General features: G+C 35.7%; 2 protein-coding genes across 22 annotated transcripts; one reads left to right on the top strand and one right to left on the bottom strand.

Moving 5' to 3' along the window:
• Positions 1 to 5,284: 5,284 nt before the first annotated feature.
• Positions 5,285 to 63,363, top strand: ctdsp1 (CTD (carboxy-terminal domain, RNA polymerase II, polypeptide A) small phosphatase 1). Of its 2 annotated transcripts, XM_056465769.1 has the most exons (7): positions 5,285 to 5,676; positions 27,541 to 27,695; positions 36,243 to 36,344; positions 41,140 to 41,196; positions 48,956 to 49,048; positions 59,017 to 59,202; positions 61,394 to 63,363. In XM_056465769.1, exons 1-7 carry the CDS (start codon positions 5,601 to 5,603, stop codon positions 61,520 to 61,522), a joined length of 798 nt encoding a protein of 265 aa, XP_056321744.1. In that variant the 5' UTR covers positions 5,285 to 5,600; the 3' UTR covers positions 61,523 to 63,363. The 2 variants fall into 2 exon arrangements, with proteins under 2 accessions (XP_056321744.1, XP_056321743.1); XM_056465768.1 differs by lacking the exons at positions 5,285 to 5,676; positions 27,541 to 27,695 and adding an exon at positions 28,247 to 31,418.
• Positions 63,364 to 67,306: 3,943 nt separating this feature from the next.
• obsl1b (obscurin like cytoskeletal adaptor 1b) lies at positions 67,307 to 108,211 on the bottom strand. 20 transcript variants are annotated; one of them, XM_056465771.1, is made up of 37 exons: positions 107,837 to 108,211; positions 101,807 to 102,925; positions 99,606 to 99,875; positions 99,228 to 99,488; positions 98,823 to 99,128; positions 98,477 to 98,743; positions 98,115 to 98,390; positions 97,655 to 97,930; positions 97,228 to 97,503; positions 96,618 to 96,893; positions 96,036 to 96,311; positions 95,483 to 95,806; positions 95,313 to 95,387; positions 94,107 to 94,700; positions 93,413 to 93,676; positions 91,362 to 91,637; positions 90,861 to 91,136; positions 90,281 to 90,556; positions 89,518 to 89,793; positions 88,727 to 89,002; positions 88,367 to 88,639; positions 87,882 to 88,157; positions 87,524 to 87,799; positions 87,164 to 87,439; positions 86,606 to 86,881; positions 86,250 to 86,519; positions 85,863 to 86,129; positions 85,497 to 85,766; positions 83,794 to 84,060; positions 82,512 to 82,778; positions 78,802 to 78,914; positions 78,509 to 78,662; positions 77,553 to 77,714; positions 77,333 to 77,437; positions 74,168 to 74,434; positions 69,997 to 70,266; positions 67,307 to 68,998 (listed from the first exon to the last, which is right to left on the bottom strand). In XM_056465771.1, exons 2-37 carry the CDS (start codon positions 102,819 to 102,821, stop codon positions 68,988 to 68,990), a joined length of 9,936 nt encoding a protein of 3,311 aa, XP_056321746.1. In that variant the 5' UTR covers positions 102,822 to 102,925; positions 107,837 to 108,211; the 3' UTR covers positions 67,307 to 68,987. The 20 variants fall into 20 exon arrangements, with proteins under 20 accessions (XP_056321746.1, XP_056321747.1, XP_056321750.1 ...); XM_056465772.1 differs by lacking the exon at positions 107,837 to 108,211 and adding an exon at positions 105,855 to 106,303 and having other exon boundaries at positions 95,313 to 95,384; XM_056465775.1 differs by lacking the exon at positions 107,837 to 108,211 and adding an exon at positions 105,855 to 106,303 and having other exon boundaries at positions 91,056 to 91,106.
• Positions 108,212 to 144,179: the final 35,968 nt, after the last annotated feature.

Below are 144,179 nucleotides of genomic sequence, written 5' to 3' on the forward strand. Positions count from 1 at the left end.
TCACTTATAGCGCATGTCTTTGGACTGTGAGGGAGACTAGAGCACCCGGAGGAAACCACATGGAAACTTAGAGAAACTCCCTCAGAAATGCTTTCTGGCCTAGCCAGGACTGTGAAGTGACGGTGGTAGCCACCGTGCCACCTCAAATATAAACAATTAGAATGTTTTTTCCTCTTTAATAAAAGTTCATAAAAAATACTTTGCGTTTATAGAAAACATTCTGTAACTTGCAAATAATTTGCTAAAATTATTTAAATATTCTAAAAAATAATTAGCATTGCAATAACAAAGTAATGAACTTCAATCTCAGTAGCATTTTCAAAAATAAAAAACTAAGATAGGGCTCCATTTTGGTAAGCATTTTTTTATCACGGCCTTGCACGGCTTTCTTAATTCAGGCTAATTGACATACTTTATGGATTTAATATCAGTTGTTACCTGAAAAATGCTATTTAAAGTATTAAAGTAACAGTAATAAATAAATGTGCATTTGAGCTCTCTTTACTTACTTATTCCCAAGGCCATTTATATAGAGGTTGATATTTAGCCACACCATATTGGTGTTTTGTAACATCTAGTTTTTATGAGGTGAATGCTCAACCCCCAATCTGGAGGACCAGAACATTTTAGCTTACCTTATAAACAATTTCGCTTACCTAATTCACCCATAAACTGAGGAAGCCCACGCTAACATGGGGAGAACATGCAAACTCCACACAGAAATGCCAACTGACCCAGCCGGGGCTCGAACCAGTGACTTCTTGCTGTGAGGTGACAGCGCTACCCACTGCACCACCGTGTCGCCCAAGCTCTCTCTGCTACCGTGTTTAATTTGGCTGTGTTTTGCTCAGTAAACTCTGAGATGTCTTTCCAATTGTTTTTTTTACTTTGCACTTTTAACTATCAAAGATATTGGTAAGTCAATACAGAACCCCCAGATGAGCTTCACATGCTGCAAATCACACGTGGAACACATCTTAAACATGGGCTTGGAACATCTTCATGAGAAACTCAGGGGATAATGTGGTTATGAATTACTTGCTCTTTAAAGCTATAAAATATGGGTCCTGAACTCGATTACTGGAGGGCCGCAGCTCTGCACAGTTTTGCTTCAACTCTAATCAAACACAGCTGATCCAACTAATCAAAATGTTTAAGACTTTTAGAGACTTAAACAGGTGTGAGTTGGAGGTGGTTGGAGCTAAAATCTGCAGAGCTGAGGCCCTCCAGGAATTGTGTTTGAGACCATTGCTATCAAGCCAGCTATATGATATTTCTCTGAATTGTCAATCTTATCAAAATGTTGCTGAAAATCCTGTTGTACAATGATGTTTAATTCCAATTAAACTTAAATGTGCAAGGTTGTGCTTCACATCTGTTTGCTGTGAGGTCTTTATTAAATTTAATGACTAAAAAGTTTTTCAAAATAACTGGAAGATATGACATTAGTTTTCTAGAAAAATCATGTTTCAAGTATGACACAAGTATCTAAAATGATTTTGTACATCTTAACAATAATTAATAATCATATTCATTCATTTTCTTTTCAGCTTAGTCCCTTTATTAATCAGGGGTCGCCACAGCAGAATGAACCGCCAACTCGGATGACCTTCCAGCTGGAACCCATCACTGGGAAACATCCATACACACTCATTCACACACATACACTACAGACAATTTAGCTTACCCAATTCACCCATACTGCATGTCTTTGGACTTGTGGGGGAAACCGGACCACCTGGAGGAAACCCACGCGAGCACGGGGAGAACATGCAAACCACGGCTTGCTGTGAGGCGATTGTGCTACCCACTGCCCCACCATGCTGCCCTTAATAATCATATATTGGACTGTATTATTTGTTTAATTAAATGTAATACTAATGTGAGAGTTTTGTACACATTGGATGTAAGTAGTCTGCTATAGACCATTTCAATGATGAACATTTCCTGCTTGTTATCAAACTATTTCATAAGAGGCAATTCAATAATAACTCAATGTTTGCAGCTATCATAAAATTATTTATCAATATGTGATCTTTTGGGATCAATAAAAGATCTTTTGGGATTCTCAGAAGCTATAGAAAGCTATATAAATGAAAAATGTAAAACAGGAAATACGTTGGGACTATTGTTTTTGTTTACATCCCTCAAAATGGTTTATACTGCCATAAAGATTTGCGGATGCATCAGCATTTGCAACAAGTTTCATTTTTTTTTTAATGTTTGTCCTTCTTGAGCTCAGGAACTTATATTATTATTATATAAAACTGGAACTAGGCCGAAGGAAAATGAATAAATGAATGAATACTGAACCTTAAAAAAATACACATTTTTAAAAAAAATTGTAAGGTTTTAATAAACTATTCACTGGGGTTACAATGATGGCACAGTGGGCAGCATAAACACATCACAGCAAGCAGGTCGCTGGTTTGAGTGCTGGCTGAACCAGTTGGCAGTTCTGTGTGGAGTTTGCATGTTCTCCTCGTGTTGGCGTGGGTTTCCTCCGGGTGCTCCAGTTTCCCCTACAGTCCAAAGACATGCGCTATAGTTGAATTGAAGAAACTCAATTGGATGTAGTGTGTGAATGCAAGAGTGTATGGGTGTTTCCCAGTGTTGGATTGTGGCTGGAAGGGCATATGCTGCGTAAAACATATGCTGGGTAAGTTGGTGGTTCATTCCGCTGTGGCGACCCCTGATTATTGAAAGGACTAAGCCGAAAACAATATGAATGAATGAATGTTGTTGTTGTTGTTGTTGTTTTTATTGTGTGAAGCCCTTTATTCAACGATGCTTGGTTTTAAATGTGCTATATAAATAAAACTGAAAATTGAAATGGTTTCAAATATATTAGACATTATTTGATTAAAATCTGCTTTTTCAAAGGTAGAGAGCCAAAGAATCCAAAATATGATGCTGTCGATTATTAATAAACTCTTAAACATTTTCATGCAGTGCTAAAATTGTTTATTATATTTAGAAAGAACACGTGATAAAAAAATCTTCTAATTCATTATCTGGAGGGTCTCTCTCGTGTTCTCGGTGAATGACTGTAGAATGTTACGCGCAGTGTGTCATGAATACCAATGATGCAAACTTTGTAATCAACATGACAGAGTGCGCGAACTTTGAGGACTCTCCCTATCCTCCATTCTGAAGACGGTCTCAAGCCGCCCGCGCTCGCAAAGCCTGCCAAAAAAGTTCGCAAGAAAGTTGTCTTGCTTGTTAATGCGCGATAAACACACGCGCTTTCGTTTAAAAACCATTCTCGCCTTGTTACTAATGATAAATATCACACGTCGGACGGGTTTAAACACAGATGTAACCCAGAAATGAGCGCTCTCTTACGCCGAGGCCAAGAGATCTTTTAAACTTTTGTTTGCGTATTGGATTTTGTAGATTTTAAAGGGGCAACGCACGTTAATCAAGTCTGAGAAAGAGAGAGAGAGAGAGAGAGAGAGAGAGAGAGAGAGAGAGAGAGAGAGAGAGAGAGAGAGAGAGCGAGAGCGATTAGGACACTTTGTACCGAAGTCAGATTTACAACCCAATTGACGTGAAAGAACAAAAATAGAGTATCATTATAGCGTAAGAATATTTCATGCTGGAGGTCTGAAGGAAATTGCACAATAAAACAAGAAATTATTAAGTGGACCCTACTAAAATTATAAACTTTTTATTTATTTATTTATTAATTCATTCATTTTCTTTTTGGCTGAGTCCCTTTATTAATCTGGGGTCGCCACAGCGGAATGAACTGCCAACTTATCCAGCATAAGTTTTACACAGTGGATGCCCTTCTGCAACCCAGCACTGGGAAACATATGTAATTATTTCTTTGTTTATTTAACGTAAATATATAAATAACTTAAAGACACATCTTTACCATGTTCTTATTGACTGAATAATTGTTTATATACTTAAAATGCATTTTAAAATGATGTGTGTTTTACCATATTAAATATTTATGTTCTGTATTAGCCTATAGTTACAGTATTGTAGGACCAGTAGGCTACAACGCACAGCTTAAAAGTATTATAATTGTAGCAATTATAATTATATGTAGTAATTATAATTAATAATGAATGTAATATGCAAATTTATACATGTTTGTGGGGTTCGGTTTCCCCCACGGTCCAAACACAAACTTATTTGTTTAACCCAATGGTTGAGTTAAAAATATTGGGTGCTTTGTTGGGTTATTTTTTTAACTTTTATTGCATTATTTAATAATAAATCAACCAGTTGGGTTAAATATTTGGTGTTTTGTTGGGTTATTTTTTAACTTTTATTGGGTTATTTTTTTTAAATCTCAACCAGTTGGGTTAAAATTTTGGAATTTCAACAGTCAACTGATTTAACTGACACAGAAGAGCTGTATTATTATGCATATAATGTTCTTTTTGCATTAGAAAGTTTATTTAAGCTCAAACGCAATAATTTTTATTTTTTATTTTAGTTTTTTAATCAAATTACCTCTCCGTGTCATGTTTTATATCCATTTCACCAGCACTCTTAATTGTTGATGATACAAATGCGCACTTCATAGTTGATCTATGTTAAACTGATAACGCTTAAGTGTCTGGAACTTAAAATGTAATGAAAATAAAGCATTTTCAATATTTTTGAAAACTGTGTTATTTATGTACACAGTCATAATTATACAATTAATAGTAGTACTAGTAATAGTACCAATAGTAATACTTGAAATAAAAAAAATACATTTAATCAAAATAACCCAATGCATTGGGTTAAATTTTATAACCCAACGCACTTGGTTAAAATAACCCATAGTTGGGAACGTGCTATAATAACCTATAGTTGGGTTATATGTTGGGGTATTTTTAACCCAAGTATTTTAACTGAGCATGTGCTATAGGTGAATAGGGTAGGCTAAAATGTCCGAAGTGTATGAGTGTGTGTGAATAAGTGTGTATGTATGTTTCCCAGTGATGGGTTGCCGCTGGAAGGGTATCAATATGCGTAAAACATATGCTTTTTAAGTTGGCGGTTCATTCCGCTGTAGAGACCCCTGATTAATAAAGGGACTAAGCCGAAAAGAAAATGAATGAGTAAACGTTTGTGGGCCAATAAAATATTTAGAGGAACTTTTATATGTGTTGTTTCAGTTGAACAGGTAGGCAACTAAAACACATTCGCTTAAATATTCCTTCAAAATCGTGACTTATTTCACATTCATAAACTTTGGACCTTCAAAAAGTTGCTTAGTTGGTTCTTGCTGGAGTGTCATTGCCCCTTTAAGAGGAAGGGCGCCTTGAAACCACCGAGTTCCATGTTTGTATGTTGAAATTGAGAGCAGAGCCGAACTCCATGTTGTGAAAAGTTATCATCAAGGAACGTAACTTTTTATTATTATTTTTATTTCGTTTTCATTTTGTCGTCTAACTAGTAACAGCACAGATATCGCAAACAGCCTCGAACGGTTTGCATTATGACTTCTTTTACGCGGTAAAAGTCTTGTGGATTTCTGGGGGCATTTGCAGGGAGTTTTTTCCCCTTTTTTTGTCAATTCAATCGTAGCCAGCGGAAAGATTTTAATACGGAAAACCTTTTTAAGTGTCGATTTTACTGGCTTTACGGATCTCATGGACCACCCGTCCTCCTCGATCATCACACAAGTGAACAGGGATGAAGAAGCGACTGCTCCTTTGCGGGACAGAGGTGAGTTGAGAGAAAGTTTGCAGTCGGCGCATGTCAAAAACTCCTTTGAAGAATGTTTGGCGCGCGCGGCGGCCGCTTGATACAAAGTACCATCTTCAAAGTGCCGCCTTGCTTCGAATGTAACGAACACTTCAATCGCACATTTCCGCACATCAAAACACTACAGAAACATGCCATATTCACTTCTCGAAAGTTGATGACAGTTAATGCACTTTTCATTCGGGTCACTATAACAATGAGAATTCGGATTCATTAAACACAGTTAGCTTCATTTGTATACCATAAACTGGAGTTTTATTAAAATAAAGACTTTTATTTATTTATTTTTATGTAAGTGAAGGCTTTGAAGAAGAGGGGGCGTGTCCATGATGACATGTGACGTATGAGGGAAGGCTGTAACCCTTGTTTACTTAGTAGTGCGTGCTGTAGTGCACAAGCTAACCTGGCTTGAGTCATCTTCACACTGGTGTGCGTGTTCACTGAACTTACAATAAATGACTCTTCGGGTGACAGGTTATCACGAGACAAGATTGCATAGAATAGGCATTGTTTGTTAATAGCAGACTCCTAGCTTTGTTTATCTTGTATGTCTTGATGTTCAGATTCAGAGTCTTTTTTGATATGGTGTCAATTCAAGGATGTAGGTGAATAAATTATTGTACTGAAATAGTTTAGTGTTTGTAGCTGTAGTTTTTTTATGTACTATGCTTATGTGGTTTGTGCATGTGAATGTGCAAAAGAGCTGTAAAATGGAAATACTTTGTTAGTTAAGAGGCTGTGTTTTTTATTATTATTATTATTATTATTATTATTATTATACATTTTAAGCCATCGTTCACCCAAAAGTTGAACTGATGTTTTGTTCATTGATAGTTCAGATCATTTTTCAATTCAATTCACCTTTATTTGTATAGCGCTTATACAATGTAGATTGTGTCAAAGCAGCTTCACATAAAATGTCATAGTAAATTGGAACAGTGTAGTTCAGTTTGTAGTGTTTAAGTTCAGTTCAGTTTAGCTCAGTTCAGTGTGGTTTAATAATCACTTTTAGGAGTTTCTTTCTTCTGTTGAACACTAAATGTGAAATTGTGAATATTCCTTGTTGGCGCTCATTGACTCCCATAGTACTCTTTCAACTCTGAAAACTGGACTGACACAGTTTCAATTTATTAGAACGTTTATGTTAAGCTGCTTTGACACGATCTACAATCTTTACTGATTGTAAAAGTGCTATATAATGAAACATGAATTGAATTGATTTTCCAGTGATGGGTTGCAGCTGGATGGACATCTGCTGCTTAAAACAAATGCTGGATAAGTTGGCGGTTCATTCCGCTGTGGCGACCCCAGAATAATAAAGGGACTAGCCGAAAAGAAAATTAATGAATGAATTGAACAAAATTTTAGAAACTACATTATTATGGATGTCAATTGGTGCCTGCTACCAGCAACCTTCGAAAGTGATATTTATAAAATGTGGTAAACTTGATCTGTTTTTTTTTTTTTTGCCATGACATAGCCATAAAGCTGATATGGCAAGAAACTCTTTTTTTTTTTAATGGCAGTAAATATTTTTGTTAGGACTGCATGATATTGAAAAAAAAAAAAAATACAAATTGTGATTTTTTTTTTTTTTTTTTTTGATTTTTTTTAATTTATTTTTTAAATATATTTTTTATTTTATTTTATTTATTTTTTATATATTTTGTATTATTTATTTTTTATTAGTATTTTTTTTTATTTAAATTTTATTTATTTATTTTTTTTTATTATTATTTGAATACATGATATGATACTATGTTATGAATACAATCTCACTAGATGAGTTGAATAAATGTTTGTATAGAATTTATAATTTTAGATTGATTTGGAAGATTCTGAAGGGGAGTGCATAAAATATAATGCAAAATCTATAAGCATAGATAAATTAAATAAATAAAAATATACAAATGAAATAAACAGCGTTTTATTGTTTTCTGAAAAGTCAAAATGTATTCAGGTATACAGCAGTTGAATAATTGATTGTAAAATAATACTCATAGTCTTCATTTTTTTTTATAAACAATTCAATAAAATTAATCGTTATTCATTTTTCAAAGTTTTTTGAAAATGCAGTGCTTATGCCTGAATGCTTTTAAAACCCTCACAGTCACAGGCCTCAATAGACTTAACATTGCATATTCTCACGATGTGACTATTGCGAATGATCACATTGCAATATCAATGCTGAAAAATGATATTTTGTGCAGCCCAAATTTTTGTACTGTTTATTGTACTTAAATAGTCTAGTGCAGGGGTGCCCCAACTCAGTCCTGCAGGGCCGTTTTCTTGCATAGTTTAGCTCCAACTTCCGTCAACAAACCTGTCTGGAAGTTTTTGTATATCTAGAAAGAGCTTGATTAGCTGGTTCATGTGCATTTAATTGGGGTTAAATCTAAAATTTGCAGGACACCGGCCCTCCAGGACAGAGTTTGGGCAGCCCTGGTCTAGATTTTGTAGTTGTGCAATGTTGTGTAGTTTATTTTTAATGTATTAAGCTTGTGTGGTTTGGTTGTGCATGTGAATGTGCACAGGATCTATAAAATGGAAATACTTTGTAAGTTAAGAGGCCTTGCTTTTTGCGTTTTAAGCCATCGTTCACCCAAAAATGAAAGTGATGTCATCATTTGTTCATTGACAGTTCAAATCCTTTAGGAGTTTGTTTATTCTGGCCAGAGGAAAAATGGTTGTGTCCAACTGAGCATGATTTCTCTTGAGTGTTTTTTTTTTTTTTTTCACTTTCGTCAATTGGTGAAGTTTGTTCCTCACCACTTTTGCCACTGGCTTGCTTAGTTTGGGACTTGTGGAGCTGCGCATCGATGGATTTGCTCTTCAAGGTTTGGACTTTCAGCAGTGAAAATTAAACCACAGTGAACTGAACTTCAACTCTAAAAACTGGACTGACACAGTTTCAATTTATTATAACTTCTATTTTAAGCTGCTTTGACACAATCTACATTGTAAAAGCGATTTAGAAATAAATATGAATTAAATTAAATTTGTTTTGTTGAACACAAAATTTGACGTTTTGAAGAATATTGCTTTTTGGCACTCATTGACTTCCATAGTAGAAAATAAATTACTAGTGATGTCAATTGGTGCCTGCTACCAGCATTCCTCAATCTCAGAATAACAGAAGAAAAAAACTCAAATAGGTTTTTATCATGTGAAGCGTGAGTAAATAACGGCAGAATTGAACATTTTTGGTGAATTATTCCTTTTAAGAATAATCATTATGTAACCATATATACTTATATGTAAGTATAGGATGAAATAATGAAACATGATAGTGAAATTTATGTAGATCTGAATTTATGATTTAAGATTTTTAAGGTAAGACTAAATTACTATTGAATGGTAGAATTAGGGCTGCACGATATTGAAAAAAATGGATATTGAAATATTAAATTTTTTTGCGATTTTTGAATACAGTGCATCTGGAAAGTATTCATAGCGCTTCATTTTTCCACTTTTTTTATGTTATAGCCTTATTCCAAAATGGATTCAATTCGTTTACTTCCTCAAAATTCTACACCCAATACCCCATAATGACAATGTAAAAAAAGATTTTTTGAAATTGTTGCAAATTTATTAAAAATAAAAAACCTGAAAAATCACATGTACAGAAGTATTCACAGCCTTTGCTGTGAAGCTCTAAATTGAGCTTAGGGACATTGTGTTTCCTCTGATCATTCTTGAGATGTTTCAGCAGCTTAATTGGAGTTCACCTATGAGAAAGTTGGTTGATTGATTAGAATAAGTCTGTTACATAAAAAATGTGGAAAAAGTGAAGCTCTACGAAAACTTTCCGAATGCACTGTAGCTCTATTTGACATTTAACAGTATTCAGGTACAGAAATTGAATATTCGCAATGCAAAAATGCTTTCTTTTGCTTTGTTTCTTGTCCAAATATGAAAACATTCTTAGAGCAAGTAAAATTTTGTTTTCATCGTCAGAAAGAATAAGTGAAAATTTAAGAGTTTTTCCTTAAAACAAGTAAATTATTAGCCAGTGTCAGGTAAATAATCTTGTTTTTGCTTTGAAATCAAGACAAGACTCTATAAAAAAGAGACAACAATTCTAAAAAAAAACATTTTTTGCACAGTTTTTTACAGTGATTAAATACAATTATGTAGCTTCTGGTCAACTATAATACAGACTCAGCATTGCATATCTTTGAGGTGTAACTATTGTGGATGCGCACATTGCGATATCGATGCTTGAATGATATATTGTGTAGCCCTAGGTAGAATGATTAAAAGGTTATAGTTCAAAATGTCACAGTAAGTGCTGATAAGACACTATTTGCAGGTCAAAGTTTTGCTGAAAATTGACCCTTTTATGATAGAAACACGTCTCACTGCTGTTCTCTGATTGTTTACTCAATCCTTTTTTTGCCACGGGTTATGAATTCTGAAGTTCCTGAGAATGCTTTGACTCTCTTAAACCAAACTTTACCTTGAGTTGTTGCTTATCTGGTGTCTGTGATCTTAATTTCTGTGATGCAAACAAAATGGCTTCTGTTTTTATGACTTCTGTGTTGTTTTTAGTGTCTAGCAGCCTCTCTTTAGTACTTAATTTCTGGTGAGTTTTGCATAAATGGTAGTTATTGGTTTATTTTTGACTATTTTTGATTTTTGATTTGATTGGTTTATTTTTTATTATTTTTTTTTTATGTATGTACATACAGAAAATGCTGCTTCTCAATGCCAAGTTCACAGAGCCCTGACGGTGTGTAAAGCATTGAGTATCTTTACATGGGCAACAATACTTTAATACGATTTGAATATGATTAAAACAATACTCTGATTAAGAGTCTACCATGTAGACAGCGATTTATTTATTTTATTTTATTTTTTTTGATTACCTTAATGCGACTAAAGCCATAACTGAACTAAACAGAAATGGAATTAAGACATGTGGAGTATGCATATATTAGTGGCATTACTGAAGTAATCACTGCAATCCAACTATTACCGTCAGGAAGGACTTTTCACCATATTTTCCTACAAGATCCAAGACACAGGCAGCTGTCAGTAAAGGACCACACACACACAAAACACACACACACACTGCGAAATGAGGAAGTTTTTTTACTTTACGTTTGGCGAGCGTTATTACATTCTATAACACTCTCACCAGTCCTTGCTCCTTATTTGCTTCTAATACCCCAGTTTGTCAAGGCGTATGAATGAAATGTTCATGAGTTAAAGTAATATATATATATATATATATATATATTTATATATATATATATATATATATATATATATATATATATATATATATATATATATATATATATATATATATATATTTACCAGATGACTTAATAAAACTCTTTTTGCAAAGACTTTAAATTGATTGGGATGATTTTATAGGGGAGTGAAATATAAATATATTTTTATGTAATTTGTTAAATATAAAAAACAAAGTACAGTCTTAAACACAACAAAGCAAATATTAAAGTGAAATAAACAGTAATTTTACGTTTTTTGTGGAGTGTCTAACAGTGTTCGGTTACAGAAATTGAATAATCAAATGTAAATTAACAATGCATAGTCTTCATCATGTAAATCATTTAATATATGAATCTTTATTAAACTTTATGCTCTATTAAAATGCTTTGAACTCTCTTAAAATGCTTAGATCGTCACAGGCATTAAAAACACATGCAGACAATTAACTTAAACTCTATTGTGCTTAAATTCTGCAGAGTCTCCACAAGTCTCATGTGTTTTGACCTAAGGTTCCTGGCAGGGGCGTAGCAACCGGGGGGGACGGGGGTGATTCGTCCCCCTCGCTTTTAGAGACAGACCATTTAGAAACGGGTGATTAATAATTATATGAACGTATAATTTCATACAGCCACTTTTAAAATGTCCACTACACCCCTGGTTCCTGGTCATCTATAATCCAAACTCAACATTGCATATCTTTGTGGACACACACATTGCAATATCGAAGCTCAAACTATAATTTGTGCAGTCTTAACAGTGTCTGATGTTTCAAAGATATTTTGTGTAGACAAAATGTCATAATATGGGTTAATGTTCCATTGTCATTCATAATAACATATTTACATATAAATGAAACCATGGAGTCAGTTGTGCTTTAAAATGACAGTTAATTAGTATTTTAGCTCTGCGCTGTGATCCTTTACGTTTTTTTTTTAATATGTCATCAGATTAATTGTTCCATGTCTGATGAGATTTTTGATATATAAACAATTTTTACACTGAACAACATTTGATAGACCATTTTCACATTTCCGGGTTTCTTAGTAGCGAAAGTCGTCATAGTTGGGAAAACTTAGAGCACAGCGAATGGGAGAATACAAGAAATATATATTTTTTTCAATCTTATTTGCTCAAATAATAAAAGAAAAACTCTAAGATGATGTTATAAAGACGGTCAGAAAAATGAAAAAAATTGTGTGAGACTGACAGCAGCCAGATGAGAGAAAAACGTAAAATTTATTGTCCTGTCCCATAGACGATGCATTAGAAACGCCTCGCACAAGCTCTAATTAGTTTTTTTAGCATTTGAAGCAAAGATGATTTAACACATACAGAAATACCTATAAATGTTCATATGTTTAAAAAAATCTAAATATTAAAAACTTTCAAGGATTTAAGATGCTGTGACTGTTAAGCACATCATAACTGGCTTGTGAAAAGGGTCCACTGTCTTTTGTAAATCATTCTTAGAGCCTGATATGCATAAATGTGTTTGCTCATAAAAAAATGAAACGCGCACATTTCAATGAAGGAATAAAAAAAAAAAACACTTACTATTTTGATACTTGAAAGTACTTTTATTTTGTCTTTAACCCACATACAAGTATATAATATATTCGTTATCTCAGACTGTAGTCAGGTTTCCATCCTAACAAGAAGCTAGTTGTCTTAAAGTTCACAAATAAATGGTGGCTTATGCCGAGTTCAGCCTGCACGATTTTTAAAGTAGTCGGTCACAGATGTTTTTACACTGAATGACTATCTGGGCTAGCATTTCATCGCTGCTTTGTTTACACTGCAAGATGGATCAGCGACAGGGAGTTTCACACTACATGACTTTACAATCGCTGACAACTTTGTCTTGGTCCGCGAACTACGTCTCACAACCAAACACACATGAGAAGTGACATGGAAACAACGTGAGGTCATGTAGTATATGTTTTGTTATTTACTACATACTGAGAAAGAAGCATTTAGTAGGGTAGAAAATGTACTTATTTTGCTCACCTGGCATTTGAAGGGAATTAGCAATTTCTCCTCAACTTTTTTTCTTTTTCGACCTGTTTGTGGTATTGCTCAGATGTCATGTCAAACAGACACGGGTGCTACTACCAAATTTTCATTCGTTTTTCCTTCATTAATTGGGTCCAAATAGACCGAAAAGAAGCCCTTTTAACTTCTGCCTCAACCTCCCACTGGCCTGCAGATACCCATACTAGTGGATGCTGCTCTCTCATTGGCTGTAGGTAATTTCTGATGTTATTTTCAGCCAGAATACATTTCACACTGCATTATTTTGAATCGCTGACAGGTCCAGACATTTAGTATGCCAAATACCTCATGGGTGTCAGCGACTCATTGGCGATTCTCTCAGATCGTGTCTTTGATAGTTCACACTGTGTGATTGTCGCTTGCATGAACGAGCACCGATGTCAGGCGTTTGTCGGCGATTTCTCAAAACCTGTCTGCGAGTCAAAATCGGCTAAGATCATGCAGTCTGAACTCAGAATTAGGTTTCCATTAAGTTGATTGAGCAGCTGACTGTAGTATTGGTAACCTAGCAACCAACAGTAAACAAGGCAAACATAAAGGAGACAGCTGATTAGTCACGTTTGTAAAATGTTTGCTACGTCAGAGTTTATTTGGAAAATCCCAAAACCACCTCAAGCAAGAGTAAAACCTTTTCGCGTGTATTTTCTTCCAATTTTCTTAATGTGATGTGACTTAAATGCACATTAACAGAGTGATGGAAACCCAGCTTATGACTAATAGTAAGTAGCTTCTTAGTTAGACTTGATCAGTTTTGAAAATATTAATCTGAAATGCATCAAGGTCATTGTAAATGCTGTCGAATAAATACAACAATGCTTTCTAAATGTGAGTGAGTATCCAGACCAGGTACCATGTAAACCAATAATGGTTGAGATGGTTTACAGGCTGGTGTTTTTGCTGGAGATCTGATGAAAACCTCCGGTAGGTTCAGTGAAGATACCCTCTCCATCTGATTTACATCAAAATCTCTTGTGGATGAAAAAAAGTGATGCACTATAATTTTTAGTAGGATGTATTATGGTAAAAAGAGAGCAAGCCTCTTTGATGCATCTAAAGAATGTTGCTTAACTGGATAGTTGCATTTCCAGTCTTTAAGATTCTAAAGTGAAGCAGATTATTTCGTAAGGCAAAGTATGACGTTGTTGAGAAGGAATCAGGAGCATGCACTGACCGTACAGCCATGTGTGATATTAGGTTTCAGAGTCACTCTTTATTCTCCGAACACCCTAAGAAAAAACACTTTTCCAAGCAGTTTTGGGGGAAAAACTAATTGATTCAACGAAGTCTAAAAGTTTTTCATAAGAATTGTAAATAAGCAGATTTTTTTTATTATGATTACACTAATCCATCTTTTATGAGATGTTATATTAAATGTTGCTAAATATGGAAGGGTAAGGTTGCATGATAAACCATGCCAGAAATGAGTAACATGCTTAGTTTTAATAGTGTATTTGATAAATTCATAATGCTTTACTAAAATAATGTGTGAGTCTATATTAGGCTCTAAATGAGAACAGTTTTATTTTACATTTAAGTTAAGAATTGTCATCAGTACTTTTTTACAGATTAAAACAAAAAAAGCAAAACATTTTAATCAAACCATTCAACTATTTACTATTAAGGGCAGTTTTTTATTGATTAAAATGACAAAAAAGGTACCATGTAGTCAATATTTATATACATTTTTAGACTAATGTCAGTGGTTTTACTTAAGAAGAGTTCAGAAATCAATATTTGGTGGAATAACCTTTTATTTTTTTTTATTGTAATTTATAATCTCAACCAATTAAAGCATTGGTTTTTTTCAGAAGTTTGATTTAAATTACAATATTTTTCTTATACAATAAGAAATCAATCAGAAGTTTAATAAATAAACCACAAAACAATTAGTATTTTTTTATTGAAACCCAAACCAAATAAAAACAATAAATCTAGTTGCTTATTATTTTATTATGATTTTTAATCACAACCAATAAATGCATTGTTTTTTTGTGTGTTTTTTAGGGCTGGGCGATATAGCAAAAAAAATTATCATGGTATCATGTTTCATATCATACGATATCGATAATTATTGAATATTTTTAACCATCCATTTAGGTATATTAGGATTTTTTTGTTTTTTAAAAACTTAGTTAATTTACCAACATTAGTTACTAGGGTAAATAGATTTAACAGTCAAAACCAAAAATGTTTAAACAAAATATCTCATCTTTTTATAATAAAATAAACATACATGTTAAAGAGACTCTTAAACTTGATGAATAAAGTGTTACAAAGTTTGTGCAATGGTGAATTGTAAATACTGAACAATCAAAGCAAACTTTAAGGTAGATCAACATCTGTAAATGTCAATAATAATGATACAGTAAACCTCAAGCTCCGTAAACAAAACAAATTATGATAACCAAATCTGAACTTTCAAGTAAAGGAACTAACCATCGTTATTCACATACATATTGCAACATTACAAATTGTGAAGTTGGATTACTATATTACCCCCTATGCTAAAAAACTTTCAGATGGGGAGCCAGTGGCTGGGATGCACAAGAAACCAAAAAGCCCCTCTGGAGACATCCTTACATGCTTTTTTATTTACAATTTCCTCACTGCTGCTAGCCACGGCGCTCATTTTCACATGTGTTGTTATTCTGACCAGAAGTGACAAGCGGCATGTGATTTCCTTGACCATTACAATGGGCTTTGCGCTCGCGCTCCCCTGGCGTCACTCGTAACTAGGCCACCATCAAGCGTTTTCTCAGAGGATGACAAGTTTATGTAGAAAAGTAAAAAGCACTGCAGTGATCGGATGCGCTGTGTTTGTCTGAGATCATTAGTCTGTCATTACTGAAATGTGTATATTCCATACAAAGTTGGAAGCAGATTGGTTAGTTCTACTTGCATGAAGCTTTAAATTACAATATTTTTAATTAATATTTGGAAGAAATCAATCAGAAGTTTAATAAATAATCAACAGAACAATTAGTATTTTTTTTATTCAAACCCAAACCTAATAAAACCAATAAATCTAGTTACTGAACTAAGAAATTTCAAGTGCTTTTTCCATAGCTTTATATTTGTATGCATACCGATTATTTGTTTTGTATTCATGGTTAATGCGTGCACTTTTGTCAAGGATTAATCTGTTGGTCGTGCTTGAATCATCCATTGGTTCTCTTTCTAGGCCTGTCTATCAGAAGTGCCGTCTCATGCATCTCAAGAAGACATTCACTTTCGCTCGAGGAGTAAATGAGTTAGATGACGCATTTGTGGTCTTCAAGGAAGAGACTGTGAGATCTTTTTGTATGCTCATTTCTAAAAATGATTTGCACTACATGTTTGTTCTAAAAGGAAGATACCCGAGCGAAACCACATCAAAGTAACTGAATTGGTGCTCTGCCACGTACAGTAAACACGATCATGTGTGTGAGTCCAGCAGTGTGCTTCATTTCCTCGTGTGGGTCTTGTTTCTACATGCTCTGATGCTTGTGAGGAATCTATGCATTTTCTGGAGCTTCATGGTGTCAATTTAGTAGATTTTCACACTTTGTTTAAGAGTTTAGTACTCATGAATGACACAAATCTTTTTTTCTTTGAGTTTGAGCTGTGTCTGATTTGAAGGAACATGACGGATAGGAATGTGTAAATTGTAATTAAGCGTTAAAGGTCGCATGAAGTGCTTTGAAACGTGCATTTTTTTATTTGATGTTTGACCTAATAACAACTAAAAAACGAATAGAGGGTGGGACGTTATGTAGCCCTTCCCCCTTTAAAAAAAAAAGGCCAACAGCGTTTTGTTTTACCACAGCTCTGCCAGTGAGTGGTTGAGCTCAAGTGCATCAAAAGAAAAGCAAATGAGAAGCGTCTTGGAGGGGTGGGGCATGTCAGACACAAGAGAGCATTTGATTGGTTATGGGTTGACGTGAATAAAATTGCTGATTTATTTAGGAGGAAGTGACAAACAAGCTTACATGTTTATATCAGTTTTAAATCTTCTAAACGCAAATAGTGTCACTGTTTTGGAACACACTCGCTTATAAAGATCTTAAAAATGAACAACACTGATACTAACATCTAAAAAAATTTATTTTAATTTCATGGGACCTTTAAAGAGATAGTTCATCATTTACTCACCCTTCATTTGTTGCTCAAACCTATTTGAGTTTCTTTCTTCTGTTGAACACAAAAGTAGATATGTTTTAATGTCAATGACTGGGGCCAACTTTTCTTACTATGGAAGTCAATAGCAACAGCTAAAAGATTTCTTCAAAGTATCTTATTTTGTGTTTATATATAAAAAAAGAACTTTAGGTTTAAAACCACATGAGGAAGAGTAAATGATGAGGTAATTTTATTTGATCGTTTTGGTGAACTATCTCTTAAAAAAAAAATAACTTTGGTTTTATAGAGAGAATGTTTTTTGGTGCAATGACGTTTATTACATACACTATGGATAAGCTATTGTTACTGTAGGAAAACCATGGTGAATGTGTGGTTAGTTTAACTTAAATAACCATGCATTTTTATATTTGTGGTAAAATCATTGCCTTAAAGGTGTGAATGTTCAAAGTACAGTTTATAGGATTCAGTGTGGTTTTTTTTTTTTCCTCTCTTCTCTTGTCAGTGTTTGGGAAATCATTTTTTTTATTTGCCAATAGTTGTAGTCCATAATAACATCTATAAAGAAAGTCCTCATGCTTTTAATGTGGAAAAAGACATTTCTAGGTAGACTTTTTTTTTTCAAAACTTATAAACCGCAACTTAAACAACATTCGTACTCTCTTTGCAACTGTAGAGAGACTCACAAACCCCTCCAGTGGGATTGCAAGTGAACTTCTCTCTAAAGCAAAGGCAATGAGTTTTCTCATTTTTTACTGAGAAGATCGATAATATCAGAAAGGCAATCAGCTCATTCAATTAGCCAAGTTGTGCTGAGGTGCAACCATAATTAAGAAATTATGGTTTATAATAAATTGATTTCAAAGCAATTGATGGTATAATCTTGGAAGAGATTGTACAGATTATGCAAACATCAACCTGCTGTCTTCACACATTCTCCACATCATTCTTTAAAACTGTGTTTGACTGTTTAGAACTAGATAAGTGATTGGGACTTAAAATGCAGTTTTCAAGATTTTCTCAATAACTCAAATTAGATCAAATATCCACAATCAGTTGACAAATCAATAAAAATCAAGAGGTCTTCTTACCTTTAGTTTGTTGACCAGTTTAAATGGCCATGATTTGGCATACCATGATGTAGCAGAAATCCTGAGTAATATAAATGAATATATGCTGCTTTAAGATGTATGCAAGATACAGTTTTGTCAATTTGGTCACAGGTGTACAACACTAAACACAGGTGTAAATGAGGTCTAAAACATTTGCCTTTGTCCATTTTCAACTAGGCATGGCACTATAACTGGTATTAAGGTTTACTGTGGTTTGGAAAATTCCACGTTTTAAAACCACAAACATTTTCTGTTATACCATTTCAAGGTACAGTTGTCTAATTAATTAGCCCTTCTGTGATTTTTATTTATTTTTTTTTATTTATTTATTTATTTATTTTTTCAGATATCTCTCAAATGATGTGTAGCAGAGCAAAGAATTTCTTTATATTATTTTCTATAATATATTTTTTATTCTAGTGAAAGTCTTATTATTTCAGCTAGAATAAATGCAGTTTTAAACCATTTTAAGGTCAATATTATAAGCCCCCTTAATCAATATTTTTTTTAAGATTGTCTACAGAACAAACCATCCTTGTATAGTTAACCTAATAAACCTAGTTAAGCCTTAAAATTGCACTTTAATCTGAATACCAATATCTTGAAAAATATCTAGTCAAATATTATTCACTGTTATCATGGCGAAGATAAAATAAATCTGTTATTATAAATTAGTTATTATAAAAAAAATCTTCTTTCCGTTAAATAGAAGTTGTGGAAACAAAATATACAGGGAGGTTAATAATTCAGGAGGGATAATAATTCTGACTTCAACTGTATATGAAATTTATTGTTTTTGTTGTTGTCAAAGACTATTTAATTTGATTTATTCAGGGCAACAGTATCTCCAGCAGTAAAGGAGCATCCACATCAAGAGCTACTTGGTCCACCCACGATTCAGCAAACATCTGAAAAACAAATCGCTTGCACACCAACTTCCTATAGACCAGTGTTTCTCAACCACATTCCTGAAGGACCACCAGCACTGCATGTTTAGTATTACAGCTTACAACCATTTCAGGTCTTTCTGTCTCTAATGAGCTGATGATCTGAATCAGGGATGTTTGGTTAAAGCCTGGTTTATACTCTACGCGTTCACTAGTTTTCTTGAGCATGCGCAGTGAATGTGACATCATCGCGGAGGTTCGCTTTGGGTGCGCGCAACATGATTTTGGCTGGCGGAGCACACAATGTTTTTTGAGACTAGAGCGAACAGTTCACGCAGTGCCACATTTGATTTGATTTGAGTTGAATATGAAACACTTTGAAGAGATTTTGTCCGAAACGGGTATGTACAGATATCTTCATGATCCATTCATGCGTGATCATCGGGATAACCAGATGACCAATAATTCTTGAACTAGAAATTGCAACAGCCATAAGAAAGGAGAAAAGGTTTTGTTAAAAAGTTTAGAAAAACTTGAGGGATAATCTGTTAAAAACAAAAAGAGAGGCCATGGCAAAAGTGGACACCTAGGTGGTTTTAATAAACAGTTACAGAATATGTTTTTCCACCGTTCATAGGTGTTACACTGATGTATATTACAATTTTGAATTTAAAACAATTGAATAACTACAAAATTAAAATAAAGTAACATTCTTTCTTTGATAACTGGAAAAGAATATTTGAACCTATCATTTGACAATATACTGATGCCCTGCTTTTCTAGGCTTTATTGGTGATAATGATCAGGAATGTTGGGCCATTATTGCCTTGGAATATAAGCAAAGGACACAAGTTAGCCAAACATTAATATGTGAATTGTGGAGCGGGCTAAATTTATATATAAAAAAAAAAATTAGTATTTTTAGTAAGTGTACTATTTTGCAGTCAGCGAAGGTCTGCAACGTGGTGCCAGGCGAAAGAATAAATCAGCCTTAAGGAGACATGGAAAATGTGCAGAGCTGGTGGTCCTCCAGAAACGTGGTTGAGAAACACTGTTATAGACCAACCATAGACCTGAACAGTGCAGTGACTTATTTATATCTACAGAAAAGAAAGATGTCCAAAGATGCCTTTTTAAGTTAAGTTTAAATCTGTGTTTTTGAAACTAATGAAGACAGCAAAAGTCTACGATTTATTTGAACTATTTAGCCTGACATGTTTACTGCTCCAAAATATTATAACTGTTTCATAAAATAAAATATATTGTTTTTAAAGTTGTTGTTTTTTGACCCAAAGAATTGTCAGTAACATGCTTAACAGTTTGGTGCACTTTTTTTTCTTCCTTTATTTGCAATCATTCTAAAATGGTTTAAAACCTGCATAAAATGCAAATAACACATCATAAGCTACCGAGTCAGTGCAATGCTGCCTTCTTTTCCTGGATCCCACAGTTAGACTAAACTCTGACTCTGACGTGTTGCATCTGTCCGCACAAACACTCACGCTGCTTGCATAATTCACTAATCATCTTCTTAACAGCTTGCTCTTTGAGCTGAGGAACATTTTAGTACCTGGATTAATTTAGGTGTGCTGATTAATGCCCGACATCGAAGATACGTTACTGGATAATGTTGTTTACAGAGGCTTAGCTCTTAATGTGACCCTGCGAAAAGTGTGCCAAGACATTGTCCAGGAACCATCAGATACATTTTCAGCATAGAGAAAGAGCACCTGTTCACCACTTTGTTATCGGACTGTATTTTTAGAAGGGCTTCAAAGCAGTGCACTATAGTCGTGTCTCCATTTCTGGGACTGCCACACCGGAAAAAAAGGCTGCAATGGCAAGTCTGAATCCATTTGCCAAATATTCCTAATATTTCAAAACCCTTTTTGTTCGTTCTTGTCTTGGATGGTGTTACGGCCTCAGCAAAGTGGGTCAGCGGATGCAGTCGGTAATCAGAATCCTGTCTTTTTCTGCATGGCATTGTAGATTATCTCTATACCTGTTTTGTTTGCACATGAAACATGATCTGGCCGAGGCGGGACAATGAAGGCTCAGTGTGGGCCCTCCATTGCCTCGCGGCGACTCTTACTTCACTTCCTCACACTTCCTGTTCCTATTTTGGTTTGACTGGGCACAGTGCAGTAGAGTTATGGGACAGAGATATGGCTGCGTTCCAGCGAGAGGGAGACGGAGTGTGGGAGAGCGAGTTCACTGGGGCCCTTTGAGGGATTCTCGTGCTCCGAGTGGAGTTCAGTGGAAGTAGTTGGACTGTCATTTTACGATGTGCTCTGTATGTCTTGCACTTCCTTTCGGGTTCTGACTGTATTGTGTCATTTGGCAGTGGGAAAGTTTAAAACCGTTTAGCAGCTTTGAATTTGTTGAGGCAAAGATTTGATCGTTTGTGCCAAAAATAGCCATATTTTAATGTTATTACCAAATAGACAACTGTTTAAATGTAGTTTTTGTATTGAAAAAATGTATTGAGAATTAGCTGTTTATGAAAGCTTATACACACTGTAAAACTCAACAGTCAACTTTATCAAATGAAACGAGTGTAGTTAACTCAAAGTTGACTGAAAGTTAATTCTACTCATATGAAAAGAGTTTTGAACTCAATGTTGAAGGTAATGAGTTAATTAAATACCTCATTACTTCAACTTAAATTAAGTATGTTCACAGTACTCGTATAGATTAGTATTTTAATTCAAATAGTTTGTAGCAATAGGTTTTCTCAAACACTTTGAGTTGCCTTAACTTATGGGATTGAGTTCTCTTCATTTATTGGTTTTACCCAAATGGATTAAGTTCACAGTACTCACTAGTATTAGTTTTTGAACTTAAATGGTTTGTTGCAATCGGTTCAAATGGTTTGAGTTACTTTAAGTTTTTGGGTTTTATAGTGCTGTACAATATGGTCATGTATATGCTATTCCAATATTTGGGTTTTTAAATCGATCAGCAAAAATGTATTAACATTTTCTTTTTAAAGGTCTTACAAAAGAGAGATATTTCTTTCATATTAACACATGCTGCATCCCAATTCACATATTTATACTACGCCCTAAAAGTATGCACTATTTTTTTATAAAGGTAAAGTGTATACTTTTGAGTGTGTCATAGTAAAGTATGCAAGCTTTGGGACATACTACTTCCTCGTTAACAGATGTTATGTTGCTTAGTTATGTCAACTCATAATGTCAATCATCTCAACACATCATCCACATTTGTTTAATATTTTATCACCTACCTCATTGGAGAAGCAGCAGCAGGATAATCTGCCATTCGCGAGTCTTTCGTGCAGAGAAATCTCCTCAGGTCTTTGGGTATTTATGCATAAAGAAGTTAATGTCCAAACATATCCTGATATAAGTTCACATTGTTGTTGCAGATGAAATGTAACACAGAAAACGCAGTTTAAATAGGTTGCAGTTGGCTAGATATTTATTATCAGTCGTTCAAACAACTTGACCAAAGCCTCTCTACTTGACGGTTGGTCTCGCTTGTCTGACATATTAGTAGATTTTTACACTTTTTACATGAGTTTGTAGTTCTAATCAATTTCACGTACAACGTGCATTATATTGTGGGCAGTATCAGCGGTTAGAGTATGGACACTTCTACACTTCGAGTTTTTACTGGAAATAGTAGACCATCCGGGAACCTTTTGCATACTCTTTTCAACATACTATGGTTTGGGAAATACTAATTCTATTTTTGAATTTTTTGGATGGATGGTATGCGAATTGAGATGCAGCAATAGTTGTTTTAACTTATGTTTAACAAGGATCAAAGTAGTTAGACATGAGCACCAGATCAGTATATAAAATGACATTTGAATGCTGGAGCTGAAAATTCAGCTTGGCTATCATATTAATTAATAAATTGTGCTTTCATATATAGTATACATGAACGCTTTTTTTTTTTTTAAACATTATAATAATGAAACGTTTTTTTTTTTGTTTTTTTTTTAGTAAAACGTAATGTGCCAGAACGCAGTTTTTGTTTTGGTCTTTTAACCTGCCCAATGCCAGTTTAGCCAATTATATTTCAGCACCCCAGGTTGCCTTGTTGGGAAACCGCATATTTCATTCATTCAGTCAGAAAGGCTCTCAAAACATGCGTCCGTGACCGAAATGTGGCTTCCGGTGGACAGTAGCACACTCCGAAATGAGAGACAGATTCAGAGTTCCACATTAGGTTATTAATTAGCAAATAATATAAATATTATGAACGTAAACATTAGGTGAGCAGGTTACATTGCAACCCCGTGTCCTTACAACATGCTACGTGACAAGATTGATAAGCAATTTAGTTGTTTGCACCAGACGAAACATGACAGAAATTTAAATACAGCCATTCATAAGCACAGAATAGCGCACTTACTGCACTTCAACGAAATGGTAAGGTTTATAATCTAATAATGCATATTAAACCTCTTTAACATTATTAAATGTAGACACTGAATCCCTGATATGTGTTGATTTTGAGTCTAAAGTTTAATTTCAAAATTTAATTTAAGTTTAATTTAAAATCAGTTAATTTTTTTAGGATTTGAGGTGAACTATCTGCTGCTGCGTTCAGTAGTATGGCAGTAAATGTCATGTAAAAGGGCATTCAAACACTCATTGTTAGCATTTAACACTGAATAAAGCACATGAGGTGTACCTAAGGTAATCTTGTCATCAAGTTTTCTGTTCAGCTGCAAACAATAGGTTAGTACAAAAATCTCAATTTAAAATGAAACTGTTCCTTTTATTGTTTGCAATTGTATATCTTTAGAAAAATGACTTAAATCTGCATTGAATCAGCCTTTAGTCTCAATAGTCAGACTTGCTCCTGTTGGTCCTCAATCTGGCAACCTGCGCTTGCGTGATTTTTGATCCAGGAATGCAATACCTGGTTCAACCACTGGATGTCAAACTTACACATTGCACCTTTAGAAAACACCCTGAACACATTTGTTGTTCTGACAGATTACCATTTTCTGAAAAATTTGTCAAATCTGAAAAATAAAAACATTTTATATAATATTCTCATTTTATTAGACCTTTATCTAATAATAAGAATGTTATCATTTTACTAAAAATTCATTAATCCAGGTCTCAAACTCGATTCCTGAAGGGCCGTAGCTCTGCTATTTTGTTCCAACCCTAATCAAACACAGCTGATCCAACTAATCAAGTTGTTCAACACTACTAAAGACTATTAAACAAGTGTGAGTTGGAGGTGCTTGGAGCTAAACCATGCAGAGCTGCGGCCCTCCAGGAATTGAGACTATTGATTTAAAGCTTTGACAATGACTGACAGTAACATGCCTAGGTATAACATGATGGAAATAATCTCTAGAATTATTTGGTGACACCAGTGCCACACTTTCCCAACTCGGTTTAAAGCCCTTCATTAGTGTAGTGTCACCCAAATCAGCTGTCCTTCTCCCCCGAGTGGTGGCGTGAAACAAGTTGCAAGATTGTAATGTGGGATCACATGTCAGGGTCATAAAATAAGTCACTGAGTGGCCTATGTCTATCAGGATTGGAATAGCATGGACACCCTCTTTAAAAGAGACCCAGATAAGACACCCTCGAGCATGTGAGCAAAAACGAACCTGGTTGGAGTGAAAACACTATAGCCTATTATCAACTCTTGACATTTGAAGTGTATTCAAACCTTCGGCGCATTGCAAACCCAAAGGGGTCAAGTTTTACTTGGAATTGTCTTCACCAGCTAGTCTCTGTTTGATCTTTTTCCTGTTTACAAGTTCAAGTTTGTTGCTTCAAGCTAATAGGTTACAGCTTTTCAGCCTTTCATCATGGTGTCCATCAAGGTATCATGTGTACAGCTTGAGATAAACATGTGGTTGAGCCATTCCCTCCTGTCCCCACACTGGGAACACAACAAAGTTTTGTTTTGCGACTCCGTTTATGGCATGGTCTATATTTGTGTAGAATGCCATCACTAACCACTGTCAACAGCTGCCCGTCGGTGCTATTTAAAGCTCTGTGATGTGTAATTTCAGAGGACTGAACATGAAGGGATGGATGTGGTTTCTTCAGCGTTCCCTTCACCTGCCCTTTTCTTCGCATTTGTATATCTGCCACCCTCATGACCCGTGCTGGGGTTGCAGGTGGTCTCGGTTAGCGATGTTTCACTATAACGGCCTGTCAGATTCTCTGGATGTTTACAGAAAGGCATATTCACAGTTAGCGTGTGTGCCACCATTGACAAGTCAATGTAGACTTTATGTTTGAAGGTCAAGAGACATGTTTTATATCCTGATGATAGCTCCAAGCATATTTGTTCTTTGGGTTAAATTTGGTTTTAAGGGCAACATTTATGTCGAAGGACATGTCAGGATGAAGATAAATCTGTTAGACTAATCTAAATTTAAAACCAAAACTCAGCCATGTGTTTCAGTTTAGCTTAATTCCACAATAAGAGTCGCTGAAGGAAAGTACAGTATGTTCTAGGTAACTTGTTGGTTGGACACTTGAGCTTTAAGTTTTGAATTTTGAACGGCATGCTAATCATCTCTGTTGACAGCTGCCGCTGCTGTCTTGCCCGCAGCCTAATTTGTCAAAGATTTTGTCTCGCAAAGTCCAGCTTTCGTCGCTGTTGTTTGTCTCTTGTAAGTTGCCCAGGGCTCTGCTACTGCTGGAGCCCAACATAGACCCGTAATAACACGGATTCCCTGTAATGTGTTACTATTCACAGATACTATGTCTCTGTCTGCTGTATTTGGTGACAAATATCTTGCTTATTAGCAAACAGTAGGCACGGGTGATTTGAATAGTTTGATATTTGAGAATGCTGATTTTCAAGCTCTCTGATACTGAGGACCTCCAAATATCCTAAAGAATTTATTACATATGTAATATCAATTCATGATGAAATTGAATAGGGTAGATGATATGAAGACTTGCAAATTATTGGATTGGCTTTTATATTCCTATTTTAAAGAGATAGTTCATCCAAAAATGAAAATTCAGTGATTATTTACTCAACCTTGTTTCAAACCAGTACTATATATTTAGAAGAATGTAGGAAACCTATAACCATTGACTCAACCAGACCACAACAAAAAACATTGGTTTTGAACAAGTCATGTGTGAAAATATGATGGCATTTTATATTTTAAGGTGAAATATGCAGGGTTTGTACGGGTGCTGGAAATCCTTGAAAATGCTTGAATTTTAATCAAGTGTTTTCAAGGTTTGAAAAGTGTTTAGATTTTGGATGAAGTGCTTGAAAATGTAATTGTGTTACTTTCATAATTCAACAATACTTTTTTTTAATTTGCGATCTTTGATTATGCAGTGGGAGAAGACAAAATACATGGAGATTACCACAAATTCAAAACAAAATAAATTGAAGAAGAAGGATAGATGACGCATTTAAAATGTGAATTAGGTTTAACACCCCATCAAAGGTTTTCCTTGGAATACTATACTATAGGATACTGTAACAAATAGCATCTGATATAAAGGTGATGGAGTGTGTATATTTATGTAAATATATACTTTGCCACAGTTGTAAAGTGGTGGAGAAAATCGAAAATGCACCTGGAAAGTGCTTGAAAAGTGCCAGGACCGTGTTAGCATCCTGACCCTTACCTTTGATGTAATGCAATACAATATTTTCTAGAAAATATTGGTGTTTATTTTTGTATATGTGCTGTTAAAAGTATTTTCTTTTTACTCTACAATTCTGTTTGTGAAATGCTTTTGACAGGGTAGTTCCTTGTCTTTATTTAATAGTCCTATTTTATAGAGGGTTGCAATACAAAAGTGAGGATAAATGCAAGCTTATTCCAAGAATTCCAAGCAAAGATGCAAAGGAAAATCAATCTGTTATATGTAAGTAGGGCAGAACAAATATGCAAAAAGCATCCCTTTTTCCTTCTCTCTGTTTTTCCTCAGACTTTGCCAGATTCAAAAGCATTGTTGTTTTATGTCATATGTTGAAGCTTAGATTATGGAGCAAGTTTTTGGGAACTCATGGGTGTGACATACATGTGTTTTGAGTTATTAAAACCTCCACTCCACCCTTTCAGAATTTCATCTTTTTTTTTTATGTGTAGTTCCATACAGTTAAAAGCTGTGTTAAGGCTTTCTATGAAACAATGTAACAATCCTGCTTGTCCTAAATTAAAAACAATCACTAAACTCTGCTATTGAGAAGTTGAATAGAAATTAAAAATCTGTTGGCTCTATGTCCTTTTTTTGTGTAATTCTGATGTTTGCACTCATCTGTTTTGCTTGAATGCAATACAAGAACACTCATTGCCAGTCATTTATCGGAGTATAGTTATTTCATAACGACCAGTAGCTGTCGGAACTAGCTAAGTGTATCATATGCACAGATATATGACTGTGGGGTAGCTGTTGATGTGATATGATGTGCTTCTTGTTTCTCAGGTACCCCTCCACATGCTGCATCCTCATCAAAGAAACCACGCAGTCGTGGCATTTTCCACAGCCTCTTCTGCTGCTTGTGTCATGATGAAACGGATCATGTGCCTGTCAATAATAACGCCCCACTGCTGGTGGAGGAGAATGGAACCATTTCTAAAGTAAGAGTTTGTGTTGGTTTTGGTAACTTGTACTTATTAGGATGTAGTTCTACCTCTCCACCCTGTACTCTCTAGATTTTTTCTGAACACTGGCCAGTTCGTGATTAACACGGGCGACAGCCACATGATCAGCTGTGATAGTGAGGAAACTGAAACCTCATGTTAGCTTTTGCGCAATTCTTTTCCTGTTTACGAGCTCTTACCGTTGAACAAGCCGTGGTATGTATTATGGTGTCTGCACAAATGCAGATTAGGTGAAGTTAAGTATGTTCATTTATTAAGCACAGTAAAGCTATCTCACTAAAACTCCCAACTAAATCAAAGCCTATAGGAAAATGTATATAAAAAATAGCCACTCTTGATTTTATTTAGCTAATTATTGGCGGGAATAAAAACATGGACAAACAGCTATGAGCAGATCTGGTATCAAGTCTCTGTTAGTGTCGGTTTCAGATTTATGCCTTACTTCAGCTTTTTATAGTGATTTGATACAGCAGGAGTTATTTGTCACGTCTCTGAAGCACCAAAATAAATCGGTAGGTGTCCTGAAGGCGGGCTGAGTGCAGGGTTCAGTAGAGTCTCAACCCCTCTGTCATGTCAACGTGCACATTGCTCCTGGTGTCTCAGGCAGGCTGTGGGCTCAACGAATCCCTTCAGCCTTGCGAGCCCCCTCTGCAAGCACAGATCTCTGACTCTTTTTGCAGGATCTCTAGAGAAAGCAAACCTATGGGAGAATGTTTGGAGTGTTTCCCTTCTTCTGACCTTTGCCGATGTTTTGGAAAACGGATGTCTTTTGTCGAAAGCAACATCACTAAATACTTGGAATCGTCTGCATTTTTTAAAAGCGAGCACGCTGAGGTAAACATGCCTGCTGAGCTGTGCTTTGGCCATTCAGAGGACTCTGGACAAGGAGATCCTAAAAAGGAAGACCAGTCTTTGGAACGTGCAGCTCAATCGTGCATTGAACAAGATACACCTATTGACCAAAGCACCATAAAGTTGCATGAAGTTGATGGACTTTGCATTGAAAATAGCCACATTAATGGTGAATTTTCAGATCAGTCTGGTTCATCTGGATACAGCTCTTTGTTGGACAGCTGCTCTGAGCACAGTGAGTCTTTTGAAACAAGTGGTTCTTCAGTTGACTTGGTTGAAATGAGCCAAAATGATGAACTTAGCATTACGTTTGATCCGAGCGATCAAAGTGAGTTTTCTGAACACGATGAAGAGCAGTTAACATTATCAGAGATTAGCCTAAGCGATTGCGAGTCCATTCAACAAGATGATGTAGAACAGATTGTTTTACCTGAGATGATACTAGATGATTGTGACTCTTTGGAGCAGCATCATGAAGAACAGTTAGATGCATCTGAGATGAGCCCAGATCTTTATGAGTTTGAGGGTTTTCAACAAGATGGAGAAGAAATTGATTTGTCTGAGATGAGCTTAGTTGATTGTGAGCCTTTTCATAAAGATGATGCAAAACAGGGAGATCTTAGTGATTTGTTTCAACAAGATCATGTGGAGCCTAATCTGTTAGATCCTTTAGATTATGAAACACTTTCTGAATGTGATGCAGAATATCAGGAACAGTACATAGAGTGTGAAAATGATAGTTCTGAAGACAGCCTATCTGAACAAAACTCTGCAGTTGAACTAGATTCTGAAGACTGCGAGACATCTAAACCGTCCGAGCCTAACAATCAAAACAAGCTTGATGAATACCATGCCACACATTTTGAATCCCCTGAACTGTGTCAAGACTCTAAAGTAAGTAAGCCATCTGACCACTGTGCGTCCCTTGTGGGCACGCAGCTTATGGGGCAAATGGACACCACTGATGATGGAGTTCTGCCTAACAGCCTAGATGATTGCACTTGTCCGTCTGGGACCTTTAACACCCTGTCTGAAGAACATCAAGATTGTGACCAACTCTCTGAGCACAGCGAATCTTCTGTGTGTTTTGAGGCTTTAGAACAGTGCACAAGCTGTGGAACGTACTTCAAGAAATGTGATGCCCGTGAACAATGCTCTCCCTCTGTGCCCACTGACAATTCTGAGAGGCCACATCAAAGCAGACTTGCAGAAAGCTGCCTAGAGTCATCACAAACACACAGCTCTCTTTTTCACAACTCTGAAGTAAACGAAGAGAATTTGCCTAATCGTAGTAGCAGAACTGATGTTAAGAAACCACCTGAGCCTGATGCCATGTTTTCTGGATCAATGGAAACCTTTGAGGCTCGCTGGCTGTCTCAATTTCTTACTGATCTTTTGAGACACAATCAGGAGAGTTTAAGTCAGGCTGCTGAAAACAGGGAGTCTAATGCAGAGGTAGAATCTACTGAAGTTATAGATTTAATGCAAGAAGTTCAACCTTTGGATAACCCTAGGAAGCTCTGTAGGAAGTGTGAAGAGCTGGAGGAGGGCGTATGTTGTAATGATGAATCTCCTCAACATTCTGATCTCCACTTAAGTGTGGACAACTCTCTGGATGCAGTGACCACAATAGCAAGTTCTTCAGATGAGTCGAGCGAAGAGGACTATGGCGACTGCTTGGATGGCAAAAGTCAAAGCTGCTCTGAAACTGATTCATTCAAGAGTTTTATTGATGAGTCTGAATCATTTGATATCTTCCCAGATCAACCATGTGATAAGGAAAACCTTCTTACAGAGGACGATGAGTCCTTGATTCAGAATGTGCAACCAGATGAAGGTAATAAGAACTGTGAGATGTATTCACAAGAAAAGTTAGATGCTTGTGAAGAAGCATGCGAGATTCATTCTGAAGAAGTTGCAGGAAAGGAAAGCAGTAAAACTTATGCTGAAGCTGTAGCATTCGGACTCACCACAGAATCTGATCAAATCCATGAAGTTGAAAATGAGCCTCGCTTGCCTGATTTTATGGATGAAGGATTCATGTTGTATTATGAGGGCAAGGACAATGAACTTTGCCTCAAAAATGAAGAGATTGCTGAAGACCAAATTTCTGGTGTTGCCACCGTTGACTGTTATGGACTTAAAGGGATTGAAAAAGATTTTGTCAATGTATCTGAAGATTACACAGGATTGTGTGCTGGAGAGGACACATTTCAAGCAGCAGATTCTTCATATTCACCAGATGAAGAGAGTACATTGTTGGAAAATGTGGCCAATCAGAATTTAACCAACAGATCAGAGAATGAAGGCAGCGTACAAGATCTCAGACCTGCAGATGAAATCGATGTTAATGGAGAGATTTGTCCTGACTTTGAAAATGAGGGAGCTCATGGACCTTGTTGTGGAGAGATTGAAACTACTGAAGATGAAGAAACATCTCTGTTTGGTTTTGAAGATCTTGTGGGATGTTCAGACGAAAGTGATGATGGTAAAGTGACACCAACTGAAGATCCACAGCTCTCTTGTACTATTGAGGAACTTTCAAACACAGAAACGAGTACTCTTTGTGTATCGGATAGTCTGGATACCGAGCTAAAAGACACCTCTGAGCTCCTTAATTCTCCTGCAATAGGTGGTGTGGCTGAGCAGACTAAGCCAAATGAAAAATTAGAGGAACTTATACACCAAGTTACAAGAAGTGGAGCATCCGAACAAGACACTATCTGTAAGTCTGACCAAAAAAAGACAGGTGAACAGTGTGATTCTTATGAGGACAGTGAATCATCTGAAGATGAAGAGTTCTCGGAAGACTGCGATTGTGAAATCTGTGTTCCGCCAACAGATGAGGTACATTTCTTTTAGTTGAGGATTTTGCTGATAGATTTTGGGAGTTAAAAGCATGTTGAAAAGTCTTTTCTATGCATTAATTTGATAGTCCAGCATAATTTAATAACAACATTATAGAAAACACATGTATTATTACTAATATTATCATGGCTTTGTTCAAATGAGCAGAAAATTTTCAAAAATAAATGTCACACATACACTTAAGGCATTAGTTTTGTTGGTGGAAAATGAACAACAATACAATTTGTAGCTTAATGCAGTTTTGTGGCAAACACCATAACCCTGGATCCCTGCAATTTGAATTTGTTTACTTGTTTCTATAGATTCTATTATCTTAGGTAACGCTGCTTTATAAAAACCAAAAATGTGTAACAAAATCAATGCCAAAAGTATTGAAATAAAAAGCTTGAAAAAATAATACACTGAAATAACAACTACTTGCATTTTATTGAGCCGAATAACTAGGGTTTGTATTTTTGGGTTCTGAAATGTAACATAAATGCTTATTTAAGCTGTAACTAAAAATACTCCAAACACATTTTCATACTTATATTCAATATTTCATATTCAACTATCAGATTTTACTTTTAAAATAATAAGTTCTGTTTAAAAATACGATGTATAACATTCAAACGGCAATTTTCAGTTCATTTTATTTCAGTTCAAAAATCTGCTTTTATAAATTCAGTGGCTCAAATTCAGCTGTTAATTTTCAACATTACATTAGGGCAGGAGTTCTCAACTTTTTCACTTCGGGGCCCACTTTTTTCTTTAATCAATTTTTGAAGGCCCACCTGTCTGACATTTTCTCTAAAATGTTTGTTTGAAATGCTCATTTAAAATATTTATTTATTAACATAAAACCTATTCAAAACAACAAATAAAAATATGTGCATATTCAAAGAGAACCACAGGTCAACAGGTAGATTGCAAAAGACCAGCTTCTGCTTTAAACTGGACTTACTGAATCTCTATTATTATGGTGAATATCTACTATATCTACTAAATAGTGCATTACTTTGATCATTTTAATATAGCATAATAATAATAATGAAATCCAAAAATTATAGTATAATATTGAGGATATAGTATTATAATATCTCGTGGCCCACCGGCAGGATCGCTGAGGCCCACTAGTTGAGAATCCCTGCATTAGGGCAAATATACATTTTCAAAAAATCTTATTCATTTTACTCATAATCATTTTATTACTTATAATGTCTAAAACATTGATATTAATATCAAATGCTACTTTTGTGCCTTTTCTCACCTATTTAGTGGTTTGAAAATCTTAAACTGGTCCATCTCCACCGGCTGGTGAAAAAGCAGCAGGATATCTTTCATCTGCAATCTAATGCTTTTTCTTTTTTTTCCTTTTTTTTTTTGCTGCAGTTCCCGGGTGCAATGTCGAATTTTAACAGCTGAATTTGAGTCACTGAATTTTTTGAAAGCTGATTTTTTTTTACTGAAATAAAATGAACTGAAAATTGCCAGTTGAATATTATACATCGTATTTTTAAACAACTGAATATTTTAGAAGTGAAATGTGGAAGTTGAATATGAAGTATTGCATTTATAAGTATTAAAATGTGTTTGGAGCATTTTTAGTTGAAATATTCACAGCTTAAATAAACAGCTATGTTAAATTTCAGGACCCAAAAATACAAACCACTGCAATTAAAATGCAAGCATTTTTTTTTGTTTGTGCTTTTCGACAAGGTTTTATTTCAATACTTTTGGCATTGATTTTGTTCCATACAAAAACGGTTGTGTGATTGGACAAAAAAATTGTGAATTTTTTTTTTTTTTTTTTTTTTTTTTTTTTTTTTTCTTCTGACTGATATTGTGATTTGATTAGCAACTTATCCTGTGAAGTCAAGCTTCATCTCAGTGTTCTTAATAATGTTTAACACACTTTAAATGAAAGGAGTGCAAGGAGTACATCATTTAACTATTGAATTTATTAACTGCCTATATAGTCATGCATTTATCTTGCATCTAATTTTAGTGTTTTCAAAATTGCAATAATCAATCATAGTTTTGATGATAATGAATATTTAAACCGGTAATACAGAAACGGTCTGGGCTTTGCTTTGTACAAAATTTACTGTGGTTTACGTTGAAACCAAGAATCATGGCAACACTAGACGAGTATTAAAGATTTAGCTTGGTTACGAATGCATTACTGTTTTAAGTTGCCAAACATTCTTGGCATAATTTTCCACATCTTAATTAGTATGAAGTAAGTAGCAACAGAACTAAAATAGGACTCCATGCTGGGTTCTTGTTCCATGTCATATGCTATGTTATTTAAATCAGAGTCAACTGTACACTTTCTGACTTGGAAATGAATCCGGAAGAGCCTGTAGGTCTTGAGATGCTCATGCTGTAAGCGTAGTTAGTTTCAGACAGTGTGTGCACTGTGTACTTTCTGATGAAGAACTGCAATCGCAAACCGCAGCTGCAGTCAGTCACTTGATCATCTACTGCTCATGGAATGCTAGTGCTAAAAGAACTACCTTATGCCCCCTTATGGATAGTCAAGTCTATTACTAATACACCCACTTCAGGATGGACTGTTTGACCAGAATTGCATCATGGTGCATGTGAATTATTATTATTATTATTATTATTATTATTATTATTATTATTATTATTATTATTATTATTATTATTATTATTATTATTATTATTGGACAGCACGGTGGCTCAGTGGTTAGCATTGTGGCCTAACAGCAAGAAGTTTGCTGGTGCAAGTCACGGCTAGGCCAGTTGGCATTTCTGTGTGAAGTTTGCATTTTCTTCGCATGTTGGCGTAGGTTTCCTCCGAGTGTTCCGGTTTCCCCCACAGTCCAAAGACATGCTGTGATGTTTCCCAGTACTGGGTTGCAGCTGAAAGGGCATCCGGTGTGTAAAACATATGCTCGAATAGTTGATGTTTAATTCCGCTGTGGCGACCTCTGAAATAGAGACTAAGGAAAAATTTTTTATTATTAGTATTATGTAAGCAAGGGTATATTAAATTATTCAAAATAAATGTTGTTCATTTGAACTTTATATTTATTAAATATTCTTTTCATTGTTCTTGGTAATACTATTATTGTTAATATTGTTTTAATAATGATAATAGAGATGTCCCGACCAGGTTTTTTGCCTATGAGTCGGAGTTATTTGATTTTGAGTATCTACCGATACCAAACCTGAACCGTTATTTCTATGATGCATTAAAAAAAATTAAGAAGAGGGAAGAAACAGATCCAGGATGGTCCTTATTTTTTTATTAAATTCACCTTATTTTAACATTCAACAACTCTGTTAACAAACAAAGCACTTCTGTGAGGTATCTTGAACAATCAAGTAAAAAATAACAGAAATTCTTCACTTTTGGACTTTAGTGCAACAGTAAATATATATAAAAAATCTAATATAAAAACAAATAGTACCCCAACTTGAAACACCCAGCTGCCAATCCCAAGGTTACATATCTCACAATGTTGGCAATGACAAAGTTGTCGTCATCAACTTTAATTCCTCCAGACCGCAGACATACTTTCTCCTTCAAGCTGCTTCGGTGTTGCACGCGTTGCTGTTTCTATGTGAAGTCAAGAATGAGGTCTAACTTTGTGCTTTGTGCATAACTATAGATGTGATTTAAAAAAATTGAATCTATATATATATATATATATATATATATATATATATATATATATATATATATATATATATATATATATATATATATATATATATATATATATATATATATATATATATATATATATATATATATATATATATATATATATATACGATCGAGTCTGAAACTGCGTGATCGTTCCCGATTTCCGTTAACGTGATCTGATCTGGACATCCCTAAATGATGATAATAATAATAACAATACTACATGCTTACTGAGCACAAAATAAGCAAACTGAAATGATTTATAATGGATTATAACATGTGACACTAAAGTCTAAAGTAATGCTAAAAATACAGATTTGCCATCACAACAAAAATAAATAATTTAGAAATATATTAAACTGAAAACATGTGAAATGGTATAATAATTTATATTGCTGCATTTTTGGATGCAATTAAATAAATGCAGCCTTAATAAGCAAGAAACTTGTAAAAATCTTACTGACCCTAAAGTTTTTGAGATCTTAGGATTGATTTCAGTATAGCAAAGTATATAGTCATTCACTCAATTCAGTTTTTTTGCCTCCCATGTGGCACAAATGGGATAAGGCTCATGTACTTGTAAACAGGAAATATATCACATGGATTCTGATAAACTCAGATCTGTTTCAGGCCTCATTCATATGTGGAAGTAAGCGAAACAAAAATGAATGCAGATATACTAATGAACTTATACTATCCATTTTAGTAATCATAGTTAGCTCTAGTTTTAGTGCAGTTGTTGCTTGCTTTTTCTCATATTCTGGACACGTCAAATATATTTACAGTTTTCCACGTGACTTTACAGCTTTGCACGTGAAGAACTTGAAACCGCTCTGTCCACTGATAGCTCCTCATATAAACATATAGAATATCAAATAAAATCTTTGCCGGTTGACACATTTTACTGTCTGCAATACTGTACATACCTTCATAGCGACCAGCTGTACACGTATTACTAATAAAACTAGATTTCTTGTCTACTAACACACTAGAGGAGACTTCTTAATGTTTCTTATGTGCAAGTTGTATGTTCTTATAGGTAATGCACTTAATGTGTACTGTGTTTTAACTGTTAAACAGCTTCTTGTTTCAAATGCCATCTTGGCTAATTATTTACCTATGTCCTTGAACTTTTATTACAGGTCCCAGCCAAACCACTTCTTCCACAGATAAAGTCTAAAGATGTAGGGAAGATCTGCGTAGTAATTGATCTGGATGAAACACTAGTCCACAGTTCATTCAAGGTAGGCCAATGTGTTGAGCTCTTTTATTTTTTCTATTGGTTTATAGCTGGCAGCAGGTGTGAATGTATATCATGCTGTTGGCAACACAGCTAACCTTATCATGGCTATGGATACACTTGAGTCAAGCAATATTGCAAGTGTTAAGCAATATTGCAAGTGTTTACATCAAAATCTTGAAACTCGAGTCATTTATTTAATCCTAAAATGCTTTCTCTTGTCCAGGCTCAAATGTTTAGGTTACTCAAATAAAAATTAGGTGAAATTTTACTCATGTTGTGAACTTTTCTTTTAATTTCTAAGCATTTCTTTTGTAAAATATGTTGTGAATATTTCATTTTTTCCAGTTTTTGTTACATAATTATATTCAGTGGAGTCCCCTTTTGTTTTTGACTTTCATTGAACAGAATTTTTTGAAGTGCGTGCGTGCGTGCGTGCGTGCGTGCTTGCGTGCGTGCGTGCGTGCGTGCGTGCGTGCGTGTGTTTTGGAACAAAATAAGGGTGAGCAATTTTGATAGCTTTTACAGTTTTTGAGTTAAACATTTCTTTAATTTATTATTCAATTATTCTATGCTTTTTATTCAATCAAATGTAAATCACTACACTGTACCAGATAACTTTGGTGCTGTGACCAAATTTCTTCAAATGACAAGTAATGAAGAAGCTCTTCCCTCTTCCTGATGTATGACATTTTGATTTTAATTAAGAATTGAAACAAATGAGATTGACCATTTGTTTCAAAATGTTACTCAACAAATTGTGAACACATGAAATGATTGAATATTTTAAAGGTGCTGTATGTACATTTTTGACTTTTCTAAAGCATAAAAATATCATAATCTGTTTGCAGATATTTAAGAAACATGCTGAATGAGACGCAAATTCAGGGGTGGTTATTAATTGGCAAATAATATAAATATTACGAACCTAAAAATTAGGTGAGCAGTTTACATTGTAGCCCTGTGTCCTAACAACATGCTACATGATGAGATTTGCATTGATAAGCAATTTGGCTGTTTGTACCAGACGAAATATGATAGAAATTTATATACAGCCATTCAGAAGCACAAAATAGTGCACTCACTGCAGTCCAATGAATTGGTAAGGTTTATAATCGAATTAATACATATTACACCTCTTCAACATTTTTAAATGAAGACGCTGAATCACTGATATGTATTGGCTTGCACTGATCGCAGTTCTAAAGTTCAATTTCAAACAGTTTATTTTATTTTCAGGATCTAAGGTGAAGGATCTGTGCTGCTTTCAGAAGTATGACAATAAATCTAATGTAAAATGGCATTCAAACTCGCATTATTAGCATTTAATACTGAATAAAGCACATGAGGTGTACCTGAGATGATCATTGTCAGTTTTATGTTGTTTAGCTACAAGAAATAAAAGCTTTAAAAAAAATAATAATTTCAGGTATTGGTTAGCACAAACACTCCTTTTAATATGGAAAATATTCCTTCTATCGCATGTCAGTTCTTTTATTTAGAACTCGATTTAAATCAGCCTTTAGGCTCGATAGACAGCCATTCTCCTGTGTCATCAATCTGGCAACCTGCACTTGTGTGTGTTTTGAACCAGGAATGCAATACCTAGTTCAACCACTGGGGGTCAAACTTGCATACTACACCTTTGAAGAGCAAGAATTTAAGAATCATTAAACTGATGAAGGCACACAGCCGAAACGTTTGTTTTTTTTCTTTTCTCCTGCTTGCGGAATTGCCAGGATTTCATAATTACTTGAATGGTCATTCAGACCGTCCATATAAGACTGTACTAAATTCAATTTGACATCTAATATTCACATTCAAAGCTTCTATAAAGATTTTAGAATTAAGCTTTGAAGGTCTATTGTCATATTTTAGTCATAGAAACCAGAAAAAGTATTAGAGGATGTGGTCAAATTGACCGTTATGGCTATTCAAAGTAGAAATACTCTTTTAATTTATTAAAATGACAAAAACTAATAAAAAAGGGTTTTATTTTAACAAAGTTGTTAAATTACATAAATTTAAAAAGTAAGAAAAAGTTCTAGTTTAAATATGCGTAATTATTTCATCATGTTAATTTCCCAGAAAAGTGTAAAACTCTGTGGGTGTGACTTTTTGTTTTTAGCAGTGCAAAATAAAAACTCAACAAGTGCCATGGTTTAGGACAAGACCTTTGCTTGGAGATGCATGTAATCTAGTTAACCATTTGAAATACCAATTGGTTACAGCAGTCCAGAATATTTTGATGCACATTTTGTAGACTGTTTGAAACTATTACAATATGTCAGCATAAACTAATGTAGTTCACAATGTAATAATGTTTTTTGAGTGCATGCACTGTCCAGCATCATGCTTGACAGCTAAGAACAAAAGAGGAAGTGTGTTTGCAACTCACCCTTTGCAAAATGTACTTTTTTATATATTAGACACACGAGTTATATTAAAATGTATAACTAAGAGTTATCAAATGCAAGTAAGCTTATTTGAGCAGCCAGTGATTGTGTTTTAAGGAGATTTTTTTGCACATGCATGCACTGTAAATAATGGCTATGCATGATTTGATTCAGAATGAAAGATTTGTTTCTCTTGCTGAATGACATCATAAAGACACTATGTGCAAAATTTGGGGAAGCCAGAAAGAAAAAAAAAAGTTTCCTCATGAGAGTGTCAGCTGCAACACTGCTGTTGACTTTGACTGTCCATTATACTAAAAAAGGGAAAGTCTATTGAGTGAATTAATTAAAAGCGGTGTTTTGTTGTTAATGCAAATGTTTCAGAGAAATCACTGTTATAGTAGTTTATCCACAAACTCCAAAAAATACTTTTTTCAAAGAGATTTCAGATTTTGAGCCTGCATCAAAATATTAAAATATCTTTTAAAAAAATTATTTTTAGTGATCAAATACCATTTAAGTGAATTTAAATATGTTACCTGACCAAAGTCTTGCCGACTATACAAGTTTTAGGAACAACAAATAATAACTTGACTTCTAGCTGATCATTTGGTATCAGAAGTGGCTTACTGTATATGAAAGACAAAGGCCTCTAGATTTTGCTTATTTTACCAAAATAAAATATGATCATACCTTGATTTTGAATTATTTAATTAGGACAGTAAGGTCTGACTTTGCTTAGATAAAAGTCTTGTCACTTAACAAAAATAATATACAGTATAGAATATAAAGTCTTGGTGCAGTGGAAAAAGAATTGTATATGACTCCCATGAGCTTGGAGGACTGCATCTATACATCTCTGCAATGACTCAAATAACTTCCTAATAAAGTCATCTGGAATGGCAAAGAAAGCATTCTTGCAGGACTCCCAGAGTTCATCAAGATTCTTTGGATTCATCATCAATGTCTCCTCCATCTTACCCCAGACATGCTCAATAATGTTACTGTCTGGTGACTAAGCTGGCCAATCCTGGAGCACCATGACCTTCCTTGCTTTCAGGAACTTTGATGTGGAGGCTGAAGTATGAGAAGGAGCACTATCCTGCTGAAGAATTTGAAGGTTTGTAATGCAATGGGCAGCACTAATGTCTTGATATCTCAGGCTGTTTGTGTTGTCATCCACCATACTGAATGCAACCCCAAACCATGACTTTTTTCTTTACCAAACTTGACTGATTTTTGTGAGAATCTTGGGTCCATGTGGGGCAGTATTTGTGATGATTGGGATGCAGTTCAACAGATGATTCATCAGAAAAGTCTACCTTCTGCCACTTTTCCAAATGATCAACTAGAAGTCAAGTTATTATTATTTGTTGATCTTACAACTGGGATCGATGACAAGACTTTTGTCAGGTTGTGTACATAGAAAACATTATAAATGCAAAAATGTCCACTTTTAATTAACTTCAGCTTGTTTAAAATCTAAATTGTGGGTGAAACAATTCTCCATCATCATTCAGTGTACAGTAAGAGATATATTTATTGTACTTATTGAAATGTATGAAGTGATCATACACATTTTTATGTAAAAAATAATCAATGTCTTGCTGACTAATGAGTGAAACTTTGTGGTTTAAGGGATCTCTGCAAAGTATAAAGATTAGGAATGACAATTAATACATATTTTTGGTGTTCGGCTGTAATGCATAAAATACTATCATCAGATTATTTTAGATATTTTAATATGGCTGACAAAATAATTCGATTTTAGTATATTTTAATGTATAATTTATTGATAAATTGAGTGACAGATTAGTGGTTGTGTTCTCTGAAATAAACTTTATAAGGCTTTAGAAGAGAATTTTCTGTCAATTCAAATGAATAGCTGAAAAACTAAATAAATTTGTCATAAAAGCTTTTTTTGAAGGTTACCAGCTGTTGTGATGACATTTTCATTAAGGATTAGTACAAAGAAATATTTTGTGTTTCACTGAAAATGAACAGCATGCAGATGGACAGTCATACAGGAATAAATTGATTCAATAATTAATGATGTTTTCATGTTCATGGAGAACTCTTGCTTTTAAAGAGAGTAAAACAAGCATGGTCTTAAAGAACTGGACACCTTAATGTTGCTTCATGTAGTTGCAAATGTAGGTCACACTGTCCTGATGTCTCTGTAACACATAAACGTGATTATCTCAACATTTGAGATTGAGTTTCTGGACCTATCTAAATATCACTCACAGGCTGTGTGGCAATGTTGTGAAAATGATTGGAATCCGCTAGATATTTACACCTCATGTCAGTCATTGACCTAGTCGCCTGTAAAATAGATTTATATGATTTTTTTTCCCTCTGCTTCCAGCACGTAAATCTGTTTGTTGTTTTTTCTTTTCCCAGCCAGTAAACAATGCTGACTTTATCATTCCAGTGGAAATTGATGGAACGGTACATCAGGTGAGCACAACCTGTTCTCATGCATGTTTGGTCACTGATGAGTTGAAGGTGATGACTTTAGCTGTAGAGTGACACATAATTAAGCTTATGTGTACTGCTCTCTCAGGCAAGAAAAGTGTTGATTTATTGCGGGGTGTTTGATGCCAGTATCTTTAAATTATATTGACCCTTTATGTGCTAAAAGATACCTTTTTCTTTAATAAAAAATATTTAAAGTTTGTTTGGTGCACCTTTTAGTACCAGGCTAGACCCAATTTTGTCAAAACTGCCTTATTTCTTTGTGCTAGATTCAAAAAGGTGCTGGAAACATTCCTTAGAGATTTAGTATATATTGACTAGGGGTGTAACGGATCATGGTTCGTAATTCGTTACAGTTGCAGAGAGATCACCTCTCGTATTATTCAAAACACATGTTTGAAAGCATTTAGGCTTTCCTGTAAAATGTAATGATGACGGAAGAAGTTGTAGTAGGTTATTCGGAATGTTGAGGGTTTCTTAGGTTATTAAAGGTGTTTTCTGTCACTACTTGTTTAGCCTGCATTAATGCATTTAGTGTAAGCTGCACAATTAATTATTAAAAGATTGGGATCTCAACACCCACGCAACATAAATTTATAAATGATGGTGATTTGCATATTCAGTCTTTAGTTGTTTGAGTTAGGAAGTTACAAACTGTCAACTAACACAGAAGTACTGGGATAACAGTTTGTAGCTTAGATAAAACCTCTGATGTTTATGGTAAAAATTACAATCATCATTGTATGCATTTAACGACGCTCAAAAATAAAAGTTGTAGGGAGCAATTACATTATTTAACCAATAGGTGGCGACAACCAGTAATCAAAAAATATGCCATTGAATAATTCTTCAAAAATGATCCATCTTGCAATGAAACGTGAAGTTTTATGAGTGAATAACTGAATCATTTATTAAATGATGAGACTAATTATACATTTAAATATACATTTTGTGCTAAAAATACACTTTATACATTTAGTGTTATCAGCAACAGTCGTAGTGACAGTAAATTTTTCACAGTACTGAGTAATTTACTAATTATTTTTATTCAGCTGATTATTTCTTCTTTTTATTTTTAATAAAATTACAGCTTCTAAGTTCTGTTTGTTAAAACCAAAAGTGTCTTGCAGTACTGTTTTTGTAACAAATGGAAAGCAAATGACATTTGTCATCTCCACTTTTTGGCTCATCCGAAAAATGGTCCAATCTGTGACTAAAAAACTATAATGTGATCCGAACTGTGAGATTTGTGATCTGTTACACCACTAATATTGACATGAGCATCACACAGTTGTTGCAAACTTGTTGGCTGCATATCCATGATTCAAATCTCCCGTTTCAACATTTTTCAAAGTTGCTCCAATTGCTTTGAGATCTTAGGATTGATGACGTTTGAGTATAATGAAGTCATGCACTTACATTTCAAGGTCCAAGTGAACCAATCCATATTTTTTCCTTTTCTCTCATGTGGCACAAATGGGATAAGGCCCATGTACTTGTAAGCAGGAAATATATCACATGGATTCATATAAACTCAGATCGGTTTCAGGGCTCATTCATATGTGGAAATAAGTTTGATGTGAATGTGATATGTGCATTCGCATCTGCAGTGTAAGCCTGTAGATCAGATATTCACCTGTCAATGTGAATCATTTGGTATTGAAAAATGGTAGGGAATGACGTCAACTCTGATGCTGAGATTTCAGAACAGAGTCCTGCGTGGGAGGGAGAGAGAGCATCTGTTGTATATGCAATATGAAACTATTGCGTGCATCAAGTGAACAAACTACTGTATTTCAGTGAAGTTGTGCATGAATCACACCACCTGGACATGACATTTAAATGCTTACTGCTCAAAAAAGCCTAGATTAAAGCACAGCATGTAATTTTCATCACTAGAGGGTGCGAATTAACAACAAACAAAGTTGTAATTTGTTGACACTGTGTGTGGAATCATGTGAGTTGTGGTCTTCAATATATCCTATGGGACTTTTGTTCATGGTTGAGCTAAAGTATTCAACACTTATTATCATGCTATATGAACAGAGTAAGACTGAAAGCCATGTGAAGAAGTAAGGATTCTTCCCAGCGTCTTTGATAGCCGCTCAGGTACACAAATCCACACAAACTTACATCGCACTTACCTGTAATATTCCCTCTGTGCGCTGCAGATACAGAGTGCATGTCTCATCTCACTGCATCTAGTCATTTCCTCCACTAATCCATCTTCCCTTTGGTTACATTGAGCATACATTTACATACACCTTGTCTTTGTGTCTTTGTCGGTACCATTGTATTTTGTGTTTGGGTAAAGCCATCATGACTGGTCTTCCTGTTTCAGGAGAGAATGTTTATGACATGAGTTATTTGTATTTATGTTATATGATCGTGTATCTGTTTAGCAGATGTAATGATTATGTTGAGGTTAATGCCACTTAGGGGATTGAAAGGAAAAGTAGGAGGAATGATACTTGCCTATTATTGGTATGTCCCAATTGAGGGGCGGAGTCGGGGCTATTCAAGCGGATGCCAGACTCAAGACATTGGTCAGTTTACTTGGTTAGTGAGTGTGTTGTGGCAGAACCGTGAGCAATTCTCTTTGTGTTGGATACTCTTATATATTGTAGATATAGTTTATATATATTTTTTGTGTTGTATAAAGTCTTTATATTTTGTTTTGTTATTTTGAAACTTTGTATTTTTGATGTACAGTTGAAGTCAGAATTATTAGCCCCCCTTTGATTTTTTTTTCTTTTTTAAATATTTCCCAAATGATGTTTATAGAGTTAATAGAGCAAGGAAATTTTCATAGTATGTTTGATAATATTTTTTTCTTATTTGTTTTATTCGGTCAGAATAAAAGCAGTTTTAAAATTTTTTTAAATCCATTTTAAGGTCAAAATCATTAGCCCCTTTAAGCTATTTTTTTTCTTCGATAGTCTACAGAACAAACCATCGTTATACAACAACTTGCCTAATTACCCTAACCTGCCTAGTTAACCTAATTAACCTAGTTAAATGTCACTTTAAGCTGTATAGAAGTGTTTTGTAATATATCTAGTAAAATATTATTTACTGTCATCATGACAAAGATAAAATAAATCAGTTATTAGAAATGAGTTATTAAAACTATTATGTTTAGAAATGTGTTAAAAAAAATCTTCTCTCCGTTAAACAGAAATTGGGGAAAAAATAAACGGGGGCTAATAATTCTGACTTCAACTGTACATACCTTTTTGGTTTGGGGTCACTGTACATAACTTTGCACTGGACATTTTAACATCATTCTTATAAATAAATACCACCATTTTTTACACTTCCGGGATAGGGCCATTGTTTGTGAATGGTTTAATTTTTAGGATTTTTAATTTTTTTTTTGTTTGGTGTCAGACATCCCACGGCTGGTAGTGGACCCACTCTGGAAAAACTATGTTATTATGGCTTCACAGTTTGTGATTGCACTGTCGAAGCAAAATGAGGCTCAATAACCAATTGCTGATGAGTAACGAGCATGATGTGGCACAAAAGCAGTGGAGCTTTAATTATGACAGTGCATCACTTCTAGTCCTTTTGCTCATGATCACGTGGAAACGCAATGTTTTATTATACTAAAAACATTTTAAGGCTCTTTTATAATGCCGCTCTGTGCAGTCTAATAAGACACACGACAAATTAAAGTGTATTTTATGCTTCCCTTTTTATATAAAAAATAAATCTGAAATGAAGGGTTTGTGATGTCATTAGCATCGTGACGGGTTAGAATTAAAATTAAAATGGCTAAAACTATATAAAATGGCTTCTTTCTCTGGATTTAACATTCTTTAAACATTTAGGATAATGTAACTACACAAATCAGCAAAATATATATAACTGTTATAGTGGTTATTTATTATTTTATTGAAACATTGCAAATGGTATGTGGTATGTGTTAAGATGGCCAAATATAAACTTCTTTTTTTTTCTCATTTGTAAACTGTAAATCAACTTGTCAAAAATATGTTTAGAGAGAGAGAGAGACTTTACACAATGCTTAAGGATGCTATTCACATAGGGAAAAAAGTCCAAAACCTATATTAAATCCTGCAAGTAGATTAAATGCAGGAATTGAGCAAAGAATGCACTTTATTATCACAGCTATCTCTCAGTGTCTGTGGGTGCTTTTTCCTTTGGTTTTTACCATGTGTAGTGTATTTACAGATATCGAACACAAGTCACTTTTAATATAAGATGCAATCAGGAAGCCAAAAACTTGGATACAGTCACAACATCTGAATTGGTCATCAAGATCTGCAGTGTAAATGCAGCCTTTGTAACATTTTTCTTCTGGAAGCAGCTATCACAAGATGGGTATACTGCGGTCTTACAGGGATGAACATGGCCAGCCAAAATACTCAACTAGGTTGTGTCATTTAAACAATGCTAAATTGGTACCAAGCGGCCCAAAAAAAACCTTCCACATCATCACACCATCAGGATGGATCCATGCATTTTATGTTGTTTACACCATATTATGACCTTTCATCTGAATGTCACAGCAGAAATCGAGACTCATCTGAGCAGGTATCCCTTTCCCAATCTTAGGATTCCAATTTTGGTGAGCCCATCCAAATTGGAGCCTCAGTTTCCTGTTTTTAGCTGACATAAGTGAAACCCAGTGTGGTCTTCTGCTGCTGTAGCTCATCTAATTGAAGGTTTGACATGCACACCTTGTTTGAAAAGCCTGGGACACACCAAGCAGACGTCAAAGAACTAGCAGTGATGACAATCGACTTGACACCTCACGTCTGCTGCCGCTGGTCCTGTCTGGACCAAAAAAGCTGCTTATAAACACACCAAACGGATGACAGCAGACTGAAACGAGAATGGACATCTGGGTTCTTTGTGTCCTTTTCTTGTCATTTCCTTTTCCATTTTTCACTTCAGTTAATCAGAATGCTCACCGGTGGCCAACACTGATTCTACATGCTGAATCAGGCAAACTGATTCAGACATAAGCCTGACGAGTGAAGTCACTAAAATTAGCCTCACAAATGGCTAGATGCTGGTCTTATTGAGTGGTGTATTTTAGTTACTTGTGCCTTTTTATAATGTCAAGCCAGTCTGGAAAACACACTCATTCACCTCACTGACACATTAACCCACACAAACACTGTGATTTTTATGAAGTGGGCTTGACAAACCACCTGTAGAAACTCCTACTCTTACTCTAGCACTAAATTCTCTGAGCAAAAACTAGTTGATTTGTATAATTAGCACTTCTTGTGTGTATTGCCTCTTCTTGTTGAATCACTGAATGCCGCCTCTATTGTTGTAAGTTGCCTTGCACAAATGCGTCTGCTAAATGACTAAATCTAAATGTGACATTCAGCTCTGAAATCAACATGGCATTTTCACCCACAGAACTGCTGCTCACTAGAAATATTATCTTTTTATGATTATTCTCTGTAAACTCTGGTTGTATTTGAAAATTCCAGTAGATCAGCAGTTTCTGAAATCTTTACACTAGCTCATCTGGCTCCAACAACTAAACCACTTTCAGTATGACTTAAATTACATTTCTTCTCCATTTCTTTATCCCAGTTTTAAACTTCAGCAGGTTGTCTTGACTCACGTCTACATGACTAAACCTATCAAATTTGTGCTTTGTGATTGGCTAATAATAATAATAGTTCCTTACATTTATGTAGCACTTTTCTGGACATTCAAAGTGCTTTACACATTGGGGGAAATCTCATCCACCCCCAGTGTGCAGCATCCACCTGGATGACGTGACCACAGCCGCATTGTGCCAGACCGCACACCAGCTGATTGGTGGAGACCAGACAGAGTGATGAAGCCAAATATGTTATGGGGATAGTTTAGAAGGCCATGATGTACAGATGCCAGTGAGCAAATCTGGCCAGGAATGCTGGGGTTAAACCTCTACTCTTTTTCGAAGGACATCCTGGGATTTTTAACGACCACAGAGACTAAGAACCTCAGTTAATGTCTCGTCTGAAAGACAGCGCTCACTGAGCAGTATAGAGTCCCCATCAATATATTGGGGTGTTAGGACCTACACAGACCGCAGGGTGAGTGACCCCTGTTGGTCTCCCTAACATCACTTCAGGCAGCAAACTAGCTTTCCCATGTGGTCTCCCATCCAGGTACTGACCAGACACAGCCCTGCTTGGCTTCAATGTGAGTTGCAGAGACCTAGCTGCCGGCATTATTATTACATTTTTAATATTAACTAGAAGTCTAACAACAAAAATTTAAACCTGATGAAGGCTTTTCTACAAGTACATCTGACTTTTTCCCTCCAGGTTTTTATGACCCCTGAGAACCCTTTTGAATTTTCACTGGATTAAAAATGTCGATCACTATGTATTTTTATGTTTTAGCAGTAGTTGACACTTGTAGCTAATCACACACAGGAATGCAATGTTGACTGAGGCATTTAAACAAGGCTGTCAGTACCTTTGCTAATTAGATGAATGTGTAACTCAGAATGTCATGAAACAATATGTGAAACTATGAAATTTTGTTGTCTCTGCTTTGTTGATTATAATAGTAGTGTTTTTTTTTTGTTGCTTGCTTGTTTAAACAAGTACATACATAAAAATGGCATGTTTTCAAAAAAAGTATTCGTTATACCACATATTGCTTTTTTTTTTTAAATACTATTTTATTTTTATTGAGGGTGCTACAATGGGTTTGTTGTTCAAAAATAGTATTTTTAATATATATGTTCCATCTGAAATACTTATAAATCTTGAAATACTTAATAAAATATTTGATATCTGCTTTGTGCTCTGATTGGCTGCCTATCTGAGGCAATGTATTGTGATTGGACAAACAACCAAAGCGTGTCTTTTACCATAATTTTTAATTTCAGCCAGACCATTTTAAACCTAATCAGTCAATAACGGTGTCTAATAATAACAAATAACTTGACGAAGCATCATTTTAAATGTAACTTTTAACTATGATTGGTATCAAGAAAGTTATGTTTGTCAGACTCATGTGACCTCTATTATTTGTCTGTCTTCTGTTGCACAGTGTTGAAACATTTTCTCCTCTGTTTACGTATTGCCGTTTAACACGGGTGTGCTACCTGACAGTACCGCTGGCATCTCAGCTGACGGTTCAGAGCAGCAGGCAGCTATTTCTGTGTCCTGACGAAATGGAGAAACCCTGGCCTGCTTCTGAGAAATTCTTGGCTATCAATCACTTCTCAGAGTGTCTCTTACTCTCTCAGGCTGTGACAGCACCATGTCTTGGCCCTTTAAAGGCCAACAGCACCAGTTACACCAGCAGACTGAAGACATCTGACAGACAAGGCTTTGGCCTGGTTCAAGTAATCCAGGATAGGCTTGTGATGTCCGGAAAGCCTATTCGGGATGACTTGGTTCAGGAATGAGACCACCAGCATCATAAATGAGTTTGGCTGACCTACTTGTTAGAGTAAAACAACCCGCTTTATTGCTTCTCTTAAAACAGGGTTTATCGTTCTATGATCACATAAAGATCATCGTTATATGAAGCAACGATATCAAGATGCAGGCTTATATAAATCTTATTTATTTAGTAATATATCTTAGCTGTATCAGCGCAGACATTTTAAGAATTTGACCTGGTTCAGTTTTTCTCACGTGCTGGTTTCCCTACTTCAGATGCTAGCTGGCTGTGAGTTTAATTCTTTTAACTAATAACACGATTTTAACGTTTGTTTGTTTTTTTTCTGGCCTGTTTTCTGTAGGTGTACGTGTTGAAGAGACCTCATGTTGACGAGTTCCTTAAGCGCATGGGGGAACTGTTTGAGTGCGTGTTATTCACTGCAAGCTTAGCCAAGGTAAGACTAAGAAATGCTAATTGTTTTTTGCACCATGCAAGGCATTTAATGTTATGATTATTAATAAATAGGATTTGACATCACTTACTGTAGGAATCAGTTTTATAGTTTGATTACAGGGTTCCCGCAGTACCAAAAATATTCTGACATATTAAAATAGATAATAATTATATAACTAAAAAATTTTTATAGAATTACAACAAAAACAAACACTTGGACATTTTTTCACTTTTATAATGATGATCCTTTATTAATTCATGGCACTTGTTTATGGCGGCAAATCAATGCCAATATTAATCGAGCGCAGCGGTGATGTTTGCGCGCGAGGAGAAGTGAACCGTGAGCAGATTACAGATCTACACGCGAGAAAACTACAGCTCGCGAGCGCACAGGGGATCTTCACGCGCGCGCTCAACTGATCCAGCGCGAAGAAAACAAGTCCCGCGCGCGCACCTCATCATCTGTGCGCACGATGTACGCTCTCGCGAGCGAGGTCATGCCTACAGCGCGCGCGCGCGATCAGTTCTCTCCGCTCGTTTGCTGGTTCTTCTCTCTGCTCGCGCGAAACATTTTGCAATTTTGTCAGTCCTGGGGCGGGACTTGGTTCACTTGTTATCTCTAGCGCTATTGGCTACTCTACCTTTCCGGAAGTTAGCCGGGATTGGACGCCGATTAAACGACGAACCATAATTCACGTGATCTTATCATCACCTTAACAAACATGGCTTCAACGACCAGCACGTAAGTAATCATTTCATTTATTATGAAAATTATTGCCTTTGTTAGAAAAGGTAGTTATTAGAAACTTTATTAACAGGCGCCCTACTGACACATTGTCTTGTTAAATCAACTAATCTACTTAATCTTTAATTTATATTTAATTTACAGAAAGCTAATTAAATTTTTTATTATGCTAACTTTGTAGTCAAAGTATCAATACTTCATCAATATATGCAATTGCACCATTGAAGGTAGTAAAACTACATTATTCACAAACTAGTGTATACTTTATATTTGGTATTCTGCTCAAATAAAGTATATAGCATTGCACACTGTATTTTTTCTTTCACATTTAAGTTTTCATTATATAAATTTTGTTTAGAGGGAGCACTGCAAAAAATGCTTTTCTTGTTTAGATTTTGTCTTGTTTCTAGAATAAATATCTAAAATCTCTCATCAAGAAGAATTTTCTTGACGAGCAAAACATATTGTCTTGTTTTGAGAAATAATATGCCAATGTGAGTTTTTCCTTAAAACAAGCAAAATAATCTGCCAATGGGGTAAGCAAATTAATCTTGTTTTTTCTTTTGACGCAAGATTATTTTGCTTACCCCATTGGCAAAAACTCAATTAATATTAACATATTATTTCTCAAAACAAGACAATATGTTTTGCTTGTCAAGAAAATTCTCCTTGAATGTGAAAGAAAAAATACAGTGTGCAATGCTATATACTTTATTTGAGCAGAATACCAAATATAAAGTATACACTAGTTTGTGAATAATGTAGTTTTACTACCTTCAATGGTGCAATTGCATATATTGATGAAGTATTGATACTTTGACCACAAAGTTGCTTTGTGTAAATTAAATATAAATTAAAGATTAAGTAGATTAGTTGATTTAACAAGACAATGTGTCAGTAAACAGGTCGCCTGTTAATAAAGTTTCTAATAACTACCTTTTCTAACAAAGGCAATAATTTTCATAATAAATGAAATGATTACTTACGTGCTGGTCCGTTGAAGCCATGTTTGTTAAGGTGATGATTTTTTAAAATATTTTATTTATTTATTTTTTTTTATTATTTATTAATATAATACGTTCAAGTACAAACCATTACGGCATATACAACAATCCAATACTTATAGTGTTAGTGTTGATATAAAAGTACATTACTAGGAACATAACAAAAAAAAAAACATAAATAAATACAATTAAATAAAAGTAGGGGCGTGAGAGTCTTAATCAAGTAATAGAAACGAGTTCAAGGCATGTGAAAGTTTTCGGGCATTTTTGTTCCTCATGAAGTGTAAAGACCTTACGAGCATCTTCAGATCATTCCTCCATCCATTGAAATTGGGTTTCACCTTTACAAATTTACATCTATGAATGAAGTGTTTAGCTAGAATAATTAGATTATTAACACAAAAGTCTAGATCTTTGTCTTTCAAAAATATACCAACTTTGATTGAGACCACAGTTAAGGAGTGTATTTGTATCTGTTTGGAATGCAGCCAGTTTTGAAATTCCATCCAAAAATGTTTCATAACTTCACAGTGAAAAAACATATGTTCTACACTTTCAATATCTTTCTCACAAAAACTGCATGAATTGTTTCCCCAGTTAAATTTTTCAAATAAAAAATTATTAGATGGGTATATGTCATTTAAAATTTTAAATACTACTTGTTTAGCCTTAGGAAGAACCGGATACGATAAGTAACGTTTCCTTATTCTTCTTGCTTCTTCTTCATTGAAATCTTGTAGAACATATTTTCTCCTTAATTGACATGGAAAATATTGTTTTGACAATACATTTCTAACAAACTTATTTGTAAACTGTTTGCTATTAACATTAACACCGTCAATACAGAGTGATCTCATTTCTGGTATAGTATCTGAATACAATATAAATTGTTGAACCATTGTTTGTAGGGATATTGGAATGGCCTTGATTACTTTATTATATTCTCTAAATGAGCATGGAAGATTAAATTTAGCACATAAATCACTATAATGTAAAAATTGACCACAATTATCCATCAAATGTGATATGGCCCAAATTCCTTTTTCCATCCAAGATCCTACAAACAAAGATTTTCGGTTACAAAGAATATATTTATTGTTCCACAGGGGTGTATTGTGTGGAGTAAAATTATGTTTAAATAATAGATACCAGTATCGCAAAACTTGTTGATGAAAATCTGATAATTTCACAGGTAATTTGCATAAATCATAATAACAGCACAGGAGAAAATTAATACCACCCATTTTCCTGAAAACTGCATTAGGAATGGTGTACCAAAATGCATTATTCTGACTAAGAAAGGAATTTAACCATTTTAACTTAAGAACCCCATTCATCACAGAGAAATCTATAGCATTCAGACCACCCTCCTCAATATCCTTTGTTTGTTAAGGTGATGATAAGATCACGTGAATTATGGTTCGTCGTTTAATCGGCGTCCAATCCCGGCTAACTTCCGGAAAGGTAGAGTAGCCAATAGCGCTAGAGATAACAAGTGAACCAAGTCCCGCCCCAGGACTGACAAAATTGCAAAATGTTTCGCGCGAGCAGAGAGAAGAACCAGCGAGCGAGCGGAGAGAACTGATCGCGCGCGCGCGCTGTAGGCATGACCTCGCTCGCGAGAGCGTATGGCGAGTGGACAGTGCCACTTCTCAGCCTCACATGGAGAAGGAGAAGGAGCAGTCGACCCTAACGTCGCTGCCTCAACGTGTCGAATTTTGAATAGGAGTGAATGGGAGGGCAGACGTCAAGGTGGCGGCGACGACACGGCGACGTCATATAAAAACCATTTTAGGCGGCGACGTAGCGGCGACGCACTTAAGAAAATTGCAAAAAAAATTGACGTGTATGATACGTCTTAACTAAGTACGCCGCCTCACATGACGTCTCCTAAGCATGACGTCTCCTAAGCACGCCGCCTCACACGACGTCTCCTAAGCACGACGTCTCCTAAGTACACCGCCTCACACGACGTCTCCTAAGCACGCCGCCTCACATCGCGTGTCCAAATAAAGCTTTACTTTACTAAATAAAGCATTACTTAATGTCTGAAAACAATATCTATGTTCATATCATAGTTTATTAATCCAAAAAGTTGTGATTGATTATAAAAAACACCCAACTTCTCTTTAATGGCTGGTTTGTAAACAATGCAATACATCATTTAGTGTTAAAAAATTTAATCATTAACAAAGTATGAAATTATTAAGCATATTATACATGTGTTTTTACGTTATACGGTATTTGTAGTTTAAACTGCTTAGAATGTCTATTCATGTAAAGTTAATGCTTAAATGATAAACTCTATTTGCTGATGCTTAATAGCTAATTAGTGTGTAGTTATTATTCTAAAGTGTTACCAAATTAGTAGCCTATTAAATTGCAGGAATATTTTATAACACATGATAATGAAGAAACATAACATAATAGGGCCAGTTAAGCCAGGCTTATGGTTTAGCTGCATTAGATATATGTGAAGGTCAATTTCATGTTCTTAACCACCTGAGATCGCTGTATACATAAATTATACACGAGCAAATTATGTCTTGAAATGGCTTATTATGTGTCAACAAATGAGTGTCTACACTCATTAAAGGATCATTTTCTAGTCTACTTTAAGGCTTTGTTATGCAGCTTTTAAGGCAAGACAAGTTTATTTTAATAATACAACTTTAAAAATAGTCATTTAAAGTGATTTACATAAACAAGAGTAGCCTAAAAGAAGCAAGTAAAAAACATAAAAACGACAAAAATATATTAATTATTAAAAACAGATTAAATTATGTTGCATTTGAATGTATCACTTTCAGAATGATACAGAAATCTGCATTCTGACCATGAGAATTCAAAGTAAAAAAGGCAAAATAATTTTTTTGGGTGTTGTAATATTACAATGCATTGTTGTTAATTGGTGTATATCAAGATGTAGGCTAATTTCAATATAAACAGTAATCAACAATTTATTACTTCATGTGGGCAGCTTCAACTAATATGTTTTTCTATTGTTTAGTCTTATTTTTTACGGTTTAAATATAAAATGCAATATACAATTTGTAGAATATTTTAAATATATTTAAAATGACAGGTATTTTGATAATATCATGTGTATTATTATGTGAATTATTGTTTTTGTTGTAATTATTACGCAGTTGTAATTATTATGCAGTATGACTAATTTCTACACTTTTGTATTATCAAAACTCGCATCAAGTCAAGTATTCGACAAGTGATGTTGTCCTCCCTGGCTTAGTGTATTTAAATGAAAAAGAGGAGGACCTCCAGGAGTACAATGTATGTGTCTAAAAACACATCTGTAAGAAATTGTATGTTTATACAATCTCACTTGGGTATGCCTGATATAGCATAGACTTAAAACTTTGTTGTGCTGCTTTTGGCTTCCGCATCACAACTTCATCCATTGGTTCAGGACGAATTACTTGGATGACATTTTTGTTACAGACACAGGTAAGTTTTTATATTCAGCCAATACGTCATTAATACACAAATTAAATAAATACTTTTAGCTAATGCCAAGACTGTCGTCTAAAAAATAAAAAATAAACTATTTCCATGAAAAAGATACATTTTGATGAAATATTCAAACTTTATTACAGTGACACCTACACTAAAGTAAACTCATATCTTTTTATTCTTTTCAAATCATGTGTAGTGAAATGATTATATAAAATATGCACTAAGAATCTTGCTTTGATTAGACATCTTAACATTGTACTTGGTCTGTGCCATGTGTGATCGCACTGGTGCATAATGGTGGCCCCGTCTTTACTCATGGTGCTTTAGTTCAATTCCGTTGTGAAAAAGTATTGTTGATGGTTCATGATTAAGCTTGCTTTCATATACAATATACTTAATGCAAGTAATCTAAATGCTTTATAGGAATACATTTGATTTTTTCGAGTTATTTTACCTCTTATGTTTGGTTTATTTGTTTACAGGGTCAGTGTACATTAATAAACATTACTGTAAAATGTGGCAGAATTAGCCAAGAATATGTGACATATTTTTGTATTGCTTCAGAATCCCAACTTGTACAGTAAAGATTTGAATGAGTGTCTGGGTGAATTTAACTAATATGGTTACAGTTCTGACAGACTCTACAGGGATTCAGATACACCGGAATCACAGATCAAATTAAAACCTCATGTACAACAGTAATTTTACAGCACATCCTACTTTCGGACATCACGTTAAAAAAGACTGTTTACCGGTCTTCTTCCCCGGGCTGTCGCCAGGAAGATGTAGACACTAGTCGCAGACAGATTTATGCGGCCAAATGAAACTTTTTACAAAGCATAGCTATACGACCACAGAAAATGCATAGATAGTACAACAATTTCTTAGAAAATGTGTATTCGTTAAATCCAGAGTAGATTCAGTTGTCTAAAATCATATGAAATTTGACTAAAACTAGACAAAAGTAGCCTAAAACGATTCAGATGACTAAATATGTCAGAAGTAATGTTTTGTCTTCTATAAGGCTAAACTAAATCAAAATATAAAATAACATAGTCAAAATATAACACATCCTGTGCTGAAAACGCACATTGATTAGTTAACAAGTATAATACAGTATTATTTATCATTTATACATTATAATATTATGAACTAGGGCTGCAGCTCAGAAACAGTTATATTTACCATAATTTAAGATTTTTCATTAATTTAAAGTTTTTATGTATAGTGCTTTTCACAATAATTTACGTCACATAAACATATAGCCTAGTGCTTCTAAAAATGCTGCCTGTGTATGATACAACCATGTGTGTGTGTATATATAGCCTGTGTGTGTATCTTGTCCACAAAGTCCGTTTTTTAGGCATCACCTCTCAGGTCCTCGTAGGGTTGACATTATCCCGGCTTGGATCAAGTGGCACTCCGCGATCTCTACAGGCCTTCGGATGGGTATCTCATGGAGGAATAGCTGTTAATTTTTTTGTTTGAACAGGAGATATGTCAATGTGCCATGTATCCCTTATACAATTAACTCATGTGATGCATTATATGCTTTACTGATAAATAAGTCCTTATAATCTAGTGTCCAACGTGAATCTTTTCATGTGGAAATGTGAATTGATTTACAAAAAATAATCAGAGCATTTCTCAGCAACAAATTTGAGCATTTTATGGTTTTGGGTTTATTTTTTTAGTTAGTCTGTGGACGAAACGTGCCATATAACAGCTTTTACACAATACATTATACAGTTGGCCTATATATTTTTGTAAATATGCAAAAGGCTATACCCCCTATTGAACTTTTTTTAAGGGCCAAGTATTTTCGCACATTTCACGGTCAGAATGACTCAAGAAATCAACATAAACATAACATAAAGGAATTATACATCTCAGAACAATATAATAATAACTTGTTCGAGCTAAACTTAAAACCACGTTTATAGTGATGGTGAATTATATGAAATAATAAATATAAATTAGTAGTAAAACAACAACTTAAGGTTACTTTATTATTTGGCGTCACATGACACTTATGTCGGGAAATGCTTATTACACGTTTGTTGAGGCGACGTCAGTGTCAGACGTGTTTGAGGCGGTGTGCTTATCACACGTTTGATGGGGCGACGTCAGTCTCAGATGTGTATGAGGCGACGTGCTTATCACACGACTGCTGAGGCGACGTAACCCTCTCAGACGTAAAAGTACACGACTGTCTCCTTCGTTCGGTTATCCGTGGCACTATCCACTCGCCATAAGAGCGTACATCGTGCGCACAGATGATGAGGTGCGCGCGCGGGACTTGTTTTCTTCGCGCTGGATCAGTTGAGCGCGCGCGTGAAGATCCCCTGTGCGCTCGCGAGCTGTAGTTTTCTCGCGTGTAGATCTGTAATCTGCTCACGGTTCACTTCTCCTCGCGCGCAAACATCACCGCTGCGCTCGATTAATATTGGCATTGATTTGCCGCCATACTTGTTGACCTAGACAGAGGGTTTTCAATATTTACAATAAATAAAATCTTAAAGTTTAATTTTATTTTTGTTTTTTTTTTTTTTTTTGTTAAAAAAACATTCAGGCTGAAAAAAAAAAACATAATGAAATATATCAATTTAACTACCCTGACCCCCTCATCTGCGGTTATTTTAAACTTGGGGTATCCACTGAATAGAAGTTAACACAACAATTATTGAGTACAGTATAAATTATACAAAATAAGACAATCATTCTGGATCCTGATCATCGTTTTGTGCAATAAACATGGAGATTTTGTCAGCAGCTGAAGTCCAGATCTTTAATGTACTCATTAGGCATGGGTTGGTATAAGGTTCGGACGGTATGATAACCTTGGAAAAAAATATCACGGTTTTATAATGTGTATATTATGTTGTGGTTACTGCTCTAAATATGTTCTTTTTAAATGTCTGGATAAAAAAACTTTAACTTTTTTCCCTTTTAAACACAATACATTTTATTTTAAGAAACATTTTAAATATTTTGGAGCAGTAAACATGTCAGGCTAAATAATACAAATGCATTATTGACTTCTGCTGTCTTTATTAGTTTCAAAAACAGATTTTTTTACAATTTAAAACGGCATCTTTGAATATCTTTTCTGCTGGAGATCCTGTTGTCCTAAAAAACCTTTAAAAAAGTAAATGTAAAAAATCGTACACATACCTTAGGACCGGTATTGCAGAAAATTTTGACTGTTTTAAAACCTTGACTTTTCCAAACTGCGGTATACCTTGAAAACGGCAATCGTCCCATGCCTTGCACTCATCTGTACCAAGTTCACTCAAACTGTGGATAATTCCAACATTATAATGTCCTGAAGTTGTACCAACCACTTGTACGTGTTCAAATTATGTGGAGGCAACCAATGTTAGGCTAGTAGTTTTTTTTGCAGAAGTTAAACCAGCCAGCCAAAGAGCTTTTTGTAGCTTGGTGAGATTCAATGTAGAATAATCGCTTAGTAATAGAATGGAAGGATTCACTGATGCTGGATATTCAATAATTTTAGATAAGATAACACAGACCTCATTCCAAAATTTTTGTACTTTTCAACATTTCCACATCATATGAAAAAAAAGATCAAAGTTCCTGGTCAGTACATTTATCACAGGGAGGACTAAAGGAGGCATTGTTACGATGTCTTTTAAGTGGGGTCCTGTAGGTTCTATGATAAGTTATAGTAAATTAGTTTGTGATTGGGATTTTTAGATGAAGTAAAATGGTCTGCCATACTCTTTCACAGTCTGTAACGCCCTCTTCTAGTTGACAACTGCGCTGTATAGCTAAAAGGTTTTAAAATTTTAAATAATTTATTGCTCACTCCTTTTTTAAGGTGCAATTCTCACTTTTAAGAAACCATTAGCTATAATTTCATTCATTTTCCCTTGACTTAGTCTCTATCAGTTGAATAAAGCATCAACTATTCTAGCATATGTTTTATGCAGCTGATTCCCTTCCAGCCACAACCCAGTATTGGAAACACTCATACACGTACACAATTTCGTTTATTCAATTCACCTATAGTGCATGTATTTAGACTGTGGAGGAAACCGGAGCACCCGGAGAAAACCCATGCCAACACTGGGAGAACATGCAAACTCCACACAGAAATGCAGACTGGCCCAAGCCAGGATTCAAACCAGCAATCTTCTTGCTGTGAGGTAGTGCTGAGCCACTGTGCCGCCCTTAGCGATAACTTTTAGCTCAATAAACTCCAATTTTGCTTCCTTTTAATAGTTATTAAGGTAATCGTTGGGATTAGGTATTGAGTAGAATTAGATTTGTAGAAGAAGATTGTGAAGCATATGTACTTTATAAGTACTAATAAACAGCCAATATCTTAATAACAGGTAATAAGGCACTAGTTGATAGTAAAAATCGGTTCCTATATTAAAGTCTTAGCAAAAGAATTTATAACATACAGATTTAAAAAAAAGTATGTATTAATTTTACATAAACATTCTGTTAAACTAAGTGGTCATGGAACATTATTGCACCATATTTAGCCATTTCATAAACATGATTTGAAAATTAAGTAGAAACTTTTATTTGCATTTGATCTTTTTTTCTGTACAAAATAATGTTTTTATGTTCATTCTGATGTTGACTTTAAAATGGGATTTCACATCTTTAACCCACATGTGTGTATGAATATAAAAAATATGAAGTATTTTGTTGATGCTTTTCCATTTCAGTCTAACTGTTTTTCACTTTCCTGTGGTTTTTGTTTTTTTCTAGTATGCTGATCCTGTCTCGGATCTGCTGGACAAATGGGGAGCTTTCCGAAACCGTCTTTTCCGGGAATCCTGTGTGTTCCATCGTGGAAATTATGTCAAGGACCTAAGCCGTCTAGGCAGGGATCTCAACAAAGTCATCATTGTGGACAACTCGCCAGCCTCCTACATATTCCACCCAGACAATGCTGTACGTTACTGCCTTTCTTTGTTCTGTGATACTAATGCGCTTATTACTGCTAATAGAGTTTTGCTAAACCTCATGAGAATATATTTATCACTGCACATATCAGACTGTAAAATAAAAAATCTATATCAGACTAACTAACATTGACCATATATATTTTCAAAAATGGCGAATGTAATGACCTGCACATAAACTAAGACACAGGTGTCAAACTCAGTTCCTGGAGGGCCGCAGCTCTGCACAGTTTAGTTCCACACCTGATTAAACACACATGATCAAACTGATTGAGTGCTTTAGGCTTGTTTGATACCTACAGATAGGTGTGTTGAAGCAGAGCTGGAACTAAACTGTGCAGGGCTGCGGCCTTCCAGGAATTAAATTTGACACCCCCGCTATAAGAGGTGATTCTATACTTTTTAATCAATAGAGAAACCAACAGTCTCACTGCAATTGAAACCTTTTGATTTACTGTATAATTTGTATGATTTAATTAGTACATTTTAGTGTGAATTGGCTATCCCCCAGTGATGGTTGGGTCGTTAAAAATGTTACATTTTCATACAAATGAAGTCTAATAAGTTTGTACAAAGACTTTTTCACCAATATGTAAAATAGTTACATTTTCTCATGAGAATAGGCTGGAGAAACTGTTACTACTTTGAAAATAGATAGAGTTGTATATACTTTGTGCTGAATTGTTCATACAAGACTCATTCTTATTTATTGAATATGAAAGAAAAAACTATTTGTGATTTATGTAAAGCATTTTAGTAGAATGCTCATATTTAAAGAGCCTCTAGTATTGGTTTTTGAAAATGACCTCCCATGCAGTGTGTAACACAGCACTAAGTGAATTTATAATTTTTTTAATAAAGGATTAGATTCAGGGTCATTTAAATGATTTGTTGTTCGTCCGGATCTTTTGTCTGTTCTTATCGACGTTGACATGAATCAATACCAAATATGAAGTGCTGGTTCTGGTAAAACGTAAACGTGCCTTTCCTTTCAAATGCTATCAGAGTGCAGGTGTGTGTGGGACTGATTGTGACTGATGATAAGTGAACGTTCTGGTGATTAATAGTCTACCCTCAAGGATCAGAAAAGACTATTGATGTATGGGACTTTGTCAGAGCTTGACATGAACTTTATCCGTACACAGTTCATGGATCAGTTTCTTTTTCCATTTCACAAGTTTAAGTAAGTGCAATTAAAATGGTTGCCGCCTCGTTTTATTTAGCCTTTAAAATATGTATTTAATTGTGTTTTGTTACTTGTCATCTATCTAAAACCATGTTGAAAACGCGACGAGTGTCGAATTTTTTATGGATTTAAATGCGTTCGTGAGCTTGAGCTGAATGCAGTTGACCAATTACAACAGACTGGGTCATCAGACCAATCAGCGCAGATTAGCAGCGCGTTAAGCAGGGGTTTGGGAACAAATGAATCGCTGAACAAATCATATAGGAGTTGTTTGGATAATTAGGTAAAATTAAATGCATATTATAAGACAATGAAAGTGTTTTTTTACGTTGCATGCATGTCAGCCTGTTGTTGGAGACTCCCAAAACCAAAATATGACCTTTTTAATGCATAATAGGGGCTCTTTAAATAGTGACATATAACATTTTAATTCAGAGAATGTATAAAAATGTACTTTTACATGGTTTAGCCTGCAGTAATATTCAGATTTTTATCATACATTAAAATGAAAGTTATTTAATAATAACAATATTAATAATAATAATAATAATAATAATAATAATAATAATAATAGTTATTATTATTATTATTAATTTGAATGGGTGTATGTTTCATTTTGACTATTTTATCAATTCTTTACAATAAGGGATGTATTAGTTAATGTATTTCATAGCATAAACAAACAATTAATAATTAATATAATTTATTACAGGATTTATCTTTATTGATTTTAGTTAGAGGAAATAAAGTTATTCATGATAATGTTAACAATTATGAATTTTTGTTTCAATAATGCATTAGTAAATGTTGAATAGGATTAATAAATGCTTTAAAAGTAATGTTCATTATTACTTCAGTTAGTAAATTCATTAATTAGCAAAACCTTTTCGTAAAGCCATTGTTGCTGACAATATTAAAGCTTAAATAAATGAATGTTTTTGTTTTATATCTTAGTATTTCTGAACACAAACTCTTCTTCTCCTGTCACGTTTAGGTACCTGTAGCCTCCTGGTTTGATGACATGTCTGACACAGAGCTGCTGGATCTCATCCCGTTTTTTGAGAGACTGAGTAAAGTGGATAACGTCTACACTGTGCTCAAGCAGCAAAGGACTACTAGTTAGCATGACACTAAAAGCAGCTGTCACTTTGGGGCCAGGGAGGCTGCGGGGCCCAGAGCGCCACACTGCTTCCCCCTAACAGGACCAGCCACTAGCTCAGTCCTCATCACCTACCCACAATTCCATTCACGTGATTGTTTAATAGAGAGAGAGAGAGAAAAAAGACAGAACTGTGAAGGACTGCTTTATCCATTACATGCATAAAATGGTGAATCAAGAAGCTGATTGTTTTGACACTCGATTGGGTGATTTTCAGGAAAGCTGGCGATAGGTTTTCACATAGGAAATCGTATTTTGCTTAAAGAAAACGCATCAGCTAAGCACATTTTCCCCCCAATTTATATTTTTTTGCAATAATGCAGGAAATGCAAACTTATATATTACTGTAATGTGTAAAAAACATGATAATATATTAAAATTGTATTGTATTTATACATTATGGTTGTATTTGTTGTACTGCCTTTAATTTATTTGTTAAAAAGTACTGTATCACAGTAATGAAAACTGCCATTGTGTATAATAATGGAAAAAAAGCAATGTCCTGAAGCATTATTGTAATAATATGGGGGAAATTTGGTTAATTGTCTTGAAAATTATAATATAAATATTCTGTTTTCTTTAGGCAATTTATTATTTCTATTTGATTCAGATGTAAAAATGCGGCTCATGTGATTTCACCCAAAGATGTGTTACTCCTATGCCAAACTCTTCATTTTCATGGTCGAGGGAAGCCCTGTTAAATGAAGCAAGTGTATTGTCCTGTTTGGTTGGTGATTAGAGAATATGTTTCTTTAAGAAATGACTTTCTCCTCTTGGGCTCATATCTTGAGTTAAACCGCCTCCCTCATTGCCTGTGTTTAATAAGTTTACCTCAAGATTAACCCATGAATGGCAATCACATTGAACTATATGCTGTTGTTCTTATTTTTTAATCTAAACAACATAATTGGGCTCCGAAACAAGCATTCATTTTACCTTTATTTTTCCTTCTCCCTTTTAGTTTCTAAACCAGATATAGGAAAGAGTCTTGATGCAATCAGCCAGCACTTGAAATTCAAGTTTTGCAAAGCAACAGATGCAAGAAAGGGAAATTGGCCTGTGTCGTACGGCCCATTTTCACTCTGAAGGTTAAGCTAATGCACCTTTTGTATCATATACAGTTTGCTTTATTTTGTCTAATGCGAGGTCCTTCATTGTGGCCTTAAATTACTGTAGCAAAAAAAGACAATATCAAAGCGGTCTTATTTACGAAATCAGTTTGTTCGATACTGCATTGTTTTAAATTCATAACAGTATGCCATTTGTGTGTTTATATTAATCAAAACAGGTAAAGAATACTGGAATCAAAGCTTGATTTGTCAGTGGAAACAGATGTTCGTAATGCCTTAACTCTCCATTAGATCACTAAGCTGTCAGATGGTTGGTTGAGAAAGTGATTTGGTCATTGGCTTAAAGCGTGCCGTAGCGTGGACTGGAGAGCCCCTGTTATCGTGCGGTTGACGTGCCTTCTTGGTAATTGTGCCATTTTAATATGGATGGTTTTCCTCATGGGGATTGAACATCTGCTCAGCGCTGCGTCTGGGCTGATTGTTTTCGCAAGTGCCAATGTTGATGTTTTGAGACGTATTGGTGATGATGTTCATGTGTCCAGGAGAAAGTGGAATGACGATGTTATGGTTTTTAATACTGGTGTTTTGTCCATTTTTCAGTGTTTGACTTTTTAAATAGACTCTGTGATGGCGGAACACACGCTATCCTTCTATATTTGTCATATTAATGAAAATAGTGCTGTGCCATGGAGAAAAAAAATATGATTTTGTTATTCATAAAAGCTTAAATGACAACTTGAGTGTTGAGTTTTTGATTCCTAAAAAGTACAATCTATTTTTTTTTAAACGTTTATTTATGTGCTTTTTATAAAACTACAACAAAATACAGAAGAAAACAAAAAACACCCAATTCAATACACTACAATATAATACATATAAAAAACACTAACCTATGACAGAACAACCGAACGACAGAACACAGAGCCCATGAAAGCAAAATATAATTTAGCTGGTCAGGTAATGCATAAAAGCATTGCAAAATGCAAAATGCAAAATGCATTATCCTGACTGCAGTTTTATTGTCAAATAATAGTTTGGGCACATTATTAAGAATATTATAGATTATGAATAGTGAATAACCGTGAATACACTCAATCTTTAGTTACTATGTTATTGAATGAGGTTATTGGTTAGATTGCGTTTCTTCCAATGCATTAAGGTGTTCTAATATCTGTCCCCATGTTTTATTAAATATCTGAAATTTGTCAATATTGATACATCTCAACCTCTCCAAAGCAAGCATGTTTACAATATCTCTACCCCACATACCAGATTTAGGTACAGATTCAGTTTTCCACTTTCTCAAAATCACCCTTTTGGCAATTACCATACCAAATAACATGGCTTGTCTTTCATATTTATTAAACATCTCAAAATGAACAAATATCCCAAGAACAGCTATAAGTGGACATGGTTCAAGATTTTTTTTGGAGGGCTTTAGAAAAGTACAATCTTAATATTTTCCTGCCTTTTTTGTGGTTTAATTTCCCCCTCTGTTTTAATCTGGGATTATACACTCACTGGCCACTTTATTAGGTACACCTCACTAGTACTGGGTTGGACCCACTTTTGCCTTGAATGAGTGGTTATTTGAGTTACTGTTGTCTTTCTATCAGCTTAAACCAGTCTGGCCATTCTCCTCTTTCTATTGGCATCAACAAGGCATTTGTGCCCACAGAACTGCCGCTCACTGGATATTTTCTCTTTCGGATCATTCACTGTAAACTCAGAGATGGTTGTGTGTGAAAATCCCAGTAGATCAGCAGCTTCTGAAATACTCAGACCAGCCCATCTGGCACCAACAACCATTCCACGTTCAAAGTCACTTAAATGACCTTTCCTCCCTATTCTGATGCTCGGTTTGAACTGCAGCAGATCGTCATGATTATGTGTACATGCCTAAATGCATTGAGTTGCTGCCATGTGATTGGCTGATTAGAAATTTGCATTAACGAGCAGTTGGACAGGTGTACCTAGTAAAGTGGCCTGTAAATGTTTTTTTGGAATTGGATGTCCTGTAACATAAATGAGTATATTTCAGTAGTTTCTTTTATTATTATTATTATTATTATTATTATTATTATTATTATTATTATACATCACACACACACAATTGATTTATTATTTTAAGCAGGGTTCAAATCTGAGATGAAAACAAAAATACATAAAATTCAGTGAAGTACAGCTGGGCATTTACCTGATACATGGGTACGTCGAGTCTTTTAACATTTGAAACTGATGACGCAGGGATGTTACCGAATCTCATGTCTGACTTGGTACATTCTCCAAGCTCTGACTATTCATCAATCACATTAGGACTTCTCACATTGGTCTGCTTATGCAATAGGTCCATATGAGTGAGACAACAAATGCTCTTTATTTGTTGAATAAGAAAGTTGAAGGAAATTCTAGTTTTGGTTCGAACCAAAAATGTAATGTGGTTTAGCCTCAAGGTTTGTCAGCTTTGTATTAGTTTTTTTTATCTGCCTTAAGTAGTTAGCTTCGTTTTTGTTTTGTTTTTTTAATGTGCATTAAAGCCATTTTTATCTTTATATTTTAGCTTTATTGTCATTAAGCGTCATTTATCAAATGTAAAAAAAGAAGTATAAAAAAAGATTGCCTTAAAAGGATAGTCCATCTAAAATTGAAAATTTACTCGCCCTCAAGTGGTTGCAATCTTCTTCAGTTAAACACAAAAGAAGATAGTTTGAAGAATGTTGGAAACGAGTAGCCATTGACATCCACAGAAAACAAGTACAGTGTAGGTCAATGGTTAAAATTGTTCAACTTTTGTGGAAGTTTAGAGTTATCTTCTTTTGTGTTGAAATGAAGAATGGAAGTCAAACAGGTTTGAAGCAAGTGGACGATGAGTTAATGAAGACATTTTCAGTTTTAGGTGAACTGTCGCTTTAAGAAAATGGTTCTATTCTTAAAAAGTATTGAAGCAAAATGTCTCCCCCTAGCGTCACATATAGAAAGTATTTTTACAATAACAAAAGCTAAACAAAATAATATTTAAGCAAACGTTAACAGCTTTAAACAGAGTGAACGAGAGAGAGAGATCACTTAAAATCAATCGTTCTTGCTTAATACAGTTCTCTCAGTTTTTATTAGGAAGTAATTTAATGTTTTTTTTGTTTAAATATTTTTTATAAATTTTTAAATATCCATTCGCAAACCCTACAACCCTTACCTACAATAGAACAAAACATAGCTGTCGATCACTTTAGTCTAATATTACAAGTATTTGTATAAACCTTAGCAATGTTAATAATGATAATAATAACAAAAAAGTAAAAAAATAAATAAATTACAAAAAAAAAAAATATATATATATATATATATATTTGTAGGGTATTAGTAGGCCCACACGGAAGCTGCATATGCAGAAATCTGCAGATTTCCGCGGATTTTTAGCCCATCATTGTATTTACCTGTGTGAATGTATGTATATTTATGCTTATTCAGTTTTTAAATGGTTCACTAATATTACTTGCTTTGTTTACCAAATACGTGGATCTAATTGGTTTTGCATTGTAAACACTAAATACATTTTAAAAATGTATTATTATTTAGGTGGGTGGAACAGGATTTTTCCATTTGAGCAGAATTGCTCTGTGCGCTAATGTATAAATGTTTTTTATATATATATATATATATATATATATATATATATATATATATATATATATATATATATATATATATATATATATATATATATACTTTATTCCTGAAACTGCTTTGTTTACTGTGAAATGTAGTGGTTTGTGACTTAAAAGTATTATGTATTTTTAACATTAAAAGGACGACACGACAGAAAATCACATGAGCCAAGGGAAATGTCACAAACCACTTTTTTAATGTTACCTATAAAATGGCTGGAAAAACACTGGTGTTTCTACAAAAGTTAATAGTCAAACAGGTTTGGCAAAGCACAAGGATGAGTAAATAATGATCAAATCAGTAACTAAGTGAAGTTTATTTTATACTAATTTTGTGAGGATCACTTGCTTATGATTCCTTGCGGTTGGACCCGTATTATCCAATTTATGTTTCACCGGATGATTCCTAAGTCACTATAAATACCCTAAGTTTCATATAACAGCCTTCTTTGTTTTGAAGAATCCCCCCTTCCACCCTTACTCCTCCTTCTTTCCTAGATGTGTGGCACGGTGGCCCAGTGGTTAGCACTGTTACCTCACAGCAAGAACGTCACTGGTTCTAGTCCTTACCAAGCCAGCCAACGTTTCTGTGCGAAGTTTACACGTTCTCCCCATGCTCATGTGGGTTTCCCCCGGGTTACTCGGTTTCCTCCCATCGTCCAAAAACATGCAACTTAAGTTAAATTGACTAATCCAAATCGGCACCATAGACATGCACCTAAGTAAGTAGTTATATCTCAAGATCAATCACTATCTGTTCATTAGCTATCACAGCAGAGAAGTTCTTGTGATCTACCTGAGCTCAAACTCCCCTCTCGCCTTGCAGGGGAGCCCCAGGCTTGAGGATCTTATGAGCTCAGGGCTCTTTCCGAGGACAGCATGCCAAACAAGCTTTATGATCAACCATCAGCTAAGTGTGAACTCTTGAACTGTAAATTGCAATGTTCACTTTAAGGAGAATATTTTTTCCAGGCTGTACAGACTATTAATCAAACAACACACTTCAAATATAATAGTTTTCAAATTTTATTGAAAGGTATTGATAAACATGGGAACATTCATTTAGATACTTTAGTAAAAGGCAAGAATTGTGAAATGCTTTCTGAATACAACAGAAGCAAACTCAAAAGCATTTCCATGTACTGTATTTGTAAATGTTTTCCTACTTGGTAAAATTGATTCATGAACTCATTGTGTTTGTTACATAGCCTACTCTAAAGTTTTTCTTTCCGTCCCAAACCCTCTTTTAATCATCTTTGGCCCTGCATATTTTTATTACATGCCTTAACCTCACTTTTATCTAATATTTAAAAAAAACACACAAAAAGGATATCTATACAATGATATACAGTAGTACACAAATTGCCAAATAAAATCCTAAATAAAATGTTTAAAAAAGGCTAGAAATTTAAGTTGTGCCAACACGGGTGATTCCACAAGTTTGTTAGTTTCTAAAGCCCAATGTGTTTGATCCAAGATTTAGAAAGCATGAGGATTTAAAGGACACCTATTTCATCCCTTTTTCAAGATTTAAGATAAGTCTTTTGTGTCTCCAGAATCTGAAATCCCATCAGATTATTTATTATAGCTTTCAGAATATATTATATTTATATTATTAGCTTTCAGAATATTGAAATATTCTGCTCTGAACACAATGTAGCTGTTTTTGATGCCAGTTCTCGCCATCCACCATTCCCACATGCCTGTCAGAGTGTGCCTCAGTCTCCGACTCGGCTGTGTCAGATTAACATCACAGTGACATGAGGGAAGCAGATCTCACGTAAGGTTTGTGAGAAATATTACAGAACTAAGAACTTTACCGATGATTATTTGATGTATTTGTTGTGGAGTTAATGCAGGTCTTTCTGCAACGATGAGTCACACACAATGTCGTTTCAAAGTTCCCGCACACACAGACACACACAGCTCATGTTTAAGTTTGCACTGTTTTTGCACGGCAAATGTGACAGGATACACGTTAATATCCACTGCTGTATGAATATCCGTTGTGTTGATGTACAAAATTAAACCTGATTTAACGTCCACAAACCGGGATTAAATACTGACACGGGGCTGTGGTGATAAGTAAAGCTGAAATAAATCGATGTTCTTCATTACAAACATGCACTGTTTTAAAACTTTTTAACTTGTAAAACTTATTCTTGATCACATTTGATAATGACTGATGATCACAGAGAGCTGAACAGATCTTTTAGATCGTTGTGCATGTCCTGTCTTGTTGATGTGATTATATGCGTTACTACCGAGACATGTTAATACGGGGCTGTCAATCAATTCGGTGGGCAGGGAAACTGCACCCCTATGTCACGTTGCAGTCAGCCTCAAAATGGGAGGGATTTGGGTCTTATTTTAACGTCAGGAAATTTAAAAAAGAGACTTATTTTGTTTATATCACCCCAATATGACTGTGGACACACTATACCTAAACAGTTCAGTCCAAACATCTTACAATAGATGATTTTCATCATAGGTGCCATTTAAAGAATTTTATACATGTGTGATGAACCACTTAGAATGGCATATAATATACACAAAATATATATTTGGATTTTAAATTCTTGTTAGGCTCACTTTCAGATATATTAAAAGAAATGTGAGCTTTATCATTTCATTTGGTATTTTTACATTTAAAAAGCAAGTTGAGTATTATGCACTAAGTGCATGTGTTGTTTCTCAGTTGTTTCCTGCAAAAAAGAGAGAAAAACAAAGATCAATAAGTCAACAGTCACTTCATAACCTTTTTAACCTCAATTGGATACTACTGTAAATCACATGTCCCCTGCTATTAGTATCAAGTGTGTATCAAGTTCTTATTAAAACAAGTCCAGACTCCATGTCTAAGAATAGGCATCAGAGACATCTCATATTCAGAGTAAAGGCAATGATACGCAGTATATATGTGTAGTAAGTATTTATGATGTATAGTTGAAGTCAGAATTATGAGCCCCCTGTATATTTTTCCCCCAATTTCTGTTTACCGAAAGAAGATTACAGAACACAACATAATAGTTTTAATAACTCATTCCTAATAACTGATTTATTTTATCTTTGCCATGATGACAGTAAATAATATTTTACTAGATATTTTTCAAAATACTAGTTTTCATCTTAAAGTGCAATTTAAAGGCTTAAACTAGGTTAATTAGGCAAGTTAGGGTAATTACAGCCTGATCTCACGAAAATACGTAAGTATTTTACGTTTTGTCAGTTTAGTGGCTAATTCGTACGAATTCGTACGAAATTTCAGTCGTACGAAATTGTACTATTTTAAAAAGGAGGCGTGGCACCTAACCCCACCCCTAAACCCAACTGTCATTGGGGGATGAGCAAATCGTACGAAAATGTACGAATTAGATCGTACGAATTCATACGAATTAGCCACTAAATCAAAAAGTTACGAATTGCTGTGAGATTGTGTTGGTAATTAAGCAATTCATTGTATAACGAGGGTTTGTTCTGTAGACAACCGAAAAAAAATTTGCTTAAGAGGGCTAATATTAACTTTGACCTTAAAATGTTTTTTTTTTTATTAAAAACTGCTTTAATTCTAGCCGAAATAAAGCAAATATGACTTATTCCAGAAGAAAAAAAAAAGGAACACTGTGTAAAAAAACTTGCTCTGTTGAACATAATTTGAAAAAAAAAAAAAAACTTCAGCTGTATAACCCAATATATGACTTACTTCTGACACACAGCTGTGCTGTGCTTTTGGTTCTCCCTGTGATAAAGCACACGGTGCCGCTCAATTCTTCTGATGTTTGTTTAAAAGTGAGCCTATGAACAGTTCCCATTTTTTCCAGCACTACTTTAGGACTAGGATACAGCGTCTCCCCATTGAGGGTCCACGTAGGTGCCTTGGCCACAGGCAAAGAGATCTCACATTCAAAGCATGCATCTGCAGGAGCGGTTACATTCACATCCTGCAGTTCCCGCACCATCAGGATCGACTGAGCTGTTGCAACACAGAGGAAGAGCCAATATACACATTGGTTAAATTATCACACTTATGCAAATGCAATTATTTTAGTTTACACAGTCTAGTGTAGTCTTGACCAGCCTTTTCCCAGTGTAATTGCACAGTCAATCACTTTAATATACTAAATATTTATATTTATATTTACTAAACTATTTAATATAGTTCTGTAAAGATAATTTTTTATTTCTGGATGACCTAAAAGTTCTTTACTGGCATTGATGGCTTTAACATCCATAAAGGTTTTTATATAGAGTGGAAAAAGTGGCTTTGATTATAAAAACGTTCTTTCTCTATGAAAATAAATGTTTTTTGAAGAGCTTTTCACTAAGTGAAGTTTATTTACAAACTAATTTTGAGAAGATCACATGATTATGATTGAACACAGCTGGTCCTGCATTAGCCAATTCATGATTCACCAATCAGACAATTCCTAAGTCACCATAAATACCCTAAGTTCCATATAACAGCCATCTTCGTTTTTTAGAAGAATCCCCTCTTTCACCCCTACTCCTTTCCTAGATGGGTGGGACAGTGGCCCAGTGGTTAGCACTGTTGCCTCACAGCAAGAATGTTACTGGTTTTAGTCCTTACCAAGCCAGCTGACGTTTCTGTGCAGAGTTTACATGTTCTCCCCGTACATGCGTGGGGGTCCCCCGGTTTCCTCCCACTGTCTAAAAACATGCAACTTAAGTTTATTGACTAATCCAAGTCGGCACCATAGATGTGCTCCTAGTAAGTAGTTATCGCTTCACAGCAATTCCTATTTTTTTATTAGCTACAACAGCAGAGAAGTTTTGAGATCTACCTAAGCTCAAACTCCCCTCTCGCCCTGCAACAGTAGGGAGCCCTGGGCTCGTGGATCTTATGAGCTCAGGGCTCTCTCCCAGGACAGCATGCCAAACAAACTTTGTAATCAATCATCAGCTAAGTGTGAACTCTTTTACTTATTTATTTATTTATTTATTTATTTATTTATTTATTTATTTATTTATTTATTTATTTATGTATTTATTTATTTATTTAACCAGGAATGTCCCATTGAGATACAATATCTCTTCTACCAGGGAGCCCTGGTCAAGACAGGCAGCATAGGACAAAGTTACCAAAAAAAATAAAATAAATACATGTCACAACACATAAACACACAAAAACAGTATAAACCATAATCAATTGTTAAAACATGTGCGCTGGTCTAAATTGACAGTCTTTAAAATATTTTTAAATCTACTGATAGATGGTACGGATTTCATATGTAGTATATGTTGAAGCGCATTCCATACATTTGGAGCATACTTAGAGAATGCAGATCGACCTAATTCTGTGTGAAAAAATGGCATCTTAAGAATATAACTGCTGATCTGGTGTTGTAAGTATTTGAACAGTACACCAACAAACTAGATATATGCTGTGATAATTTATCAACTAAAGCTTTAAAAATGAAAATTAAATATATTGCTTTCTCTTTAACTGTAATGAGGTACAATCTGTCATTTTATATATGAAAAGGTCTTATATAACTCTTGAAAAGGTATTTGGGGAATTATTCAAGTTTCTTTAGTTTCACTATGAAAAACACTTTTTGCAAGACACCTTTATTTTAGAGTCAAATTTTGCTATAGTTTTTTTTTTACTATTGCTTCTTGATAAATAAACAAAATTATTGTATTTTTGTTTTTATTGTTTTATTAAAAAGCACATTTCTATGTATACTTCAGTATTATCAAAATGAAATATTACTTAATACTTTTATTGAATCCTATCTTAAAAAATGCAGCAGTATTTTTTTTACACATGGTACCACAATAACACAAATATATTTCTGTAAACATTTTGTATGTTCCTTTTTCATTCATTCATTTCTTTTCGGCTTAGTCCCTTTTATTAATCTGGGCTTGCCACAACAGAATGAACCGCCAACTTATCCAGCATATGTTTAAGCAGCGGATGCCCTTCCAGCCACAACCCATCACTGGGAAACATCTATACACACTCATTCACAAACATACACTATGGACAATTTAGCCTACTGAATTCACCTATACCACCTAATTCACCTATACAGTATGTCTTTGGACTTGTGGGGGAAACCGGAGCACCTGGAGGAAACCCACGCAAACACGGGGAGAACATGCAAACTCCACACAGAAACGCCAACCAAACCAAAACAGGAACCAAACAGAAACCCAGCCAAGATGCGAACCAGCGACTTTCTTGCTGTGAGGCGAGTGTGCTACCCTCCGCACCACAGTGCAGTCCCTGTTCCTTTTTCCTAGATTTGAAAAACACTAGTTTAATTTGGCTAATGAATAATGATTTCACTTTTTGATACACATGTACAGATGAAGTCAGAATTATTAGCCCCCTTTGAACTTTTTTTTTTCTTTTTTAAATGATGGTTAACAGAGCAAGCCAATTTTCACAGTATGTCTGATTATATTTTTCTTCTGGAGAAATTGTTTTATTTCGGCTAGAATAAAAGCAGTTTTTAATTTTCTAAAAACCTTTTTAAGGTCAAAATTATTAGCCTTTTTAAGCTATATTTTTTAATAGTCTACAGAACAAATCATCGTTATACAATGAATTGCTTAATTACCCTAACTTTCCTAATTAACCTAGTTAGGCCTTTAAATGTCACTTTAAACTGCACTAGTGCCTTGAAAAATGCCAAGTAAAATATTATGTACTGTCATCATGGCAAAGATAAAATAAATCAGTTATTAGAAATGAGTTATAAAAACTATTATGTCTAGAAATGTGTTAAAAAAAATCTCTCCTTTAAACAAAAAATTAAGGAAAAAATAAGCAGGGGGACTAATAATTCTGGGGGGCTAATAATTCTGACTTCAACTGTATGTGACCAGCAGTTGTAGCCTACAGTTCTACTTGTTAAACACCGCCATCTGCCGGTGTTCGTTGTGATAACTGCAACGGACTTTTCCTCCTTTAAGCATACAGGTGGCTGAGGTAAGTTGAACCGTCGTGGCGGTCTAGAGATTTACTGACCTAAAGTAGTTTAAAATGCACAAATTGCTTAAGGAATGATGTTATGACCATGTTAAGAAGCGCGTGTCATATTTGGCGTCGAATAAACGCCCGAATGAATGAGGTAATCGTGGATGATTGATTTGTGTTCTAAGAAACGGAAGTTATTAGGCTAATGATCTGTAGGCTACATGTCTAATTAAGGAGAAAAGTCACCTCAAACCGTAAAATAAAAGAAATAGTTTAGCCAATATGCTATAATTGATTTTGGCGTCATATAGAAAATCTTATAGGCCTATTAATATTATATTATTAATAGAAAAACATAGGTTTGTATCCTAAATAGATGCCGTTCACTGCAGGTTGATAATCTCTTTGAAAGTCTTGCACATTGTGAGAAAACAATCTGCTTCCACATAACAAAAATTAAATAAACTTGGAAATGGATGATGGATTACAACATTTGCGTAGCATTGTTTGAAAAAAATATTTCCTTGCATTGAAAAGAACAAATATCTATCTATCTATCTATCTATCTATCTATCTATCTATCTATCTATCTATCTATCTATCTATCTGCCTGTCTGTCTGTCTGTCATCTAACATGAGAAAAAAATTTTCGGGAGAGGAATGATTACAACTATAAGGATTCTGCTGGTGTCGTGACCCAGATGTGGGTAGGGTTTAGGGGGTGAGTGTAACTAAGGCCAGTTAGTAAGAACTATGTGGTTTAACTTTTCTCCCATGGCCTCAAGAAACACACCAATGACTGAAGCTTGAGGCTGTGCTCTCAAACGTTGGCTCAAATCCCTCCCAGAGCAGGGCGTGTAGAACCCAAGATGTTACATAATGTTATTCTTGTATAATTGGTTTCAGAGGACTGAAATAGTCTCACCTTCAACAGTTAGTCTTGCTGAAGATGTGTAGTTTCCTACTTGAACACTATAGGTGCCCTCATCCTCCAGCAGCACCTGCTGGATCACAAGTTTTCGATAGCACCCTTCACTGCAGATCTCAAAGTGCTCTGAGGGCAGGATGACATTAGGTCCCTTATACCAGCGAATGCTGCAGCGGGGATTTGTTAGTGTGCAGTCCATTATGGCACGGGTTTTCTCCAGAACAGTTTTATCCTGCAGTGGTTTCACAATGTTTGCTGGTAATGCTGCATGGATTAAAAGTTTTAAGCATTGTGAAATTGCTATAACAATGACATTTATTTTTATCAATTGTAAAACTACAGTGAATGTTGTCATTTTCATCAGGCTTTCATATTTGTCAGGGTGCGTAAATTACCAGAGGCCTGTTGCACAAAACAAGCTGAACAAACTCCAGGTTCTAGAGTAAGTTTTGGGTGGACAAAACCAAACAAATCCAACATGGTTAAGTGGTTTCACAATGTTTGAAATAATCATTCTCTGGGTTTATTCTAGAATTTAGGGATGCACGATATATCGGTGGCCATATTGAAATCGGCTGATAAATGCTATTTTTAATGTTAACATTATCAGCCTGATATCAAAATTAGCCCGATATCTTTAAGTTTAAAGATTACGTAATTGTACAGAACTGCCTGCCTCGTGCATTCGTGGGTCAAACTTGTACGGTGCACTGTAATGGAGCTTTCCTCACATAGTTTATTCCTTCAAAGTCAGTCCTTTCTTTGTGTGGTATTACTGTTCGTTAATAACTCTGAAAGTAACCACATTTCTTATCATTGTAGAAATGTTTGATAGAGAGTCATCGTGTATTTTGGTTAAAGTTGCCTCAGGAAAAATATTACATGTGTATAAATGAAAGATTACTTTTTTGTGTAAGCACAAGGGAGACAATCTTGTGGGAGTGTGGTAATAAAAGTGTCAAATGACCCAGCGACTAACAATTATACATTACAGTATATACATTAGTAGTATACATTACATTTCAGCTGGTTTCAGTTCTTAGTTCTTTCATTTTCATTTTACTTAAAATATTTTTATTTTACTTGTTTGTCAATTAAATTTCGTTTTGTTATTTAACCTATTATTTTTATGCAACAGTCAAGTTGCATCTTAATTACCTATGTATTATAATTTATTTTCAAATGTAATATATATATATATATATATATATATATATATATATATATATATATATATATATATATATATATATATATATATATATATATATTACAATATATAATAAATGTAATATAATTTATTTTTGGCATGCTGATTTATGTGAAATCTTGAATATAGGTTCATATAATCATCTTGTTGTTTTTTTAGGCTATTCTAAGATCACTTTAGACTTTTATGAAGTTTTAAAAATAAAATCAGGTTTTCACTGTATAAAAATATAAGGTTTTGAAACATTTATATTTATCAGCCTATGCAGTATATCGGTTATCTGCCTATCAATCTAAAGAGTTATTGGTGATCGATAACGGCCCAAAAATCAATATCGGTGCATCACTACTAGAATTTGTGATTAACCACATGAAAGTGAAACACGTACAGCAAACAGCCAGATACACAAAACATGAGAGAGCCAGTTTGATTCAACTATGATAAGAGAATCGTTCTGCTAAAGGTTCAGAAATATCATTATCAGAAACATAGTAAATATAAGCACTTATTCAAGGAATAAATAAATGCAGCAAACGTTTGAGAAGGCATTTTAAAGACATTATTATATCAATGCAAATCAGTTAACTGATTTTAATTAAAGCGCACCTATTTTTCACCCTTTTTTCAAGATTTAAGATAAGTCTTTTGTGTCTCCAGAATGTGTCTGTAAAATTTCAGCTCAAAACACCCATCAGATTATTTATTATACCTTTCAGAATATTGGAAATTTCTGCTCTGAACAGTGTAGTTGTTTTTGGTGCCTTTGCCTTTAATGCTAGTTCTCCTCACCCACCGTTCCCACGTGCCTGTCAGAGTATGCCCCAGTCTCCGCCTCGGCTGCATCAGATAACAGACAGATCTCACAGATCTCACGTAACGCTTGTGAGAAATATTACAGTAAGAACTTTCCCAAATGATTATTTGATGTGTTTGTTGTGGAGATAATTCAAGTCTTTCTGTGATGAGTCACACACAATGTCGTTACAAAGTCACACACACAGACACACACACACACACGCAGCGGAGACACATACACACAGCGGACACACACTCACACACACACACAGCGCGCGTGTTTAACTTTGAACTGTTTTTGCACATTAATATCCACTGCTGTATGGATATCCATTATGTTAATGTATAAAATAAACCTGATTTAATGTCCACAAACTGGGATTGAAGCATTTCCTCTTATAATTGTACTGACACTCTGTTGTGGTGATAAAGTAAAGCTGAAGTAAATCGCTGTAATTCATTACAAACATGCACTGTTTTAAAACATTTTAAACTTGTAAAACTTATTCTTGATCACATTTGATGATGACTGATGATCACAGAGAGCTGAACAGATCTTTTAATCCCGGTTGCTTTGCGCACGTCCTGTCTTGTTGATATGATTATAAGCCTTACTACGGAAACAGGTTAATACGCGGCTGTCCATCAATTCGGTGTGTGGGGAAACCGCACTCCTACGTCACGTTGCGGTCAAAATGGGAGGGATTTGGATCCTATTTTAATGTATAAATAAGTATAATTCATATAATATAAATTAATAAAAAGCAACAAAAGACGAGTTTGATTAAAAAAGGCTTTTAGTGTAAAAGGCTTTCATTTGGAACAAAAAGAGACAAGGGAGTGGGACTGGGTGTGGCTTTGTTGCATCAGAGATTACACACACACATACTTGCATATAAAAATATAATGTCACTGTGCTCAGAGAATTAAACTCTGGAACAGGTTAGTTGTTAAGTTGCCAAGGTGAAAACATCTGATGAAACTCAACATCTTAAGCCTGAAAATTTACCTGGGTAAAAACATAAACTGGTTTGTGCAACAGGCCTCTGATGTCTGGTTAACCATGTTTCAAACTAGTTTGAAATGTCATACAATTGAGTAGTCATCAAAGGGGATTTGATTTTGTAGTGTGTGCTTGACTTGAATTAAATACAGACCTTCCACCTCAAGGTAAGCTGTAGACTCCACATTCTTGGCTAAAAACTTGATCTCTCCTGAATCGTCTTCTTTAACATTGCATATAAGGAGGAAGTGCTTATTCGCTGTGTAACAAAACAAAAAACAAACATGGCACAGACAAGTCATGATCGGATATTCATTTAAATATTCACTGTGGTTTCCTTTTTAGAAGAGAGCAAAATTTAGCGATAGAATAACCTTCCTGACGAATCTTAATTGTGCTGGTCGGTTTTATCTTTTCTCCATTCTTAAACCATTCTCCAGGCACATCGTCCAGAGACACTTCACACATGAACACCGCATTCTGGTCTTCTTGAATGTCCAGATCCTCTAAGCTTTGCAGTATCTCAAGCTCTCTCTCTGTTTAACAAACAAACAAGCAAAAGGCTAGATAAGGTTTGATCATGTTTTAAATTAGTCCAACAAACTTGTCTAACAAACTTTAGTTTAAAAGTTTAATATTCATTCATTTTCTTTCGGCTTAGTCTTTTTATTCATCAGGGGTCACCACAGCGGAATGAACTGCCAACTTATCCAGCATATGTTATACACAGCGGATGCCCTTCCAGCTGTAACCCAGTACCGGGAAACATCCATACACACTCATTCACACACACACTACGGCCAATTTAGTTCATTCAATTCACCTATACCCCATGTATTTGGGTGAAACCAGAGCACCCGGAGGAAGGAGAACATGCAAACTCCACAGAGACATGCCAACTGGCCCAGCCGGGACTTGAACCAGCGACCTTATTGCCATGAGGCGACACATAAAAAGACTAGAATCTAGAAAAACTGAAAATCCTTTATTCTTACAATATGTCGACTACATTTGACCATTTAAATATTGTATCATATTAAACAACGTGAGATTTATTTAGAATAACAATCATACAAAATGTATGACCCATACTGTTAAGTATACTCTAGTCTATTATATAATTTAACCAGTTAAAACACTGCAAATGAAATAGCTTCCTATTTTTAAAATTGTTACACCAATAGATGGCAGTGTTGTTCTTGGATTTAATTATTTTGGCAGGGGATTTAAAGTTGTTTATTGAAGTAAAGGTTTTAATGAAGTATTCCATAAAGTCCCAACAGTAAAGTATGCAGATAAATGTAGTTATAACAGGCATTTAATGATTTACCATAGATATCCACCGAACATGATGTTGTGGCATCCCCAGCATCACACACATATAATCCAGAGTCTCCCAACTCACACTTCAGTATTTGAAGAAAGCACTTTCTTCCCATTGAGTAAATACGATGGTTTTTACCTGGTTTAAGCTGAACTTCATTCTGAAAGTATAAGACATCCTTTTTATTTCTTTTTTTTTTTTAACTGCCAATTTAAATAATTATTAGCAATTGACTTGGGACTCATATGAATGTAAAATTATATGAATTTAATGTAATGGGGGCAGGAATATAATATTACCTTTGTCCATTTAATGTCTATGTTGTGGCGTGATAACTCGCATTCAAGGGTTACCCCAGATCCCTCTGGTTGTCTGATATCATCAAGCTTTTTCAGGATTGAAACTGGGATTTCTGAGAAAACAAAGAAGTCTTGTCAGTATATGCAAAAACTGCTTTCAACACGTTAGATATCAGTGATGTACTCAAATTATTGTAATTGAATAGTTTTTCTCAGGAATTGTAATTTACTAAAAAGTTTTAAAAGTGTATACTTTTACTTTCCCTTGAGTAAATTTTTAGTGCTGTATCTGTAGTTTTACTCTACTACTTTCCTTCAACCTGCAGACCTAGATACTGTTTATATGCATGTCACTGATGAGAAGATGACGGATGTTTACTGTACGATGACCGACATGGCCTTAAACACCCAGTAGGCACAGGAGTCAACATGACATCAGATTGACGTTGTACCCCAGCATCATGGGGATGTTGCATTTTGTTTGTAAATAAAAATCAGGTTGATGTCAAAACTCAACGTCAGGCCGACGTCAGTGTCCAACTACCTACCTAAAATCAACCAAATATCAATGTCTAATGATGTTACAGCTTGACATTGTGTGGATATTGCCACTATGATGTCTATCAGATGCTGGATTTTAGTTGCCATGCCTGACAAAATAATGTCAGTATTTGACGTCAATGTGATATTGGTTTAAGATCTTTGCTTGATGTTGGATTTTGGCTTTCTAACACAACCTAAACACAACCAAATATCAGCATCACTTGACGTCGTTATTGGACATCAAAATAACGTCCTTAGACACTGGCTAGACATTGAATTTTGGTCACCTGACATCACAACCTGAATCTGACCTAATATTAATGTCTTATGATGTTGTGTGCCTGCTGGGCAATCACTAAATGTACTATATAATGATACTTTAACACACATCCACAAATTACATGTAAATGCATCAGCTTTTCACAGCATAATACTCACTACTCTTGAGTACTTTTGAAAGGTCTTTTTACTTATACTTTGAGTAATATTTATGACAGATACTTTTACTCGCACTACATTTTTAGGTAATGGTACTTTTACTTAAGTATGATATTTCAGTACTCTTTCCACTACTGTTATACACTTATGGTTAAGTAAAAGAGAAGCTGTATTGTTAGACTTCATTTGAAAGAGAACCACAGCCATTTTGATCACAATGGGGTATATGCACAGGGACTTTTAATTTTCAGTAAGCCAGCAAATGTGCTACCAGTGAAACGTCAGTACATTACAAAATCGCTGCATTTACAGGGTGTCTGCAGGTTTGAAATCTTAGACTTATACAGGATTAAAGACTTAAGACATTTTTCTAATGGCCTGATATTATCATGAGGAATTGTGTAATTATTTTTATTTTTTTTTCCCTGATTAAGGAATTTTATTGGGGGAATTTTCTGTGAAAATTTCTAATAGCTGTTGTGAAATATATCTCTTTGCAACAAAGATAAAAATAAGAAAATAATATAAAAATAAGGTTTTATTGAGATCTATTGTTGGTCTTTGGCTGGATGTCAGCCGACTGAGTAGTTTTACTTGGGCAAAGCAAAATAAAGACTGTTTAAAATGATTTAAGACCTACAACACAATATTTCAGTGAATTTAAGACTTTTTAAGGCCTAAAATTAAGTTTTAGAAATGTAAGACTTTTTAAGACCCAGCAGACACCCTGATTTCACATCTGGTTTCTTTAAAAATAGATGATCTTCCCTGCCTGATTGATACACAATATAAAGTGGGTCTCAGACTGGACAAGATGCACTGAATTAAATTCCATTGTTCCACGCCATGTCTTTTGTATTTATCTTAATTTAATTTACCACAGTATTTTCAATGGCATTGTGGAATGGTCACTAATGGCATAGCCTTTATTTTGTTTTACGCTTTAAAAATTAAATGAATGCTTAGGTCTATTAAACGATCATATTTTGATTAAGTTACAATGTCGATGCTGTAAAAGGAACCTTATGAGATTGAAAAAGTTACATTAACCATTCACTAGAAGTTTATCAGTGGCTGAAAAACACTTTCTGTGGATATAGTCCATTAAAAGGCAGTGACCTTCAAAACAAGTCACTATTTTATTAAAAATAATTGACCTCTGCTTGCCCCCGTTTGACTTTTATGATCATGAATCAAACTGCGTACATGTCAATCTGTTTGTTACAACAGGAGATTGTTTAACCATACCCCAGCTTTGTGCCTAGAGGACTTTTGTTAAGTCCTTTGTTGTAGTGTCATTTACATGTTACTGTTATTCTCTGTGACAGCTCTGTGACTCCAAAGGATAAGCCCTATTGAGTGACTTGGCATAGAATAGATTACCTTACACCAGCACCTTATGCTTGTGAATGTTTAAAATGCTTCGGTAGCTGGAGTCTGATCATGTGATCCCTATCTTTTTATATGTGTAACCTGACACATGGTAAGAGCAGTAGCAAAGCTGTCTGTCCATGCCATTGTACTGTCATCAGCATCTGAAATTTAACCAGTTTGAGGACTTACATCATTGCCCTGGACCCTCTTACCTCTCGTGAACAGATTCCACCCCTTATAAGTTAATTGTTGCCAAGGGAATTAAGAAACAAAAGATAGATGAGTGCAAGCAACCTGGCATGGCATAATGACACAAAAATGTATTTGCCTGACCTTTATTGGTTAATGTATCTGCTAGGGATTTTGAAAGTCAGGTAATTTTGAGTTTTTTTGTGTTGTGGCAGTGATCTGTGCCTTTTAGGCTAGTTGGAAAGCGCTCTGTATTTGACTTGTTGATATTAAGTTCTGCTCACACTGCGATATCAGTCACGATTTGGTCATGTGAGATCCTAGGAGATTAGGAAATCCTAAAAGATTACTGGAATCCTATAGGCTAAAATCTGTGGTCTTGGTCATTGGTTTAAGATGTTCACTGACAGTTGATTAATTGCTGTTGTGATCATATTTTCCCTCCAATTAAGTTCTGGCAGTGTCGGAAGATTTCAGATACTTTCCTGCGGTTTAACTTCAGTTACAGTAAGCATGATCATTAATAAAGTTAGGAAAGATTTAAGCAATTGCAAGAGTGTTCATAGCAAGCAGTTTACATTAATTTTGTGACAAAAGCCAACTTGACTAAGTTGAATGCTCAAGTGCTGTTTCTCATGGGCATTTGTATATAAAACTACTCCAGTGTGCCATCTGCTGTTTAAACTAAGCTCAGAATTAGTTCAAGAGAATAGAAATGCATTTAGAAAATCTCAAAATTGATACTAAATAAATTTTACAAAAACCATTGTATATTTACATGACACTGAACTAAAACCACATTTTATAGGTTTTGTTAATTTGTTTACAGCTAAAGAATTTTGGTGACCTAAAAATGCAAGTATTATAAAATGGGCTATATATGCAGTTCGATATGTGAATCTATATGAAGTTTTTGAAAACAATACTGTCCCCATGTGCATGTGACACCATGTGAATATGTTCAATCAATAGACATGTGTGAGTACTTGGATCTGTGTCAACAAAGATCATTTGGACTACACCATGGTCTATATATAAAATGTTTTGAAAACATTTAGAAAAAAATTAATATAATGTAAATATAACCTTCAACTATTTAAATCTATTAAGGTCTGACTATTTTTTATAATACATTGTTGTAAAGTCTATTAAATAGATTACAGTACCTTTAACATCCAATCTTGCTAATGATCTGACGTTATCAACAGAGAATATATAGGTGCCAGTGTCATCCAAGGTCAGGCTGGAGATGGTAAGACTGTGTACCCGTCCTTGTGCAGTCATGCGTAACCGGTTGTTGGTTTTGAGGGCATGCCCATCCTTTTGCCATACTCCCTCAACATTGCTGTGTGACAGTTCCACCTCAAAGGAAGCTGTCTCTCGTTCGATAGTCTGGATGTCAATAAGACCTTTCCGAATCTTGATTTTTCGTGCTGCAAGACAAGCACAGGTTGTTAAGGCAAAAATACAACAGCAAAATAAATAAAACTATTGTGGTGAGGAATCTAGAAATATCAGAATTGTATAGAAAAGAAAGAGAGATTAAATAAAAGCAAGACAACAAGGTACAACAACAGTTGCTCAATTAGTTGTCTTGGTTTTGTCCGTTTGATATTAGCAATACACTAAATCCTGCCTTCGACCAGGTCTGTGCCAACATTTTTTATGTATTCCAACACAGACAGACAGACAGGCATTCCCCGTGGAAAAGAGGGGTTTATTTTAGAGAGTTGGTGACACCACCCTAGATTTTGAAGGCCAGGGCATAAATTTAGCTGCAATGAAAACAGATCCATATTCATAGTTGGTGCCAGGAACAGCCAAAGCACAGACTTTCTCTCATCACTTGCTCATTTATACAACACGGCTTCATCGTCTTGAGCTATCCTGAAAGCAAAGTATATTGCTGGTAATTAATTGCTTGTTTTCCAAAGTGCATATTAATTTTATCATGGGAAGTTATGTTAGGGAATTGATTGACTGAAGATCTTGTTTGAAAAGTTTGATGAGGAAGGGCTGATATATCAAAGGCAATTGAACCTATATGAGTACAGCCACACACATAACTTTTATCTCCCCTCATATCTGTGTTTCGCAGGCAACTAAAAGGAATTAAAAGGTTACCCGGCAAGGACCTTCCACCAGCTTTTGATCCAGTTCTCATTTGACATGCTTAATTGAATTATCATAGCTCTTCTGATCTAATGTCAATACAGAAAGCTGTGCCCAGAGACTCAGTAAATAGTCTGGGAGTCACCTGTTTGCTGCCGTCAAACCATGGCATGAGTGTCACTAAAGTAGCTTGCCTCTTGCTTGCATTACTCTTGGTCACTTGATTCAGTTTGTTTAGGACAACAACATTGCTACGGGCTGCATTAATGGGCCGTCACTGTAAAAAAACTCTAACAAAGCACATAGTGAGAAATGTAGCAGCAAATGCAGACTCACGTTCCACACTAAGCTTGGCTTGTGTGCGATCGTGAAGTGTTTCACAGCTGTATGTTCCTCGGTCTGAAAGGGTTAGTTTGTGAACTGTGAGAGAACGTTTTCGACCACTCTGCTTCAAGGTGAATTTGGATCCTGGATGAATAACCACTCCTTGTCTCATCCACTGGACCTCTGCAGTCTGTGTGCTGACCTCCACCTCAAGTGTTGCCTCTCCAAACTCCTCTGCAACCACTGGGTCCATGCTCTTTGTGAACAGCACCTGTGCCTCTGAAGACAGATGAGGTTATTTGGTCAAATCTTTCCTACCCGCTTGTAAAGTGGTGACGTATGAAATACTGTTTCCGGGTCCAAGCCGCTACTCATTGAGAAAAAAATCATTTATGACAACTTTTTAGTTATATTAGTTACATTAGAGTGAATTTTATGTAAAATCATGGTGTATACAACAGTCTCCGGACCTACTGCATCAGAGACACCATTATTTTCACAATTTATAAAAAATTAAACACTTTCTGGTCGTTGGATATTAGGCATGGATATAAATATTGCGATCATGATTTTCGAAAGTGTACATCGCTTTGTAAATGTGTATTATTACCATTTGTTGAGTATCTCCATACAGTTTGATATAGCTCTTGGACCCGGTCACACTTCGGATAGCTGTTTTAACTCTTTCTAATTTCTTTCTATTTGTATTTGAAAACCAAAAAGCAAAGTCAGTAGCCATGTTTCTATTCACCTATTTTTATGCACATTTTGGAATATTGCATAAAATGGTTAATGGAAATGGCAAGATGGGCAAAAATTAAAAAATGCCTGTAAAAAACTTTTGCGCATAACTGAGAAAAATAAAAGTTTTTTTCAGATAAGGAAAATGTGCCCAATCTACGATGGAATAACATTTGCCAAATAAATTCCAGAATGCACATCTAAAAAAAGCAATGCAATTATAGTGTGCGAAATCGAGTGTGATGGGATGGCATTAATGGACAAACAAGCAGACTACATTGCACAATATCTGAAATGTTGTTTTGGTCATTTTAAATCCCTTAGTCAAAGTCTGTCATCAAAGTGGTTAGTTTTTATTACCTCCCAGAACTGTCCTAAGTGACCTTGTGCTTCCAAAGACACTGAACATTCATTGCGTTTTGCTTCATCTTCTGAAGCACAATTAATTTTTTAGAAAAGCATCAAAGGCCCACCGTGGCTTCTCCTACTACAGCAAATTCCATATGTTGCAAATTCCAAATTTCTTGTTTAGTACCAGTTTATCAGAAAGTTTTCTTCGACTCATTGGATGGATATTCCAGTTTTTGCCCATAAGTCTATTTCATGTTCTTGGATGAAAACATAGCTAATGCTTGGAGTGTAACTCCCTGTTCTACATTGCTATGTGCTGTAGTAACACTTGCCTCTGTCAGTTAAGAGTGGAATTCTAACTGGAGAAGCTGTTAAGCACAAGCCATCATAAGCACCTTTTCAACAATTCAGACATGCCTGAAAGGGTCATTATTAAACTCAAACATGTTGACATGGCCTTAAAGACCTGTGCAGGCTCTTAAAGAAAATACCACCATCTAGACCAAGTACCATTTTGTAGAAAATGGCTTTTTAATGACCCCCTTAACCCTAACTGAATTAATTAATTTGTAAGAAAATGAAAAACATGTAAGGCAGTAAAATATTGATGAATGATGTTCTACCTTGGACCTGAAGGAGAGCTCTGGAAATCACACCTTCAGCCTCAGCTGTCAATGTGCAGCTATCTGAGACTTGACAGTTTTTGATATGCAGCATATGGCATAATCCATTGCTGGAGATGTTGAACTTCTCATTTGATGAAATGAGCTGGCCATTCTTATACCAGGATAGCTTTGCATCCTCTGGAGACACCACACACTTAAATGTTGCATCTTCTCCTTCCATTACAGTCATGTTGTGTAGCTCTGCAATAAACTCCACAATGCGAGGTACTTGAAATATAAAAGGAAAGTGGTGTTAAATTAATATGAATAATTTCAGGATAAACTTAAGCAATTTGATGTGTCCTTTGGTATCCTTTAACTTACTATTGACTGTTACAGTAGCTGATGTCCTTTCATCTTTGGATTCACAAGCATATTCTCCTGCATCATCTTCTGTGATGTTATGTATTGTTAAACTTCTCACTCGACCCTCAGCTCTGATTGTAAAATGTCTGTTTGCTGCAATCTCTTGGCTATCTTTGAGCCACTGAACATCTCCTTTTGACTTGTACAGTTCACATTTTAAAACCACATTGCTACCTTTGAGTCCCGCTGTGTTTTCCAGTGGCTTGGAGAATTTCACCCTCATTTCTGATTTAGAAACAATATAGACAACATTGTAATACAACCTTGTACAAGCTATCAACTTATTAGTACAGATAAGAATTTAAGCAATTGTAAAAAATGTGTTTGTGTTTTCTCTGGTCTTACCTTTGATGTGGACATTGAAGTGCATCTCGTCAGTTCCCAAGTGACATGTATACTCACCACTATCCCCTCTCTTGAGTGGGTTAATGGTAAGGTAGTGGGTGTTTCCATCACTTGTTGTGTGGAACCGATCACCTCTGATTGAATCACGACCTCTCTGCCATTTAATTGGGGCGTTGGCTCTGTTGACTGTGGCACGTAGTGTCAAACTGTCTTCTTCATAAGCTAAAATGTTTGTTTTTTCATCTTTTTTGATGAATTTGAAGGGAAGGTCTATGGAAATAATTGATATTTACATACAATATGTCAATTAATACACGTGAAATTGCATTAATTTGCGATGCTGCTCATCAATTTACCTTGAACTGTTAGCATGGTTGTCATTTTGTCATCAATGGCATCACAGAGATACTCCCCAGAGTCAGATGTCTGAAGTCCTGATATCACAAGCTTCCTCATTGTGTCACTGCTTTCAATGTGTGTGCGTGAGTCCTGTTTTAGTAAACATCCATTGCAGTACCACTGGACTATAGCATTTATTCGAGACACCTCACACTCAATGGTGAGCTCATCTCCTGTCATTAATATGCAGTGTTTTGGCTTCTGTGTATTTCCAACAATGGACACTGGAGCCTCTGAGCAAAAAGAATAAATTATTATTGCACACTATCAGAAAAGAAAGTGCAAAAATAATATTTAATATGCAACAGCTTGTCACTACGGTAGTATATTCAAAGGTACATTTTTTACATGGACACAAAGTTATACTTTATCTATACCTAATGGTTCCATAAGTGGGTATATACTGTAATTGTTTATAGGAAAGTGTACTTTTAAGAGTACTTTCAATGACAAGCGTTAGTTACAAAGTGTGAATATGTTTTTCACTGTGTACGTTGACTTTTAAAAAGTAGTACCTTCTACAGTAACACTGAAGACAACTTTGTCATCTTGCGCATCACAAATGTACTCCCCGGAGTCTCTCATCTCAGCATTAAGGACAATCAGAGATCTGAATGCCCCTTGTTCTTCACAGGTGAAATGCTCATTTCCGTCAATCTTCTCATTGTCTTTTAGCCAATTGACCACACCATTTGCTCTTGAGATTTCACATTTTAACACAATGGCATCAGATACCATAAACTGGCATTTTGTTTCTATGTCAGCTTTTCGCAGAATTTTCAGTGGTGGATCTGGAAGAAAGAGGCTTGAATTTTAGCTGGTTTTAGTAATGGGTTCAACAAAGAAATTTCAATCTACTTATCATTGAATTGTACCTTTGATTTTTACTAGAAAATCCATGACATCATCTCTGGCATCACAGACATATTGCCCTGCATCCTCAAAAGCTGCGGAGTGAATTGTTAACTGACGATTTGTGCCATCCTCTGTTATAGTTACGTTGCTATTCTCCTCAATCTCATCTCCATCCTTCTTCCAGCTAACTTCAGCATTTGGTCGACACACTTCACACTCAAGGACCACAATCTCACCAACAAGTTTCTCTACTCCATAGACCATTTTCCTTGGACGAATAAATCTGACTGGTGGCTCTGCACAAATAAATAGTCAGTGAAATTGAGAACCCAGAATTATTTTTTAGATGAGTGATTAAACAGAGAGTCTTTGACAAACCTGCAATATTTACAAAGAATGTCACTGAGTCATCAGTGGTGTCACATACATATTCTGCAGAGTCCTTGACAGTAGGTTTTGGGATAATAAGTCTCCTATAGACACCATCAACTTCCAGAATTAGGCTGTCACTCTCCTCTACTTCAAGACCATCTCGATACCAGCGTACCGTGGCATTAGGTCTAGAGATTTCACAGCTCAGGACCATCCTTTCAGAGGTCTGCTGGCAAAGTTCCATTTGAGACTGACTTGGAGAAACTATACGTACCGGTGGCTCTATAGGGAGACATACCATAAAAGTCAACATCAGAGTTGCCTGACTTACATTCCTAAAGCACATTCCTTCCATTTATTGCACAGAATTCAAGCAAATCTTTGTGCATGGCTTTGTAATCCTAAACACTTTCTTTTAGGTCTAGTCACAAATCTTTCAGAACATGAATATATTTTCATCATGCAATATGCCATGAATCTGAATTTGCTACCTTTTATGTTTAGATTGAAAAATATAGAATCATCAGCTGTGTCACAGACATATTCTCCAGAGTCCTCAATACCACTGTGCAGAATTTTTAGCCGTCTATATGGACCTTCTGTCTTTAGCTTGATGTTTTCACTCTCCTGTAGTTTCTGTCCATCCTTGAACCATGTCACCTTTCCGTTTGGCCGTGAAAGTTCACAGCTGAGAACAATTTCTTCAGGAACATGGCGATCAAGGTGGACATCTTCCTTGGGATATACAATCATAACTGGAGGTTCTGTAAAGCAAAAGAAATTAAGTCATTACATAAGCCTTGTAAATTTAATTTTATCAGATTTAGGCGAGTTGTTGTGTCTATACTCACCTCTTACGTTAACTTTAAATACTAAAGCGCTATCTCCAGCACGACAGGTATATGTCCCAGAATCTGAGAGCTGAGCTGAGAGGATAATTAGCCTTCGAATGTCGTTTTCCACCTCAATGAGGACGTGGTTACTAGACTTAAGCTCTACTCCATCCTTATACCATTGTGCAGTAGCATCTGACCTAGACACTTGACAGCGAAGGAGTATATTGTCTTGTTCCACAATATTTCTGTGCAGATCATCTTCTGGTATGTTGGCAAATGTCACAGGAGGTGCTGCAATGAGAAGGAAATAATCTTTTTTTTTTTGTTACGCTGCTTTCACTCTTCCACACAACAATGACACATTAAGCATGCAGTTCAAGCTCTGATGAAGATTGCTTGGGCAGCTTTGTAGAACTCTCTCCACTCTAAAAGCCAAATGAAATAAAAGAACATGAGAATACAGTTAATGAAAGCGTAATGAGAATGAAGTGCTGTTAAGCACAGATTATATTGGTTACAAGGCATGCTTGCCCAGCGTAAATGGTGTCTTCAACAAGAAAGAGAACCAAGATGCTGGTTAAATAGCATTTAAGGATGGCAGTAATTGGTGAAAAATTGCACTCAAACTTGTAAAGCTTCAAAAATGTTCCTGCATTAGGGAAATGGTTAAGGAGCCCATATAAGCAGCAGAATGGATCTGTCGAAAGGTAGAGAAGAATGCTTTCACCCAATGGAAACTGAACTCTACAAAGTGATGTATTTGTTAGTTATATAACATAATACGTTGGATAAAGTTTATATGTCACCTTTAACTTCCACAAAAAATTCGCTGATATCATCAGCAGAATTACAACTGTAAAACCCAGAGTGGGATACATTTGCCGATTGGATAACCAGTGTCCTCATCGTGTGCTGTGATTGGATGTAAACCCCAGATTGAGGTAGAAGCCGTAATCCATCCTTGTACCATTGGACCAGGGCTGTTGGATAAGATATCTCACATTGGAGAATGATTGGCCCGCCTGCTTCAATGCACTTGTTCTTCTCAATTTCAGGAACAGCTGAGAACATCACTGGTGGAGCTAAGAGGATTTTTGTTCAGTCAAAATTAATAGAATTAAAAAAGTCTTTCTAATATGTCCAAATAGACGATGAGAAATAATGAAATGAAATTATTAAAAGTATTAAAACTTATGACTATTGAATGCGACACTACTGATTCTGTGTGTATATTACAAAATAATCTTTCTTGTTATTTACTACTGTCGTTCTGAAGTATACACTTCTGAACATTAATGAGTATGCCTAAATTAGGTGACATAATCTATACAATATAGTGATATTGTATAGGAATAAGTAATTTGAAAGAAAACCGTTTTTTAACTGTTATTGTGTCAGCAGAAATGGTTAAGAAATTAATATAGTGTTTAAAAGAATGGGGCTTTGATTATTTGGTTATGGATGTTTACTTTGTTAAAATATGATAAGGGCAAACAGCATTTAGTGGATGAAGCGTTATTTGACACATTGTTAGTGGTTTTGAGAAAAAGTATGTAGACTCAAAATCACCTGCAACATCCACCTTGAATGCTATGAGATCATCCACAGCCTCACAGCTGTACATGCCTGAGTGTTTGAGCTCAGCTGAATGGATGATCAATTTCCTCATAGTGCCCTCTGATTGGATGTCAAGTCCACTGTGTTGTTGGAGTTCGACTCCATCTTTGAGCCAGGTAACTTGGGCAGTAGGGTCTGAGATTTCACATTGAAGTATAATTGGACAGCCTGCTTCAATAAACTTGTTCCTTGCAATTTCTGGGAGTGCTGAGAACCTAACAGGGTGAGCTATGAAAATTTGGAAAGTGTTAAAAAACGTTTGAAATTTGCCATTAATTTGTGCACAAAAAAAACAACTGAAAAGAAAAAAACACAAATAATATTAATCTACAAATGTATTAGTGGGAGGATTTGCTCAGGTACCAAGAGGGGAGAGAAGAAGGGTTTCAATGAGTGGTAATAATTGTTATAGGAAAGTAACCTCTTAAATGGAGCTATTAGAAATGAAAGAAATATATAAGGGCCATGAAACAGTACACTGCAGATTAAAAATTGGAATATCTGATAATTATGTTAGTGTTGTGAAAATCACCTTGATCATCCACCTTGAATGATACGGTATCACCTTGAACATGACAGGTGTAGTTCCCAGTATCAGACAGTTTTGCTGATTCAACAGTTATTTTCCGTTTATTTTCATCTTTTTGGAAATTGAGCTCAGGGTTTGGGGCCAGCTCTCTACCATCTTTGCACCAGAGCACCTCAGAGGTTGCATCTGATAGCTCACATTTCAGAACAATTGGTGAGTCTACTTCGGTGGACTTGTTCTTCTCCACTTCTGAAATTGGAATGAACTTCAGTGATGGAGCTACAGAGTTGTGAATGGCATAGAGAATGAACTGTATGATTTATTGGACAATGACTGGCTATTATGTGCATGTTTGACAGAAAGTTAACATGTCAAGCAGCTTTTGAGGCGTAAAGGATAAAATATTTGTGTTCTACCGTTGAATAACCATATGGTTAGCAAAGAGATTTAACATGAATTAAACACATCTCATGTGGTGTCTTCATGAAAAAAAAATCTAATCACCTTTGATTTCCACATGGAATGTGATGGCATCATCATTCATCTGGCATCTGTATGTTCCGTTGTGACATAATTCAGCAGCTTGCACAGAGAGTGTTCTTATCCCTTCCTCAGACCCAATGACCATACCATCTTGAGAAAGCACCTCATTTCCATCTTTGTACCACCAGACTTGCGCATCAGGGTCTGAGACTTCACATTGCAGTTTAAAGGGTCGTCCTGACTCAATGCATTTATTCCGTTGAGCCTCATCGATATTGGAGAACATCACTGGTGGAGCTACACACAATTTTGTACAAACACATTTACTTCTGTCTATTTATGAAACATGCATATTGTCCATTTTTAGTTCTTTTTAAAACTTTATGCTCAAGAATGGGACAAAATATTGACAAACATTCAGTAATTTACCAAAGAGTCCATTTGGACATTAAATGATTTAAGAGTGTACTGGAAGTTAACTGTAATGGTCAATATAACCATAAAACAAAGCAAAAAAATAAACATACTCAGACATGAGAATATAAGATGAAATATTAGTAGCGCAAGAGTAATGGACAACATCAAAAAAATCACAGATATTTAACAGACAAAACATGAACAACGAACATCAAAGACAAACATACGTAAAATTAATTTAGTTGCCAGGTTTGTTAGTGATGTGATTTCCTGTCTTTTAAAAAAGTTCTATTATTATTTGTAGTTGTGGTAAATGTCCAACAAGATAATTGAAGTAAACAATTAATGTAAAATGGTTCCATAAACATTCTTAAACAAACATTCTTAAGACTGATAATGCCAGTTGTCCAGTTACTGTTTTAAAAGTAATTTTGAACTTACAATAAGAAAGGGAAATGTCAATGAAAAAACCTTATCTTAAATAGGAATGTATCTACTGTAATGTTTCTCAGTGTTGACAACCTATTAGTCTGGCATTTATCTAAACAACAGATACAACAGAGTTAGTGACAATTGCATGATTGAAGTGGTTAGTTTGGTAATCGGATGGATTGAGCTGGCGTAGATGACTGATGAATCACCTGGTAGGTCCACTGCAAACTGGACTTGGACATCATCTGTCTCACAAGCGCATTCTTCAGAGTGAGATGGCTCATCTGTTTTGACAAAAGAGCTCGGATAGTCTCCTCAGATTGGGTGATTGTGTCACATTGTGGGAGCTCCTCAACTTCCTTGTACCAGCGCACCTCTGCCATTGTGCTTGATACATCAGGTTGTGGGAATATGGCAATGTCTGTTTCATCATTTGACTCACTCCATTCAGTCTCACGAATAGTTGAAGTTTGCAAGGATGTAGCTAAGGGGTTTAATTTAATATGTTTTATTGTGAGTAGATAAGTTAACCTAAACACATAAACAAGTTTTATAATTAACATGTAACATGCATGCCAAGAAAGTTTTTTTTGTTTGCTTGTGTTTGCTTCATAGCAGAAAAATGAGAGTTTATACTGCAATAAAGTTATGGGTATAAGTTATCTCATCAATATATTTTTTATTAGATTTTTATTTTATATAATAATCTCATTTAATGTATAATTTTGTTTATTTTTAAAAGATTTTTTAAATAATGCTTGAATGATTAAAATTGATTATGTAGCAGTGTGGAGTTTACTAGTTTAAAATCACCTTTGACATCCACCTTAATTATTATGTCATCGTCCTTGGCCTTGGAGCATTCTACCCTTGATTGACTCAAGTCTGTCACTGGAATGTTCAGCCTTTGTAAATCTTCCTCCAGTTCAACCACATGTCCATTTTCAGAGCAGAAATGTATTCCGTCCTTATACCAGTGGACTTGAGAATCACCTTCAATGGGTCTGACAACTTCAGTTTCATGTGGTTGTGTAAATAATTCTGCTTTATGACCCATTTCTTCAGTTTTGAGGGGACAAAGCATGTTTTATAGTCAGTTATCTATCAAGAGTGTAAGTGTGAATACATTTGGATTAACTTGGCCACAGAACATTTAAGCAAAAGCCAGACATGGTTAGTTGCTTTTGTTCATTAATGCTGTTAAATATATAGTCTTAAATCACCTTTCACTTCTTGTTGACATGCAAGAAATACGTCCTTGGTAACAGTCTGATATGTTCCTTCCGAACACATCTCTGATGAATGGATTATCTCTTTCTTTGTTGTAGGTTTATTGAAAGTTGTGGTTTTCTCCACCATTTGGCCTGTTAAAGGTTTTTCTTGGGTAGTGTAGTCTGAGTTCTCAGTTAGGAGTACACTGGAACGGTCTGCATCAATAGGCAAGCTCTCATCCTTTCCACAAATTGATGTAAAATTTGTCCTTGAAGCTAGGGATATTTCAGGTTATACGAAAAGAGACATGTATTACAATTATGACATTACATTGTATATGCTGTTTTCTAGGCTAAATAGACTACTAACATGTTTATAGCATTACTTTAAAAAAAAAAAAACTTGCCATTCTGCTAGAAGTTAGATTCAAGATGATAAAACAGCATTTTTTAGTGAGATGATCTTTGTTAGATTTAATATTTTGTGATGGAATTTTACTGTTGAATACTTAAGAAAATGCAGTTAAACTGTAGAACAGGGCTGTTTTTGTTTCTACGTCTTTGTAAGGTGAAGTTTTTCAGATTCAGTAAATGGTTCCAAATAGAGAAGAATGACATTAAATGGTTGTTAGGTGATAAATGTCAATGGTTTATATTTTGCTCTCATCATTGCTTGCAGAATGATGGAGCTAACTATTTAAATCACCTTCAACATCCACCTTAAAAGCTATGTCATCTTGATCCATGCCACTCTCTTCTGTTGTGATAGGATTTGAGCCGCTGCCTTCGGAAATTGAAGTATTTGTCTGGTTCTGCAGCTGTGGTTGTTTCTGAAGATTTGGTTGTAGGTGTAACTGTTGTTGCAGTTGTGGATGTAGCTGTGGTTGTACCATTGGTTGTATTTGTGCTTGTTGCATTGGTTGTAGTTGTGGTTGTGGCATTTGTTGTAGTTGTAAAACTTGTTGTATCTGTGGTTGCAGCATTGTTTGCAGCTCTGATTGTGGCACAGATTGTAGCTGTGGTTGTAGCATTGGTTGTAGCATTGGTTGTATCTGTGGTTGCAGCACTGGTTGTAGCTGTGGTTGGGTCATTGGTTGTATCTCTGGTTGTTCCAGTGATTGTGGCTGTTGTTGTAGCTTTGGTAATGGCAGTGGTTCCTCTTCAGTCAATCTGAAAGTTGTAGGAATTGACACTGGAGTCTCCCACTGGATCCTGTCTCTGGATCTTTCTGCTGTTATTTTGTTGTTCTCTTTTTCAGATATTATCTCAGCCTCAGTTCCTGGTGTTCTCAGAAACTCTTCTATAGTTGAGTGGTTTACAGAAAGAGAAGTTGATGTACTTTTGTGTCTTCATAGTCAGAAAAGCTTTTCAAGATGTATTTTTGTCGACTTGTTATTTAAGAGTATTTCAAGATTGTAAAGTATAAGAGATGACCATGTCACATATTGGTCTAAAAACAAGTCAAACAGTGGTTAAAACACACATTAAAAACAAAACATGATTACGCAAGAAGTCAGATCATCAACTCCAGTTACTTTATCATTCATTCTATATTTCAGAGCTCTACATTTCAAACACCTCAATTGTGATGATGATTCTGAATGACACATGAACAAGATGACTCAAGCAAATGTAGACGATGAACTGTATAAGTTGAAATTAAATGTGCTTCAATGAAGAATGAAGACATGTGAGTCTACAAAATGAGTTAGTTTGGAAGAAAGACTTGCAGACCAACTGATGTTGGATAAAGACATAATAGCATGGGTTAGTTTTGGGAGCTGTTTTGGGTAGGTAACCAAGATGCAGGGGACCAACATCTCCAGGAAGAGCCACTGGATAGTTAAACCGCCCTTGTTAGTGGCATAGAGGCACTGGGTTAAATGCTTGAGTTGAGGTAGCATTATATCACCTTTTGTATCCAAAGTGCACTGGACAGAGTCATCATAGGTCTCACCACTGAACACCTCATAGTGAGACAGCTCTGCTGTTAGAAAAGCCACAAAGAAAACAATAACTGACTTGCTTCAGCCATGACAGTGCTCCTAATACAGAATGGCGTACAAATAAGTGGCAAACCACCTTGGTCCATTTCAAACTGGATGGGATCCTCTGGTGTCTTTGGGCATTTTACTTCAACAAGAGATGTTTCAGGTGAGTGGATGATTAAAGCTCCTCTTGATGCATCTAAGTGAACTTCATGTTCAGATTCAGGTTCAAAATCAGAATTAGATTCAAATTCTAATTCAGGTTTGGGTTTTGATTGAGGAAGTATGACCTTCTCTTCTTTTGTCTGGCTGACATATGGAGCAGGGTCTGAGATCACATAAGGTAGTGCAACGGATTCCATTTCTTCAACCAATTTGGTCTTCTGAACTTCAGGATCAGCCAAAATGGTCGATGACACTACAGGTGACCATTGACAGAGGAATGCTTTATTCAGTGTAAATGACTAATTTTCTATACTTATAAAGACAGAACTAATTATGGCAGATGAAGACAATGACATGTACCCAGTAACATTGTCAGAATACATTCAGAATAAAAGAAGAATAAAAAGCTACATAGAGCACACAGCTGTTAGTCATCACACAAAAAACATTAAGTAGATTAGAAGCAAATATTTAAAAATCACCTTGATCTTGTACATTAAACTGGAAGACATCACTCGTTCTCACATAGTCGTACCATCCAGATTTAGAGGGCTGTGCTGTCTTGACAGCTAACGTCCTCCTGGTACACTCCGATTTGATATGAGGCTGACTTTTTGAGACGAGCTCTACACCATCCTTGTAACAACACACCTTGGCATTTGGCTCTGAGATCTCACCATACAAATCAGTGGAGTTGTCTGTTTCAATCAGCTGATTCTTCAAAGTATGTGGTAATGATGAGAACATCACCGGTGGGTCTAAAGATGATCCGTTGCATTATTAAAGAATATACAGAATAAATAGACTTTATTGAAAAGTTATCTAGACTGCCTAACATGTGATTTCTCAGACCATCTGCCAAGAAGCAAGTTAAATAAAATAATGCAAAACATGTAATATTTGTATCAAATCTCTGCCCATAAGTTGGATGCAATGGTGAGAGGCACGTCCATAACAGCAATGCTAAAAGACGCAGACAACATAAAAAGCTTGATTGTTAGTTTGCATCTAGTTTTGCAAAGGTGTTACTGGATGTACAGATTTCTCAAAAAGTCACAAATCACCTTTGATATCCACAGTGAACTGGACAGAGTCATCTGATGTTTCACAGCGGTACAATCCAGAATGTCTGGGCTCAGCTGGATTGACTACCAGAGTCCTTGCTTCTCCTTCTGACTGAACATCCAAACCAGTCTCCGGCTGAAGCTGTGTATCATTGTGGAACCAGCTGACGTGGACCATCGGGTCTGATACCTTACAGCAGAGTTCAAAGTGGCCACCAGCTTCGGTGCATATATTCTTCCCAGATTCCGGTACAGCTGAGAACCTCACCGGTGCAGCTATAGATGATGGTTTGTGTCAGAATCAAGAATGACAAGAAATTATCCAGGATAAAGGACCTATTGCTTTAAGATAACATTTAACAAATAAAAACAAATAAAAATAATACAAGATCATGACTGAAAAGATAACCTAAATTTGTAAAACAAAAGCATTTTAAAAGCAGAACAAAATGGAGACAGGTACTGTACATCAAAAGTAAAAAAAATCCTTGAAACAATGCTAAAGAATTTGACAAAAAGGGCAACACTGAAAGCTGTGATTGTTAGTAGCATAATCGCAAGACAATACAGTTAATTTGTAAGTCAGGAAAAAAAAAGATTGCAAAGTCACCTCTTATCTCCACATGAAACTCGATGACATCATCCTTTGTTGTGCAGCTGTACACACCGGCGTGAGATGGGTGTGCTGACTGAATACTGAGAGTTCTCATGCAGTCATCTGAATTGATGTCTACTCCAGATTCTACAAGAAGCTGATCCCCATCTTTATACCACTGGACTTGTGCAGCAGAGTCTGAAATCTCACACTGCAGAATAATGGGGCAGCCTGCTTCAATGCACTTTCTCCGCTTAACCTCAGGGGCAGCTGAGAACCTCACAGGTGGGGCTATGGATATTTTAGAGTGTTTTAGTCCTCACCTTTTCAATTTAATTCTAAAAATATTTTAAAACATCGGTGCTCTCTTAATCTACTGGCTTGTCAGTGTTAGTTGTCTAGCAAAATTAAAATTTATTTCACTAGTAAAAATATAAATCACCTTTAACATCCACACTGAAGTGAACAGCATCACCCCTTGTCTTGCAGCTGTACACTCCTGAGTGGTAAAATTCAGCTGACTGGACAACAAGTTCCCTCTTTGTGCCCACAGATTTGAAGTCTAGTCCACTTTGTGGTAGAAGTTTCACACCATCTTTATACCAGGAGACCTTGGCAACCGGGTCTGAGAGCTCACATTGCAGTGCTATCGTTGAACCTACTTCTATTGACTTGTTCCTCTTGCCCTCCGGAATAACTGAAAACCTCACTGGTGGGGCTATATGTGATTTGATTGAACATTATTTGGTAAACTTTGGAGATGTGCAAGTGCAAGATTGCATTGTCAGGCTTATTCCTATAATTTTGACTAATAATATGCAATTAAAGTTATCAATAAATACCTTAATTCTAGTGATTTACAAACTTTGAAGAAATAAAAAATAAGAACAAAAACGACTTACCCTCAACCTCCACATTAAACCTGATGACGTCATCGATAGCATCACAGCTATAAACTCCGGAGTGGGAGAATTCAGCTGACTGGATGACAATCCTTCTCATCGTTCCTTCTGATTGGATATGCAGACCTTCCATTGATTGAAGTTCAACACCATTCTTGTACCAACGAACTGGAGCCTCAGGGTCTGACAACTCACAGTAGAGCACTATAGGGTTGCCAACCTCTACAAATTTGTTTCGATCCATTTCAGAAAGTGGAGTGAACTTTACAAGTGGAGCTGTAGGACATATGAGAATAACAATTAGTAATATGATATGCTTATGAATGATTCTTAGTGCAAGAAAATCAAAGTTAAGTTTTCACCTTGTATATACAGAGCAGCAGAATCGCGAATTCCATAAGCAATGAAAGTGATCTCTGCTCCATTATCTGTGTCTCGTACCCCCCGGATGCGTAGGGACTGGTGCGTACGTGAACGCCTTATGGAGAAACGTTCATCGTCTTGAAGCTGATTTCCATTTAGGAACCAAGTGCCTATAACCGAGGCAGAGAGCTCAATGGTAAAGCAGGCATCCTGGCCCTCTGGCACTAAAGCATCTTGTAAAGGTGCCTGGATTCTTGCAACTGGAACTAAAACCATAGGATATTAAAATTGTTAGTGTTTCCTTGACGTACTGTATTGAATGGTCAACTTCATTACTAAACATACCAAGGTGAACTGCTCGAGGGAACTCTACATTTCCACTTCTTCCATATTTGTTGACACTGCATATCCGAAATCTGTAATCTGCCTCGCATGGAACACTGTCACCAAGAATCTCCACAGAGGTTGCAGAGTCTGTGGTCAAACATTGCAGCCACTCTTGTGAACCAACCTCTTGTCTTTCAATAATATATCCTGAAGGTGGATTCTTTCGAGAGTCTTGTGCTGGAAACCAGGAAAGAAGAGCTGCATTTGCTCTTTCTGTGTTTATTTGTACCCCTATGGGACAGCTTGGTGGACAGTGCCTTGCCGCTGAAATTACCACAAACGTAGAGAAGGTTAATTGAAATTAGCTATACATTCTGAAATGGAAGTGTTTGAAATTAATAGTTGTAAACACATTTTTTTTACCTTTAACCCGTAGCTGAGATGATGTTTTTGATCTACCAACGTAGAACATGACCAAACCGGAGTCCTGTGGTGTGGTATTTACAAAGACCAAAATGTGGGTCCTTCCAAAAGATTTGAGAATGGTCTGGTGTGTCTCTCTTAGCTCTGTTCCATCTTTGTACCAATGAATGTCCATTTCTTCCTCCTCTACCTCCACGCAGAATGCTGCATTTTCACCCTCCAAGACATCAACTTTTCGTGGCAGCTTTCGTACAATTGTTCCTTCAAGAGACCAAGTTTGCAATTCAAGTCAGTTAAATTATACAGAAGCAAATGCGATTTAGATGACATTGTTTTCCCTGACAGGTGATGGCAGATGCTGAAGTTTTTTTTTTTTACCTTTGACTGCTACCTCAGCAATACTTCTGCCTCCATCAGCCATCTCGCAGAGATAAATCCCATCATCATCAACTCCAATATCACGAATTGTGAGTCGACGCTTTGTCCCCCACTCTTCCATCCCATATTTGGCTCCAGGCTGCAGTCGTCTGTCTTCTAAGTACCATGTGATTGGAACAGAGTCCTCAGGAACTTCACACTCAAGAACAGCCAAGTCTCTTTCCCATACTTGCAAGTCATTTAATGGTTGCTTAAATCGAACAGGTGGCTCTGTTGTTACAAAAAAATTAAAAGAAAAAAGTCAGGAATGAATAGAGCTGCATTACCCTTAAAATAATATGTTTACAAAATATTAAATACCTACCCAGTTGTCAATGGCCACCATATGTTGTGTTTTAGATGCTGATATGCTGGTGATCCCACCATGTAACAACCTTAACCAGCATCACCAGAGGGATCATACTTATCAAATGTACATTTTGCTAATGGTCTACATGACTATGTTTGTTAACCTTTAACATAGATATTTACATTAGAAGTCGCCTACGCTGTTGGTGTCTATTGGAAGGAATGTGTCAATAGAGCCGCCATTTTAGTACAGGGTAGTGCTCCTTTGAAATGAATGTGAGACCAAGGTGCAGTGGAGGACTGGCCATCCAGTGCCAGATATACACATATATACATATCCTCAATCAGGAGTTTTCCCGGTGGTCAGTATGCAAATATTTTTCTAAATTAAGTAAATTATAATTTTACATAACTTTTCTATATCGATGAATAAGTGACTGCACAGGCATTGCCAACAAAGAGCATGTGTTTGTGTGTATGTAAATGTATTATCTCCCTCTCTGTTAAATTAGATCTAATCCATATCCTGAAACACACCTCCTCTCCTGCTTTCACTGCTCATTCTAACGGAGGAAGCAATTCGTTTGTGAATGAATCTCCATTATGAACGACTCATTCACTTAGACAACAATATTATAAGTTTCTGGCACCGCAATATCTTGTTGTCATATTTCATTTACATTGTTTGCTTATTTTATGTAACATAACTAGCATAAGCCTAGTATTTAGTGCGAGTTGGTGCTTTTTATGGTCCGGGCAGTAAAAGACTGTAATATCATCAATATTTGTTTAACAACAGTTTGTAACATACAAAAACATAAAAAATGAAATCTTACCTATGAAATGTTCTGCGTTTGTGCTTGGTTTTCTTTGTTTGCTCGTTATAACATCTGTATGCTGCTCTAAAGTTCAGCATCTTTACATTGGCTTTAGTCTTGACTGGTGCGGTTGAATGACATTTGTCCATTTGTCCTGCACTGTACAAATGTGGCGGCGCTATTGACGCATGCTCAGGGTCTGTATGCAATATTTAGTGCTTATATCTATGAAACTTTAAGACCAGCGCTAACATATGCTAGTCTCAATCAGCATATTCATGCATAGAATTTATACCAGTCTAGTGGATATTGCTTTTCTGTGACTTGACTCAATGAATATTTTTTGTAAAATTACTTAGGTAAATTTGTTTTCCTAAAAAGCAGTTTGTGTTATCCATACTGAAGATGTATATATTTTTGTTCTAATCAAAATAAATAATTAATATTTGTCTCATTTAAAAGTATAAAGATCTTGAAATACTGTAAATATATCAGAGAAATACAGATAATTTTGTGTTTATATAGACAAAACTTTGTTTATTCAATATAAAATACCATTATGTGTATTCTGCCTTGTTCAAACTTGCTTCAGTAGCCATACCTTCAGTTTAGCCTTGGTGACTTGAAACCCTTTTAAGATGTTTGGTGTTGCCTGGCTCTGATACGATATAGTCATGCAAAGCTATCAGTTTTGACTGTTTGATGGTCCATGTGAGAAATTTGAGCTTGTCTCCAGAGATTTCTATCACATGTGTGGGCATCAGACCTGGGCCTAAGCGACTTTGCAGATATACTGTAGGATTGGATGGAATCTATTTCATGTTAATGAGTTTGGCCTGGTCAGATAATTTTCAAGCTCCCTTGATGCATTTCCTACAACTGAATCATCATAAAAGTTACCGCTTATTAGGGGACCAAATGCTTGACACATCTGACGGCAACAGGCTGCTTAATTGTGCAGACTATACAAAGTGTATGCCCGTCTTGTGTTTGTATTGTACTGCAAGTATCACATTCTAATTCAGATAACTTTACCTTTGACGATGAGGTGTACAGCACTCAGGGTTTGTCCTGCAGTGTTTGAAGCAGAACAGACATAAACTCCATTGTCCTGTTGTTTGCAGTAGAGAACTTTAAGTGTGAAGTAACCTTCTCTGTCTTCATACAATAGGTACCGTCGTCCAGACAAGATAAGTTTCCCATCTTTCCTCCATAATATTTCTGGTTTTGGCTTCCCTGTTACATAGCACCGAAACTTTGCATGTTTCCCCTCTGTCACTGCAAACATTTTCACTTTGGCTGAGTTTGGTAATGGGTCATTTTTCAGCTTTGTCGCAACTTGTCTACCACTTCTTTGTTTTCCCTGATGTGCTTTCCAGTGGCCGTTAGTGTATCCATTACGGTTGCCTTCATCTTCATGTCCTGGTCCAGCATCCACTAACAGCACAGCCCCTGCCAGACTCTCTCCAAATTCATTCCTAGCCTTACACGTATACACCCCTCCATCTGGTGCTCTTGTCTTGAAAATTTTCAGCTGGAACCACCCTCCATCCTGATAGCTGATGGTGAAATGTGTGCTCTCGAAGATCTCATTCAACTTCTTGCCATCCTTCTCCCACATTACTTCTGGTCTAGGGTTTCCCCACAGCTTACAGGAGAACATGGCATCTTCTCCTCGTCCAACCCTAGTTGAGAGGGGCTTGATGAGGAAGCGTGGCTTGTTTTCCTCCCGAACTTCCATCTCCTGTGCTTCACCTTCTACTTTTAAAGTGGCTGCTGCATAAGTCTCTCCAATGCAGTTCTTTGCCTTGCAGATGTATTGCCCACTGTCCTCCATTGTCACTGAAGTTATTATAAGATTGTAGACATTTCCATCCTCAAACACCCGGTATCTGCCCTCTGGATGAATCTTCTCATTGTTTCTTTCCCATATAACGGCAGGTCTGGGATCTCCGCCGATCTGACATTTCAGAACCGCATCTGTGCCACTCTGTACAACCACAGGCCGAGGGTATGCCAGGAACCGTGGTGCTCCACCAAACACATCCATCCCTGCTCACTTGCCAACCTCCACTCAGATTGACAGGCTACAGGCATTCAGTCTATTTATTGCTCTGGAGAATTTGGTTGTCCAGCAGTTTATGAAGTAAGTCTCTGAATCATAACAAAGAAAATACATTTAATTTAAGCTTTGATAACCTCCAGAAGTTCCATACATTTAAAAATATTTTAGTCTTAAAATAAAGGTATACAAGCTGCCACTTTTGCACGTTCTTTTCAAAAGGTAAACATTTGGTACATAGTAGTACAATTAGTGTACATATTAGTACCTGAAAAAAAATGCAACATCCAAAGACAGCTTTTTTTAACCTGTATTTCTGAGAGGGTATTTAAATACGAAGGTTGTGAGAGATAACGAGGAACTAATGTAACAAATAGAATGCATAGTGATTTAAATTTGATTCACATTAAAAAATGTACATCCATTTTCCAAAAGGAAATTTTAATCTTTAAATTATTTTAACCGGGCATGGATAGTTTTGAAACACTTGATAACTATAATGCTAATAAATTAGTTCTAAAACTTGTTATAAATTTGAAAGGATAGCAGAGAATATCACAATTTTTACAATGTTGAACAATATTGTCTTAATTACTTTCCGAAAAAAAAAAAATCAGATGATGGGAAAAAAAAAAACATTGACAGCAAATCGAAACTCCTACTTTAAAAGTGCAAGCATTTAAAGCAGCAGACAAGAGCACTGTGGAATGCCTTTAGAATAAACAGCAGTATAGTACATCACATGCACGCTTATAGATATCTTCATAGTTCTTGTTCTTCGTGTGAACAGACCATTGGAGATGTACAGCTGAGGGGTTATTAGGGATGGTAAATTTCAGCTATTTCTATCAGTTTGCTAATTGCTCCCTTACTCTCACAAGGTACTGTTGCCTAAATCAGGGGTAACCAATCTCGGTCCTGGCAGGCCAGTGTCCCTGCAGGGTTTAGCTCCAACTTGCCTCAACACACCTGCCTGGGTGTTTCAAGTATACCTAGTAAGACCTTCATTAGCTTGATCAGGTGTGTTTGATTAGAGTTAGTGCTAAAATCTGCTGGACACCAACCCTCCAGGAACAAGCCTTAAATCATGCCGAAGCGTAGTTGTCCCCCTCCTCTCTCCCTCGATGACCTGCACTCACACTGTATCTTTACCTACCAAACCTGAGCACGCTTAAGTCATCGGTGATGCGACTGTTCAGTTTAAAAGGAAGAGCAGCGCTCTCGCTCAGCACAATGGACATTGCTTATTGTTATATCGTTATTGTATTATTTTTAGTCATTTGGGATGCAGTGACACGCAGTCAAATGTTTTGCCGAACAGATCCACAACTTTTGACATTAATAAATTATCAGAAAAGTCTTCATGCTCCAGGCATTAGGAGATTTGCTGAAGGTGCAGCTGACGTGCAGCGAGGGGTTTGCATCTTCAATAAACTATGTCTTCAGTTTCGGGCTCAGGCTCGATTTGCACTCACACTACAAGCGTATCATGCCACATCCCAACCGAACCAAGCTCTGGCACACCTCGTCCATTCGGGCCAGGGCCGGCCAAGTGAACCGCGTCTGGGCCCAATTTGGAGCACTCACACTTGTCAAAGGAACTGGGAAACGTACCTGGGCACGGTTCGGATAGCATAGTGTGAGTGCACCCTTAAATAGCTGCAGTGAAAGCTTGGTATCTAACAAATTATTTAGTCCAGAGCAAATCATAACCAGTCATTAGTTGTCCATAAGCCACCTGACATGACCTATAATAGCAGAATCTCATCAGAAAAAACAAGAAAAAAAAAAATATATATATATATATTTTATGTTCTGTAATTTTACAAAATGACATTAGAAGTGTAATTAAAACCTTTTAATTAACTGCTGAATAAAACTAGTTGTTGACATTAGGTTTTAGTATGTTTACTAGTAGGGTTTGTTTATTTGGTCTCTCTCCATTGGGAAATGATTCTTTTTCCCAAAAGTACAAAATGCTCAGAACCTTCTCAGATATTATGCTTTATGAGAAAATAGCTCAAGCCACCCATATAAAGGTGAATAGTCTTTTAGCCTTATTGCAACAGGGACCACAACACATAACTAACACAGCTGGTGCTGTATTTCAATGGGAAAGTGCTTTATATAGTATGCCCTAAATAAAGACCTGTGAGAGGGCATGTGTCAGGTATCACAAAGCGCACCACACAACACGCGTGCACATACAACACAGGTCTCACAAACTCGCGTAGGACACACCCCATGGGGACCTCAGTCAAAATATTCTATGCCTCCCTTTCACGCCTTGCACTAGCAAATGCACTGACAAATTTAGCTGTTAAATGTCATTGTCAAAATAATTTGTTTTCCATTCAATTCAAGAAGTTCTTGCTCTGTACTATTAAGCAATGTATTCCACTGAAAACATCCTTTGTTGCACATGAGGTAATCCAGAGCGTATTGGTTTACTATGTCCTCATATGATTTTTTTATTTGTGGCTTCTCAAATTCAATCATGCTGCAAGTTTGGCCTGTGCAATCCACAGGAGATGTTTATATGCTAGGGCTTGTTTATCTGTTTTAGGATACCACAACTCATGAATCGCTAATTCTGGGAATCTATGACGCACAACTAACCCAAGGAAAATGATCCGAGGATCCAAGTATCCTTTTTAAAACCTTGAACATCTAGTTATTCATCATTCTTTATGTTGAAGTTTGTGCCATGCTATAAACAAGACAATAAAACAACACACAAAACAACCTTGCAAGAATCTGCCAACAATTGAAAAGTCTTAAACACTCCAATTCCCTAATTGTGTTTAAACATAGACTGAAAACTCACTGAAGATCTCATCAGAAACACTAGGAATGTGAATAATTGTATTCTACCACCAACTGGGATTAATGTATAACATCAGCAATGCAGTTTCCCTCAGGACTTTAAAAGGGGATTAACCTCTTGTTTGTGCTCCTAATTTAATAAGACTGACCTTTGACCTCAGGGAAACTGCTCTTTGTAACATAAACATGTCCTACCTCTGTTTGGTCCTCAGAGACAACTGTCAATATACATTCCGTTGTGACCAGCTTCTTCTGCTTCGCCGCCCTTCACTTCCAGCAGTAGTTTTTTTTTCACAGAATAATCCTTTTCCACTTTCGTAGATTTGTTGTGGCATGTCCTCCTCATTAACATCTAGTCCATGTCACCTGTCCATTTTGCCAAAGCTTCTACATGCCCCTTTTAAGATGTTTTTAATTTTATCAGACCGCTTTCCTTTGAATGCTCCAGCGGTCCCACAAACTCTGTGGTGTTTAGTCCTGAGACACCCCTAGTGTCATTGTTCGTAGAAGACCGTTAAATGCTTTTGCAGCTGCTGCTGTCCCCTAAAAATACTGGCAGCCTCGATGACAGCAGTGAAGATAAGTCAGGCTCTCCATTCACTTGCTCGCAGTGGCTAAAGATAGGTTAGATGGCTCGTCCTGAGCAGATTGCTTGACTTACTTGAGACCTTGCAATAAAACCTAAGGAGAAGGGCAGCAGCCTTCTGGCCTTCTGAAAACTTTCAGCATACGCTTGAATGTTCACAACCTTTTGTTTGTGGCAGCGGCACCATCATAGTCCTCCGAAGCCATTCAGAGACTGCAGAGGATTCCTGGTAATGGTCATAATTTTATGGGATCTGTCATCAGCCTTAGTGGTGTAGCCCTCCAAATTATTAAGCATGCAGATCACACATACTCTGCCCTGTTTATAAGCTAAGGCAACAACATTTCTCTGATAACATGGTGACACTTTATTTTGATGCTCCCATTTTGATGACCAACAGTTACTATGCAACTACTTTATTGCGTGTTAACCTACGAATTTAGCAGAACTGCTTGGTTAATGTCTGATTACACTCATTCTACATCTATATTCACTCCATTTATATTCACTATAAGAAATTCTAACTGTCTACCAGTGTTACTCTAATAAGAGAGTTAGTTGACTGTTTTGGGAACCGTTAAAATAGTCAACAGAATGTCTAAATGGGAGCAGCAAAACAAAGTGTAACCTATAGTGTAACACAGAACATTTCATCAACAGCATAGATGTGACAGCCAATGGTGTTATTTCAAAATGCATTTCATTGTGAGAGAAGGTACAGCAAAGTGTCCTTAAATAAACTGGGCAACTGTGAAATGCCTCTGTGGAACTATCTAAAAACGAAACGTTCAAAGAACAGATCCAGGGGGGAGTTCGTCCACGTGTGAGACGGCTTATGAATGTGTGAGGGTGAACACAGAGAGCAGTGACCCCTCAGCTGTTTAGAGGCTCACATCTCACAGGCTCAATGCTGCCTCCTCTGATTTCAGCCATTGGAAGTAATGTGATCTTTCCCTGAACCCTGAAACCAGCATCCTGGCAATGAAACGGTTTGTACAAGCCACTTTGTGAAAACCTGCAGGGATTAGCGGTCCTCTTTTTGAAACTTCTAAAATCCCCCAGCTGCTAAAGAAGATATTAGCAAGTGTGTTGTTTCTTTATGTGTTGAAACCTGTTGCAATAAGGACTTTGGAAAAGGAATAATTGTAAAAACAACACAAAGGGTCTGTTAATAGCTAGTGTTTGGTGATAAAGACCCAGCAAAACTGCAAAACAACCCAGTTTGGCTCCCATCTTCATGGATTTTGTGTTGAAACAGGAAGTTTGAATTTAGATAAATATTTGAATTACCATTAACCCCATGGAGGTGTATGTGGAGTGACTCATACTGACGGATGTTCTCATACTTTCCTTTGTTTCCGCCTTTTATTACAGTAACATGCATTCAGAAATGTCTCTTGTGACAACTTGTGTTCAGATTTCGGTGAGACACTTCGCTGAATGCTGGAGTGTTCAGTTAAACACACAAGTACTATAGAATAAACAAATGTTTTTATATTATTAGGCAGGAAACCAAGAAAATGGCTGCTAGCAAGGACAGCAACATCCTTAACATGAGCACCGGGAAAGCAGTGAGTGCGCACAATGTTACCTTTAGTGGAAGCAGTGTGGATGTGGTGAATGATGGAATCGCTGATGACTGCAACGTTGTGACCTGTCTTGTGGAGGGGGTGGGGGGCGAAGCGGTTCTCCATGGCGATCTTGAACACTGGAGGTGACGTTCTGCCCCGGAACCTGGTATGCACCCAGGGGCCATGGTAGCCTGGTGCCAGAGTAAACGACCCCTGGGCAAATCGCATCCTATGTGCGCTGGGCCTGGACAGAGAAACACATGGGGTTGAGGGGGACGGAGTGTTGAGATTGTATCATACACCTACCTCAGAGGAGCGAGCTACAGCCCGGGGGACATCGAGTAAGGTCCGTTGTTTGAAGGTCCGAAGCTGTGCTCGTTGCATCTCGAGGTCACGGATCTGTGCTTCCACTTTTTCCAGCTCCAGCTCGTATGCCTCCACCTGCACTCAAGGATAGACAAACAAGCGACATTGTACAGGGTGAAGGCCGAATACAGTAAGTGAGAGAGTAAGTGAAAGAAGCCAGTAGCTTTAGCTGACAAGCAGTGCTAGCAGGCTAAACCTAGAAGCTAATGCTCGAGAGACAAAAAACAATGCTCGTTTCGAGTAGATTTATTTGTATAAATGTATTATGGGTTTGTTCACCCTCTGTAGGAAAGACAAATACTAATGAATCGGGACGTATTTTATGATAAAATTGGAAATTGCAAAGCTACATGATGAAGCTCAAAAACACATGCAATGAGGCAACCGTAACTGCAACAATGACCTCACTCGAGTATCCAAAGTAGGCAAAGTAATAAGTAGTCTTTCGAATGCAATAACCTAATTGTTTGACCAACACGATCAAATGCCTTTTCAAATGAGTCAGAAAATGGCTGAAAGTAGTTTTCAGCAACTTGTCCACACAGGTGTCGTGGCACCCTACAGTCAATAGTATGGCTATATTTAATTCTGAAAGGCCCAAAAAAAAACCTTCAAAAGTTTAAAAATCCCTTCTTGAATTTATATATTTCATTATATAGTTTTTTTCAGCCTGTATGTTTAGTTAACAAATAATAAAAAACATAAAAAAGTTCAACTCTTTTAATGGATAATAAAATAGTATAAGGTCCCAAAAAATTGCACTTTAGCATAATTTTACACCATCTACAGCTCAAAATGCAGGGGAAAAATGTTAGTAAGCCCTCTCCTGTAGCCCTTGAATTCATTCATTGCAAAGGACCAGTTTTGAGATCTCTGTTTTGGAACAATTTTTCAAAAGGCCACGATTGTTCTCAGGATACCATAATGTACCCAAAAGTGTACCCAAAGTTCACTTTCTGAGGCATATTTATACCATTTGGAATGCAGCAAAGTTTTATTGGATCAGTGTGAAATTTGAATGTAAATAAAGCATTAATGATTTTGATGATGGCAAGTGTAAGTGCATTTCTGGAGAGCTTTTACCAACTCTCTCCCTCCCTCTGCTGGCAGGATAACTGATACAGCTGTCATTATCCACTTATCCTATTTTAGATAGACTCCTTATTCACGTGCCTTTTTTAACAACTATTTCTCTGAAACATTATCATTTCCAAACAATTCCATTATTAAAATGAAAATATATCCATGAATTTTTTCCATTATAATTATCATATTCTGTAAGTTATAAGACTGGATGTCTATGTTAGCTGGAATTCCTCATAAACATGTTTTTGGAGCTGATATTGTCACTAAGTTCTTTCGTATCCAAGTGGAAGTATTCTAATTTGGGAAAGTGTTGTCATTGCTTTATAAGCAACTTTCTTCTGACTGGCTCAGGCATGTTGTAAGATCTTGGCTGCATGCCTGCTAGAACTATCTAAACATATTTCTAGTCATTTGTTTACAAAGGTGGCCGCTGGTCCATGATATCTCCTTTTTTTTTAAAACATGGTTTATCTGTGGCAACCTACCAAATAATAGATAGAAGCATAGAGATAAAGATTTATGATAGAATAAAACATTTCACAGTACTTTAGTTCTATGAATTCCAATGAACAGTGGCCCATGAATTTTGGGAAAATATCAAATCCATTTAATATACACAGAGATGGAACAGATTATTGCAGTTATTGAAATGAAGGTGGTTAGTTACACAATTGCTAATGATACATTTTTGAAACTTTGGCCATGTTGATTGAGCATACTGGATAGACACACACATCTCCTTGGCAGGCCAGGTGCCAGAATTCCACAACTGAGGGGGCATTTTAATCCCATAGGGGAGGCACTAGACAGTCACTTATTTTGGTCCCTCTTGTACCTTTCATTTAGGCAATTTGTTCGCTTATTTATTATTACTTTGCGTTACTGCCTAAGCTACTGACACAAAGCAGTAATATACTTTTTATAGTAATAATAAGTAGCTTCGCTTTTGCTGATTTTATCAGAGAAGGTTATGCAACGATATCGTTTACATAAATGCAGACGGATCATGGCTTCAGCACCAAACGAGTGCTTTAAATCATATTTTATTTGCTTTATTTCCGTTTTATTTCAAATAAAATAATTGTGTAACATTTTAGGTAAAGACATCAATGCCCCACATGCAAGCTAACCCGCGGTTAGGCTATTCGTATAATCGGTAAATAAAAATAACGGAATCAGCATAACCGAGTCATTACGCTTTACGTAGCCTTACCAACCAATCATTTATCAATGTTAGGAAAAAGTAAATCTAATGTCATTTAAAAAAAAGTAGCTAAATGTGTTACTTAGTTCCATTTAAAGGCATTAGTATAGCCAGAAAAACAGAGTCTGTCTACCTACCTCAAAAAATAAAATAAATGTAGTTATTACTGTAAAAATTGGTTAACTTTTGGCATGGATAACATGCAACTCAGGCTATATAACTTTTATTATAAGTTTAAAGGTAAAAATAAAGATTTATGTTAGGCTATGAGTGTTTTTTTGTGTGTGTGAAATTGTTCGATTGCCATTTGTAAAAACGCCACCATAAACCATTAGGCTATTAGGCCTACCCGTCATTTGATTTATTTATTAATTTCAATAACTTTTCAGGTTAGGCTACATTTTCATTTTAGGGCCATGAGCTACAATTCAAAATAAAATAAATATGCTAACTGTATTTTAGCCGCTAAAATAGCCTAGGCCTGCAATATGTTTTCTGGTGTTTAATTTTGCATGAGCAAGTATAGGCTGAATTACATATTTTTAAAAGATTATCTTTATCAAAATTCAAGAGAAACAAAAAAGTATAAAATTTGAATTTACAAAAGGGTAGTATGTTTTTTTCCAATATTTTGCATGAATTTCAATTCTATTACTAAAGATGTTTGGCGACAAAAATAATATTTCAATAAATATATCCGTTTAATAAATCTTATTTGTTCAAATGCAATGGACGTCAAGGTTGGGCAGTGGGTAGCACAATCGCCTCACAGCAAAAAGGTTGCTGGTTTGAGCCTTGGCTGGGTCAGTTGGCATTTCTGTGTGGAGTGTGTTCTCCCCGTGTTCGCATGTGGTTCCTCCAGGTGCTCTGTTTCCCCCACAAGTCCAAAGACATGCCGTATAGGTAAATTGGGTTGGCTAAAATTGTCCATAGTGTATGTGTGTGAATGAGGGTGTATGGATGTTTCCCTGTGATGGGTTACAGCTGGAAGGGCATCCGCTGCGTAAAACATACTGTATGCTGGATAAGTTGGCGATTCATTCCGCTGTGGCGACCAGAATAATAACGGGATGAATGAACAAATAAATCTTCGAATGCACCAAAATATAATACCTATAATTACTGAGAAATGGATAAAAATTTTCATTTTCAAAATGTCCTCAATTATGTTGAGTACTGTTTAACTAGATAAATGTTGCTTATGAGCACAATAAAATATATATTGGTCATTTTAAGCTGTAATTTGTGATTATGCTTTCATAAAAAAAAAAATTCCAACATATTAGAATTGCTAAAATATTATTTAGAGTGCATAAAACAGTAATGAAATTAGCCTTAGCAAGACAAAGGAATCAACATAAAATAACAGCATATTTGAAAATATTCAATTTGGTTGAAATGCTGCTGTCTTGAATAATCACAGAATTTGATATAGACAAATCAAAGTGTTTGTTTCCACTATACAACTTCCTATTTGTGCAGATAACTAACGACCCAGAATTATATGCGGTGGGCTGATTTTCATGGGTGTAAATGATGTGATAAAAGACTCTTTTGACATTTCATGGAGCGGATCGAGCTAATAAACTACTAAACCTAATGCAGAGGTAGTTTCCCCAGGCTCCAAATACTTTCTCAGATTGCCTCCTGAAACATGAACGGACATGAATGGTGAATGTGTTCAGAAGCACATCTTTAGCAGTTGATTTTCAAGGGATTCCAGATCACCAAGAAAGTGTTTGATTTTATGTGAAACTCGTCTCGTCTCTCACATTCACAACACTTCTGTATTGCAGCTGAACCGCTTTGACTTTGACATCAGACAAGCTGTAAGCTTTCTGAAAGAAAGTTTTAGGTGACATGCTGAAATCTTTTCTTTCCTAAAAAATGTGTTGTTTTTAGAGTTGAATGCGATCGTTTCTCTCGCTGTCTATCTAGTCGGTTCATGCATTTCAGATATTGGAGCATTTTTTTTTTTTGACATGGCAGTGTTTACCTGTGTTTCGCTAAGTCAGAGTGACATAAACCTGGCATGACCTCTCAGTTTCCATAGGTGCAAAGCCATCCATTCTCACTGTTTGTTTTTCCTACATCAAGCTCACTGTTTCCTCATGATTTAAAATTGAGCCTGGCAAGTCTATTCCCATATGACCTTGCTGATCTACAGCAGAGTCAAGCTGTCATTTAACATTGCTGCCTCTGTATATCGCACAAAAAATCTCTCTTGCTCTTCTACTGTGTTGAAATAAAAGTCAGGTGATGCGTACAGTATATATCTGATGATAGCATGGACCAGGAAATGGCTGTAAATGAAATAATATAAGGTTTAAAAAGCTGCCTGGTTGCTCAAATACTGTAGTGCCCTGTCTATACTTGTTTTTTGTTTGTCTTTTACCTAGTAACATTTAAGCTGGAAGGCTGTCTGACTAAGCAGAGTCATTACGAACTGTCTGTCTGTCTGTCTGAGTGCTCATTTGTTTAAACATGTTCTCATTTGAAGCACAGTCTGTTTAATCTCAATAAGGTAATGTTTTGCGCTGTCGGGTAAGGCCAGGTTGTTAAAGAATGAAGAATTGATACTCCTGCAGTTCTTTCTCTAACCACTTGGTGGTGACAAACATTCAGTAGATGGTCATTCTGTCATTTCATTTGAGCTTTCATTGTTACTTGTTTCATAGGAAATGTGATCAAAAGAAGGACTACACAATCCTTCGATTTGTAAGGTTTTAACATTATATTTGATTATATTATATTTGAAGATTTAAAACAAATCATGTTTAAAAGTTGCTGAAATGTTATGTACTATATTAATATTTGTAGTCATACAAACCTGCACTATAAAATGATGTAAAACGTTTATTTTTAGCTCATGAAATGAAACGCTGTGTATTAAGGTTTAATACTAGTTTTCTCCAAATACAACCCCCCCCCCCCAATCAACTAGGCATACAATAACAATGCAGTCTATAATATATATATAAATATATTAATATATATATATATATACTATATATATATATATAACAATTAATATACATATAAGTATATAGTTGAAGTCAGATATATTAGCCCCCTTTGAATTTTTCAATGATATTTAGCAGAGCAAGGAAATTTTCACAGTATGTCTGATAATATTTTTTCTTCTGGAGAAAGTCTTAAATAAATAACTCAGTTATTAGAAATGAGTTTTTACAACTATGGTTAAAAATATGTGGAAAAATCCGTTAAACAGAAATTGGGGGAAAAAATAAATGGGGGCTAATAATTTTGACTTCAACTGTATATATAATTTTTATTTATTTTTTTTTTACATTTTTTTTACATGGATCCTAATATATCAATTATTGATAACAAGCTGTAAGACATGACAAAGTGTATAGTTTTGTCACTGCTACAATTTCAATAAATTAAATTGATTTAATTAATAAGTAAATTAAATTAATTTAATTATTAAACAGTTTTTTAGTTTTTATATTTAGTTTACTTTATTTTCAGTTTCTGCTGTCTTTGGCCCCCATTTAATGGATGGAGAGTGACCTGAATGAAAATTGGCAGGAATTTTGATGGCCTTGTGAGACCTGGACAGCACTAACTGCTTGCCTGCAGGCAAAGGAGCAGAGCTATAGGCTGGTCGATGAAGGTATGCTGGACTACATGTGTGAACAAGGCAGTCGGCAGCAGCACCTGGAACCAAATTATGTAGATTCCACTCAGGTGCTTCCATCGAGTGTCTTTTTGACCCGCTGGATATTTAGTTTAAAATCACAATAATCCCCGTTTCTCTTCCCTGAGTTCTGTTTTTGTTCCTCACAAATGTTCATAGGGTGTTTTGGTTTTGCTCACTTTGACAATTAATCATATGGTTTGTGGTTCACCATGTTCAGCAAATTTAGATGTTATTTTAGCTGCTGTAATCATTAGCATAACATGATAACTTGTGATAAACTAGATTCTCAAGCGAAAACTGACGTGATATCAGTAGATTTGTGACTTTTATAGTGGGGTTAATCTATTCTAACCAGTTACATGTACATTTATTTTTAAAAATCAAAATGTTCATAATTTCTAACTAAGATGTTTCTGTTCACATATTTATATGCACATTTACTGTATGATGCTGCATAACATGCTTAATTGAAACAGCAAGTTGTGCATAGCATCTTAAAATTATCTAATATGAGCTACATCATTTTTGTACAATGACAAGATGTACAAATATCCATAGTAGGATGGAAAAAAATCCATAATGCAAAACAAGTAACCCATCTGACTTTTGATCATTTGATTGGATAACTGGGCTGCACAGCGGACATCTGACTGCATGTCAAAAATGATTTGTTATTTGGATAGTTTTCTTGTGTTGTTGTCGGCCTTGCTTGTGGTGTTTTGTATTTTTTGGTTAGGACACTCTGACTGTGTTTGAAATAACTGCTTAAATTACACACTATTACCAAATTGGGTGCTATTTGGTGGAACTATTCAATCCCATAACAATGCATCACAATAACAAATTTACAAATGATGTACAATTCAACAGCTAGAGAATATCCATAATGATATTCTTTGAGGGTTGTGCTGAATATATCGTCAACTTGGAATTATAAGGTTCTATCTGACATTTTTGTCAAAATTGAGTTATTGACATATTCTTATTAATTGACAACTTATTTACAGTATGGGATGTTTTTTTATAAGTTATTTACATTTTAAGACTTTTTATTTAAAGAACAAATGTTGCACACATACTGTTTGCCAGGAAATGCAAAAACTTCGAAGCTCAACATCTTCAAAATCATTCAGAACGCAGACAGAACCTTATAATTCCAAGGTGACGATATCTCATGTCTTGACAGAAGATGGTGCTCATCTATACATCCATTTTCCGGACAGGTCTAATTTCGTTTACAACATACAGCTATGATTTTGATTTTTAGAAAATGATTTTGGTCATTTTGTTATAAGTATTAGATAAATCCTTTTATTATTAAAACTTGTTTTAAAGTATTACTTAACAGCAGGCCCAAACTATGCCAAATCGCTAGTCCTATCTGCACATTCAGTGTCTTTCTTACTTATTCTCTAGTGGACAAATAGTGAATGTGAATTTTGTGGGATTTAGCTTGTGACATGAGTTGTGGAGCATTCAATTTTAGTTTTACTCTGTAAAAAGCGATTAGTTGACTTTACAAAAAAAAGTGAATAAACCATTTGCCTTATGATGCTTATATTTGTATAATTTTCATTATGTGCATAATTAGTAAAAGAAAGTCAACTCAAAAGTTTTAGTCACAGTAAGTTTCCACGCTTTAAGTAAAGACAACTAATTTACTAAAGTCACTTTTAAGGCAGCAGGTTTACTCACCTTTACTGGAAGTAAATAAACTAATTGCATTTTACAGGGATACAGTATTTTTTGCTTTTGAATGCTGGAGAGTAGAACGAATGCAGTTGATGTAAATGCTGTGACCTGCAATAGAAGGATTATGAAAGCCAATATACCTGAGTGCGGGTGAAATGGATATAAAAGTCACTCAACACGAAGAGAGCTAAACATGATAAAAGTAACAGAAATAATATTGCATTGGAGCTTAAATAAACTTTATAACGCAAAACAACATTACGCACACATATCAACATACTGCTGTTCTGTGTTAGTTGAATCAGTTGACTGTTGAAATTTTATTTTTAACCCAACTGGTTGTTATTAAATAAATGACCTAAAAAAGGTTAAAAATAACCCAACACAGCACCAATCATTTAACCCAACTAGTTGAGTTATAAATAAATAACCAAATAAAGGTTAAAAATAACCCAACACAGCACCAAATATATTTTAACTCAACCATTAGGTTAAATAAATAACTCAACATTTTTTAGAGTGTGTCTTTCTTATAAGCACCTTATCTTAGCTGAACTAAAGAGTATATTTAAAAACACCTGTTCTTTTTTTTTAAGGCAAAATGCAATACTTGTTTTTATTAGAGGGTTTTTATTATGCAAAGTAGTACACAAAAGACATGGAATCAAATACAAATTCATTCATTTTCCTTCGGCTTAGTCCCTTATTTATTAGGGGTTGCCACAGCAGAATGAATCACCAACTATTCCAGCATATGATTTACTCAGAAGATGCCCTTCCAGCCACATCCCAGTACTGGGAAACACCCATGCGCTCGCACTCACACACACTCATTCACTTTGGCCAATTTAGTTTACCCAATTCACCTATACCACGTGTTTGGACTGTATGGGGAACCGCTCCAACATGGAGAGAACATGCAAACTCCACACCAGAAATGCCAACTGGCCCAGCCGGGACTCGAACCAGTGACCTTCTTGCTGTGAGGCAACAGTGCTAACCACTGAGCCACCATGCCACCCATTGGAAAACATAGAAAAACAGGTACAGCTAGGTGTGCGTGCGTATGTAAAGGTAACTAGGTGGACAGGTCAATATATATAAACAAGAGAACATAAAAACAAATATACAGTATAACATGATTCAAAAAATAAAGCAGCTATAATATACATATTTATAGAACATAGGGCAGCACGGTGGCGAAGTGGGTAGCACAATCACCTCACAGCAAGAAGGTAGTGGATGTGTGTGAATGAGTGTGTATGGATGTTTTCCAATGATGGGTTGCAGCTGGAAGGGCATCCGCTGCATAAAACATATGCTGGATAAGTTGGCGGTTCATTCCACTTTGGCAACCCCGGATTAATAAAGGGACTGAGCCGAAACGTAAATGAATGAATGAATAGAACTTATAATAGATAGATAGAATAAAATTATAGAACAAAATCAATAGTGAGGAATGATAACAATAATAGTAATGATAGTAATAATGATTGAAAAAAATGACAACAGCAATAAAAACAACAACTGCTTCTACCACTATTGGGAATGGGATTTATTGTTATATAATAACAAGTGGACAGTTGTCATGTCAGCTAGCAGATTTATGCTCTTTACCCTACCTGGGGCAAGAGGACTATCATCCTGATTCCACAATCAGAAAACCAGATTTTTTCATGCGTGTCATTGTTGGCCCTTGCCTCACCCAAATAACTGAAAGTGTGGCCTATATCCATAGTTTAAGACACCGGCCATGTACACAATGCAGCTCAATTCAGTTTTCAGTTCATTGATTCATTTTCCTTCAGCTTAGTCCCTTATTTATCAGAGGCTGCCACAGCGGAATGAACCACCAACTATTCTGGCATATATTTTAACTCCACACAGAAATGCCAACTGGCCTGCAGCCGGGACTCGAATTAGTGACCTTCATGCTGTGAGGTGACAGTGCTAACCACTGAGCTACCGTGCCGCCAATTTTCAGTTCATCTTTAAATCATTCAGGTAATCAACCAATAATTAAATTAACTCCTGAAAAATGCAGGTAGCAATAATCACATCGGTCCTCTCTAATAACTCCATAAACTTGATTGATTCATGAGCCTAGCCTAAACAACAAGACTAAAAATGTGGCAACACTGTAAGGGCACTCACTGTGAAGCTTGGCTCAACAAAACATGACGCTTCCGTCATCCATGGTTTCATTCAAATTGCATTACATAAGTGTTTGGTGCTGTAATATTATATTGGTCAGAATAAAACTGAAATCTAAAATTTGCTGTGTTTACAGCTGTCAGTTGTCATAATTACAGGAATTAGCCATGCTATGTGCACTCACTGAATGAAAATTTAGGGGGTCCACTTTGGAAATTTTTGGCTTGAAACTGTGCTAGTCTCTTTGTTCTCATAAAATTTTAATTTGTACCACAGTTTCTCTGGAAAGTAGTTATAGTAAATTGGAACTAATGTATGTACCATCTTCAGGCTGCATTTATTTGATCCAAACAGCTTAATAAAGTAAAACAGTAATGTTTTGAAATATTATTTGACTATTAGACTATTATTAGATTATTATAATTAACTTTTCTATTTTTAAAATATTTATCATTTGATTTTATCCAGTTTTAAGAGTCTTTAGCCAGTCATTTCTCCAGTCCTAAATGTCACATGATCCTTAATAACTGGAATGTTGAAAACATTTGTGCTACTTAATACTCCTGTGAAAAACAGTAATGTATTTTTGATTGTGTGTTCTTTGATTCATATAAAGCAATCCAGGCTCATTCTGAAAAAGTACACTTATATACATTTCTGGAGAGCGCCAAATACATCCCAGGAGCTACATTTTTTGCCTGTTTTTGTTTTGGCGAATCCACCAGAGGCCGCTGTCGACTGATTGACTGACTGACCGATCGACTGACCCACCCTCCTTCCCTAAACCCAATTAATAGTGTTTTTTAAAGCACCCACTTCTCTAAACCAAACTGACAGTGTTTTAAAAAACAACCCATAAAAAATAAAAGCCCCCTAGTTTTTACCACAGATCTTACCACATCCTCACCCTGATATTTACCTGTTTATTTATTTTTTTGGCTTTTGTTTTTGTCTTATGTGCTTTCTGGAACTCTTCTTCATCAGACTCAAACCCCAACGTCGCAGTCAACTCCTCTCTGCGTCGACGTGTGTACGCGGCGAGCCACTGGACAAACTGGTAACAGTGGAAAAGCCATCTAAGTGGTCAGCTGGTAAGCGGGAAAGGAAACAGCATCATCCCACCCTACTGTATAGTGTTTGTTTTAAAGCGAAAATGCAGCCACACGTACTTCTGGCTACATAATTCACAATCTCCAGAAATGTACATAGGTCTGCGTTTTCAGAATAAGCCTATGTTGATATAAAGAGCCAAAGAACAGCATTTATCAGAAACAGATTTTTATAAATCCTTTTTCTGACTTTGGATCAGTTTCATGCATTCCTACTAAAAATGTATTCATTTCTAAAGTTTTTAAACATAAGGGGAAATCTTCCAAAACCACACTGTCTTGAGGGATTTTCTACAAATTCAACAAGAATGCACAACTTAAAAAAATACCAGTGCAAAAAAACAGCTTTCAAACAGTTTGTCCCATTGTTTGATGGCAAAAACCACAGATTCAAATTCTTTGAGAATAGAGACTCGTCCGTCATCAACTTCTGTGTCATATTTGTGGAATTCGAGTTACTGTACTTAAAGTTAAAATATGAAATCCATTCTTGACAGACAAAAAAAGGTCCAGAACTAGACCAGACACATTCATCTCCAAACAGAAGAGTCTTTGATGATTGATGTCCCAAGTGGAATGGATTCAAAAGGTCGGTGTTGGACACAGAAATGCAGATTATTTTGACACAATACAAAAATCAAGAGGGAAATGATTGGAGCTTAGCTGGAGGACACGGATGAGCACAATGAAGTGTTTTTTGAGCCAAAATTGACAGACAAGATGGAGATGTTCAATCATCAGCCGGAAACCAACTATGGCTTGAGTCACAAGAGTTTTTTTGACAGGTAGAACAAACTGTAAAATGAACTTAGAAGATCCTTTTTGTTCTTAAATGCACAGCAACTCACTGTAAATGCATTTATTCGACCCAGGCTCATTCTGATAACGTACCTCTATATACATTTCTGCAGAGTGCCAAATACATCCCAGGAGCTACGTTTTTTTTTTGCCCGCTGTCAGCTTACTGACTGACTGACTGACCGATCAACTGACCAACCCTCCTCCTTCCCTAAACTCAACCTACAGTGTTTTCAAAAGCACCGATTGACCAGCGCCCACACTAAACCCAACAAACTTTCCTAAACCCAACCGACAGTGTTATCAAAAGCACCGATTCACCTGTGCCCACTGACTTCCCAAACCCAACTGACAGTTTTTTTCAAAAGCACCGATTGACCCGGCTCCCTCGTCCCGTAAACACATCCAACAGTGTTTTCAAAAGCACCGATTGGCCAGTGTCCACGGACTTTCCTAAACCCAACCGACAGTTTTTTCAAAAGCACCAATTGACCCACCCTCCTCCTCCCCTAAACCCAACAGTTTTTTCAAAAGGAGCAATTGACCTGCCCTCCTCCTCCCCTAAACCCAACAGATAGTTTTTTTTCAAAATCACTGATTGACCAGTGCCCACCCCCTTTCCTAAACCCAATTGACAGGTTTTTAAAACGCACAGATTGACCCGCCCTCCTCCTTCCCTAAACCCAACCGACAGAGTTTTCAAAAGCAGCAATTGATCAGTGCCCATCCTTTTCCCTAATGCCAACGACAGTTTTTTCAAAAGCACCGATTGACCCATCCTTCTCCTTCCCTAAACCCAACCGACAGTGTTTTCAAAAGCACCGATTGACCAGTGCCCACCCTAAGCCCAACAGACTTTCCTAAACCCAACCGACAGTGTTTTCAAAAGCACCAATTGACCAGGGCCCACCAATTTTCCTGAACCCAATTGACAGTTTTTTCAAAAGCACCGATTGACCCGCCCACTGACTTCCCTAAACCCAACTGACAATTTTTTCAAAAGCACCGATTGACCCACCATCCTCCTTCCCTAAACCCAACCTACAGTTTTTTCAAAAGCACCAATTGACCCGCCCACAGGCTTTCCTAAACCCAACTGACAGAGTTTTCAGAAGCACCAATTGACCCGCCCACTGACTTCCCTAAACCCAACCGACAGTGTTTTCAAAAGCACAGATTGACCAGCGCCCACCCTAAACCTAACACACTTTCCTAAACCCATCCGACAGTGTTTTAAAAAGCACAGATTGACCAGTGCCCATAGACTTTTCTGAACCCAACCGACAGTTTTTTCAAAAGCACCCATTGACCCGCCCACTGACTCTAAACCCAACCGACAATTTTTTCAAAACCACCGATTGACCCCCCCTCCTTTTTCCCAAACCCAACCTACAGTTTTTTCAAAAGCGACAATTGACCCACCCACCGACTTTCCTGAACCCAATCGACAGTGTTTTCAAAAGCACAGATTGACTAGCGCCTAACTGACTTTCTTAAACCCAACCGACAGTGTTTCCAAAAGCACCGATTGACCCACCATCCTCCTTCCCTAAACCCAACCGATAGTGTTTTCAAAAGCACCGATTGACCCGTCCTCCTCCTCCCCTAACCCAACCTATAGTTTTTTTCAAAAGCACCGATTAACCCACCCACCGACTTCCCTAAACCCAACCGTGTTTTCAAAAGCAATCAAAAGCAAATGAATGACTTGCTTATTTTATTTTTCGGCTTTTGTTTTTGTCTTACCCGCTTTCTGGAACTGTTCTTCTCCGGACTCTAACCCTGTCATCACTGTCAACTCTACTCCATGTTACATGTCTGCCGATGTACGCGGTGACCCACTGACAAACTGATACAGTTAAGCAGTCAGCTGGGAAGCACGAAAAGGAACTGTCATACCACCCTGTAGCGTTTGTTTTAAAGATGAAATACAGCCATATGTATTCTGGCTACATAATTTGCACTCTCCAGAAATGTATATAGAGCTACGTTTTCAGAATGAGCCTATGTTGCATTTATTTAGTTTGGAAATCCATACTGTATGCCTGTGTGTCTTGTAGCTCATTTAATCTGAAATAGTTAATGTCAGTGTGTGCTTTTTTGTATCTACTGATACAAGATACTTCAACGATGAAAACCATATGTAACTATTTTGATTAGATTTTTCTATCAGTTTGTTCCCATGAGCTGTTTACAGTTGTAGTACTCGCACACTGAAAAGTAAAAGGTTAAAGGCAAAAGAATTAAGGTTAAAGGTAAAACAACAGCATGCTTATTGAATTTGGAGAATACTTATGTATGTTGAGCACTTTAATCTTTTCTTATTAACTCCAGGTGTATAACCAAGACGTTTAGGACTGCATTTTTTCAATTTGCAAAGTCACTTTGAGGACCAAACCAATGGTAAGCACAATGCATTTTTGCTATTTTCCCATGAATTTGACATTAATGCCTAGGCTGGGAAAGAGCGGCTTTTCTTCTAAACTAGTGAACTGCGAAATGACTGATAATTGTGAAAAAATGCTGTCTTGGCTGTAGGAGCTTTGTGTGTTGTGTCTGGTGAAAGGTTAATCTAGCTGTATATTTGTGCAGTTCTGAATTTACTAGCTGCGCTGATTAGATTACCAACATTTATCAAACAGACTAAACGTGTAGGCCTTCATGCTTTGAAAGTTGTTTACCTTGATTCTTCCATCTGGGTAGCAAACCTGCTCCAAATATTTGCTGCCAAAAATCTGGTGTTCATATTTTTTGCATGTCTAAACTCTTTCCTGAAATCAAAATTAGACTACTAATACTTTCCTGACATAGTAAACATCTTTTTCGATTAATAGAAAACCCTGTGTGATCCAGATGGGCTTTTCTTTATTTAAAGAAGGAAAGTTACCATCATAGAAAGGCAATTTAAAAGCTGCATTGAAATGCGTAAATATTAATAAATGATGAAATACATTGTGGTCTGTTGATCACACAAATTTCATACTGCATGACTTCCAAAAACGTATAGTATAAGGCTTTATAAGACATTGGAGTACATGCTTTTGGTTAATTCTGTTTATCCCTTTAAAGCTTGGCAGTAAATGCTCTCATTCACTTAATCACACATAAATTATTTGGTGTAATTCTAATCTATTTCATTAGAATTGTTTTTCATTTACATTTTTAATTAATTTGTTTTAGGAATTTTGCACTTAAATAGTTTTACTTGCCAAATTAATAATTCCGTTTTTTATTTATATAATTTAAAGAAAATCTGATATTTGCCAATATTCATTGTATATATTTTACAGTTTTTTTTCCATTTCTTTTTTTTGCTGAACAAATTTATTAACATTATGTACAGATACAATATCAAATACATACAAAAATAAGTAACACACTGTTCTGCTTTTTCACAACCAACAACTAATGACCATAAAAACAATAGCTATCTTTTCATCCACCTATTTTTATGCGCATTTTGGATATGCACATAAAAAATCGGTTGATAGAAATGCCAAGATGCACATAAGTTTATAAAATGGGCATAAAAACATATGCACATAATTGAGTAGGATAAACTTTTTATTCGATAAGAAAAGATGTGCATAAACTATGATGGAAACACTTTTTGCGTACAAATTCCAGTATGCGCATTAAAAAAGGTCATGTGATTTTATTATAAGAGATCATGTGATGATAAAAATGTGTGTGAATGGACAAACCAGCAGGCTGACTGCATTGTAAAACATCTGAAATGTTGTTTTGGTCATTCTTAAACGATAATACCTTTTCAGTATTAGTGTCTTATTATTAATGACCTCCAGAATCAAGAGCATCTGTCAAACGCCTCCACGCGTTTATTGCATGTCAGTATTGTCTTCTGAGGTGGAATTAATTTATTAAAAAAAGAAAAGATTCACGCAGCTTCTCTTATCGCAACAAATTCCGTTTTTACCATTGTTATATGGCACCAGTTAATTGGGAAGTGACGATTTTGTTCTCTTTGATGTTGGATGGAAACACGGCTTTATTCGCACCCCTTTTATGCGATATTCCAGTTTTGCGCATAAATTTAATTTTCATCTTTGGATGGAAACATTACTAATCACAATATTGTAATTAAATAACACAAATGCAAAAAAATACAAATAAATAATAATAATAAAAAACAAAAAACTAAGGTAACACTTTATTTTGATGGTCCATTGGCTGTGTTAGTAGACTGTCTGCTTGATATCTGTTGATTTGCTCCTTCAACAGATATTTAACTGACTATAAGACACTTTGCAAGTTACTCTAACCCCAACCTAACAGTCTACTTATAATCTAAAGAGAATTAGTTGGCATGTAAATGCAATATAACTTAAATTCAACAAACGGACCATCAAAATAAAGTGTGACCAAAACTAATAATAAAAAGGCATTATTCCTCTTCTGCTTCAAGATCAGTAGTGTCAATATAATTTAACAAAGGTTTCAGTGTTTTGTAAAAAGATTTGAAATACCCTTAAGCCTATTTTTTTTCAGCTTTTAACACAAATAACCATTTGTCCCATTGCTTTTTGAATATAAAAAGAGTATTGAGTCATTTTTGAGTATTAAGATTGAGAATATTGAGCAAAAAAACAACAAAAAAACAACAATTATCTGTGGCAGACATATTATCATTCATTCATTTATTTTCTTTTCAGCTTAGTCACTTTATTAATCAGGGCTCGCCACAGCAGAATGAACCGCCAACTTATCAAGCAATACGTATGTTTTACGCAGCGGATGCCCTTCCAGCTTCAACCCATCACTGGGAAACTCCCATACACTCTTATTCACACTCATACACTACAGACAATTTAGCTTACCCAATTTACCTACTGTATAACGCATGTCTTTGCACTTGTGGGGCAAACCGGAGCACCCAGGGAGACATGGGGAGAACATGTAAACACCACACAGAAATGCCAACTGACCCAGCCGAGGCTGAAACCAGTGACCTTCTTGCTGTGAGGCGACAGCGCTACCTGCACCACCACGCCGCCCCAACATTATATTACTATAAATAAATTAAACTCAACAGCTACATTTGTAAATTAAGTTCTGAATATATATTGCTGTTATGAAAATATGAAGCAGATTATATGTAGGTTCCCTTTTATTCCCTTTTATTCTTTTTTCCAGTAATTACTGGAAGTTTCCATGTAGTTGTAAAGTTACTTCTAGTCAGCAGAATGTCTAAAGGGCATATATGTAAATTATTTAAATTTTATTCTGAAATATATCCTATGCTAATGAAGAAAGAGATGATTATGGTAATCGGATGATAAACATTTTGCATTTCCCTTTATATACATTTATATACTCATATATCAATTCTCTGCCATGCTTTTAATGGATTCTTTGGTTTTATAGGAATGCAAAGCTCATCAGCGCTCACGAACGTGTTTCAACAGCAGCCCACAAGCTGCTGATCACAGCTTTGGCTCCAGAGGCAGTGACTGAACTCGACTAGCATCAGACTCCAGATCCTCCCCGTCTCTTCCTCCACCTCCTCTGCAGAGGTTACCCATGGTACAAAGAGCTAGTAATGAGAACATGCTGGAGATGCTTTGATGAGGTGGCTTTTCTGCTAAATACATGCATGTCTGTGTGTGACAGTGGGTGTTCCTGACTTATAGGTGTGTGTGTGTGTGTGTTCATCATGATTGTCTTGCTACGATTTAATAGCTGAAGTTTTATCACGGTATATGGTATTATCACAATATTGGTCTGAGCTTAGTTTTGTTTTTGGCGGCTTGGTTTAGTTTTAGTTTTAGTCTAGAATTTGTGTGAAGGTGCCATTTTAGATTTTATTAGTTTTAATCACATTCATACTCTTTTTAATCTAGTCACGTTTTAGTCGATTAAAAGTCTGAGTCTTATTTTAGTCAGGATCATCGATGACTACTTTCGTCTAGTTTTAGTCAACAAAATCTGATGACATTTTAGTTTTGGTCGACAACAACTGAAGTCATCCCACCAGGCATACAACATCGTAAAACACTAATATAAGGTTAGAATTAGGTCATGACGTCAGTTGACCAAAATTCAATGTCTAGCCAGCTTCTAAGGACAGCGCTATTTTGATGTCCAATAACAACGTCAAATTACATTGAAATTTGGTTGATTTTAGGTTGTGTTGGAAAGTGACCAAAAGCCAACATCTGATAGAGGTCATGATGGTAATGTCCACACAACGTCAAGGTGTAACATGATAGGCATTGATATTTGGTTGATTTTAGGTTGGACGTTGGATATTGATGTCAGCCTGACGTTGAGTTCTGACGTCAACCCAATTTTCATTTCCAAACAAAATTTAATGTCCCGACGATGTTGGGATACAACGTCAATATGACATCATGTCGATGTCCTGTGCCTGCAGGGATTTAGTCTACTTTCAGTGAAAGATTTTTTTTGGTAATGCAATTTAATTTAACCCACTTTATATAATGCAATACGTAGTAGTAAATACGAAACCAGACTTTTCTTTTATGTTGAGTTCAGACTGCGCAATTTTTCAAAGTTGTCAATGTTTTTACACTGCATGACTATCTGGACTAGCGTTCCGTCGCGGCTTTGTTTACACTGCAAGATGGATCGCCGACGGGGTTTCACACTGCATAACAATAGGAAGAATTGCTGAAAACTTTCAGCAATTCTCACAACCAAACAAACACAAGAAGTGACATGGAATCAACGCAAAGTCACGTAGTACTGTATGTATTTTGTTATTTGCTACATAATGAGACAGAAACCTTTAGTGGGATAGAAAATGTACTTATTTTGCTCACCTGGCCTTTGAAGGGAATTAGCAATTTCTCCTCAACTATTTTTCTTCTTCGGCCTGGTTGTGGTATTGCTCAGATGATACATCAAACAGACAGGGGTGCTCCTGCCAAATTTCCACTAGTTTTTCCTCCATTTCTTGGGCCAAATAAACTGAAAATAAGCACTTTTAACTTTTCCCTCAACCTCCCGCTGACCTGCAGGTACCCAAACAAGTGGATGCTGCTCTCTCATTGGCTGTAGGTGATCGCCGATGTTATTTTCAATCTTCACACATTTCACATTGCTTAATTTTACATCGTTGACAGCTTGAGATATTTAGCATGCCAAATATCTCATGGGCGACTCATCAGCAATTCTCTCAGATCATGTCTTTGATAGTTCACACTGTGTTATTGTCACTCGCATAAACGAGCACTAATTTGCCTGTGATTTCAGGCATTTATCAGTGATTTCTCAAAACCTGTCGGTGAGTGAAAATTGTGTCTAAATCTCAGCATTAGACAAACTAATTTCAAACAAAGATATCATATTATAGTATTGTTACCTTATAGACCCAATAACACATACATTTCAGACATGGAATGTCACATTTAAACAAATTAAATTGTGAAATGATAATAAATGCAATAGGTGCCACGTTACAAAAAGTAAGTAAAGTCTTATAAGTAAACTTTAGTTTCAAATCAGCAGTAAGAAACAGCTTTACTATAGTTAAATATATTAATAAAAACACAATTTCATTTTATTAGTTATTAACTCTGCACTATTTGCACTGTCGCCTCACAGCAAGAAGGTCACTGGTTCGGCTGGGCCAGTTGCCGTTTCTTTGGGAGTTTGCAGATTCACCCTGTGATGGCGTGGGTTTCCTCCAGGTGTCTGGTTTCCCCCACAGTCCAAAGACATGTGCTATAGGTGAATTGAATAAACTAAATTGGCCGTAGTATATGGGTGTATGGGTGTTTCCCAGTACTGGGTTGCATCTGGAAGTGCATCCGTTGTGTAAAATATATGCTGGATAAGTTGACGGTTCATTCCGCTATGGTAAATGGTGATCCCTAATTAATAAAGGGACTAATCCGAAGGAAAATTAATGAATGGATGATTAATGAGTGCTTTTTATAGATGTCATTGCATTGACTTTAGTTAAACTTAACTTTACCTGATGTTAACAAATCGTCACCTTGAAATTATAAGGTTCTATCTGCATTCTGAATGGTTTTGAAATATTGAGCTTTAAAGTTTTTGCATTTCATACACAAACAGTGTGTGTGTTTTTTTTTAAATAAAAGTCTTAAAATGTAAACAACTTATAGAAAAAACATTGCATAATGTAAATAAGTTGTCATTTAATAAGAATATAACTCAATTTTGACAAAAATGTCAGATAGAACCTTATTCTAATTATTTTTATTCTAATTCTAAGGTGACGAAATAGAGCTTTACTGTACAGAGTTAATAAACAAAAAAGGCCTATTAACATTTCACAGACATTTTCAATGCTGCAGGCCAGATTAACAATGTTTAAGGGGACTTGTTTTGCAAAAATCACTTTTATGATGATGAATTATTTGCCTTAATCTGAATGACAATAATATGATTAAGGTATTTACATGAGTTGCTTTTTTAAATGTTCCTTTCATGATCCCGTTTTACATGTTATAGCTCATAATTCGATTAACGTCATTGTGTCACCACGCTATCCACATTTCCTCTGGAGTTTCATATAATTTTGAGTGTTTGATTCTTAATTTGTTGACTTTAACTGCAGTTTGGCACTTTCACTTTCATTCATAGAACATTTCATGCATGCACATTTATAAACGCAACACTGACGACTCATGTCTCTGACGCTGTGACGTAGCTTCAAAATGTCTTTTTTTACCAATTTTTACTTTTGATGTGAAATATGTGTGTCCTACTAGAGTTTTTAGCAATGTGGGACACATACATGACTGTCAACATCTCAAAAGAAGTGTTTTAGTGTTTCATGACCCTTTAAAGAGTTATAAAAAATAGTTGTGTGGTATTTTGAGCTAAAACTTCACATTCACACCTCAGGGACACCATAGACTTACTGTATTTTACATCTTGTAAAAAGGGGAACAATAGGTCCCCTTTAATGTTTAAAAATAAATCGCCTATTAAGTATTTATTGTATACATTTGGTGTTGTGATGAACAAACAAATAATACAACAGTCTGAATATTCTTAAAAGGCACTCTAAAACTTTGAATAATATAGAATTTTCTCTGTCTCATCTTTGAAGTGCCCATGATATCGATATTGTGTATGTTCATTGTCATGATATGTTGAATCATTGAATATCGGCATATGTCTAGTGTGTGTGTCTGTCTGCCTCCTCCTCTCACCGAGACCCACTGTTCCCAAGAAAGCTGACCTGACTGGGAAAACAAAAGCTGCACTCTCATTGACCCACTTCACACTGGTGCATAAATCTGATTGGGCGACAGGTTCTTTTACCTCGCACTTGTTGTAAAGAATGTGCGTTGTGGGTTCAACTTGAAGAAAACCGGAAATATTTTACAGGCCCTTTGTCTAATCTCATTCTGTCTAAAAGCATGTTTGCCCAAAAGTAGTCATGAAAGCATTTGCAATCCATAAGAATCCCAAGAATTATCATATCTCGCACTCATTGGACGCATCTTATCTGGATTTTGATTTTATGGGTCCATTCTGACTGACAGCATACCAGACAGTAACAGACATATTTGAGAAGCGATTAACTTTTATGTGCGAGGAGCACTCTGCACACAATGGACTTCACCTTATCCTTTGCATTGCACAAGTACACCACGTAACCCCTAGTTAAAAATGCTCTCCGGGGTCATTCGCTCAAGAGCGCTGGTGACAAGTTCATCTGGAAGACAGATTAGGGCTGGAAGCATAAGAGAAACTCTGTACACATTCGGAATTGTTCCCGGTCAGAGACAGGATCAGATTCGTTTCTCTTTTCTTTAAGGCAGTTCAAACTTTCTTCAATACAAACAGAGTATAGTTTAAAAGTGATGTCACTTTTTTCCAAGTTAAATAAAATAGAGTCTCCTAGCCAAGTTTGACATGCAGAGACAGCTGTAGGTGAGCCTTTTGTATGTTATCAAAACATTGCACTGTAACATTGAGTCAACCGGTGGTGGTATGAGTTTGCAATAGGGCTATTTATTTGGTTGACCAATATCTAGGTTTTCATCCAAAGATCCGATTTAACTAATCAGGAAAATCACATAACACTTTCCATCCCATTCTAAGAGATCAAAGTCATTGCTTACATTAAATTTATTGAATTGAATACTTTTTAATTCAGCCGCATTAAAATTTGTATAAGGGTATACTTTCAACATTGGGATGTAAAAATAAGGGATACAGCAAGAAGGTCACTGGTTTGAGCCTCGGCTGGGTCAGTTGGCATTTCTGTGTGGAGTTTGCATGTTCTCCCTGTGTTCGCACCTCCGGGTGCTCCGGTTTCCCCTACAAGTCAAAAGATATGTGGTATAGGTGAATTGGGTATGCTAAAAGTGAACGTAGTGTATGTGTGTGAATGAGTGTGTATGGATCTTTCCCAGAGATGGGTTGCGGCTGAAATGGCATCTGCTGCGTAAAACATAAGTTGCCAGTTCATTCCGCTGTGGCGACCCCAGATTAATAAAAGGACTATGCCTAAAGAAACTGAGTGATTGAATAAATTGGTTACATTAAATATTAGGGGTGTCACTTTAAAAATACACAGAACTATAATGAAAGCATTTGATTGCTTTCCTAACTGTTTATGCTCATTTAAGACAACATTTGTTGCGTTTAATAGAAAACATACCAAGATCGACATGTTTAGATTATTATTATTATTATTATTATTATTATTATTATTATTATTATTATTATTATTATTATTATTATTATTATTATTATTATATGTATTATGTGTATTATGTGCACCCAAAACCCAGAGTGGCCACTTTTGCCTGTCTAACAGTCACGCACCGCTACACGAACTATTTTGAGGATTGCATAGCAGCAAAGGCAACTGTAATGGAACTGTAACTGTAATGGGAATCATACTGTTTTTATATTTATTTCAAAGTGTTTTCATGCCTAAATAAAATGATTCACATTAAGAGCAAGGGGTGTCCCCTTGTGGTACGGCGGTATGGGTTGTGTTTAGGGAGGATCGGCTCTTTAATGTTTATTGCCATCCTTCACAGACAGATAAAAAATATGGGAAAATACCTTTATGAAATGATAGTAGGATAGAACTCTAAAATACAGGTAAATCCTGGGAAAAACGGTAGGGTTCACAGATATGTAAAAAGGTGAATCTCGACTTACACGTAAACACATTTTTGTAATACCTATGTCCCACGGCGGCATCATACGCAGAGGTTGTGGTCATTTTGAAGTGCCGCTCACTACATTTTGCATCTACATTAACCTTCTGCTATTTTTTAAACAAAAACTTGAAATGAAACTTTTTTTTGGAACAATAACACAAATTACGTATATGTTTAAAAGTAATGTTTATATGTGTATTTAATGACAATTTGTCTTGAAAATATGAACTTTAAGATTCCGACTTATTTTTGACTGTTGCCTCCTAGTCACGTAAAGACACTGACAACAGATTTGAGGATCCACCTGCAGTTTATTACAAGGAACAGTCAGGCAGGCAATGGTCAAAACAGGGGCGAAACAGGTGCATACATATACTCCAAAGTATGGTCAATAAACAGGTGAATAGGTCGGTGCAGACGGAAAATATGGATGGCTGACATGAAACTGACGTTTCGACACAGAGTCAAGATCCCGAAGCGCATGTGTTTCGAAACACTGCACTGAAGCATTATCCGAAACACTCAGGTCACATGACTAAAGTGTTTCAAAATACCAGGTCTACAGGTCTAATACCTAAGTGACTACAGCGATTCAAAGCATCCTAATTTCAGAGGTGTTTAAATACCTGATGAATCTGCGTTTGACTGACAGGGTCTAAAAAAAACTTTATCTCAAGTAGCCTAGTGGACAGTGCGTGTACACAGACTAACTGTGTTGCAAATGGCCCAAGTTCGAATTCTGACTTGCACAAATACTCTGAAATTATGACTTGATGTATTTTAATTAATTAAGTATTTTTTATGACCAAAACTAGACATATTTATTTACAAAGTGTTTATTCGGATGTCAGACCAATGTTAAAGCAAAACACATTACAAGAACAGAGTATTTAAAAACTAACATCGATAGCAGCATGCATCACCCTGGATTCAAACCCATTATTTCTGCATGTTAGTCAGGAACTCTCATCACTTCACTAAATCAACTGAAGCCTCGATTGTACAATGTGGGGTTTAATACCTCAATTTGCGTAAGCTTAGAAATGACCACTAGGTGTCACTGTAGAGACGGGTTTCGAAATGTTTCGAAGCTTCAACACATTTGCTTCGACTGTTTGAGTGTTTCATGAAGGCTCACTTTGCCCACCACTAGCGGCAAACAGCATAAACAAATAAACAAGGCAAGGATCAAAAGGCACAGCAAAGCTAGACAGGAATAAAGCTGATGAGCTGATGAACAGATGAGCAAGATCATGTGTGTGTGTGTGTGTGTGAGAGAGAGGTGAAAATATAGTCCCTTTAATCAGTCTATGCTTCGTTTCCAGCTGTGTGTGTGCAATCAAGAAGAAAACTGGAACTGGTGTGTGTGTGTGTGAGGTGCATGATGGGATTTGAAGTCCAGTTCTGTGACAGAATTGTAGTTCTCCACCGATCTGCAACTGCTAGATCGCTGTTGATTGTATTGCATTCAGCTTAAATTGTCATGAAATAAGTGTGTTTACTTTAATAAATTATATATGAATAAATATTTCTGTGTTAGTCATTTTAGTACACTCAAACAAAATATTTTGCTGCTTGTTCAAACTACTTATTTAAATTGAACTGAAACAACACAGTCTTGAGTTTTTTTTGGGGAAAACTTAATTATCTTATGTTCAACAAACTTAAAATTGTGAGGACAAATGATGACATGAAGGAATTGTGTGGAACCCAGTATTTTTTACAGTGTAATAAAGCATTTTTTGGTATCTGTCCCTATGTTCGGGTCAACTCTATTACATCAGTTATAAAAAACACAGAAACCTTTAAAGCACTGATAGGAATAGCATGTAACTTGCTCCACGTGATGCCATTTTCTCTGGCAGGAACTCTTGAGGGCATTGAGGCATATCATGATTCTTCTCTTATTTATTTGTACAAACTGTTTAGGATACACCAATATTAGGTTAATATGTGTCAACTCTGTTATTGTCATATTTCAGTGATTCCAATTTTAAAAAAGGTTAAGGAAAATGTGTGTAAAATGCTTAAACTGTACTGTACCCACAATTCTGGAACATGGAAACCCAAAGGTATTTGGATACATCAAGTCTGTTTGAAAGTTTGTCATTATTCTTCACATTATTTAAATCTGTTTAGTCATGCAGAATTGATACATGTTTGCACGACTATTATTGGCAAACTAAATTTGCTGTACGTTCGGTGATACGGATGTTGGCATAATTGTTTTTGCATTTTTGTTTGGTGCTGCAATGGTGCAGATATTACAACATTTAATAACAGTGATGCCAGTGATTTACTGTTAATGGTCTTTCTGCCAACATGCTGAGGGTGATTTCAAACAATGGCTGCACAACATCACTCATCTTTCTTCAAAGAAATTCATAAAGGTTTTTTTCCCCCTCTCACAGGCTTCTGTAGACTTTTAGAGATTAACACTTATGATTAACAATATTACTTTCACAACATACCTAGTTGCTATGTTTGCTGTTGCTATGCACAGTAATTAAATTGCACAGATTTTAATTGGTTTAGGAAAAAAAATAACAAAAAAGTAAAAACACTTTACAAACTGTTTTGTTAATATGTTTAATCCAAAGTATTGATTTCTCCTTTTTAATTTTCTTAGATACATTGATTTATTTATCAGTATCAAAACTACTGATAAAATGAAAAAAATAAAAAAATTTTTGTAACGCCACGCCAGCAGAGGGAGCCCTCGCCCGACTACTGACTCCGCTCCGCTGCCTCTACGCTCACTTCCTGTTTGTGCTGTATTTCAGGGAGAGCTCAGGCCATGCTTCCAGCTTACCTTCCGTATTTCCAGCTTACCTGCCTTACCAAGCATTGTTCCAAGTGCCTTTCATGACTGCTATTCTGTGTATGACCCTGCCTGCCTTGATCACGTACGTTCTGTCTTTGCCCTCTTGATCTGTTTTGGACTGATTGTTGTGATACTGAACTTCTGCCTGCACATTTACTACGTCTTCTGGATTTGCCCCTGTGTTTGTCGATTGGTTTGGACTGCTTTCCTGTTGCCGACTATTTGCCTGTTTACACATTTATGTCTTTGTCTAATCCCTTTAATAAACATCCACACATGGATTCTAACAAAGCCTCAGCCTCCTCGTTACAGTTTTATTAATTTATTGTTCTAAATTTTGTCATACTACTAAATACTAAATACTTATTGTACTAAATTTTGTCATGTAAATAAATATGTGTGTTGACATATAATCTGATATCAAAAATGTTACATATTGCAAAAAAAAAAAAATTTAAACATACAAATTTTAATACTTTTAAAAGCAAATATAATTATTTTATATTTAGTATACTGAAACGAAAGATTCATAGAAATAAATTTGCAGTTTTAGTTTTTTGAAAATATCTGTACATGTCCATTTTGGCATTTCTAATGCAATCTCATGGCAATTCGTAACTTTTTGATTGAGTGGCTAATTCGTATGAGTTTGTATGATTGCATTAATATAATTTAGTATGATTTACTCATGTGTGCCATGCCTTCTTTTTAAAATCATATATTTTCGAATGGCTGAACTTGTACAAATTGTACGAATTTGCCCCTAAACTGACAAAAAGTAAAATAGTTATGTTACCTCTTGAGATTAGGCTGGCATTTCATACTCTTCATCCCTTTTTTGAAAGCCAGATTGACTAAATATGATTTAAAGATTTTTTTATTCAATTCTTGCAACTTTTCACTCCATCAGTCATGAGTATCCTCTAAGTAAATTGAATATATTAAATGGAGATTACAATTTTTAGTTCAATCAAATGAACTTTTCCAGTCATCTCAACTTACATCAAACTGGCCTAAAACATAAAGTTAAACTTTGTATAAGTTTAAAAATAGTTGAAACCTGACTAAGCAACATAAAAAATATTTGCCGTATTGATTTTTTGTCAATTATGTTTTTTACATTGTATGCATATGATACACAGCCATATCACCCTGCAGCCCAAGACCGGTTACTCACTGAAGCTAAGCAGGGCTGAGCCTGGTCAGGACTTAGATGGGAGAACACATGGGAAAGCTAGGTTGCTGTTGGAAGTGGTGTTAATGAGGCCAGCAGGGGGCACTCAACCTGTGGTCTGTGTGGGTCCTAACGCTCCAGAGGGGACACTATGCTGTCAGTGAGTGCCGTTTTTTGGATGAGATGTTAAAACAAAGGTCCTGACTCTCTGTGGTCATTTAAAATCTCACAACACTTCTCGTAGAGTTCCCAAATTCCCTCCATTGGCCTTTATCGATCATGGCCTCCCAATCATCCCTATCCACCGAATGGCTTTATCACTGTCTTACCACTCCACCAATAGCTAGTGTGTGTTGAGAACATTGGCGCCCTTGCTGCTGTCACATCATCCTTGTGGATGCTGTACACTGGTGGTGGTGTGGAGAGACCCCCCTCATGATTGTGAAGCGCTTTGGGTGTATGGCCATACACAATAAATGTGATATATAAATTTACATTACAACATGATATCTTTGAGTATGAAATTCTTTTGAGCGTAGTGAGGTAAAAGTTTCTTACAATAAAAGTAGATTACTCCAGTGAAGTACACATAGCCTACATGATAAACACATATAATAGATAAAATATTTCTTCAGAAATATAATAAATATGTCATAATAATGCATGATCTCTTCGGGCTTTCGTACTTGACATGGATATTACCTAACAAAGGGGTAAAGTCTAGATGGAATACAGCCGCAGATACTCACATCAATATAGATTTTCGTTTTTGTGATACTATACAACAATAATTAATATTCTTACATAACCGTGAGGGTTGGGGAAGGGGTAGATGTTAACAAAATACAAATTAATGGGTAGTTTACCAAATAATATGAATAATATTTGGTATAATTGCTGTTTTCAGATTAGTGTGATGGTTGTGGTTGCAGTAGACGTTAACCTGTTACCTAGTGCCCCACTTATGGGCATTTATACCTACCTAACCTAAAATAGTAACAGTTCTTGACCCCAGTGTGCTACAAACAAAAATTAGGTATCACTGGAAAGAAGACACTGAGCTTTACTATTGTCTATAAAAGTTCCATGCTAAAAATATAAAAAGTTATACATTATAAAGTAATGAGAATAAGAAAATTGTCTGTGTTCAATATTTGTTTTCTCATACAAACGCATGAAGTTATCTTATATCTTATATTAGTCTTGTAATGACTTAGAAAAATATGCCTTGGGGGCCAAGTGTCTCATGAGTTTATATTTCAAATTTTATGATTTGATTTCTGCAAAAAGTCAATGTGTAAAAGTTTAAAAAGAATGTGTAATGTAATAAGTAGTCTAATATAAATACTTCTCCACTGCAGCTGTATCCCTACTAGGTAGGCAGGCTTTAGGACCCGGGGGATTTGTGTAAAACGCTCGTGTGCCGCTGTCCCGCGGCTCCGTCAGTTCATCAGTCCGGCTCTCGGTTCACTTTCATCAGCTGTTGCACCGGCACGAGGATCTCCTCTCTCTAAAGCGGGAAAGTTTCATTCGACTCTCAACAACAAACCCATGTAGCTATCGGGACGGAGCAGTTTCACAAACTGAAATGGCAAGAAGGTATACATGAGGAGAGTTTTGGAGAATATTTTTTAAGATGAAAAAACAAACAAACAAAACGTGCTTCATCGTTGCAGGTGTCTCGCGGTTCTGGAGCGGTTCTTCTGCCTCGTGTTGATCTTGTCTCCGGTTGCATCACAGCGGAGAGGTGAGTTCAGATCCACACGGGATGAGAGAGAGCTGGACCACTGGCACGTGGCTCATGAAACTTGTTGAAAGTCGAGAGATACAGATTTCATCGTCTGTATGCCTACAGTATTTGATCAAAGATGATGATGAACTCATAGTGTGAAGCTAATTTTGGGAAACGGATGTATAAGTGGATTTTTTTTCATGGACATTATTTTTTTTCTGGTTGCACATTAATAATAATAAAAAAAAAATATATATATATATATAATATATATATATATATATAATAATTTTATATATATATATATATATATATATATATATATATATATATATATATATATATATATATACATATACATATATATATATATATATATATATATATATATATACGTAAAACATCTATCTATCTATCTGAAGTGTTTGTATTGCTAAGATGTTTTTCCTTCAGATTTTATCCATATACACCCAGTTTGCCATTTGTTCAAACTATTTATATAAAATAAGCTGAAACAACACCATTCTTGAGTTTTTTAGGACAATTGAATAGTTTTATATTCAATCCACTTAATTTGTTAATAAGTTTAAATTTATTTTATAAGTTAACTTCATTCATGTTTTACAGTGCATATCTATCTATCTATCTATCTATCTATCTATCTATCTATCTATCTATCTATCTATCTATCTATCTATCTATCTATCTATCTATCTATCTATCTATCTGAAGTGTTTGTATTGCTCACCACTCAGATTTTACCTATATACAAGTATCAATATCTATATCACACTCCAAAAAATTACAATTGCTGTTTGTTCAAACTACTTATATAAAATAAGCTGACACAACACAATTCTTAAGTTTTTTTGACAACTTAATAGTTGTATGTTCAGTCCACTTAAATTTGTTAATAAGTTTAAATTGATTTAATAAGTTAACTTAATTTATTCATGTTTTACAGTGTATATCTATCTATCTATCTATCTATCTATCTATCTATCTATCTATCTATCTATCTATCTATCTATCTATCTATCTATCTATCTATCTAGTCTCAATTTCCATCCACTTTATCAAAATATTTTGATAGGTTGTTTGATTTTGCTTTACGATGTTGTTAGAGATTTTATAGGCCAAAATTTGCTTACATCTGGTGTCTCAGTGATTTCATGAGTGTTTGCCTCCACTTGTTTAATGTTTCTTCAGTGGTTTGTGGGGTCTGCCTACACTAAACAGGCGTTTTGTAAGTTATGGAGTCTTTTTAGATGTGTATGGTTCTGTCCTGACTTCAGTTGTAGACCATTTAATTAAGAAAGGGTCTGTACGGCTGTCATGTAATGCCAGAGAGTTCTTCGAAACTGAGAACCCATTTATAAATATTTGATTGTATGGAGATCACTGTTGCTGTCATTATATTATAGAAGCACAATGGACAAACTTGCTTCAAAGTTTATGGGTGTGCTATTCGTCTATAGTAGTCAACATTTGAAGTGTATCAAAAAAGTTCTTCAGGAATGCCCTAAGACAGAACATCTTTGATGAAAGGTTTTATCCACTTAAACCGTTGACCACTGCATTTGATTGAGGCAGCACAATACTGTGGAGGGTTTCATCTCAAATAGTAGATGCCTTGAAGGTCTGTTGGACTTCAGTTTATGGGGAGTAATAAATTCTTGATGTGCCAGAAGATTTTAGAAAGGTTACAAAGAGATCAAGTGTTCACTGGGTGACTCCATATGAATGTCTGTTTGATGGTTTTATGGCTCTCTGTAATATTGTTGAGAAGGAGCTGCAGTTTGAATGATCGCAGATAGGGCTGTGCAGTATTTGGGAAAAAATACATTGCAACATTTTTCTTTTCTGCAAAACATATTGCGATATGACATCTTTTCCACCAGATGGCTTGAATAACTTGGTAAAGAATTTATTATTTTAGTATGATTGTAATGATTTGTGGTATAGTGCATCTGCACAATATTTAATAAACTAGATAAATACAAAACAAAGAGTCAAAAGAGTGCTTGATATTTGTTGGGGATTCTTAATAGTAGGGCTGGGCGATATGTCCCAAAAAAAAAAAAATAGTTGGGGTAAAAATAAAATAAAATTATCGATAATTATCACGTTAAATGTCAAATCTTTATATCCATCAATTTTAAAGACTTTTCAGCATTTTCAGCAAGACTGATTAAAATAAATATTTAATCAGTCAATAATTTTTATATTTAAAATACATCATTTTGTGTGTTTTTTCACCAAAACAGTGACGTCATTTGTGAACTTGGCAGTTAAAGAGTTAAAATCCTGTAATTTTCTAAACAATTTACTAGTTTTGATCAGGAGGTTGATTAACAGATTTATACAAAACATTTTGAAAAAAATATTAATCTGATGCATTTTTACAGCAGTTTAAATAAGTGGATGTTTTCATTCTGAACACAACAAAATGATAGTAAATTTGAACAATGCTCAAGGGTTAATAATTGATAATTTAATATTGGGGATGTGCACATTGCAATGTCTGCTGAAACTATATATTGTGCAGCTCTACAGATCAGTTTCACTATATGTATGAGGAACTGACATTATGTTGTGACCCCGCCTGCTGCAGAGTACTTTCTTATCTCGTAGTGGACTTTTCTTTTGTCGCACCATCAGTTTATCTCCCTTTGACTGATCTTGGCCTGAGGCTGCACAGCAGGCCGGAGGAGAACAGCTGTAAAAGGACACCCCGCCGGGATATTTAATCGCTGAGTGAAATTCTGCATTAAAAATCACAGCAAACAAGGCTTCCCACCTGCTGTATATAGATGCCTAAGCGATAGGAGGCAGGAAAGTCCTGTTGAGAGCTCTGTGGTCACAAGTAACAATATGCTTTTACCCAAAACAAAGCTTTCTTCATGGTGAGGAGACCAAATAACCTCTGTGACCTGTTTTCAGTGCTTTAGTTAAATCAGCTTTTTATGTTTCTAATGCCAAAGCAACTCTCATATTGGTTTTATATCATACTTCTATGAACATTTTATGAACTTATGTGAGGATATAACTAGATTCATCACTTTTTGATATGTCGCAGGACTTTGGTAACTTATTTATCTTTGATCAAAGGGATATATTATATCCAAAGATCCAATTCTGTCATCATTTACTCAGCCTTGACTTGTTTTAAATAGGTATGAGCTACTATATAATACTATATATTAAAGAATGATGGAAAACACCAACCCTTGACTTAAATTTTTTTAACTATGAATGTCAATGGCTGCTTTTGTCCAACATTGCTCGAATATGCTGTTTCGTGTTCAAGACATAAATTCATAAAAGTTTAGAACCACTTGAGTGTGAGTAATTTGGTGATGAAATAAACATTTTTGTGTGAACTACCCCTTTAATGAGGTTTCATAATTTGTTACTATTATATAAATATCTCATCTGTTTCCTGTTGGATTAATGATGTCATAGCATCCATTCTGCATTAGCTTCAGGAAACCGTGTCAACTTTGGGTTGCATTTCCATTATGAAATTAATTATTGTTGAGCATTTGTTGATGAGGCTAGAAAGGGTGGATTAAACATGATATGACATGATGGCTTTAAATGCAATTTTTGATGCTAGATTTATGCCGGCTGCCTAAACATGTCTCACGGAGTCCTTTAAACAGCCACAGGCACTAGAGTAATCGCTAATCATATTTTAAAAGGAATGGAATGCCTTCATTTTAATGGCTTAAATAAAAAATAACTGTTAAACTTTGAAGTCCTTGAGTTTTCATTTGCTCTTTAAAACGATGATCTACACTGATAGGCATGATCCATGTGTGAAGCCTGACCTTTTAGCCCCCTGCAACATTCTTGTAGGTAATTAATGTGCTTTCTAAAGGAATGGGTCAGGTTGAAATAATAAAATCATAGAAAAATAAAATTCAGATCAGCATTTGTTTGCATTTTGATTGCTATGCATGGACTTTTTTAATGCTACAATTCCTTTAGAAGAAATTGCTAAACAATGGTGGACGTTTTCGTGCCCTACAACTCTTGTGGTTTAGGTAATCCGTGGATTTTCCAGTCAATAAACAGATCCACTTATAGCAGGATCTTTCTCCCTGTCAGACTCTAGTGGGGGCCCATTTCTCTGGCTGAGAAGTGTTGATGCAGAGATGTGAATTGGAGGTTTTTTTTTAACCCACCTCTTCTATTCAAGTGGAGCAGTGGAGACAGCCTTATCCTGTGAGCTAAATAGGCTGTTTTTAACCCACTTTATGAGAATGGGAGCCCCTAGGATCAAGAGATGGCTAAAGTGTGTGTGAGACAGGGTCAGTGAGTAAAAAAAAATATGTGTGTTTGTGCATTTCTCATGTACCCTGTCAGCACAAAGAGTCTGGCTTTGTTGTTAAACTAGACATATTGTGATGTGGTAACACTTGATGCAAAGGATTTAGAAAGTTGTGAAAGAGACTAAAAACTCTCATTTTTCTCCTCCCCACTCTTAACACCTCAAACGTGGATGCTTATTTAAACTGGTTCGAAGTCTTCCAAATGTCACCCATTACCCGTCAGGCTACAATTACCAGATTGAAGCAATTGTTTTCGGCATATGGATTACCAGAACAAATTGTGACTGACAATGCAACTACTTTTACTTGAGATGAATTTCAGACATTTCTAAGAAGGAATGGTATTTTGCATTGCACTGGGGCACCTAAACATCCAGCCACTAATGGGTTGGTTGGCAGAGAGATATGTCCAGACCTTTAATGTGGGCATGAAAAAACTGAAAAACAAGAAGATGTGCATTGAAGATAAAATATCTATCGCACCCCCCCAAATTGTACCACTGGGCAATCACGATCTGATCTTTTTTTGAGGAGATACGTCCGTACCAGGTTGGATTTCCTGAAATTAAATATTCATGAAGTTGTTCACAAGAAGCAATATTTACAAAAACACTTACATGATCATCAGGCACATAAGGAAAAGGTCCTCTGCTGTTAATCCAAAATCTAAAATGGTTGTCTGGAGTGGTGGTGCAGCAGACTGGACCATTATCATATAAGGTGTGGGTCACACTTTATTTTGATGGTCAGTTTGTTGAATTCAAGTTACATTGTATCTACATGTCAACTAATTCTCATTAGATTATAAGTAGACTGTTAGGTTTGGGTTGGGGTTAGAGTTAGTGTAAATTTACATGTACTTGCAAAGTTTCTTATAGTCAGTTAAATGTCTGTTGAAGGAGCAGTATCAACTGATATTAAGCAGACAGTCTACTAATTCTCAAATGGACCATAAAAATAAAGTGTTCGTATTCTACTATGTACAGTATATAAGGCATAGTGATCAGTTAAGGCCACGTCATTCTTCCTCAGAAACTGATGAGTTGAGTTTGTGCAGCTCATCAGAGATACCATGTTTTGAAAAAGAAATGACAGATTCAAGCAGCCAAAATTCAGGGTTAACGGAATCTCCAACTTTAGAATGTGAGTCTGCAAGCCCAGTGGGGCCACACCGGTCAAAACAAACTATTAAATGACCACAGCGTTTGAGAGACTAGGTAGAAACCAATTAATGTGGTATTTATTAATGTGATGTTTGATTAATGTAATGATTCTCTTAAGGGGGAAGGTGATGTGGTGTATTGGATAATGTGTGTTTGTAATGATCTGGGTGTTGGTCTAGCAATTCATTGGTTCTTGACAGCTATTTAAGCCATGTAATGTGTTGTTGTGATGACATAGTTGATATACCTACAGTAAGTAAAGCACGCTTGATGGCATTTCTTGGTGTGTGCCTCGTAAATTTATAACCTTTATCTTTATCCATTGGTCACATTGCTCATGTATAGCAGTGGTGAAAAGTTGTGTCTGAGGGGACATTTATGCAACTTTTGTTCTTTAACTTATATAGTATTTGCATTTAATGACAGTAGTTACGCATACAGTTAAATCATCGAAATATGATCATATTATATCCTTGAAAGATTAAAACACTAAATATGATTAAGGTATTAAACCGAAAAAAAAAAAATATTTTCATTTTCCCTGATTGGACGACTACTATAATCCATACTCCATGCAGTAACTGCACAACATTTTTATAATAATAGATTTCAACACTTAATTCTGCTTTATTATACATCTTAATAATTTCTGAGAGAAGAAAAACTCTCTAGATCAGTGTTTCTCAACTGCTTTTCAGTTTTTTTACATTGAAGACTTCAAGTGGTGACCCGACCCATTAACAAAATTGTTTATCATGCAAAAGTAAACAAAATTTGTGCAGCTACTTGGAATCCACACAAAATACACTTCCTCTGCCTCATCAAACAGCAATTTTGTTGTCATTTTTCTTGGATAATGTGTTTAGTTAGTCATTTTGACCGGGCAGTGACCTATACTACATGCATTGAGGCATATCTCACACCCCGACATGTAAAAATATAGGCTGAAGATTGAAAGTTCATGCTGTAGCTGTCCCTGCTGTGCTGTCTCTTTTTGCCGCATAAACTATGTTCAACACGGGCTAGTAATTTATTGCCTAATTTCCAAAAAGGTGGTCTTTAAAGGGGCTATATGTGGAATTCAAAAGCAATTTCTATTCCATCATTGGCTGTATTTTTTATGTATGTGTTTTTTTGATTCAGTGCCTTATTATACTAACAGCAAAGTTCTTTTGTATTATTTCCGTAGAAGTAAAAACATACTGAAGTGACATGCTAAAAATCAACATTCAGTCTCTATCCATGCTTCTGAGAGTTTAGATGATAATCTGAAAATGCTGCATGCTTTCCTGTCAATAAAAAACTGAAACAATGATGAAATGTCACTAGTGAGAAAGAAATAGTAAAGAGACCATCTGAGCGTAATGATGAGAATATGTTTGCAGTTCAGTGGCATCTTGTCAATGGATGACATGATTGAAATTTCACTGTTATGATAGTCTGATCATAAAGTAAGCATATGTTTGAGACTAGAGACTGTATACAATAGATCTGGCTACATGTCTATACTTTAAATGAATGCTTTTCCTTTGTAATATGTTATCCTTAATCACAAAACCAGTCTTATGTTGCACAGGTATTGCAAAAAATACATTGAATGGGTCAACATGATAGATTATTTTTGTCCTTTTGTGGCAAAAACCATTAGAACATTAAGTAAAGATCATATTTCTTGAAGATGCTTTGTAAATTTGCTACTGTAAATATATCAACTCAATATGCTGTACTAAACACTTCATACAGTATAGACAAAATTAAAGTCTGATCATGAAGTAAGTCAATGTTTGAGACTAGACTCTATACAGTAGATCTGGCTATATAGTTTAAATTAATAATTTTTCTTTGTAATAAGTTAACATAGATCACAAAACCAATCTTATGTTGCATGGGTATTGCTAAAAATACATTGAATG

This window comes from Danio aesculapii, chromosome 9 (assembly GCF_903798145.1).
Source record: "Danio aesculapii chromosome 9, fDanAes4.1, whole genome shotgun sequence".
NCBI lineage: Eukaryota > Metazoa > Chordata > Actinopteri > Cypriniformes > Danionidae > Danio > Danio aesculapii.

What these genes read in the sequence shown, in the direction of transcription:
- ctdsp1 (XM_056465768.1), top strand. Translation starts at nt 28,290, where the DNA reads ATGTCAACGTGCACATTGCTCCTGGTGTCTCAGGCAGGCTGTGGGCTC. An exon ending in GTGTTCCGCCAACAGATGAG is followed by an intron (nt 31,419 to 36,242) that starts GTACATTTCTTT and finishes CTTTTATTACAG; the next exon opens with GTCCCAGCCAAACCACTTCT. An exon ending in TAGTCCACAGTTCATTCAAG is followed by an intron (nt 36,345 to 41,139) that starts GTAGGCCAATGT and finishes TTCTTTTCCCAG; the next exon opens with CCAGTAAACAATGCTGACTT.
- obsl1b (XM_056465771.1), bottom strand. Translation starts at nt 102,821, where the DNA reads ATGGATGTGTTTGGTGGAGCACCACGGTTCCTGGCATACCCTCGGCCT. An exon ending in ATCTCAGCTACGGGTTAAAG is followed by an intron (nt 99,129 to 99,227) that starts GTAAAAAAAATG and finishes TGGTAATTTCAG; the next exon opens with CGGCAAGGCACTGTCCACCA. An exon ending in GTTTAATGTACAAGATCAAG is followed by an intron (nt 95,807 to 96,035) that starts GTGATTTTTAAA and finishes GGTCACCTGTAG; the next exon opens with TGTCATCGACCATTTTGGCT.